At 41.0% G+C, this 118,540-nt stretch overlaps 2 protein-coding genes and 1 pseudogene across 3 annotated transcripts; 1 reads left to right on the top strand and 2 right to left on the bottom strand.

The window, feature by feature from the left end:
* Positions 1-18,820: 18,820 nt before the first annotated feature.
* CD96 (CD96 molecule) lies at positions 18,821-107,455 on the bottom strand. Of its 2 annotated transcripts, XM_061134277.1 has the most exons (14): positions 107,281-107,455; positions 105,161-105,514; positions 93,303-93,427; positions 82,193-82,400; positions 78,554-78,609; positions 66,826-66,916; positions 64,685-64,873; positions 56,778-56,870; positions 36,182-36,259; positions 34,814-34,885; positions 25,567-25,629; positions 24,733-24,822; positions 21,118-21,241; positions 18,822-19,205 (listed from the first exon to the last, which is right to left on the bottom strand). In XM_061134277.1, exons 1-14 carry the CDS (start codon positions 107,339-107,341, stop codon positions 19,097-19,099), a joined length of 1,713 nt encoding a protein of 570 aa, XP_060990260.1. In that variant the 5' UTR covers positions 107,342-107,455; the 3' UTR covers positions 18,822-19,096. The 2 variants fall into 2 exon arrangements, with proteins under 2 accessions (XP_060990261.1, XP_060990260.1); XM_061134278.1 differs by lacking the exon at positions 36,182-36,259 and having other exon boundaries at positions 18,821-19,205.
* LOC133050146 (cytosolic 5'-nucleotidase 3A-like) lies at positions 26,101-34,803 on the bottom strand (annotated as a pseudogene).
* ZBED2 (zinc finger BED-type containing 2) lies at positions 71,597-72,908 on the top strand. The gene has a single exon (XM_061134280.1). It carries the CDS (start codon positions 71,611-71,613, stop codon positions 72,262-72,264), a length of 654 nt encoding a protein of 217 aa, XP_060990263.1. The 5' UTR covers positions 71,597-71,610; the 3' UTR covers positions 72,265-72,908.
* Positions 107,456-118,540: the final 11,085 nt, after the last annotated feature.

Here is a 118,540-nt window from a genome sequence, read left to right as displayed (position 1 = left end):
CCCAGTGACTCCGGAGGGCTTACGGGAAAAGGAAACACAACTTCTGCCAAAAGCAGACAGAAGGCTCCAGGTCAGCTGACACTTAATCACCGAATGGCCCCACCTCCTCATCTCCAAGGTAACTACACGGCAGCGAAGCGACCGATTTTCGGTACGCTTAACCTTGCTGCATAGCGCCCCCTTTTGACGTTTTATTAAACTTCCTCTTCTAGCCTATTACTGACATTCGTTTAAACCTGCGTTTCAGCCTTTTGAGCTGTGCAAAAATACCAAAAGTTGTGTTTGTTTCCTGAAGGAGTGAGTGACAAGAGAAAGTGAAAGTCGCTCAGACGTGTCCGACTCTTTGCTACCCCGTGGACTACACAGCCCATGGAATTCCCCAGGCCTGAAGTCTGGAGTGGGCAGCCTTTCCCTTCTCCAGGGGATCTTCCCAACCCAGGGGTCGAACCCAGGTGTCCTGCATTGCAGGCGGATTCTTTACCAGCTGAGCCCCAAGGAAGACTTGGTTATTAAAAAGAAAGCCTACACTATTTATCATTCAGCCTCTGATCCTTAGAGAGCACTTCAGTGTAAGTGCTGTACATGTTGGGAATGACTGTCTCCTAGGAGTTCTAGTCAGTGAAATGCCCCCTCACCCCACCCATATTCTTGAAGGAATATCCCAAGATTTACTTTTGAAATGTCACCTTTTCTGGGCTTCCTTAAATGTACAATTAAAAAAAAACTCAAACATAAAACTTCATGTTTGAAAGCTGCCCAAAGAAAACAAGCAGTGTTCTTTCAGCGTTACCTGGAATGCTAATTTCGATGACTTTCCCCCCTTATTTTTCAGCTGTTAATGGAAGGAAGGAGCAGAATAAGAACACATTAAACCTTAAACTGAGAGAGATCACTGTGAGAGAACAAGAGAAGTGGAACCACTTCAGTATGAGACGTTTTGCACCTCTGGCAGTTTTCGGTCAAAGCTACTTAGACTGTGTAAGAAAACATTCAAAAGAAGATAACATGCCCTCCATATGTTCTTGAGTCAGTCCTGGAAGAAATTTTGCAGCTGAAGACACAGCCTCTAGTACAATACTTGGCATGTAGCAGGTGTTCTATAAACATTTGTTAGAAGGAAGGAATGCTCAGTAAACATGCCCTGCTGGGTTCCAGGTCGTAATTTAGAGCAGTGCTTTTCAACCTTTAATGTGCAAATCAGCCATATTCCGATTGAGTTGGTTTGAGACAGGCCTGAGATTCTTCATTTCTAACCAGATTTGAGCTGCTTCTGCTGCTACTAGTTCAGACCATGCTTTGAGTAACAGGGCGTTAGGAAATAAGCTCATTTGCTAGGTGGGAATATGCACTGCATTTTCACTTTCTTTTCTGAGGCTTTATAACATTTTTATATCACTTTTATAATGAAAAAATAAACTTGCATTAAAAATCCCAGCTAAGAATTTCTAACTATTAGAGAATTAAAAAAAAAAAGAGAGAATTTCTAAGTATTAGAGAATAATTTTTCTGTCATACTGTCTTGGAGACCAAATTATGAGTGGGATTTTTATACTCTGCCACATTAGCTTTGGAAAAACTAATTTTAAAATATAGATTAATACCTAGAATATGAATAGTTAATATTTTGTTACATACTGTATTATGAAAAAAAATCAAGCAGAGAGGAGACTAAATTAATAGGAGGATTGAATTTTAAAGCAAGTCCATTTTAATTGACAGTTAGAACCAAGGGAGTGTTGATCCTGTGCAAATCGTTTTGACAGGTGCTAGGAATGCAGGAAAAGTTAAAAGTTGGCATATGATGAACATCAGATAATATATAATCCAGGAGAAAAGAAGTCAAATATGTGAATTTCAAAATGTAATGTGAGGCTGAATGAAGGGTAGTAATAATAGAGGTGCATGCGGAGGACAATAAAGAGATATACATTTTGATGGGGGAAGGGCCAAGAGATGCATTAAAGAGGAGGTGGCATTTCAAGCCAGGTCCAGAATTCCGAGAAGAGTTTCTGCAAGTGGAAAGTGGGTAGAGGGCACGGGTGCATGAAACGGATTGTATAGCTGAGAAAACATAAGCAAAGCTATGACAATGAATGGGCGATGTGAGAAACAGAAAACACGTGAGGGATACATGGGAAGTAGAACTCATTTCCTCTCACTGGACCATCACAAGGGCTCAGTGAGTTAAATGCTCTTCCTAGCCCCATTTGACAAAGGACACTGACGCTTAGAGGCTATATAACTCTGCCCTAGAGCTCATAGCTAGTGGCAGAACTGTGACCCCAGTCTGCTGATCATTGTGCCAATGGCTTCTCATTATATGTTACCTATTATTATTGCAAATCTAGCAAAGGATGTTTAAGACCATGGTACGTTAAAGAGTTCGGACTTCCTTTTTTACAGATAAAAGGGGCCATTGCAAGTTTTTGAGAAGGGGAGAAAAATGATCCATACTGTATATAGAAGATAATGCCAGTATAATGAAGAATTGTTAGAGAAATACAATCATTTGGGTAAGTTTTTGAAATCAGTTATTTACACAAGAAAAAAGTGAGAAAGCATGCCAAAAACTCTGGCACACAGAGGCTTAATCTACAGCCTTTGAAACTATGGTGCTTGCTTCCTGGTTCTCACTTCTTATCTCCAAGGACCTACAACTCAAGGGCCACAGTAGACAGCCTGACTTCCTCTGGGATTATTTTCATCACTTGAAATTCTCATCAAAATGTTCATCAATTAATCCAACCTGTTTCTGCAAATACATCTACAACTTTTATTTTCTTTTCTGGAATTGTTTTTCTCCATTGCTTGATTAAGGACCCTAGCGAATTCCTGAAGAGGTGACTGCAGGCTTTCTCCTGTCTTGGAGGCTACATTATGTTTTAGAAATGTTAAAGACGGTTCATTTTCTTTGGAATCATTTCAAAGGTGAACACTGATGGTTCCAGAGCAAGCAGCTTGTCATTTGGATATTCTGGTTGGCAGGGCAAGATGGCCTGGGTTTTGCTTGGCTGAAAGCACCCTAAGAGCTTCAGAGGAAACACATCAACTTAATGATGCTGAGGCTGGGGCTGTCTCCGGCCCCCACATCCCAGACCCTGTGCTACCTTCTCTCCCAGGCTTCGTGCTTAATGGGAAAGGAGCAGGTCGAAGAGCCTTACAACCAGGCATGTGACCGTTCCAGGGGCATGGTCTGGAGGTGGGAGTTTGTATGATGCATTGAGTTCCACAGTGATGCCTCACTCGTGGCTTTTTTTCCTGGCTGGAGGATGTGGTGAGGGTGAGGAACGGAAATGATGAGCCAGATAAATGAAAGATGAAAGGGGGTGTAAGCCTGCGTTCCTCTGTGCCTCATATCAGCAGTTTATCTCTAGTCATTCTCAGCCTCATTTCCCCAATACAGGCTCCCAAAACAATGTGATAAGGATCAGAATAGAATGAAGAAATGTCCCCATACGGGCAGTGCTGGGGACGCGATGACGGCAGCGACAGTTCCCTTCAGGAGCAGTGACATCAGGGGAGCACCCGGGACACTCGGGAGCCTCCGTGGAAGGAGACGTCACCCAGCACACCGCCTTTGAGCATGTATGATGCACCCCGGAAATCCCTGACGTGAGGGCTGAGTCGGGAGCTGGGCGTCAGTCATTGTACTGATTCGGGCTAGAGCCAGAGACCTCGTGGCTGTGACCCAGACCCTGATCATACCCAGGTGAGTGTCTTAAGAGCCTGAGCAAGGAGCAGCAGCGGCTTAAACAGGAATTGTCCACATGTGGCTCCACCTTGCGCCGACCTGCTATCTGCGGTCAACAGCCAGGATTCTGTAACCAGAGTGAGTGCATGCAGCCGTACCAGCCCTGAGATTTTCCCTCCAGATGTGGAGGCTCTCTGTCCTTTTTTGTTTTTAAAGATAATGTTACTTATTTATTCATCTAGGCTGTGCCGAGCCGTTGCTGCCGCGTGAGCTTTCTCGGGGTCTCCGGTTGTGGGGCGGGAGGGTGGCTCTCCAGCGCAGCGCGTGGGCTCCTCGTTGCCCTGGCCGCTCTCGTCGCGGGGCCCAGGCTCTAGGACGCGTGGGCTCCGCAGGTGCGGCACACAGCGTGCGTTTAGCTGCTTCGTGACGTGCGATCTTCCAGGATCAGGGTTCGAACCCGCGTCTCCTGAGTTGGCTGGCAGATTCTTTACCACTATGCCACCAGGGAAGCCTGCATCTCTGCTTTTTTTATTTTTTAAACATCAAGTGTTTCTGGTATATTTAAAGGTTTCCTTTAACAACACATGTTTGCTATAATACTTTGAGAGAAGCTAAATAACAAATGATGATTGTTAAATTAGTTTAATGTCCGTTTATTCCTTCTAGCACTCCACATTCCTGCGGCCTCTTCCATTCTCCCTTCCCACCCAACCCTTTCACTTAAAAAAAAAAAAAAAAAAAGGTAACCGAGGGAAGCTCCACATCTTTATTTTTCCAGTTAGTTAGCTTGTTTTCGTTTAGCCAAGTCAACGCTCTTTTCCTAGCTAGTTATCTATGAAGTGCCTGATTTAATATGTTATGGAGCCACCTTCTGGTCGCAAAGGCACACTTCAAGCGCGCAGAAAGTCCCCTAAAAAAAGTCCCCACATCACCAGCACCGACAGAACAGCTAGGAACTTACGTAAATACAGACTCCTGGTTCACACTCCAGCCCTGCTGAATCAGATCCCCTGGGGGTGGCATCTTTTTTTCTGTCTTAAAAAAAAGCTCCCCGGGGGATTTTTATGTCTTACATGCTTTAGATCAACACTTAGGCATATCAATCAATTTCTTAAAAAAAAAAATTTAGGATAGGTGGAATGGCAGTTCTTACCCATGTTGTGTATAAGTTTAAGCAATTAGAGAAAAACATTTCAGTTTAACAGGCAGGAAAACCAACATCTATCTCTACTTACCCCACCCCAAGGGTCTTGGAATTATGCAAGTGACATCAGTTGTTAGAATGTGTGTGTACGCTGGTATGTATGTTCATCATCACCTGACCTTCCATCACAATTGGTATGACCTCTGTACATTTGTTATTCATTTAGCAAATAATGACTTGATTCCACATTTCGATTTGCTGACATTTTTGGAAATACCACATTGCCATATCACCTGAGTGGTAAACAGCATGTTAATTGACAGCAGATATTATCTTTCCCTCCCAACTTTATTATTAAGATTACAGGTTTACAAAAACAACTTCAACCAACACCAATAATCCATTTTAAAAAACAAAGTAAATAAAATAATGAATCGTTGGTATTTTCCCCTTATCCACTGTCTCAATGTTAGGTTAGAGTCAAAACTCTTAGTATGTTTATTGGCTTTTTGAAGATTTGGTTTCAGAGAATTCTGATCTGCAGAAACCTCTGCAGCTAATCTCCCACCTCAGCCATGTCTTGACTCACCCTTCCTAAACCGTGCCCACAGCTTCTGCTTCCTTTTAGTAGCAAAAGTAGAGAAAGTAAAATTTACCTAGCACGTTTTTCTGTTTCGTGTGTGTGTGCTAAGTCGCTTCAGTCAGGTCTGACTCTTTGTGACCCTTGGATTATAGCCCACCAGGCTCCTCTGTCCATGGGATTCTCCAGGCAAGAATACTGGAGTGGGTTGCCGTGCCCTCCTCCAGGGCATCTTCCCAACCCCGGGATTGAATCCAAGGTTCTCACGTCTCCAGCATTGGCAGGGGGTTATTTAACACTAGCTAGCACCACCTGGGAAGTCGCTTTCTGTTTCAGCCAAGTAAGAATGTTCTAGAACTCATTAGGGCATAATAACGAAGTAGGGAGGAAATGAGTCCCTAACACTGGAAGCATCCAAGCCAAGTTTGTTAACAATAAGACAGGAAGGTGGTGAAAGCTTCGATGGAAGATTGAAGTACGTGAGCCTTATGCTCCTTCCAACCATATTCTGTTTTTTTCCTTCTCTGAATATAAAGCTGTATTTTTACACACTGAAGCCACTCATTCCGCCCCTCTTTATTACATTGTTTTTTTTTTTTTTTTACTCAAATCTTTGACTCCTTTTGTTGGACCTGAGACTACTGGAAAATCTTTTCTAGAAATATGAAACCAATGTTCTAAAATCATGCTGTTACCAGCATAAACTTGAGTTGTGATTTGGGGAATGGTTTTATAATAAAGCCTTTATATTGGTTATATACTCTAGCCTCTGCTCAAGGCCAAAACTCAAAATTTTCTCTACTCCCTCCCCATATTCAGCACCCAGGATGAAATGCTCTGACCTCAGGAAGCCAGTCAGAGAAAACACTCAGTGAAGTTCTCAGCATGGGGAGTATGCATGGCCAGGATGCGAGTCATCTCTGGTGTTTTCAGCACATCCACGCTGGTAGGACTGGTGTGTGTGTGGTCCGAGGGCAGAACTCCTCAACTCTCCCACCTGAGGTGCCCTAACCCTAGAGAAGGGTATATTCATACTGCCGGAGCCCCTAAAGCAATCATTCATCCTGGCATTTCTTTCAACTTGAATGTTTTCTTCCCTTATAAATTCATTCAAATTTTGCATATATGAACAGCTAAAACAACTCAATAACAACAACAACAGCCCAAAAACTCAATGAAAAAAGAAGGGCAGAAGATTCAGTAGACATTTGTCCAAGGAAGACAGACAGATGGCCAATAAACACATGAAAAGATGCTCAGCATTGCTAATTACTAGGGAAATGCAAAATAAAACCACAACGAGGGACCACCACACACTGCTCAGAATGGCCGTCATTAAAAAATCTACAAATAACAAACACTGGAGAGGATGTGGAGGATAGGGAGCCCCCCCACACTGTCAGTGGGAGTGTACATTTGTGGAGCCGCCATGGAAAACAGCATGGGGACGCCTCAGAAAACTGAAATGGAGCTGCCGTAAGATCCAGCAATCCCATTCCCGGGCATTTCAAAGAAAGCCATAATGTGAAGGTAAACATGCTTCCTGGTGTTCACTGCTGCACACTTTTCAATAACCAAGACATGAAGCAACCTAAATGTCACTAACAGATGAACAGATAAATAAGATATGGTGCATGTGTATATATATGTATATGTACACAATGGAGTATTACTCAGCTGTATAAAGGAATGAAATAATGCCATTTTCAGCAGCATGAATGGACCTAGAGATTATCATACCAAGTAAGTCAGAAAGACAAATGCCACATGCTATCACTTATATGTGGAATCTAAAATATGAAACATATGAACTCATTTATAAGACAGAAACAGACTCACAGAGATAAAGAACAGACTTTTAGTTGCCAAGGGGAAGGGGGGTGGTGGAGGGATGCATTGGGAGTTTAGGATTAGCGGATGTAAACTATTACAGATAGAACGGATGAACAACAAGGTCCCATTGTATAGCACAGGGAAATATATTCAATATCTTGTAACAAACCATAATGGAAAAGAATACGAAAAAGAATATATATATATACACATAACTGAATAACTTTGTTATATACCCAAAACTAAGACAACATTGTAAACCAACTATATTTGAATAAAAAACAAATTTTGTTGTTTATCTATTACAGTTGAATAAAACTGATGATCTAGTTTCTCCGGTAACTTTGAATCCCTCCGGCACACATCCATATCAATGGGCATTCATGACCCCTAACATGAGAGTCTCAGGTCTAAGGGAAAGGCATCGAGAATCTTATTAGACAAAGCAAAGATTCTTGGTTCACTCATACTCTGATCCAGTTCAGCAAGGTAGACGACTGTGCGTGGATTTTCAGACAAAACTGGAAATAGTATCCATCTGCCCAAACCTTGGGCAACATGGAGCAACAGCAAGTTGAGAATCAGTGACATAGGCCGAATTTCTCTGGCCATTAGAAACAGGACTATGTCCTTAAAGTAAGAGAGGACCAAAAATTCATACCTAAGACTTAACTCTTTGCTCTTTATCAGGAAAAAGCTTCACTCGCAGAATTCCCATGACTATTCTTTGACCTGCTGAGACCTGTTCAGACCATGGATCCTCACCTGGCTAACTGGTGCTTTATTATTTTTATTTTCTTCTTCTTCTTCCAGTTTTACTGAGATATAATTAACAAATAATATTGTGTAAGTTTAAGATGTACAGTGGAGAAGGAAATGGCAATCCATTCCAGTATCCTTGCCTGGAAAATCTCATGGACAGAGGAGCCTGGTGGGCTGCAGTCCATGGGGTCGCAAAGAGTCGGGCACAACTGAGTGACTAACACTAACTAAGATGTCCAGACTTGATACATATGTATGTTGGAAAATGTTCACTACAATAAGGTTAGTTAATAGATCCCTTGCCTCACGTAATTACTTTTTGTTGTTGTTGTTGTGGTGAGAAAATTTAACATCAGTTCTTTTAGCAACTTTCAAACATGAAATTGCTATATAGTACTACATAAACTGGACTTCCCAGGCAGCGCTAGTGATAAAGAATCCTCCTGCCAATGCAGGAGGTGTAAGACATGAGGGTTCAGTCTTTGGGTTGGGAAGATCCCCTGGAGGAGGGCATGGCAACCCACTCTAGTATCCTTGCCTGGGGAACCCTATGGACAGAGGAGCGTGGGGGGCTATGGTCCATGGGGTCCCAGAGTCGGATGCGGCTGACATGACCTAGCGTGCACTGCATAGACACCCTGCTGTCCTTTAGATTCTCAAGAACCTACACCTCTTGTAACTGGAAGCTTGTGCCCTTTGACAAACGTCTCCTCATCCACGCCCCTCCGCTCCCCCTGTATACTTATTTTAGTTTTTACTGGTTCCCTCGATCTGGCTTTTTCTCTGCACCTGTGGATAATCTGACTGATTACACCAAAGAGAAACTTTAAAACTGGCCCAGAAACCTGTTTACTCTAAAGCATCAGCAAACTACCCTGACTGAGGCTCTGGTTTCCTCTAACATGACTGGCCTTCCACAATGAGAACGTTTTGAAGAGCGTATTTTTCAAGTGGATGGTGTGAGACGTGGAGTGAAAAAGCCCCACCATCGCGGCCCACCAGACCGAGTCTGCCCCTTGTTCAGCTTAGTTCTCTGCTCGGCTGACGTTTTTCTCCCCCTCGTCACTCGGGTGCCTCCTCCTGTCCCTGCCCCAGGCCGCCTGTAACTGAGCGTCACCCGCCCCAGGCCGCGCCCTCGCTCGGGCCGAGCTGCGCCGAGTAACCTCGCGCCCGAGGACGGTGCGTCCCACGGAGCTCACCCTGCGTTTCCGAAGCTGCGAGTTCCGAGTGAACCCGCCCCAAAGCAGCACCACAGACCAGAAGGTTTGGTCTCGGCGACACAGAGTATCTTTAAAGTATTTACTGACTAAACACACAGTGGCCCCGCCGCTTACTGCAGACGTGGAGACGTCAGTGAGGGTCCCCAGGAGCGCGGGGGGAAGGGGCTTCTGCGGGGCGCCCGCGGCAGGAAGGCTGCGCGCAGCCTGCGTGCGGCGTCTGGCCACGGGGCCGCCTTGACTGGGAGCCGTTTCCGCGATTTCTGCCGAGGCCTCCACAGGAAACACGGCCCAAGGGTTTGAGTAGGAACCAGAGCTTCTCTCTTTGGTTGAATTCTTCAGGGTGAATTTGGGAGGGACAGCTTAGTCTCCTTTGATATAAAGTGGTTTAGTGGTGAGAGGAAAAGCTTGCCCCGGAGTTCTAGGGAAATCAAAGAATTCTATTCATTTCCTTAAGAAAGAAAAATTGACTGAAGTTTTGGTGGGTCCCAGCCAGTACCTAAGGCAGAGTAAGCAAGCCCAGAAATGCAACAAAAACTCTGAATTTGCAGGATGAACCCTCATTGATATTTGCCTGAGCTTTAAGATTAAGTAACACCAGGACTAGAGAAGGAAAACTCCCTCCAATAAACAGATCTTTGCATCTCGCTGTACTGTCTAAGGACTGCCATGTTTGAAAAAATAGGCTGGTTTTGAGTCAAATTAAGCATTGTTTATGTGCGCTAAGTCACTTCAGTCGTGTCTGAATATTTATTAGGGTCTTACTTAGGCACTTTTTTCTTAAAACTTTATATTTGGAAGTATATTCAAACTTCAAAAATGTTTGCAAAAATAAAAAGAGTAAAAAAAAAAAAAAAAAAAAGTCCCCACATATCCCCTTTACCTAGATTCATCTGTTGTTAACATTTTTATCATCTGCTTTTCTCTCTCTCTGCAGGTATATGTACATATGCATGCATGTATCCATGGATACATGCATACATAGGCACGTACCCACTTGGGAGAAAGTTATGTATACATTATGGCAGTTTACCCTAAATACGTCAGTGTGTATTTCCTGTGAATAGGAATAGTCTCTTACATAACCAGAGTTATTGATACTTTTATCTAGTCTTCTGCCCATATTCCAATTTTGTCAGCTGACCTGGCAAATGTCAGCTCTGATTTGCCAGATTTCCTTTGTAGCTTTAACCCCTCCAGAAAGGGATCCAGGCTAGAGTTGTGTGTGCATGCTCAGTCGCTCAGGCGTGTCCAACTCTGTGCGACCCTATGCACTGTAGCCCACCAGGCTCCTCTGTCCACGGGGTTCTCCAGGCAAGAATACTGGAGCGGGTTTCCATTCCCTTCTCCAGGGGGTCTTTATCCTCCGTCTCTGTCTCTCTTGTTTCCTGCATTGGCAGGCGGGTTCTTTACCACTAGCGCCACCTGGCGGCAATGAATTGCCATGTCTTTTAACCTTTATTCTGGGATTTTTTTTTTTTTTTCAGTTTTCTTTTTTTTTTTTTTCATTTATTTTTATTAGTTGGAGGCTAATTACTTCACAACTTTGCAGTGGGTTTTGTCATACATTGACATGAATCAGCCATGGAATTACATGTATTCCCCATCCAGTGGCGCAATCGGTTAGCGCGCGGTACTCATATTCTGGGATATTTTTAAAGCCCCTTTTTTGGCCTTCAGACAGTTCTCATTTTGTGTCTCTCTGATGTTGCTTTGTGACTGGATTCAGCTTACTCATTCTCTGCCTTAATGCTGCAAAGGGAATAGTGTGTCCCCCTCAGGGTATGAAATCTGAAGGAGCAGATGTCCATCTGTCCCTCACTGAAGTTAACTTTGATCACTGGTCAAATTGTTTAATTTCTCCACTACATAATTACTGTTTCTTTTTCCTCTCTTGTAACTAATAAGCATACTTCAGGGAGAGCATTTTTTGAGACCATGCAAATACCTTGATTGTCACGAAAATTTCCTCCTTATTTAGTATTTGTCAGTGAATCTAGCCTGATTTGATCTTTGCTATAATGATTACAAAGTAATGACTTTCCAACTCCAACACTTCTGCATCTACCAATCAGTTTCTCAGCATCCTACTGTAGGCAAAAGCTCTCTCTTTCCCCTTCCTCTCTGCCTCCCTTCCTCCTGTCTCTCCAGATCTCTCTTCCTATATATCTGTGGTAAGGATTTATGAATTCTTACCTTTTTCAGTGGCTTCTAATTCATTAGTATACTTAATTATATTGGCATTCAAATTGTCCTAGATTGAACAAGTAGGAGACTTCAAGCTGACTCCCGCATCCTTCTAATATACCCCCCGACATTTTTTTGGAATGTGTTATTTTCTGACATAAGACATTCCAATGATACATTACATCTATTTTGCCCTTAAGCAAACATTTCTCTGAAAGTTCTGATTCCTTTCAGCATGAAATTATAGTGAACAAGATCTGAGTGTCAGATGTGCTACTAGAATACCTTTGCTTCTTGGTTCATTCAGAAGACAAATGTGGGAAAGACAGGCGTGCATAGCTACTTACAACACATGCACAATCAAAATTACCACCACCAACAGGGCCAGATGGATATCATAATATTAATATACAAATTGTATGTATACATATTTATATAGACACATTCCCCCCTTATTTTTCCTTCTTTCTTACACAAAGGTAGCATATTATGTACTCTTTGCTTTTTCCCTTAATGATGTCTCCTGGAAATCACTTCCTATTAGTCAACAGAGATTTTCTTCCTTGATTTTACAGCTGTACAGTTTCCATTTTTTTGTATTTACTATCGTTTATCCTATCAATCTCCTGTTTGGACATTTAGATAGTTTTTTAGTACTTGGCAATGACAAATAATGCTGCCAAGAATAATCTTGTGTATGTATAGTTTGATATTGATGGAAGCTGAGCTTCAGGACAAATTCTTAAAGAGAAACTGCTAAGTCTAAGATAAATTAATATGTAGTTTGGTTTGATATTGTCAGTTCCTCTCCACAGTGGTTGTTCCATTTTGCATTCACTTCAGCAACACAGGAGAGTGTCTGCTTCCCCACTGCCTTGACAACAGAGTGTGTTGTCAAACTTCTCAAATTCTTGACGTGAATGGGAAGAAATAACATCTCAATGAAGTTTTAATTTGCATCTTTTAATATGAATGGATTTGAAATTTTTTTCAAGTGTTCAAGTGTTATTTTCATATCTTTTTTTGTGAATCATTGGTGTCATATGTTTGACCCATTTTTTTTCAGCTTTTCAGAATTTTTCAGCTTTATTATCCTCAATATTTGTAAGTTCTTTATCATTTTGCAAATTCTTTATCATTCTTTATTTGTGATATATGTTGTGGATATTTTCACCCAGTATATCATTTGCCTTTTCACGCCCCTTTATTCTCTGCAAATCATTTTTCTTTAAGCAGTCAAATTTATCCATTTTCCTCTCATTGCATCTGGAAATATATATATATATTCATACACAAACATAGTTACAGTAGTATATATATAACAGTGACATAGGACATGTGTATATGTATATATACTATAATATATGTATATATATTTTAACTATATAGTAATATATACTATTACTATATATATTAGTATATATACTATAGTATATGTGTGTATATATTTAACTGTATAATAATATATACTTATACTGTTACTGTATTATTACTATATTTAACTTATAGTAACATTATACATTATACAATACATTGTACATTATAACAATAGTCTATACATGTATTACATAAATATAGCTATATATAAATGGTGAGATATAGATATGCACAGATACATTATGTATATATGGAGTTAGGAAAATATCTCATTTTCTCAAGAGTTTTTATTAGAAATAGTTGTTGAATTTTGCCACAGACTTTTAAAGTGTCTGTGGAAGTTAATCCTACATCTTTCCTCCTCCTAAGCCTTATTTATATGGTAAATTAGGAGATTTTCTATCAGTGAGCCCTCCTTGCATTCCTGGTATAATCCTTAGGTAAGGTTTCAAGTCCCATCACTATGTCTCAGATGTCAAGGTCTCTACTGAAGTGCCTTTGCTCTGTCAACACTCTCCTCTCTGAAGCCTTTAAAAAATACTTTTCATACTCTGTCCCTGAAATAATACCCTCTTCTTTATTCTTTTCTCTTCTTTGTATATACTTTTATTTTCAGATGTATCACACTATACTGTATTTATTTCTTTAGAATCTGTTTCTCCCACTAAACTCTACACTCACTGAACCACTGGAGTGGTTCCTAAGGAATTTTTTATATCACTTACTTGAGTGTGAAATCTCCAGACCCTAAACTGGCCATCCACAGGGTTACTCAGGCGTGGTGCTTGTCACACGTTTCCATTAACTGGCCACAGAAATAGTGTCCTGTTTATAGTTAAGTGACGTTCAGATCTGTTAGGCATCAGAGTATGTCCTTTTGGATCAGTACAACAGCTTTATGTATAAGAAAAACCCAAGTCAACCCAATGACTTATAAGAGTGGAATTATGCTGATCCCAAACTAGTGGTACAAAAATGGTTCTACCATAGATAAAACCCTCAAATTCTCATTTCTCTTCCCATTCAGTCTTTATTCTCTTCCCATTTCTCTTACCATTCATATATTTATGTCTTCAAGAGAGAAAGTACAGAACAGAGAAATTAACTTCTTTTTAATAGATTTTATTTTTTAGAGAACTTTTAAGTTCATAGCAAAATTTGAGTGAAAAATACAGACTCCTCATCTTACCTCTGCCCCTCCCTATCACAGTCTTCCCCTCTTATCAACATCCTACATCAGCAGTATATTTGTTACAATCAGTGAACCTATACAGACATATAATTATAACCCTAAGTCCAAACTTTACACTAAGTTTCACCCTTGATGTTGTACCTGCCATGGGTTTTGACCAATGTATTACAACAAGAATCCACTGCTACGGTTTCATATAGTTTCACATGCCTAAGAGATGTTAACTCTTTACACGGTTCACGGTCCACCATCAAATTTCCTTTCACAACTCATGTGACTGTTGTTCCATCCACTTCACTCTGCCTTCCCAGTGCCTCTGAGTATTTTCTGGTGATAGGTGAATGGCTTTAACGCCACGATCAGCTTCGTCTGGGGGTATGACTTTTTTGGATGGTAAATGGGAGTCGTCCGACAGAACTCTGGGCAGACACATTCCGGGTATTTACCAAGGGTAGCTAGAGGAGGCCTGATCTGTATTCTCTTCTCTATGTGGTCACCTTGGGTTTGTTACTCTTCCCCTTTATTTCCCTCAGTGCTGCTCCTTATAATCACAATCCCACAGAGCCTTTGGGCTAACATGAGGGATCTGAGTGAGCAAACCAACAGTCGCTCAGTTGTGTCTGACTCTTTGCAGCCCCATGGACTGCAGCATGCCAGGCTCCCATGGGGTCACAAGGAGTCAGACACGACTGAGCGATGGAACCACAATAACTTTGGTTACGTTCTTTGTCAGTTTGCTCATTCAGGTTCAGTTCAGTTCAGTTGCTCAGTCGTATCCAACTCTTTGCGATCCCATGAATCGCAGCATGCCAGGCCTCCCTGCTCATTCAGGTTAGGAGAGTATAAAGATGCTGGTTGAGGAGAAAAACTTAGATTATATTGTTCTCATTCCTTTGTTAATTTGCACCCGGCCGATGCCTAGACCCATCAGAGAAGCACTGGGCCGTGTTTAAGGGTAATTTCAAAAGTGTTCCCCGGTCCTGACCTAAAGTCATGTCCTTTTGCTGTCTAGTTGCATCTTCCTGGCTTCCTGGCATTCAGCCTTGTTAGCAATCAGAGAATCCAGAAAAAAAAGTTGAGAAATAAAGTGTTCTGTTCCCATCATTTTACCATGTGGTTTTGGCTGGACCCTCAGCTCATTTCTGCCAGTTAATGTCTTTTCCTCCCATCGTGGTAACTTCTGCTCACTGTTTCAGATGTCTCTGCCGGACACTCACGCTTCAGCTGGTGGACACAGCCGTGGTTGCTGCCATCAAAAACTCAGGCTATGTCTGTCGACTCTCAGAGAACAAAGTTTCTGTGTCTCTGCAGATTCAAGCTTCAAATTCAAGCCCAAATCATCCTCCTAAATCAGAGTGCCGAGAGGGCTGCCTTCAAGAACCTCTCTCCCTGCTCACAGCCTCTGAAACAAGGTCTTTTCCATGATCTCCAGCCTTGGTTAGTTTCTTTAAACTTCTTTCCAGCTTCTGATCTTGATTACTTTCTTTTCTCTTTTCACTTCCCATCTAAGTACTAACCAGGCCCGACCCTGCTTAGCTTCCGAGATCAGGCAAGATCGGGCGTGTTCAGGGTGGTATGGCCGTAGACCTCTTTTCATTTCCTACTCATTTCTTTTTCTTTTTTTTTTGCACACTTTCCTGGCCATCTTACCCCAGGGGCCAATTATTTCTGCTTTCTTTTTTTTCTGTCAACAATGTTCAGAATATACTACCTGGGCATTAGAAAAAAAACATCAATATTTACTTAAGTGCATGGAAAATAGTTCTTGTCTATAGTAAAAGGAGATACCAAAGAAATTAAATATCATGATATAATGGAGACTGATCACATTCTGGACTGGAATTCAGAGAGCTGGCTCATCATTTTGGCTTTATCACTTTTAATTATGTGACCTTGGGAAGTCGATTTCACATACTCCGTAACTCTTTATAGTATGACCTCTAATGCCCAAAATGATCATATATTTTATGATTTTAAAAATCTACACTGCAAAGTTAACTTGGTCAAGCCAACCATATGTTCATTAGCTAAAACAAAGCTTATGCTGAATCAAGGAAAATGATTACTTTGATTGAATTAAGTTTGACTTTATCTCTCACTCCAGCACCTGAGTAAGACCTAAAACATGCCTCAGTTCAGTTCAGTCGCTCAGTCGTGTCCATCTCTTTGCGACCCCAAGAATCACAGCATACCAGGGCTCCCTGTCCATCACCAACTCCCAGAGTCTACCCAAACCCATGTCCATTGAGTAGGTGATGCCATTCAGCCATCTCATCCTCTGTCATCCCCTTCTCCTCCTGCCCCCAATCCTTCCAAGCATTCTGGACTTATGTGTATAGATTAACTTTTGCTATAATAATGATGTGTAACCATCACACTCTTTAATAATGCACATTTGAGTTAGGTTGGAGATTGGTTGATCTCAACTGGGCCTGATTTGAGTGTTTCTGCTCTAATCTGTGAATCTGTTATCTTATTGGAGCTAACAGGCTACCCTGAAAATCTTTTTATGATTATGGCAGAGAACAAGAGAGTGAGTCCAGCCACACAAGCACCTTTCAAGTCTTGGGTTAGTCAGGTCCGTGATATTCCATTGTCCAACAAGTCATATGGCCAAGCCCAAGGTCAAGATGTGCTCATGATGCAGGTGAGTAAAGAAATGAATATTTCTGAACAACAACGTTATCTAACACACCATGCTTTGGAAATGAGTAATTAAAAGGCTTATGTATGGCTTCTTCTTAGTGAAAATTAAGTCAATAATAAAGGCATTCAGAAATCTTAGGGATTAGGGTGCAAAGTTGCTACTTCTCCAGTGAGACAGAACTAAACCCACTTGTAGAGAGAGGAGTTGCTGGTTTGAGACAGGCTCTCTGAACTTAAAACTTTAAGGTGCAGGTGAAAGTGTCCTTTTAGTCAAGTGAGGGAGGTCAAGATCGTAACACTGCCTGAAAAACATCGCGAGTCCTTCTGTTTTGCAGAAAAATTCCTCTAAATCACAGAATGAGTATCCCTCCATGAATAAGCAACTGTTCACTCTATTCAAGCTGGAGATGAATTTACAAATGTTGACTAGAACTTATTTATAATAAAACCAGAAGAGAATATTTCAAAGAGGTGGCTAAGACAGAAACAGCATAAGACACTTGTTATATGATAGACTGAAAACCGCGTGACTTACATTGTACTGTACAACTGTCTATCCCTTTTCCAAAACGATCTAAACATCCTCCAACTCTGCCACTTTTTAACCCCAATATTTCTACTGCTTGTATTCATGTCTCCTAATTGAATAGTAAAAATAAAACCATAATGACTTTTACTCAAATCACCGGTGATTAAGTTGTATTAAAAATAACTACTCATGAAGCAATAGTCACGTATGTATGTATGAAGTTAGTCTTCTTTCTTGAGACCTAATGAGAAATTGAGGGTAATTAAGGCAGGCAAACATTAGTTTATTTCTCCATTTACTGGACTGTATTAGTTATCTATTATTCTGTGATACATTATGTTGTTGTTTAGTTAACAAGTTGTATCTGACTCTTTTGCAACCCCATAGACTGTAGCCCGCTAGGCTACTCTGTCCATGGGATTTCCCAGGCAAGAATACTGGAGTGAGTTGCCATTTTCTCCTCCAGGGGATCTTCCCAACCTAGAGATTGAAACTGGGTCTCCTGCTCGGCAGGCAGATTCTTTACCACTGAGCTACCTGGGAACCCAAACTTATTAAACAATACGTATTTATTATCTCACAGTGTCTGCAGGTCAGAAATTCAGATGAGGTTTAATTGGGTAGCTCTGACTCTCATGAAGTCGCTGCCAAAACATCAAGTGAGGTTGCAGTTACCTAAAGACTTGAGTGGGGGCTGGAGGATGGGCTTAACGACCTCGCTCAACCAAGTCTGGCTGCCTGCTACTTGCTGCAGGAGGTCTGCGTTCCTTGACAGGTGGACCTCTTGGTAGGGCTGCTTGAGTGTCCTCAGGGCATGGCAACTGGCTTCTTCCAGAGCAGGTGATCAAGGAGAGATCAAGGCAGAAGCTACAAAGTAGTTTATGACCTAAGCTCAGAAGGCATACTCTGGTCATTTCTGCAGTTATCTTCTTGGTTATAGCAGGCCTGCGACTGGTACTCACTCACAAGATAGTGCAAGTCTATGACTCTGAGTGTGAATAGCTCCTTAAATTTTATACCCTGACTGTTTTAGCTGCCAGATATCTGGTTGTTGGCTTGTTATCCCTATGCTCTTTCCTCATCCTAGAGGCAGGAGCCTGGGCTGAGCATGATGGGAGGAAGAGTGAAGGAAGATTGGAACTGGGGTGCTTATGCAAGGTATTCGGTTTTCCTTCAGTGAAAATAAACAACTGGATTTTAGTACAAAGACTAACTGTACTTTCCCATTATATGGAACTCTCATTGAGACTTTCACATTTTCATCTTATAATTTTCCCGGGGAATGCAATATACCCCAGGCGCTCTGTTGTGTCTGACTCTTTGTGACCCCATGTGACCTGCCAGGCTCCTCTGTGCATTATCTGGATTTTCCAGGCAAGAATACTGGAGTTGGTTACCATTGTCTTCTCCAGGGTACTTCCTGACCCAAGGACTGAACCCACGTCTCCTGTGTATCCTGCATTGGCAGGCGGATTCTTTATCTCTGAGTCACCTGGGAAGCCCTCCCTCAGAGATGAACATAATTTTGGCTAATAGTGTAGAATGTTGGCATCTGCCCCAAAGAGCAGATCTGGTATGGACATAAGTTTAAAACCCTTGTCATCACCTCAGGGAATTAAAAGTGAAAAATAAAACACTGCAAGCTTTTTTTTTTTTTTTTTTAATGCAGCAGCCTACTTTGCACTTCTTACACAGGCAAGAAAATCCTTGTAGACTGCACTGGGTGAACACTTCACATCGCCTGTCAGTCTTGTTTAAATTTCCGGCATATGCAGATAAAAGAGGGTGAGCTTTGGGGAAAACAGGTCATACACTTCTGATAACCATTTCAGCTGCAGAAGAGGCTTGGCTAGAGGGCGATTATATTAACAAAGCACGACATCTACTTTTTCGACAGGATTCTAGCAGAATTTTGTTGTGCGTCAAAGCCTCAGAGGACTAGAGTGTCTCCAGTTCATGACAAGGCACATCACTTCCAATGGACTCCTGAATGCAAGTGTACTTGATGGGCGGTGGAGGCGGCTTGAAAGGCGGAGGTCTTTCCATGCTAGGGACAAAACATTGCTCATTCAAGGCTGAGAATGTCAGGGGTGATGCATGTATGCATGATATATTTTTAGAAGCAAAAAGAGAAAGTGAAAGAGGCATGCTTTCCTGGATCTCTCAGTTTTTTTTCCTGGCATAACCTGCTTGCTAGTCCTGTTAGTATCATTAATTAATATTTTTGTGATATTTTATAATTTGTAAACCATTTTTATCATAGAGTTATATAATCTGCATTTAGGAATTGAATATTATTGCCACCATTCCACGGATAAAACTGAGGCTTAGAGGTTTTAAGCAACTTGTTTAAGAGGAGCAGACCAGCAAGTCAAGCCTGTTAAACAGAACTTGCACTCTCCATGGCAACTGCCTCCTAGTAGGGGAAGTGTTTCTCTCATGTGGGTTAATGCATTCCTCCAGAGAAAAAAATTTCAAATTCTGGGACCAAAGATGGCAGTTTTTCTGAGTCCCTTTGCTAACCTGACCCCAGGCCTCACCACACACTCATTGTTCGTGAACCGGGGGAAGGCTGGGGTGGGAAGTGAACTCGCCTGAGTCCCTGAGTTGATGGATGGCACCTGCATCCTTTCTGTTTGTATCAGTGAGCACCCTTAGAGTCATCTCTGTGTAAAGAAAGTACTGGTCTGTGTTTGCACAATTGATCTCTTTGTCTGAAGTGCATAAGTGTAAGGTGAGTGTGGGATTTAGCTGAACAAATGCTCCAGCTCTCCTTATCAGGAAATAGAGGCACATCTGTGGGCAGACTCAAAAACCTCTACCCCTTGTCTATCAACCCACAGTACCTTAATTTCTCCTTAGGGGGAGAGAGAAGGAGAGATACTGAGAAAACGGAGGGGGATTGTCTTCCATCTTATATAACACAGACATTTGAATATAGAACAAAAAGAAATCAATTCAGATTTTCAGATTCCCGTTTTCTCATTTTAATATAAAAATCCCTAACACCTATTGCCTGGTTTTCTGGTGCTTTAGTGGTGACAATATATATCAAAAGGTGGATAGCATTCTAAGAAGTTTGCAATTCTGTTTTTTCTGGGGAATTAGGAATTTCTTAAGGTCACATGGTGGCCAAAGTATAGTACGTGAACAAAAGTCCAGAGTTTCTGACTCATGGTTTGGTGTTTTTTCACCACGAAACATCCCCTGCACGTGGCTATAGAGTCTTCAAGGATACAGTGAGCAGAAGGCAGGCCACACAGTCAATATCATCTGAGACAGCTGAAGTAAGTTATGTGGAGGATCAATTCTGTGTGTTCTGAAGATCTCCTCTAAGCATGGCCTGAACCAGACCGACCCAAAAGAGCCAAGTCAGAAAAGTGAGGTTTAACCTCCCACGCCATTTCAGACTTCTCAGTGGAGGGAGACGATTCCTGCAAACTATTTCAATAAGATAAAAAGGAGGTAACCCACTGCTCTCTTTTCCCCTTGGGGAGAAAGGATAAGGGCAGTAAAAGCCCATTTTGCTGAAAAGCAGCTGGAAATTTCTTAAAATTACCTTTCTTACTCAATTTCACACTTGAGTATCTAGGCCCACCTGGGCCCAGGCAGTTCAGAGATGCATGAAAATGAAAAGAATAATGAAGATTAAAAAGAAAGATCAGTTTCGGTTTTGAGGTGATGTGAGCCCCCATTCTCATTTCACGCCTGCTGACTTGTTCCATCCAGTGAGTGCTCCATCCTGAACAGGTAGAGGGGCACCGCGTCAGAAGTTGTGCATCTCATTCCAACTGTGTGGTACTGGGGAGCTGGGCAGCCTCTCTGAGCTTCTCCAAGCCCTATTTCCTCAGTTACATAGGAGAGAAACACTACTATCTAGGAATGATATTTAAAGTGTTGAGTGAATATTTTCTGCTGGAAAAAGTAACTGCTCCTGCATGTCTCAGGACTGTACTCACATTTCTTTTTGGTACTGACACCACTTTCTCACTCCAAGACCGAACAACATGAGACAGGGGGATAGCAAAGCTGCCACAATCACCGGCCAGGACATTCCATCTTTGGGCTTACTGATCACAATACCTGAAAAGGGCATAATGACAGATGAACTTTAACACCAAAGTTTGGCACCTGGGAAGCAGGATGAATTGAATTAGTTTGCTTACCTGCAACATGCATTTCCAAGAACCAGGGGGTGTTCATTGATCACAATCACGCTTGGATCATTTCTATGACTTGTTCTCATATCGTTTTTGCATTTATACAATTGCATTTCTTTTTCACATGAATGCCTTTCATGTTACAAAGTTCCAGACCTAATCTTTTCTTTTCTTTCACTTTCTCAAGGCCCTGGACAATTCCTGGCACAGGGTGGCCAATGAAATGCGATTTATAAGAGGAGAGGAGTTTGGGGGAGAGTGGACACCTGTGTATGTATGGCTGAACCCCTTTGCAGTCCACCTGAAACTATCACATTGTTAATTGGCTATACTCTGATATAAAATAAAAAATTAAAAAAAGAATGAACACATAAAACTGATAATCTGTAAATTTGTTTTCCAAATTCACTCCAGTAAAGTAAAAGTTTTATGTGTGAAATACTGGTCTATCTCTAAATTCTTATTCTTTAAGGAGTCATTAAAATGCTTTGTGAAATATTAGCATGTTAGGAGGAGGAAGAAAAAGTAAAAGGCATTATAACATTCTAAAGGTCTGAAAGTACAAAGCTGAGAAGGCCAGAGGCAATATAAATACAATTTTCTGGACTGTTTTACTTTTTCTGTAACATGAAGGAAAAATTAAGTAAACGAACTCTGTTAGGAAATCATATTGTCTGGTTCTGCCTGGCAGAGAATAAAAGGGAATGTTTATAATTGTATAGTTACTTAATTTTTTCATTTTAAAAAGTGTTTAATGCTCATGTTAAAAATTCAAACAGTACAGAAATATAATCTACAATAAAAGGGAAATATCCTTATTTCTTCAGATGCCAGCTACCCACACTAGAGGTTATAACTTTTAATAGCCAATTACATTAACTATTTAATAGTTAATTCCCATCAGAAATTTTTAATGCAAATATAAGCAAATATAGGTACCATGAATATATATCCCTTCATATTACAAATGGGGGCATGCTGCACATACTGTTCTGTTCTTGGCTTTCTCTTAAAAAAATTCTTGGAATATTTTTCACAGAAGTGCATAGAAGTTTACCTCATTTGATTAAATGACTGGATGGTTCCCCAATATATGGATCTACTGTAGTTTATTTAATTGGCCTTAATGTTGGATGTTTTTCTGGAACTCTCTTGCTTTTTCGATGATCCAGCAGATGTTGGCAATTTCATCTCTGGTTCCTCTGCCTTTTCTAAAACCACCTTGAACATCTGGAAGTTCACGGTTCACATATTACTGAAGCCTGGCTTGGAGAATTTTGAGCATTACTTTACTAGCGTGTGAGATGAGTGCAATATGTGCTGGGAGGGATTGGGGGTAGGGGGAGAAGGGGACGACAGAGGATGAGATGATGGATGGCATCACCGACTCGATGGACATGAGTTTGAGTAAACTCTGGGAGTTGGTGATGGACAGGGAGGCCTGGCGTGCTGAGGTTCACGGGGTCGCAAAGAGTCAGATACGACTGAGCGACTGAACTGAACTGAATGTTGGATGGTTAAATTGCTTCCAGGCTTTTCTTATTTCTAATAACACTACAGTGAAATTCCTTACACATTATAGATAGATCTTTACCTCTTCAGATTACAGAAATCATTTGGGCAAAAGTGCATTTTTCTTTCTTATTATTAATAAAAGAGTATTTTCATTATTTTAACTAGATTATAAACCATGTGTAGACTTTTTAAATTTATTTGATTGCTTCAGGCTTATTACAGTGCTTTTCATTAAGTGAAGTCTCAAAAAAATAAAACACAAACAAGCCAAAAAATCTAGATTTAAAATATTTGTTACCAAATCTTTTTTATATTTTACATAGTTTGGACGGTAGCCATGTGATTCTGTCATAACACTGATCATCGGTGCTGAAGATGTTTCCTCTCACAACACACACCCAGGGATGGGAGGTCTTCCTGGTGCTCGGGTCACCTCAGTTTTGTCAGGCCGATGCTGACGGTGCCCCGGAAGCTCGCACAGCCCTACACTAAGTAACCCTGTGGCTCACTGATGGACAGCGGCCAGAGTTCACAGTAGTTCAAAGTACTAGAGCATCATGATCACAAAAGAAACAATTACCCAGGAAACCAATTTAGGACTACACACAGTTCTGTCTCAGTGAAGTCAAGACTTACTCTACACTGGCAACATGGTGGACTGTAACATTTTACCTCCAAAGTTTTTGAGAAATGAAAGAACAACAGGTTTTAGATAGATCTTCTATCAATGCTTACTAATTTTATCCCAACCAAATATAGAAAATGAGGCCATTGGCTTCAGCAATGTCCTGGTGGGAAAGTAGAGCTCCAATCTTCCCAAATTCCTCAAGTATGTAGTTCTTTTCCTTTTTAAGCAGTTTTGTTTGTTTATTTCGGCTGCGCTGGGTCTTTGTTGCTGCCCGGCTTTTTCTCCCGTCGCCAGGAGCGCGGGCTCCTCCCCGCCGCGGTGGGCAGGCTGCTCGCCGCAGTGGCTTCTCCAGCGCAGACTGGGCCTGCAGGCTGGGCTACCTGCAGCGCGTGGGCGATTCCACCACGGGAGTCAGCAGCTGCGACTCCCCAGCTCCGGAGCACAGGCTGAAATAACTGTGGCTCACGGCCGTGCTGCCCTGTGGCATGTGGGATATTGGACTAGGAACGGAACCTGTGTCTCCTGCATAGGCAGGCGGCTTCTTGACCACTGAGGCACCAGGGGAGTCCCGGGCAGTCCTTTACGGCACCCACGGCTGCAGACGTCGGTAGGTGCCAGTCTGCAGCTCCATGGGCGCACTGCGTGCAGGGTGGATGACGCACCAGTGACTGAGGGCTAGATGAGCTTCAGTATGGAATAAACTGAAGCCCCAGGTCGAGTTCACCAGTTAAGTGAGTACCTTCTGAAGTTAAAGAGTTGATTATGCCTTGAATTTACAGTCAAGATCTGCATTGGGAGGGTCCTAACTTTATTGAAAACCTTGACCTCTTATGATAAAAACAAGGATTATATTTAGCATTGACAAACTTTTATTAGTTGAGTTATAGGAATACTCTTTGTTCCAACCATTAGACTATATTTTCATAAAGTTGAAATATTTCTCAGTACTTTTCACCTGGCTAATTCTTACTCATTCCAGATTTTATTTTAAATGTATCCCAGAGAATCCTTTCTAGTTCCCCAATTACAAAATGATCTTTCTGTTAGACTCTGACAACATCTTGCACTATATCATAGGATTTGTCACAAATAAATTTAACTGCATAATTATTTATTTACTATGTATCATCTATAATAGATTATACTCCTCAGGAAGCCAGTGTTTTTAATACTCAACAGCTGTCACAGTGCCTGACAAATGATAGGCATACAATAAATATTTGTAGAGCAAATAAAACATAAAATTAAAAGAAAAAAGGTAAATGACTCACCAGTGATATGAATGTGATTATTTTTAGTAGATACATTGGCAGTTGTGGGAACTTCTGAAGATGCTCTGGTTGTGCTGGTAAAGATGTCACCTAGGGATACAGAGGGAATATCTGAACTAATCCTAAGGGCCATTTCCATCTGGCCAAGAGGTGTAAAATGATGATTGGACTTCACTTGCTATTAGAAAGAACTCATCTGAATGGCTCAAATGCTCCTAAAATACTAATATTATATGCAGAGTTTATTAAGGACCAATTTATGCAAGATTAGTATCCTAGGATCTAATAGTTACCAAAGGAGTGAAGCTTCCTATGGATTTAAAGAAAAAAAGAGAAACATACAGTACATACAGTAAAATAATATCTGCTAAAGAATCTCCAGGAGAAAATGATTATGGGAAAGGGTCTGAGGCTGGGGTCACGGAGAGAAGTTTATCTCTAGTGTCCCAGGTTATTAGAGGTCTCCCCATTCTAATGTGTTTGATAAGGTTATTAAAAATTCCTGTGCAACATTTGAGTAGACAAATCCATGTTGATAAATCATTCCATTTTACAATGGAAAATTAAAGCTTAAAATACATTTTAATAGATTTATTTGGCCCCAAAATGCATCTTGAAATAAAATAGAGGCAAATCTATGACTTGGTCTCTAACTTTTTTCAGTGCCTGAGAAGAATTTTGCCTTCATTCATTGTCATTTTCATTCTCACTGTCATTTCCATCAAGATGCACTTTTAAAACCTGAGATTGGCTTTGTATCAGTTCTTTTCCACCTCTTCCCAAATAAAGCAGACCAATACCTTCCCTGACCCTAAGTCTCCCCTAAGTGCTCACCAGGAAGTGCTGAACCTGCATCTGGGGAGGGTGAACTGTTTGTTTCGCTGGGCATCCATGGAGCTGTCAAAGGAAGAAGATATTGGAAAATTTATTGTCTCTTCTTGCCCTTCAATTGAGTCTAATTATTACGAAAAAAGGGATATTAATGAACATTTCAAGTAATATCATCAAAGTACTCTGCAGCACACCTCAGAATGTCCCAAAATAAAGTGAGAGCTGAAGATGTGTCTAACAGGGAAGGTTTTGCTCTTTGTTTTTAAATCGGAATATAGTTGCTCTACAATGTTGTATTATTGTATTTTCTGCTGTACGGCGAAGTGAATCAGCGATATGTGCACATGTATTTCCTCCTTCTTGGTCCTCCCTTCCACTCCACTCCTCATCCCAGCTGTCTCGGTCACCACAAGTGCCAAGCTGACCTCTCGGCTCGGCATAGCAGGTTCCCACTAGCTGTCTGTTTTACACATAGCAGTGAACATTCGCTAATCTCATCTCCCAATTCACCCCACCCCCCACCCCCATGTCCGCACATCCATTCCCTATGTCTGCGTGTCTATTCCTGCCTTGCAAACAGGCTCATCTGTACCACAGGGAAGTGCTATGATTAGAGCCAGTTAAAGCAGGAAAAAGGGAAGGAAAACGCCAGGAGCAGTTTCTTCAGCCACAGAAAGTGTGGTGTGACTGTGGGGCATGTCTGCCCCACAGATAAGCTAAAAGAATGGGAGAGAAGGAAAGCCTAGGTGTGCTATGGGGGCCTCAGTCAAGAGAAGATGCCAACAGGACTTTGAAGACCTTGGTGGAACTTGCGAGAGTGAACAAAGTAATTTGTGCTTGTGGGTAAGATGGCATTCTGGTTTGAAAACTGAACCATGTCTACAGTGAATTATCAGACCCCTGTGGTTACAGGCCTTGCTAGCTGCTGGGTGAATCCTTTTGATCCACTCAGAGACAAACCTACCCCTTTAAGTGGATGGTAGCAATTCCAGAAGCACATATGGCTTCTGAAACAGACCTATCAATTCTTTCTGTTTAGTTTTCCATCTTTGGCAGAAGAGTTCCACTTCTTGGCAGTCTCTCCATGTCTGTATTTGATAACATGCCTATAATGTAAAGTAAAATAGCTACAGTAGTATATGGTTATAATCAGTAAAAAGACATTTTACTTGTTTATTTAAAACATTGGCATATGTGATTCTCTCAGTTGAATGCTTTCTTACATGTCAAGACCCAAACAAGTAGACAAAGCCAAAACAAAATAAAACAAGCATTGAAAGTCGCCCTGGCCTGACCCTTCCTTAATTTCTCTCTAGTTGCCAATGGCAGCTGCAGGTGCAGACAAAGGCGTGTTACCCGGCCTTTCAGTAGAGCGGGAAGTCAGGGCTTTCTGGGGATTGCTCCCAGGACAGCGTCACAGCTACTCCACTTGGGATTTCCCCCAAGGTTCGGCTGGTTTTGAATATAGCTATTTTGAGTTTGTTTAGGTCAAGGAGATGCTCTTGTCTCCAATATAGTTCTGTGACCCTGTGCATGTGATCTTGACGACTTTTTGTTCTAGACAAGATGCTAAGATCTATAGATGACAACAGACTGGAAGTACCCAGAGTTTATTGACAATAGCAAAAACCAACTAAAAAGAAACTGGAACCAAGCCTGGGCTTAGGTAAAATTATGAAGAAGGCAGTTTGTTCTGAATAACCTTAGAGTTTTTTTTTTTGTTGTTATTGTTGTTCAATATGGTATCTCCTTTACTTCCTACTTTTAGGGCTTGATGCCTCTATTTCTTCCTTTCTTTAACTTTTTGCTGCATGGTATGTGGGATCCTAGCTCCCCAGTAAGGGAATGAACCCACGCCCCTGCGTTGGAAGTGCAGAGTCTTCACCACTGGACCACCAAGGAAGTCCCAATGCTTTTCTCTTCGAAATCTGCTATCAAGAAAAGATGTGATAAATTCAATTATGATAAGATACAAATGGTTTAACAAGTTCTATAAAGTTGAGAGAAATGGGTATTTAAGAGAAGATTTTCTATTTTTTGTTTATTATCAGTAAGTCAATATAGAATGCTTGTAATGATCGGTGACATGTGGACAACAATAGTTTTTTTCATTAAATACAGAGTGCCCATCCTTTCTGGTCAATATCGATTTTCTCCAAACAAAAGAACCAAGCCTAATACAATTTCAGGAGATGTTAATATCATCAGCATGATACATCCAACTTGCAAAAATGGCAATATTTAAAATGATGTAAATTATTTGACCATTTTGGCCTTCTGAAAACTTTGCAAGTGTAAAAAGATCTCAAAAAATGTGCAATAAAATTGAACTACAGGATGTTTAAGTGGGAAGGGGCATGGGCAAACCTATGGCTGATTCATGTTGATGTTTCGTAGAAACGAATGTAACACTGCAAAGCAATTATCTTTCAATTAAAAATAATAAATAAAAAATTGAACTATAAAAAATCCACTTTGGAAAACCAGGGAGTTATTTTTCTGATTTTTGTCTTTGAGATTTTTCAAAATCTGTTAAAAAAAAGTGGAAACTATTGAAAGAGGTGAAGAAAAGGAGTTTCCAGTTGATAGATTCAACATGTCTGAAAATACTGAAGCAATGTAAAGGGAAGACTTCAGGAGCAAGAATATATCATAGTTGAGTCTCTGAGCAAGATGAAGAGATAGCAGATCGTGTATCAGCTGCTTCCACAGGAGAGAGGTCTTCCTGCAGAATGCCTGTTTACAGAATCTTCAGTAAGACAGAGCTGGCCATCTCCAGTGGTTTATCTTTCACTAAAGAATAGTTTCTCTAAAAGGTCAACTAGCCCATCATTTAGATATCCAATTTTTAGGATGTGTTCAACACTGGCTACTCCTCCTGCCATTCTTAAGTCTCCTCGGGTGTCTCTCAGCAGAGTTAAACTACTGTTGTTTTCTAACTGATTGAAATATTCTGTGTTCTCAAGGTATCATCTTGTTTGGTAAATATAAGTTAATTCTCTTTTAAGTCCTTTGGGAACATTTTCATCTAAATCTAAGAATGAACGCTACTTTGACATTTAGATGATAAACATGAGCTTGATGGATAACATCCTCTAGTACATCACCATTATCAACCAAAAATATGAACATAGGGATACTGTGTGGTTAGAGTTTCTCAAATAAATTTTTATATCCTTCCTTTAGCATAGCATCAATTTCTTCCACAATTCTTTTAAATTTAGCTTTTGATAAAATAAACATTATTTGACAAGACTATGTGACTTAGCATACCATTCTACCATAAAAGGGTACTTTTCTTCTATAGTAAGAACAAGATCAACTTTGATAGTACTGTCTTTTTCCTTGAGCTGCAATAACATTTTCTGACACCCATCTGTAACCAGCTTACAGTTCTCAATAATATTATGACCTGTGAGGCACCTCTCCCTTTGAAGGAAGATCTATTTAGTGTCATATCAAAGCCCAGGATTATCTGCTTTGGCAGATCCTCTTTTGACAACATCACAGATAATTTCTGTTACTCTTTTAGGATTCTTGAGGCAACGTGAACTTCTCTAAAATTCTGGCATAATTTTTACATGTACAGACTTTCTATTGGGTAACCAATCTTCCTTAAGACATCCTGAGTTCTGTCCTTACTTTTGTCCTTAGAGCAAAAACATAGGGTGGCAAGCAATAGCCACAGATGCAAGGCTATGACACAGAGACCTCATTGATCTTGGTCTTCTGCCCTATCTTTTTCTTCAAGGTACTGGGTCAGCATCACCCCTTCCATCAGATGCAACTGGCACCAGCTACTTACTGTCTACTCTTGCCATGATCACTTAATCTATAAATGAGACCCTTATGCTCTTCCTGACCACAAAACAAAGATGATACTCACAAGCTTTGCAAGTGTGGGGCTTGTGTACTAACAGTGTAGAAATCCATGGACTCCCCCTGGTATTTTAACGAAGGAGAGAATTTTAAATCAGAGGAATAAATCTATAATTTGAGGCTGACCTAATGAGGAATTGGGTGACAGAACGGGAGCAGAACAGTGTTTTCCAGAAGAGAAAAATGGAAAGAGATGTGACCTGAGACATGTAAGATTTTAGAATTTGAGGGTAAGAATGAGCTTATTACTCAAGGTGAGTTTATCACTCAAAGAGTCAGCATCCTGACCAATAGGAACAGAGCGGCTGAAGAGATCCTGGGGCAGCCTGTGATAGGGCCCACCATTGCTGTAGGTCCTGGCATTGCTGGGTCCTTCCATTGATCCTCAGCTCCTTAGTTCCAGCTTTTCATCACCCTCTGCCTATGAAAAGTAGAGGGGTTCTCATGAAATTAATACCAGGAGTCTGAGGAGAAGTAGCCAGGACCAGGGGCAGGATAAGCAGTACACTGGTAAGAGTTAAGAAGAGCTATGGCTGATTCACGCTGATGCTTGGCAGAACTAACACAATTCTTTAAAACAATTATCTTTCAATTTACAAATAAATTTAAAATAAAAAAGAATTAAGAAGAGTATGTAAAATTTGAAGAATAAGGGATGCAAGGTCAAAGAACAGAATGAAGACCTCATGTGAGATCAGTAAGAGGTATCCTGAGGCTTGTGTGTGTGTGTGTGTGTGTGTGTGTGTGTGTGTGTGCATGCATGCATAGATAAACTTGATGATTTTGGTAATGAGTAAATTGGAGGGTTCAGGGACCCATGGAGACTCATATCATTTTTCTGCTTGTCTGAGACAGACTGACTGATTTCAGTGTGGCTTCAGGCTCTACTGGACCAGATAGATGACTGGAAAACCCAGGGGGGGAAAAAAAAAGTAATTAAGCTTCAATTTTCTGCTCCATGGCCTGGTCACCTGAGTGTCAGGATGAAAATGTGTCCCAGGACGTCATTAAAGTCATACACTTTGGGTATTTAGAAGGTCGGTTTTGGTATCCCCATTTCATAGATGGTTACACTAAAATATGCATTCCTCTTCTAGACTGCAGGAACTGGGATTAAGATTCTAATATTCTTGAATTCCAGTCTAGACCTCTTCAAGTTAATAAATAACAAAATAACAACAAAATAATATATTAAAACATATATGTATGAGTTTAGTGTAAATGCAATGTGCTCAGAATCTTCTGGTGACATTTGATATATATGAACTATACAAAGTGTATGCATAAGCAAATATCTCCTAGAATGTGTTCACAAAGAGCAAGGGCCCTAGAAACACTGCTAGTGGGTTTATTTCACTAGAAATTGATCCATTATCATTCTTTTTCTGCCTCTGAACATTTCATAAATCTATTGAAATAAACATATTGAAAGAAAAAATTCCCATTACCAATGCCTGCCACGAATCTTGCCAAATGCATCATCTAATATTGGATGTCATATTACAGTCCAATCCAACGAGTAGAAACATGTTTCAAAAACAGTTTGGGAGTGAGCAATCAACATTAACTTGTTGGATCTTAATGTGTTTTTGTGAATGATTATAAATAAAGCAACTCACTGCAGGGAATTTTTTCTCTAAGCTTATAGATGAAAAATGGCAACCGGTTAACAAGATCTTCTCGCATAAATAAGAAGGGGGTTTTCATTGCCAGGAAAAAATTGTTTGCTGAGTTTTAGAGCCCCTTCCTAGATTTCACAATTTCTAAGGCTATTTTTATGGTAAGAATGATAAAGAGATGTCTGAGGATAAACAAAGTTTTCAAGTGGGGAAGGACAGAAACTGTGATGGATTACAATAGTTTATTTCATTATGAAATCTATTAAAAAGAACAAAAATATTCCTGTGTAAATTAGGGAGCACTTTCAAGTAAGACCCTTTCACTTTTCTAGTTTCTGGGGCAAAAATACCTTGGGTGGTCTCTATACTTTATACTGTTGTGATGCACTGGATGAAAAGGATTTTAGTATGGGCACAGATGCTACTTGTAATAATTTAAATAAAGCAAGTAAGTGAAAAGTTCAAAACCTTCGTTCAAGCAGATCATTTCTTCTCACTGTAGTACATACTGGCTATTGTTTTGTTTGGCCTCATAATATTCAAATTATCTCATCCTATTCCACATTCTCTTATTATTGAACATATTTTTCCTTAATAATTCCCCAACTCATACAAAGATTTTGGAATTATATAAATAACATTATAAATGTTTACTCCCTCTTCTGCCCTTTGTATGTCCATTCAAAAGCAAACATTGTCTGAATATTGTCTACATATTTTAAATTTTTATCGAATATTAAATCTAAGCCATATAGTATTTGGTTATATTAATGCTTGTTTTAATCCTAAATAGTATCACACTAAATGAAGTAAGCCAGACAGAGAAAGACAAACATCATATTATATTCCTTATATGTGGGATTAAAAGAAGGATACAAATGAACTTATTTACAAAACAGACTCATAGACATAGAAATTTACGGTTACCAAAGGGGAGGGGAGGGGAGGGATAAATTAAGAGTCTGGGATTAAAATACACACTATTATATATAAAACAGATAGTCAGCAGAGAACCTACTGCATAGCAGAGGGAACTACACTCAATGTTTTGTAATAACCTGTAATGGGAGAGAATGTAAAAAAGAATGTATATTAACGTAAATGTTTAACTGAATTGCTTTGCTGTACGCCTGAGGCTAACACGACGTTGTGAATCAACTATATTTCAACACAAATTGAAAAGAATTCTTTAAACTTAAAAAATAATTTTACTTGAAATTATCATTCCATATATTGCCACTTGGCATTTACTTTTTTGATCCAACATAGTGCTGTTAGAATTCATTCATGTTGCGATATGTGACTGACATTCACTCATTTTTCATCGTTCCATAGTATTTTATGATTATATTACAACTTATTTATCTACACTCCTAACGATGACCATTTAGGTTATTTACAGTTGTTGTTGTTGTTGTTATAAGTAGTGTTCCCCTTCCCAGTATTGGTATATAAACCCCCTGGACACATGAAATAATTAATTTTTGGGGGTGTTTATATAGAAGTGGGCTTCCCTGTGGCTCAGACGGTTAAGAATCTTTCTGCAGGGCAGCAGATGTGGGTTCGATCCCTAGGTCAGGAAGATTCCCTGGAGAAGGGAATGGCTACCCACTCTAGTATTCTTGCCTGGAGAATCCATGGACATAGGAGCCTGGTGGGCTATGGTACATGGGCTTGAAACATGACTGAGTGACTAATACTTGAAGCAGAAGTGTTGGATTGTCTGGTATAAAGCTCTTTAGCTATAAAATATAATGCCTAAGTGGTGGAAAGAGATGGTACCAATTAATACTCTCACCAGCAACATGTAACAAATTGTATTGATCTGCATCCTTATAGAACTCTCTGCAATTTCAGACTTGTTCATTTTTGCAAATTGTTGTGTATAAAATAACTTTCTGACTTTAGTCTTCACTGGCATGTCCTGGTCATTAGAGAGGCTTAGCATCTCCAAGTGTTTTCTGGCTACTTGGATGTTGTCTTCTGTGATGCGCCTATTTGCTCATTTCCTACTGCTTTTTGTCTTTTAAAAAACCTGTTTGCAGACATTCTTTATATATTCTCGATTTAAAGTTTTGACCCTTTGTCAACTATATATTCTTGATCCTTTTTCAAACATGTGGCAAATATCTTCTCCCAGATTATGGCTTGCCTTTTTTAAAACTTTAAGGAGTCACAATAAAAGAATTTTCTTAATTTAATTTTTCAGTCATTTTCACGTCTCCTCTTTCCTCTGCCCTTCCCTACCCCAAAGCCAGGAAGGAATTCACCCTGATTTATTACATGTTTTAATATTCAGCTTTTTGACATAAATATTTTAAACTATATGGGGTTTATTTTTGTGTAATATACATGGTGGGGGTGTATTTTAACGCGGTTTTCTTATTAAGAAAACCAGCGTTCCTGGGTCCACTTGCTGAAGGGCGTCTCCACAGTTCTCTGGATGCCACCTGTGACAGACACCACGGTCATGCTGCGTGGTGATCTCTTTGTGTGGTCTCTCTTCTCTCCTCTGGGTGGGCGCTCTCTTCCTTTTCATTTTTGTATTTTTTTGTGTTTGGGTACTACATTCACAGGTGTCTGTTATATTATCAACATATTTGTTGAGAGATATATATTACATTAAATTACAGAGGGTCATGCCTAGACTCATGATGAAAGTATCCTGAACTAAAGATCATGGTTAACCTAAACTTGTGAACCTGAGCTCCATCGAGCTCAAGCTCAGTCACTCAATTCTGTCCGATGCATTGTGATCCCACGGACCTGCCAGGCTCCTCCGTCGATTGAATTTTCCAGGCGAGAAGACTGGAGTGGGTTGCCATTTCCTACTCCAGGGGATCTTCCCAACACAGGGATTGAACCTATGTCTCTTTCATCTCCTGTATCAGCAGGCAGATTCTTTACCACTGAGCCACCTGGGAAGCCTGAAGTCCATAAAAAAGATAAATAAATAATGCTCAAGGTTCCTTTTCCCTTTTTGATTTATTTCCTAAGGACAAGTTCCCATCAGTGAGATGACTGAGTCAGTGGGTGTAAAAGATGCTTAGAGGTTTTCAGTGGACAATTTAAATGCTTTTTAAAAGGCCCATGCACATTTACTCCATGGCAAAGGGCCCAGGAGTTAAATTCAGAGTCCTGAACCCGTGGTACCCAGGGGCTTCACTTCTCTTTGCTTCAGCCACATCCTTTGCCACTTAGGACCACACCCATCTTTGTCTTGACCACTAACAGGCAGTGTATTTCCTTCTTAGACCCTGTCGATACCTGCTAAAGCAGCGTCAGCGACCCTGCGGTTACGTGGTCACACAGCAGGTAACAAACTATTTCTGTGCCTCGCTTGAGCTTCTTCCTTTTTTAGTGATGCGCACATTCTAGCTGGTTCCCTCCCCCCAGGCCTGCTTCACCTCCACTTTACTCAGGTGTCACGTTCCTCAGGAAGGCCTTCCAAGACCACCCTCTTTAGAAGGGCACTGTCCCTCAGTCCTGGTTCTCACCGTCTCCCTCCTCTGCCTTGCGTTCTCCATGTCACTTCTCATTATTCGTCTGTCTCTCATCTACCAGACTGTGGGACTTAGATCCGTTTTGTTTACAGGTATCCCCAGCAGCCACAACAATGCTTTAAACATGGTTGATGCCTTGTCAATATTTGTTAATACAATCATAAACAAAGCTCACAGTAGTTGTTCAGTATATGTGTTGGATAAATGAGTGAGGCCCGGCGGACTCCAGGGGACTCATATTTCACTTACAGAGTTTGGCGTCTTTCCCACTGGAGGTCCAGGAGTAGTTGAAGCCTCGGGTAGGCACAGGGGAATTACTGGCTGAAAGACAAAAATTTCAGAATTCTATTTTCTGATAAAGTTGTAATTTAATTTTATTTTGATGTGCTGAATTTTTAGTCTGTATGACTTTGGGGAAATCTGAAATTGAAAATATGCTTCCCGACACAGAGAACACTGGCTGGCTCGAGTTAAGCTAAAGTCTGTGGTTTATGTTTAAAGCCAACTCGCCATGGTTTTCTTTTATTTCTCTTCTTGTCACCAACTCAGAGCACTGGGAGTACTCTTAAGATTACTTTAATATTACTTGAAAAATCCCATGACACATGACAGGTACAATAGAATAACAAGTCACCAATCCATATATTTGAGTGGCCATATTTTCAGTCCACATATTGAAAGTGAAAGAGGAGAGTGAAAAAGTTGGTTTAAAGCTTAACATTCAGAAAACTAAGATCATGGCATCTGGTCCCATCACTTCATGGGAAATAGATGGGGAGACAGTGAAAACAGTGTCAGACTTTATTTTTTTGGGCTCCAAAATCACCTGCAGATGGTGACTGCAGCCATGAAATTAAAAGACGCTTACTCCTTGGAAGGAAAGTTATGACCAACCTAGATAGCATATTAAAAAGCAGAGACATTATTTTGCCAACAAAGGTCCGTCTGGTCAAGGCTATGGTTTTTCCAGTGGTCGTGTATGGATGTGAGAGTTGAGTGTGGACTGTGAAGAAAGCTGAGCGCCGAAGCATTGATGCTTTTGAACTGTGGTGTTGGAGAAGACTCTTGAGAGTCCCTTGGGCTGCAAGGAGATCCAACCAGTCCATCCTAAAGGAGATCAGTCCTGGGTGTTCGTTGGAAGGACTGATGCTGAAGCTGAAACTCCAATACTTTGGCCACCTCATGGGAAAAGTTGACTCGTTGGAAAAGACCCTGATCCTGGGAGGGATTGGGGGCAGGAGGAGAAGGGGACGACAGAGGATGAGATGGCTGAATGGCATCACCGACTCGATGGGCATGAGTTTGAGTAAACTCCGGGAGTTGGTGATGGACAGGGAGGCCTGGCGTGCTGTGATTCATGGGGTCGCAAAGAGTCAGACATGACTGAGCGACTGAACTGAACTGAACTGAACTGAATCCATATTTTTAAGATTATAGTAGTTGTCATATCAATATATAGTCACTGGATTACAATTTGCCACAGAGTAACTCAAAACCAAAATATTAACATCAAATGAAAAATATAGCTTTTCCCCAAACTTCAATATTGTTATAGCTGCAATAAAACTTGTGGTTGTATTGTCACTTTGGAGTCACATGAGGAGGCTTGCTACTCACTTTGAGCACTTGGAGGGGTGACGTTTGAAGTTGATGTGCTCACATCTACAATGGCTGTTGACGATGGGGTTCGATAACCTATTTTGAAAACAAAATTTCCAAACTGTCATAGGAATTTACCTTCATATGTTTAAATGCGCCACTATATTAACAAAGGCGGCATGTAGAACATGGAGTATTGGATTTGGAAAGAATCTTAGTGCATACATAGTCTGATGGCTTCAGTTTATAAGTTATAAAACAGACTTCAAAAGTTCTATGCTTGTGGTTGCACACCCAATGCTAAATATTATTTATTTTATATTAACCCAGTCTCCTAAGTACAACTGTATTACATTCACACTTTCAAAATATATTATTTTAGTGTCTACTATGTGCAAGAGGAGTCAACATGCAGTTTGAACAATGAAGACAAGATCTTCACCGTCATGGAACTTATCTTGTAGTGAATTTTCACAATTATATATAATATTTTCACATATGAAATATAGTTTCACATTTACTTCAATTCTTAGCTTTCTAAATCATCTTCATCTTCATAAGCCATAATTTCCCATTCTCCTCCTTCCTCCCTTCCCCCCAAAATGAAACACTAATTCATATTCAGTTGAAAATATCTCTAGAGATAAAGCAAGGAAGATTGAAATACAAAAATACTCAACTACAGCCACTGAAACACGTTATGCCTCTTGGGAAGACAAATGTTTAATAGATTTTATTTCTATGTATTTCTCCTTTGCTCCAAAACATGTTCATGGTGGCTTACATAAATAGGCAAATACAAGGAGATAAAAGAAGTGGATAGAAAGGGAAAATAAGGGTAGGAAAAAATGAAGTTAGATAAAGAATGTTCAGTGTTGTTAAAACCTAGCTGGGGATATTACATAATGTATTTCTCGATGTAATATTCTCTTAGTAGCTATGGACTGCACATTTGGTCAGAATGTTCTAGTAACAATGTTAAGAAATAAAGAGCATTTGTTACACCACTGATGAACATTATAAGATAAAAACAGTCAATTTTTAAGAAAAATACCGCTATTCATTTTATTGTGATTAGAAAGAGTTTTCTCCCCAGGTTCTATAAAAAGTGTACTGTAAAATGTGCACAATATTCTCAACAATATCTTTACAGCATGGCAGCCAATATATTCCTTCACCCTCAAGCCTTAATTAGTAGTGAACAGTCTGGCAACTTCCCAGGTATTTCAGTTGCTGGAAAGGGCATGCCTTAAACAGAAAACAAGGGTAATTGAATCTCTGAAAGAAGTATATGTAAGATAAGTAAATAAATTGGCATCATGGCTCATGCGTGTGTGTGAAGTCACTTCAGTCGTGTCTGACTCTATGCACCCGTGGACTGTAGCCCTCCAGGCTCCTCCTTCTGTGGGATTCTCCAAGTGAGAACACTGGCGTGGGTTGCCATGCCCGTCTCCAGGGGATCTTCCTGACCCAGGAATTGAACCCGTGTCTCCTCTGTCTCCTACATTGGCAGGTGATTTCTTTACCATTAGCACCAGTTGTAGGTCACATAAGAGATGATCAACAAGCATCATTTTTCAACGCAGCCTACCAGAACACCAAAGACATACTATACCCCAGGTCCATGAATCAGGCAGACATGTTAGATGCTGCTTCAGATGACGCTGTTTCAGGAAAAAATGTGCATCCAGCATCAGGATGGGCAGAAAAAGTCTTTTAAAGACAGGACACACACAATTTATTCAACAAATACTTAGCGAGTTCCCACTGTATATTAGCACTGAGGATAAAGTGCAGAAAAGGAGAGTTTTTGCCCCTGCCCTTATGGAGTACATAATTTAGTGAGAGTAAAGGTCGCTGTGGCAGATTACTGGTTGATCACCAAAGCCAGTCCTCTTCTTTCTGGCACAGAGAAACTGCACCTCCCAGCCTCCTGTGCAGGTAGGTGTGGGGGCCACACGCCAAGTCCCAGGCAGTGGACTGTGAGTAGGAGTGATGGCTGCTGCTTCAAGGGTTGTCGTATAAAAACATCCCACACACGATCCTCCATGATCTTTCCTCATGTACTATCCAGATATTACGATGCAGAGTGATTTGGAAGTCAGCATTATATGTGAAAGAGCTGGAAGCCTCGGTTGTCAAATAACTATGGAGCAGAGCACTCAGCTACTAGCTTGGCCTTATATTGACTCTGTTAGGATAAATAAATTTATATCAAGTATAAATGAAAAAAAATGAAGTTTTGGACTTTGTTGTTATTGCAGGTTGTTTCCTTTCCCTCCTAAAGAGTGAAAACAGAACTGCAGTATAAGATGGTAGGTACTATGGCAGAGAAAATACACGGAGCTGTGAGATTCCAGAGGAGGAACTCGTAACCAAGGCATGGAAGCTCAGGGAAGGTTTTCTGGAGGAAGTGACAACAACTAGGCTTGAAGAATGACAAGAATTAGCAAGACACATCAGAGAAAGAAAGCAATCAAGAAGCAGAATGTTCCAAGCAGTGTGGACAGAAAATGGGGGAGAGAACTGAAGTCTGGTCAGAATGTTGAAGGCACTCTGTGAGAAGTAAAGAGATGAGGATGAAATAAGAAGAAGTTACATCCTTAAAATTCCACAGAGGAATACTATCCAGCTGGTCCTTACAAGATGCTATGGCCCAGGGTAAGTGACAGGTGGCCTGGACTATAGGTTGAAGGCTGTAGGGAAGAAAAGAAGTGGGAAGGTTTCAAGTGTGGGCCCGACAGGGCTTGGTACATAGCTGAATGTAGGAAATAAAGAAAAGAGAGAAGTCAGAATAACTCCCAGTTTTCCAGTTTGGGCAGCTGTTTGGATCAAGATGTCGTTATCTGAGAAACAGAAAAAATATCCTTGGAAGGCCCAGAGGTACAAAAATGAAATAAATTTTGGACAGATTGATTTTGATTGCATACAAGATATCAACTTCCAGCAGAGGGCTGCTCATGTGAGTCTGAATCGTAGGAGTGAAATTAGGTTGCAAATGAATATTTGTGAGACATCAGTGTGTAGACAGTAACTGGAGTAACTGAGAGCTCCAAGGAGGATGGGTCCTGGGAGAAGACAGTGTCTAGGATGGAATGATGAAGAAAACTTTCATGTAACATACTGGCAGGAGAAAAGGAGATTGAGAAGGGGGAGCCAGGAAGGCAGCAAGAAAGCCAGGGGCTATGTTATTAGAGAAGCCAAGGGTGACGGAGGGTTTCCAGAAGCAGGGCCAGTCAGCCCAGCGCAGCAAATATTCGTGAGGGAAGACTGTGCCAGATGTGGGGTCAGTGCAGTCAAATGCTGTCAAGAAAGCCGATTTCCATCTGGCTCTTAACTGCTGGGAAGCCATTGCATTAGACACATCATACTGCATCCAGAGTCTACAAGACAGTTTTGCAAATCACTTGGAGATCTGCAAAAGTAGCGTAGCTTAGCTATTAAAAGCATCAATTCCAGAACCAGATACCATGAACTGAATTAGATGTGTGATCTTGGTAGAATCTATTGACCTCTCTTTCTTTCTCAAATTCCTCACGTGTAAAATAACAGTACTTTTCTACAGGGTGAGTGTATAAAGTGCTTAGAAGTGTGCCTGGCATGAGGAAAGGGCTAAGAAGCAATCTTAGAAGTTAAACCACAGCTCACCTGCAGTTCAGCTCAGGTGTCGGACACACACAGCATATCCTAACAATGGGTGACTTGGATCTCCTGAGGAGTTCTGCCGTTGCCCCACTTCCCCAGTCCTTCTAGAGGGGGCTGATGTGAGGTAACCGATCCTTCCTTCCCTAGGCTGGCCCAAGTCGAGAACTACATTCCAAAGGGCTGTACCTGCCGGGGATGAAGAGGCGGCAGCGCGCTGGGCACCAGTTCTCTGACGGCGTGGTCCTCTCTACGGGCGCATCAGCGGCAACTCCGCTTTCACCGCACCGAGCCCCTCGCGGTTCAGACCCGCGCGGCCCCTGTCACTTCCGCCTCACTGCCTTCCACCGCTCACCGGGTGACAGGACAGAAACACACCAGAGACTGCTTACGGGATGCGGGAGGTGTCTGCAGAGTAAGCTCAGATTGTCTCCAACTGAGTGTTGGGACCACATTCCTGGGCACATAGGGAGCTGCGCCCTGGCATTCACCCACTGGCGCATCCTGCCGAGGGTGCTGGGAGGTCGGCCACGCTTCACTCCCCCTGGACCTTCTGCTGGCTGCGCTCCGCCGCGCCCTCTAGTGGACGTCTGAGGAAGTCTCTGCATGAAGAGCAGCTCTGCGTTTCCTCCACAGCTTGTTCTGTCGCCTGAGTCGTGTGAGAATCTGTAACCTCATGGATGGCAGCACGCGAGGCCTCCCTGTCCATCACCGACCCCCAGAGCTTACTCAAACTCATGTCCATCGACTCGGTGACGCCATCCAACCATCTCATCCTCTGTCCTCCCCTTCTCCTCCCGCCTTCAATTTTTCCCAGCATCAGGGTCTTTTCAAATAAGTCAGTTCTTTGCATCAGGTGGCCAAAGTATTAGAATTTCAGCTTCAGCATCAGTCCGTCCAATGAACAGTGAGGGTTGATTTCCTTTAGGACTGACTGCTTGGATCTCCTTGCAGTCCATGGGACTCTCAAGAGTTTCTCCAACAACACAGTTCAAAAGCATCAATTCCTCAGCACTCAGCTTTCTTTATGGTCCAAGTCTCATATTCATACATGACTACCGTAAAACCGTACCAGTGACTATGCAGAACTTTGCTGGCAAAGTGATGTCTCTATTTTTCAGTATGCTGTTTAGGTTTGTCACAGCTTTTCTTCCAAGGAGCAAGCGTCTTTTAATTTCATGGCTCCACAACTGGTTCCTTATAATTTTATGAACCTATGGATCAAAGAGTGAACTTGCATTTCTCTCTCATCAAGATGGCTTTATCTTTGTCCCTCTTTGCAGTAATTTCTTCAGTTATCTACTTTTTAAAATTGTGTGTGATTATGTGTTTTCACTGGTGGCTCAGTGGTAAAGAATCTGCCTGCCAATGCAGGAGACCAGGTTTAGGGAAGAGCCACTAGAGAAGGAAATGACAGCCCACTCCAGTATTCTTGCCTGGAAAATCCCGTGGGCAGAGGAGCCTGGCACGCTACAGTCCACAGGGTCACAAAGAGTCAGATGCAACTTAGCAGCAGACTTTTTTTTCTCATAACCGTACAAGACAAGGTAAAAAATACAGATAAGTAAATAACTAGCTATAAGTAATCATTGGATACTGTGGGGTTCTGAAAGATATGATGTGCTTCTGCTCCTAATTACTATAGGAAGAAAAGGTGAAAGAGGAAATGGGGAGGGGAAAGGAAAAACAAGAAAGACTATCCATGTTTTAGACTATTCTCAGAAGGATAAGAAAAGAATGATCCCTTTACTCTGGGACTCTGTTCCTTGTATGGGAGAACGCATGGCTTTCATTGTCAGTCAGTAGTCTCATATCTCCCCTCCCATGGACCAGCATCTTTTATCATTCATTTATTCACTCTTCCTCCCTCCTTCATTCTCTCCCTCTCATTCTGAGAGCTGACCTTCACAGTATTCACCAGGTGACTTAGTAAGTGAAGGCAGAAAGAAATGGCTTTAACATTGGTGATATGATCATAACAGTGGTAATGACGATGAATAAAAGGAACGAGGAAGCAATAATCAGAGAACTTGGTATTTTTTTTGTGAGAGTTTCCCTTGTGGTTTGGCTGGTAAAGAATCCACCTGCAATGTGGGAGACCTGGGTTTGATCTCTGGGTTGGGAGGATCCCCTGGAGAAGGGAAAGGCTACCCACTCCAGTACTCTGGCCTGGAGAATTCCATGGACTGCATAGTCCATGGGGTTGCAAAGAGTCCGACACGACTGAGCGACTGTCACTTCTTTTTCACCACCATCATCAAGAAATCTCAGGCTAATAAGCAACTGCCAGCCTTCTCTGAATATACTTCTTACTTACAATGAACAGACATTTTCTGATTGCCCACACTGGGTGCTGGCACCGATTGGTAACATATGATTTAATTCTGGCAGGATTCACTGGAATTGTGATGAAGTATGATAACTGGGAATTTCATTTGTATTAAAACGACTGATTAAATGTTCTTTCCTGGAGGTCAAAAAATAATGTGACATAAATCCTTGCTTACTGCAGATTTACTGCAGGGGAAGGGTTCACTCGACTCCATCTAACAAGTGCCGTTCGTGGACCACTGCAGAGAGGATCACTGCCGAGGCTCGCATGCTGCCCTGATCCTCGCTTCCCCGTGTCTCTTGCCTGGTTTAGAGAACAGCTCTATGCGTCCTCTCACGAGCAGGCCTGTGGAGTTTGTTGAGGGCTGAATACATGCCAATAAGCTTCTGGGAAGAAAAGGATCAATGGCACCTATCACTTTCTTGAAGGGGCCCAAGATCATTTCAGTCTTACTCGTCTCCAGCTGAATTTGTTCTGCTCTTGGCCTAAGGGTCTGCATCAAATTGCACAGGTTATGGAAAGAGTGACCCCTTTACTCTGGGACTTTGTCTATCCTGCAGAAGTCAGAGCTGAAGCCATCCAGAGATGGCTTCACACAACTTGCCCAAGGTTCAGGCCCCTGGGCGTCACATGACCCAACTGCAGCAATCAGCATTGGTGTGCCTTTCTCTTCCCTGTCCACCTTCATTCATTCACCCAGAATTTGGGAGCCTCTGTCTTCCAAGCATTTTGCCCAGCACTGGGGACACAGTGATCAGTTTCTCTGGAGTCTGGCTTTACAGAGGGTACGGCTCTTAACCTGAGACTCACATTAATCGATCCGCACATGAGCGCACCGGCGGAGGGAAGGCCTGGTCAGAGGCTCAGGAAGGCGGCCTGAGGAACGGAGCGAGGACGCCGGGGAAGGGCTGTGGGAGCTCCCGGGCCCAGGACACAGCGAGTGCGGCGGCCCGGCGGGGCCTCACACGCAGGGGTTTAGCGGCAGCCGCGGGCGGTGCGCGTCCACGCCGGGGCTGGGCCTCTGCAAGCCTGATCCGTGTGTGGGGCGGAGCTGAGTGTCGCCAGCGGCGCACTCACGGCCTCCGCGTCAGGACAGCGATCAAACTGCAGCGCGCGGTGGTGGCCAGCATTGCTTGTTTCTCGTAGTTTTATTTTACTTGTGTTTCTGAAAGCAATCGCTTCCTAGGGCCTGACCTGGAGATTCCGTAACTTTAAGGGGACGTGTGTATCCGACAATCTCTTGACATCAAGTATAGCATTTTAAAAGACTTGTCCTCATACTCCTTTCAGTCAAGTCTTTATAAAAGATTCGCATTATATAGTTTGGCGTGTGAATAAGTCATCCTTGCTTTTTGTCTTGTTTCAAGGTTATGTTTGCATTCACAACATGGCAAATCCTCTTCAGCATTCAATAGTTGGCCTTACATTATGACATACTTTGTAGGCAAGTAATAACAGCAATTATTACCCCATGATAGACAGTTATTTGCTTTGTTTAGATAGCTAGATATTGTTTGCTGGTTGTTTATTTCTTCTTCAGTTTGAATATTTACTGTAATTTAACCTTGTACATGTCCAGAGATACATAACCATGATCCTTGGTTTCTAGGAAAGAAGAAGGGGTTTAGAAGAAAGCATCGCTTTATAGAAAATGTCTTGCTATATTAATTCATAAACTGCCATGAGGTTAGATGAGATTTGAAACTTTTTGAAGCCCATTCCTATTAAAACTTAAAATGTTTTTTCACTGAGGTTAAAAATCATCCTTTCTGTTATCACTAGAAATTCAATTAAGTCAGAAGTCAGCTCTAGTCAGTTCTGAGTTGAATGGAGGAGACAGAACATCTTCTGTAAGAGCCAATTTGGTTGGCTCTTTGTGACATTAGAAAGCGAAACCCAGCCGCTTAACCTGGACTCTAGCCATCTTCCCAGTGACCATCCCTCTCACTGCCAGAGAAGGAAAGGAAGGGAAATGCTAGAGGCCCAATGGTGAATTAATTTTGGAAAAGTCTGAAATATTTTCCAAACAATTTAATTATTTAACATGGATGACTATTTGCCATATAAAAGACAGGTGAGCAGTTGTGATGTGAGGCAAGTGGAGGATAATGGATAAAATGGCAATGATCACAACAAAAAGGAATATTGATTTGGTCAATGCTTTCTTCTTCAAGGAATTAAAAAATACAAGTAAAGGTGTTGATTTATTTCAAGATTAATTTTGCTTAATTCACTTTGCAGTGAATATGGGAGCACAAATATCCCTTAAAGGTGGCTTATTTCATTTCCTCTCTGTATATACTAAAAAGAGAGATTCCTGGATCAAACAGCAGTTCTACTTTAAAATTTCTGAGGAACTTCAGAAACCATTTTCCATGTTTTTTATACTCTTTTCAGTTAAAGTCTGTGTCTCATACCACTCCCATTAACAGTGTACAGGGTTTCCTTTTCTCTATATCCTTGCCAACACAAAGGTGCCTTTAATTGTTTGGATAACAGGTAAGAGGTGATATTTCATTGTGGTTTTGATTTTAATTTCTCTAATGATTAGCAATGCTGAGCAGCTTTTCATATACCTCTTGGCCATTTGTATATCTCCTTTAGGAAAATGTCCATTCAGGTCTTTTGTTTATTTTTTACTAGCTTGTTTCTTGTTTTGCTATTGAATGGAAGAAGTTCCTAATATATTTTGGATATTAACCTCTTATCAGATACATGATTCACAAATATTCCCTCCCAACCCACAGATTGCTTTTGCATGTTGTTGCTTCCTTTGCTGTGCAAAAGGTTTGTAGTTTGTTTTTTTTTCTCTACGTTTGATGTAGGACATTTGTTTATTTTTGCTTTTGTTGCCTGAACTTTTGGTGTCATATCAAAGAAGTCATAGATGAGGCCAGCTGATGTCAAGGAGCTTTTCCCCTAAGTTTTCTTCTAGGATTTTTATAGTTTCAGGTCTTATATTTACATTTTAATCTAGTTTGAGATGATTTTGGTATATGGTATAAGAATAGGGTCCAATTTAATTCTTCTGCCTGTGGATATCCAGTTTCCTAGGCACCATTTAATGATGATACTACCCTTTTGCAGTGTGTGCTCTTGGTACTTTTGTTGAAAATTAGTTTGGGTTTATTTCTAGGCTCCCTATTCTGTTCCACGGGCCTACATGTCCGTTCATGCATGCAGCATGCTGTTTTGGTTACTGCACCTTCGTAGTATGTTGAGAAACCAGGATGTGATTTCTCGATCACTCGAGAACTGTGTTCTCAGCAACGAAACTCGGCTCTGCGCTTCCAACTCTGTTCTTCTCTCAAGATTGCTCTGGCTATTTGGTGTCTTTGGTGAGTATGAATTTTAGGGTTGTTTTTTCTATTTCTGTGAAAAATACCATTGGAATTTTGATAGAGACGGAATAAATTTTTGAATCTGTATATTGCTTTGAGTGGTGTGGACAATTTAACAATATTAACTATTCCAATCCATGAACAGTAGATGTCTTTTCATGTGCTTGCATATTTCATCAGTGTTTTATAATTATCAGTGTACAAGTATTTTACTTTCTTGCTCAAACTTATTCCTAAGTATTTTACTCTATTTTGATGCTATTGTGAATAGGACTGTTTTCTTGATTTCTTTCTTTTTTTGTTGTTGTTGGTGTCGCTGAATTTCTTTTAATTTTAATGTATAACACAGAGCAGAATTTTCAAATGGAACTCTTTGTACCCCTGTTTGAGGAGAGGTCCCAAAGGCTAAGAATGATATTATATGGTAAGTCACCTCCACTTCTAAAGCAGTTCTAGACCACCTATGAAGGATTCATGAAGCTAGAGCAGAGCGGGCTCCTTCAGCTCCAGCAGGCACCTCAAGGTCATGCAAGCATGTGGAAGTGGTCCCGGGGAGCATTTCTTTGGAGAGAGTTGTCAGGGAGCTGTGAATCAAGTCCCTTTGCATGGAGGAAGGAAAGAAGAATATGCTTCCTTACCTTAGCCAAGTGAAGTGTGGGTTCAAGAGACCACTCAGAGTTCTTGACCTGTGTATGTTGGAGTGTGGGACAAGGAAGCCTGCTGCCAGGCTAAAGAGGCTGCATTGGGAGTCCTTGCTTGGGTGACGGAGCTAAATGGGCATCGAGAGGAGAGAGACAGCCATACTGGGGAAGAGGAGCACATCCCCCAGACAGAAGCTGAGGCACATGTTTCCCCAAACAAAAAGAAGTCTCACCCAAGAAAAATACTGAGAGGAGCACAAAAGTTCCCAAGTAGAAGCTAGCCAGCTGTGGGAAGGAGGGCAGGCGGTGCTGGGGGCAGTGAGCAGGAGACCGAAGGATGGGCACGGCCCGCACAAGGGGTCAGGTCCACAGGCCGGTCACGGGCCAATGAGAAAGCTGATGAGGTGCTCCCATGAAATCGAGATAGCAGTTTTTATTTTCCTCATTCTTACGGCACCTAAATTACATTACAGTAAGGCTGACAAGGAAGATCTTTCCTTATCTACCCCTCCTCATTTTTCTGCATTTCTCCAAATCTCCAAAGAGAGAGTCAAGCCAAAAAGTAAGAGTGGAGAAGAGGATGGAGCCAGAAACTTTCAACCATACCTCCTACATCTCTCCGCTCCCCACCGCACATGTAAAAGATGCAACCTGGCATTCCAGTCTCCACAGCTGAAGCAGACCCAAGCTTGGTGCAGAGCAGGGACAGAAGTTCTGAATTAACTTCTTCAAATTCTGACATTACACTGACCTGCTTTTTAAATTATGGACACAAATCTGCTCTTGTGACTGAAAGGGACCAGATAACTATTATACAAAAATCACCAAAAAAAACAAGGAAAAACATTACCTAAAATTTCTTTCAGAAGATAGGCCGAAACTCTACAGTGCTCATTCGAACAGGGAATGATAGGAAAAAAGAAAACTATTCTTTTTGCTAAGCTACTCAGTTTACCTTATTTATTCAACTAAAAACAAAGGCAAAATTTATTTGTAAGTTTAGGCTGCTACTGTCATAGTGATCTGGTTCATCAAACTCAATTGTCCATGAATTTGTCTAATTTTATGTAGAGTTAAACCTAAAAATCTAACTTATTTTCTCAAATACTAATATTTTCACCTGACCTTCTACTCTATTGACATAGCATTTATTGACATAGTTACCCAGTCTCCTTGACAAATGTGTAATTTTATATTCCGTCAGTTCACCTGCAGCATAAAAATAGAGCTTTTAAACCCACAATGGCATTAGCTGGACAATTGCACTTAAAAGAATATAGGTCAGCAAATACATCTAAACACATCTGAGTCAGCCTCAGCAACCCCTGATATCAGGATAAGGTGGATATTGAGCCTCAGGTCAACAAAAAAAGATGTGAGGTGTGAAATCTTAATTTTTACATACAACTCTTTTCCAAGGAAGGCAGATAGTTAGGTGGAATAAGTGCTCACTGAAGGACTAAAGGCAGTGTGTGTTGCTGGATTACTGATCCAGAAAAAATTTTCAAGACTCCTACGGGGGAAGATGACAGTAGGCAGGACCGAGCTCATCACACATCATGTGTGCATTCACAGACACTCAATAATCAGTAAATGAACTGAAGAATTTCCAATAGCTTTTCCCCAGAGGTAACTCACCCCAAGGGGGAAAACTGAATAAACAAATAGCCAAGGTAAATCAGTCATCAAGGAGGCTACCCTTGACTTATGTGCAACAGCTATGGAAAGAATTGAGAAATTATTTAACAAACTGTAATGTGTGTCCCAGGTGAATGGTGGTGACAAAGAGGCAACGTCCAGAATTTCCTAGAATACAATGGAGAGCATTGAAGTTTTATTTGGATTCTGTACATATCTCTGGGCAGTAAGAATTATAGTGTAATGATGTCGAGAGGAAAATGGAAAATGAATGGAGGAGGAGATTTTTCTCCAATTTATTTTCAGCTGAGGAAATGTTAGCCCCACTTCAGGAGGCTGCATTTCTCAGAAAGTGCTGGTCTAGACAAGGGAAAGATTAGTATAGGCATAGCTGTCATGTTGACCTTTTCATAGCAGCAATACCAACACCATAGTAGACGGGATTCATTCAACATCCAGGGACATTTATTGAGCACCCAACATGTACTCTCAGAGGCAGTAAGACTCAGGCTTTCAAGCTAACTGTCTAGGTTCCATCTTGGCTGTTTCACTTTCTGCACAATTTTGGGTAAGTTAATTAACCTCTTTGTGCCTTGGTATCGCCATCTGTAAAATGAGGATAATGATAGTACCCATACCATTGCTAGTACCATTACCATTATAGTACCTATGCCATTGCTAGTACCTATACCACTGGAGGAGTGGGTCAGACAGTAAAGAATCCGTCTGCAATGGAGGGGACCTGGGATCGAGCCCTGGAGGAGGACATGGCGACCCACCCCAGTATCCTTGCCTGGGAAATCCCGTGGACAGTGGAGCCTGGGGGGCTACAGTTATGGCGTCACAAAAAAGTTGGACATGACTCAGCTACTAAACAACAACAACAACAAATGAAATAATACAATAACTAGTCTAGAATAGTGCCAGGCATATCAGAGGTACTCAAATATTAACAAACATTATTAAAATTATTGCTTAGCATTGCAATACAATCATAGCGGTTGGTAAAAATTTGGGGAAAATTAGTAGAAAAAAGCCTGGAAGACCCTTGTACAATAGTTTTACTAAAGTGTTTAATTTATTTTCCCACATTTAGGCAGAAAACCCTGCTGAGACAGCTGTCACACACATTACTCTCCATTTCTACATACGTCCATTCTAGTTTAGACCATTATCACTTTCAATCTACATCATTGGTCTTCTGTTTTACTTACATTTTTCATATACTCAAAAAGCCATAGTGGCTGTTTGTTGATGATCAGATCACAGCCCGGATACATATCCCATTAACCTAAGCTGCCCTGGAGGAGGAAAGTGGAAACCTACTCCAGTATTCTGGCCTGGAGAATTCCATGGATAGAGGAGGATGGTGGGCTAGATCCATGGGATCGCAAAAAAGTTGGACACGACTTAGCAACTAAACAACCTAAGTTCATTCCCACCTGGTTCCACCTCACCTGAGCAACTTGCAGCCCCCTCCCCAGCAAGAGTTGTCAGCACTCATCCTGCTTGTCTTCCCACGCCCCACATGCATTTTAGGTCTTTGCTCAAGACAGTTGTCTGAAGATCTGTCTCTCATCTTTCTTCCAAGTGTGTCTAGATTTCTTTCCAGATGCCCTGGGCAACTTTCCTGATTCTACTCTTTCTTCTCCCAGAACTCATTTCTTTTTCTTAATTTTTGGTGCCTGGATACATACGATAAAACTCTCAGACAGCAAGAGAGGTGTCCTGACCCTTGAAGCCAGGTATGTCATGGCCGCAGAAGGTGTCAGAAGTTGTTCTCACAAACAAATCACAGAGGCTTCTCACTGCCTTGCAGTGTCTCTCCGGGATCCTTCTCGCTTAACTTTAGAATCCAATATCCAGACCACAACTGATCTGATCTGCTTCCCCTGTATTTGTGTTAGGGCTGGATGGCATCACCGACTCGATGGACATGAGTTTGAGTAAACTCCGAGAGTTGGTGATGGACAGGGAGGCCAGGCGTGCTGCGATTCATGGGGTCACAAAGAGTCAGACACGATTGAGTGACTGAACTGAACTGAATCTTATCTAATTCCAGTTTGACCCCATCCATTTCTGACATGCTTTCTCATAAATCTGTAGTTTCATTGCGTCCCTGGGTGATGCTTCCCTCAGTCTGTACCCTTCATGTCTGACTCTCCACTCACCAAGGATCAGGTGTACTCACCTGCAGAGCTTGACCAATGGTTAGAAACAGACTGGATTTGATATTTCCCTCAAAACTTCTAAGAGTTAGGGTAGAAAGATCCAGACTGTAAAAATTAGCGAAATTTTTAGAGAGGGCTTAATATCAAAAATTAGTGCCATCAGATCAAGTGTTGTGCACAAACATAAAAATAGGGGGCAGAGGCAAAAGGTCTATGACCTAGTGGTCAATGAAATGGAAGGCTAAGCAAGTGGTCTGGCTAGACTGTAAGTTCTGTGGAGCTGGGGGCTGCCTGTCTCATTCATTATATCCCAGTTCAGTCCAGTTCAGTCTTTCAGTCATGTCTGACTCTTTGCGACCCCACGGACTGCAGCATGCCAGGCTTCCCTATCCATCAACAACTCTCAGAGCTTACTCAATCTCATGTCCATCAAGTTGGTGATACCTACCATCCAACGGTCTCATCCTCTGTTTGTCCCCTTCTCCTCCCACCTTCAATTTTTCCCAGCATCAGGGTCTTTTCACATGAGTCAGTTCTTTGCATCAGGTAGCCAAAGTATTGGAGTTTCAGCTTCAGCATCAGTCCTTCCAAAGAATATTCAGGACTGATTTCCTTCAGTTTGGACTGGTCATATCTCCTTGCTGTCCAAGGGACTCTCAAGAGCCTCCTCCAGCACCACAGTTCAAAAGCATCAATTCTTCGGTGCTCAGCTTTCTTTATAGTCCAACTCTCACATCCATACATGATTAATGAAAAAACCAGAGCCTTGACTAGACAGACCTTTGTTGGCAAAGTAATGCCTCTTCTTTTTAATATGTTGTTTAGGTTGGTCATACCTTTCCTTCCAAGGAGCAAGCGGCTTTTAATTTCATGGCTGCAGTCACCATCTGCAGTGATTTTGGAGCCTAAAAAAATAAAGTCTCTCACTGTTTCCACTGTTTCCTCATCTATTTGCCATGAAGTGATGGGACTGGATGCCATGATCTTAGGTTTCTGAATGCTGAGTTTTAAACCAATTTTTTCACCCTCCTCTTTTACTTTCATCAAGAGGCTATTTAGTTCTTCACTTTCTGCCATAAAGGTGGTGTCATCTGCATATCTGAGGTTATTGATATTTTTCCTGGCAATCTTGATTCCAGCTTGTGCTTCATCCAGCCTAGTGTTTCTCATGATGTTCTCTGCATATAAGTTAAATAAGCAGGGTGACAATATACAGCCTTGACGTACTCCTTTTCCTATTTGGAACCAGTCTGTTGCTCCATGTCCAGTTTTAACTGTTGCTTCCTGACCTGCATACAGATTTCTCAAGAGGCAGGTCAGGTGGTTTGGTTTTCCCATCTTTTGAAGAATTTTCCACAGTTTGTCATGATCCACACAGTCAAAGGCTTTGGCATAGTCAATAAAGCAGAAGTAGATATGTTTCTGGAACACTCTTGCTTTTTCAGTGGTCCAATAGATGTTGGCAATTTGATCTCTGGCTCCTCTGCCTTTTCTAAATCCAGCTTGAGCATCTGTATCCCAGCACCTCAAAAATTCCTGGCTCATTGTCTGCACTCAGTGTTTTCTTGTTGAGTGAAGGAAGGTCTTGGATGATTTTCAGCGTCAGGGGTGGCATTTCTGAGGTCTGCTCTCTGAGGCTATGCATGTGTGTGCTAAGTTGCTTCAGCCATGTCTGACTCTTTGTGACCCTATGGATGATAGCCCACCTGGCTCCTCTATCCATGGGATTCTCCAGGCATGAAGACTGGAGTGGGTTGCCATTTCCTCCTCCTCCTTCCTCCTTCCCAACCCAGGGATCAAAATCACATCTCTTATGTCTCCTACATTGGCAGGCAGTTTCTTTACCATTAGCAGCTCAGATGGTAAAGAATCTGCCTGCAATGTAGGAGAGCCGATTTCAGTCCCTGGGTTGGGAAGATCCCCTAAAGAAGGGAATGGCAACACACTCCAGTATTCATGTCTGGAAGACCTGGATTTACACCAGTACTGTCTCATCCTAAATTTGTCTGGGGTCTTCTATGGTTCCACACAGGCGTGTGCCTATGTTACCACTCAGCTTTTCAGCCTCTTGTCTTTTCCTAGGATAGTACTGAGAAAGCAGCTGGGACTCAGAAAACATGTTAATTCAGGTTGAATTGAGCTGGGCTTTCCTGAGTCACTCTTGCCATTTGCTATGAAGTTCCATTGTTTTCATTACTTTCTACATTTTTTTAAAGAATATAATTTCATTAGTAAGAAAAGGAATATGAATTGGATGTTTGCAGCAAGATCTGTAGCTTAATAATTATGACTGATTATATAGTTCACTAGATCTTAGAATTTGGAATGAAACCATAGCCTTTTGAAGTTGGTTTTCATGACATGTTCCATCCCGTTTCCTTTCTTAACACAAAGGTAAGCCTTACCAGCTTCTGAGGCAGCCAGTCATCATGTGATTTCATAATTACCCTCTGGATAGCCAAAATGAAATTTAGATTTTTCAGTTATAATTCAATGTTTATTCTAAGGAAGTGAATTTCATTTAGATATAAGCAGCCATGTTAAATCATGGTTTTTTTTGACATATAAAAATTGCTTATGTTTGAAAATAAATCAAACATAACCTTGTTACTCTCTTGACAGAGGTCTAGATTTTGTAAAGTGAGAAATAGCTACTCTTATTACACTTGAGCTACTTGAGTCTGGAAGTAAAACAGGGCTTCTCAGTCTCGGCACTATTGACATTTTGGACCCTATTAATTCTTTGCCCTGTGTTGTAGCATCCTTGGCCTCTACATAAGAGATGATAGGAGCACCATTTCTTCCCTCATTGTAGCAGCCAAAACTGTCCCCAGATACTGCATTTGTCCCTGGCGCAGGGCACAGAGAACAAAATCACCCTGGTGAGAACCACTGATCTGAAAGAGTCTTGAGTCCATCGTGGTGGGACCTTATTTTTAAGGAGGTTTTTTGATTTTCCAGGAATTTCCTAACTACATCACCTTAGTACAATTGTAGATGAGGTAGCACTTTTTCTGCTTTAAACAAATATGTTTCTTTGTGCTCTTTCAACTTCTCTAATACTAGAGCTATATTAGATTGTAGACTCCTTAAGGATAGCAAATGTCCTTTTCTTTTCCTTGAATTTCTTCACAGAAATAAGAATGATATTTGACCTGATGGAACAGTTTAATAGTGCATGTCAATTAACCGCATAGAAAAGTGAGCCAGAAGAAACTCACTTATGCTTTCAATTGGCAGACTGTATGTACCACGGTATACCATCAGGATTCTTTTTCTTTTGAAAAAGAGAAAAAGTCACTGTTGAATTTCTAGCTCCTAGAAGAGTATCTGGTACATAGTAAGTGCTCAATAGACATTTGGTGAATGAATTATGTCAATTCCTTTCTAAAAATGTTTCATGAGGTCCCTCCCATTTCTTAAGTATAATAACTAGAATTCTTAGATTGGTCTTAAGGCTCTCTTTATTCTGCATTTTCCAATCTTCATCCTTGCTTCTCAAGGTTGCTACACAATCCCACTCCTTTAACCAGAACTTACCTACCAGCATTTTCTCTAATCCCCATGAATATCGTCACCAGCACACAACTGCTCACTTTGTTCTTCTCGTTTGTTGTTCAGTTGCAAAGTCCTGTCTGACTCTTGGTGACCCCAGTTTTTTGCTTAAAGTATTTTCCCATGCCCTTAACTTGTCAAATAAATATAATATGTACTTAAGGTCAGCTTATTTTATCTCTCTTTGTAACATTTCCTGAATTCATGAACTCATAGACACCCTTCCATACACAAAGATAAAGGCAACCCACTCCAGTATTCTTGCCTGAAAAATTCCATGGACAGAGGGGCCTGGCTGGCTACAGTCCAAGGGGTCTCAAAGAGTTGGACAGAACTGAGTGCCCGAGCACGACAGTGAAGACACGGCCTCTCCCCAGTATTGTAATTCTATAAAACACGGCACTTTTCACCTTACTATTTGGACTTACTATTTTCATATGTGCATGTCATCTCTCTCCAAACACAAAGCAATCTTTCTGAAGGGAGAAACAAACTATCATCTTTTTTGACAGCACAGAGTCTATTACATGATATCTACATAGCGATGAAACATTATTTGTCGGGAGCCAGCGAGAGAAACCCCACCCATGACAAGGTCTGGGTTCAAGGAGCTGGCACGCAGAGGCGTCCGGACCTCTGGGACCTCTCCACACGCAAAGGCATCCTCCGGGGGTTTCTCGAGACAGCCCCCACCATCCACCCCCAGGCCTTCATCCTTTAATCTTCTGATGCTTGGCATTCTTCTATGTTTCCTAAAAACTAGTCTGACTCTTACCTAAAATCCCTTCTTGAAACCTTTGCAGGGCAGCAACACAGTCCCTAGGGGCACATGGGTCCCAATGAACAGGCCTATCTATCCCATAAGCAAAAGTAGATAGAGTCCATTAGGAGATGGAGAAGATTCCTTAGGGTGTGATCAGGAGGGAATTCATGAGACCTCTGACCCTTAGGATTACATACCAGAGCTAAGTCCCGGGGCTGAGCTTCCCAAGATAAGGTTTGTAGATGGCTTTTCACAGTTGACTAGCTGCTGCCAAAGAATTGTTTAAAAGTTATGTGTAGGTATTGACTGTTCTGGAAAGTTATTTATGATGTAACCCGTGATTATCCACCTGGTACAATCTTATCATTCCCCCCTCCTTAAACCTCTTTAAAGGATTATTGGTTTTAGGGTATATAAGCACTGATGTAAAAGAATAAAGTAGTCTTGATCCTACACTCAACCAAGACTCGACTCACTTTCTTTTCTTCCCCACGCCGCTCATCTGAAGGGAGCCCATGGACTCCGCTGGGGCTGGACCCCGGCAATTATTCTCATTTATTCTTTTTCATTCACTTATTCAACTAATATTTTTGCATGCCAATTCTGTGCTAGGCATGTGTGAGGAAGCAAAACAAATATCCCTGTCCTCATGAAGTTTTTAGATCAATTGGAAAAAGTGTGGCATCTAATGCATTGAGAACTAGATTTATATTCAGAAGACTTTGGTGTGAATGCTAACTTTGCCACTTGTTAGTCATGTGGTCACTTAAGCTCTCAGTACCTCAGTTTCCCCGTCTGGAAAATGGGAATGGGATGGGAATGCTTACTCCGTCTATCTCTCATGAATATGTGCATTGCCGTCACTTCAGTCATGTCTGACTCTTTGCGACCCCATGGACTGTAACCTGCCAGGCTCCTCTGTATATGGGATCCTCTCATTATAAAAAAGATCAAATCACATTGAATTTTAGGTGCAAACATTTTCTAAGTGATAAAATGTGTTTGCTTTACTTTGTACACAAATTCTTTGACACTCTTTCCTTCAAGAGGTGTAGCTCAATTCTCTTCCTCTTGAGTATAAGCTGGATGTAGTGACTTGCTTTTTTTTTTTTTTTTGTGACTTGCTTTTAACAGAATATAGCAATTATAATGGTGTACAATTTTGTAGACTGGGTCATAAGGAGGTGGGGGGTTTTACTTGGTGACTCTATTTCTTGAATTACTTGGTCTGGGGGATTACAGCTGCCATAGAGAGAGGCAGCCCTGTAGAGAGGTCCATGTGGTGAGTAGCTGAGACCTCCAGCCAACGTGTTCCAGTTTGGAAGCAGAGCCCTCAGGCTCAGTCAAGCCTTCAGATGATGGGAGCCCAAAAGCCTGACTCCACCCTCAGGAAAGAACCTGAGCCACACACTCAGCTAAGCTGCTCCTGTCTGTGTACCACTATGTGAGACAATATACATGTTATACCTAGTTCATTTTTGTTTGGGTAATTTGTTATACAGTGACGGATAACTAATACATAGAGTACTAGATATTTAAGGTATTACTGTTGAATATGCTGTTTGTTGAATGAAGAATATCATAATTTACTATCGTTTATTGCTGAATGACGAGTTAGAAGTGGAAGAAAAAGAAGCATATAAGAGAAAATTACAAAGTCTTAAGAACTAGGGAAAAATAGATGGATGCAAAACTTCTGTTGGGTGATTTGCAGGCATTTCTCACCCTGCCACATGCTTCATTCTCTGAGAGCCGTCAGCCTGTGACGTGACTGCAGGCTATCTGTCAAAGGCTACAGGCTAAACGAATTGTTCATTTCTAGTGACTGCTTTGTTTTACTCCATTTTCAGTTCTTGTTTTGAGCTAAAATTGATAGTTTTAATTAAAGGAGAAATAAAAAGCATACTTCTACTCTGTGTAGAACATACTTTTCTGTGCTAGAGAGTATCACCTTGGTTCTTTATTAAACATAAAGGCCACAGACATGGAAATTTATGATTTGTTTGCATCAATGCCAACTTCTGAAAGTCACTGCTATCCTTTTGCCATAGTAACACTGACCCAGCCTGAACTCCATTATTAATAATGCCATTGGAAGGCTGAATTCAAGTCCTCACCCCAGTCAACTTTGTCAAAACTAATTTGAACCAGAACAAATTTAAATTTAAAACTATCTACCTACCTATGGCCCAAAGGATCCCTATTTACAACAATTTCTCAAACACCCCACTGGGAGCACAGTTGGAGAGGAGCACTGTCAATTTATTAACTTCTTTAATAATAAATACAGAATTTAAATTTCTCATTGAATATTTATTGACCCTGGTTTTGCCAGGTCTTAAAGTGAAAGACTTTGGAAGTTGTGCTAATTCTTTTAATCCATGAAAATAGTACTTAATATACTTATTTAAAATCTCCATAGATAAGAATGGGGCATGAATCATACAAATTTTCTGAATTTTTTTTCCTTACCAATCTACTTAAAGGATTACTAGTTCATGGGAAGTAAAACAGCATGAAAACACTCTTACCTGTAGGAGATATGCTGTTGGCTGGAGAAGGTTGCGTGCCAAGGGTAGATTCTGTAGCGTTGAGTGGAGAATCTGTTGGAGGGTTCACTGAGCCTGGAAGGATGAAACAGACACTGCTAATGAACAAAATACTGTGATAGGAAGATAAAATATTAACTTAGTTCCCTCCAAACCTTCATTTATTCATCTAACAAATTATTATTGATTAAACGTCATAAAAGTCATCGTTATTGCTTGCTACGGGCAAGGCAGTGGACTAAAGTGGTGAAAGGTAAGGACACAGGACTGTCTTTAAAGAGCATACAGCCTAGCATATAGGTAGGCAGCCAGGCAGCATGCTGAGTGCTACGATAACAGAAGGGCAGGATGCCAGGAGAATGCAAGAAGGGGCACCAGCCAACACTGAGAGGTCAGGGAACCTTCCACGTTTAACCAAGACCTGGTAAAACAATTGTAGCAGCAGTGTTTTGAGGCATTTGGCAAGTAACCATACAGTTTACAAATCCATAGACCCACAAAAGTATTTTTTATCACTAAGAGTAGAAACAATGATACAGCTCTCCAAAAGGACATGACATCAGTGGGCATAAGATTGATGGTATTATTGTGCTCTTACTAAAATTTCTATTTTTTTTCATAAGATTTTTATTTGGCTACACCTTTTTTTTTTCTCTCTCTCTCTTGTGTGTGTGGGTTGGGGGGGAGTTTCAGGGATGAAAGAGAGGCTGATATATGTTGCTTCACTTATCATTATACATTCATGTCAGTTCCTTAAAGTTCATTGTTGAACTGTAAAATAATTCTACCAGCAGTTTAAAACAATTTACAAATGTCAGAAGGACCTATTGACTTTAGGAATATGTGGATTAATACAATTAATATTTAATTATTAAATATAATTATTTAATTATATTTAATTTTATTTAAATAAAGTTATTTTTATTTAAGGCTAGGGGGTTTTGTGATTGTTCTATATATAATGGCATTGATCATAGTATTACATATTTGATGATCTGAATCAATTATTTGGACATTTAATTAGAAATGATATTATTGTTTCTATACTTTAAGGAAAGAGTATATATAATTTATGTCACTTGATAGCACATATCACATTGGAAGGAATTTGTTTTTGTAATCTAAAAGCATCTGTGCTTTATTTTTATTGGTAATTTGTTATTGCTGTTGACTATAGGTTGTGCTCACAGTTGGCTGTGACTTGCTATCATAAATGACCACTTGCTATTGAGCATTCTGAGGGGTGGTTGTAGGAAGAGCATGTGGATGTGTCAGCAGAGGGACCATCCTCTTCCTCCCATGCTATCAGGAGCAAGTCTGAGCCCCTCAGTGTGACACGCAAACCTGATTCTCAGTTAATCCCACATTAAATTTCCATCTTCATTTCCTGATGTTGCCCATTATCTTTTTTTTATGTTTTTATTTTTTTTAGTGTTATTATTATTTTTTTTCCATTTATTTTTATTAGTTGGAGGCTAATTACTTTACAATATTGTAGTGGTTTTTGCCATACATTGACATGAATCAGCCATGGATTTACATGTATTTCCCATCCCAATCCCCCCTCCTACCTCCCTCTCCACCCGATCCCTTTGGGTCTGTCCATCAGCAGATGAATGGATAAGGAAGCTGTGGTATATATACACCATGGAATATTACTCAGCCATTAAAAAGAATTCATTTGAATCAGTTCTAATGAGATGGATGAAACTGGAGCCCATTATACAGAGTGAAGTAAGCCAGAAAGATAAAGACCAATACAGTATACTAACGCATATGTATGGAATTTAGAAAGATGGTAATGATAACCCTATATGCAAAACAGAAAATGAGACACAGATGTACAGAACAGACTTTTGGACTCTGTGGGAGAAGGTGAGGGTGGGATGTTTCGAGAGAACAGCATCGAAACATGTATATTATCAAGGGTGAAACAGATCACCAGCCCAGGTTGGATGCATGAGACAAGTGCTCCGGCCTGGTGCACTGGGAAGACCCATTATCTTTTGCAAGTGTTAGCCGCTCAGTCATATCTGACTCTTTGCAACTGCATGCACTGTAGCCTGGCAGGCTCCTCTGTTCATAGATTTCTCCAGGTGAGAATATTGAAGTAGGTAGTCATTTCCTTCTCCAGGGGATTTTCCCGACCCAGGGATTGAACTTGGGTCTCCTGCATTGCAGGCAAATTCTTTACTGACTGAACCACCAGGGAATCTTTATCTTTTACATCTCTTTAAAATCATACCCTCAATCCAGCTCAATTTACCAAACATAATATGTTCTCCATGACTTTTTGATCTTTGTGCTTGCTGTTTCCTAAGGCTTTCCCATTCCAAACTTTCTACTATGTACCTCTCAAACTTGAAGAATCCTAGGGTTCTTTGTGATGTGCTCATAGAACTTAATGTTTACCCTAGCAAAGGCCTCATTACTTCATTGCTATGTCTCTCAAGAGAAGTAATTGTTTTGTTTCTCACTGTATTCCTGGTTCCTGGCACATGCAAGTGGATGAATATTCCCTCTTACCCCTGAATGAAAGAAGATCAATTTTAAATATGTATCTGACTGCTGCTGTGTCATACGCCTCATTTTCCAAACTGTTGGGCTGGCCAGAAAGTTCGTTTGGGTGTTTTTGGTAACACCTTAGAGAAATAGCAACCTTAATGAGCTGGAGCACGGGTATGGAAGAATAATGCACAGGTGTTTTTGTCTGTAGATTGATGAGAATAGAGACCGGCAAATTATGGCTAAGGTGAAATCCCACTCACTGTCTATATTTGCAAATAAAGTTTTACTGAAATACAGCCGTGCCCATTTGTTTATGTGTTGTCTATGGCTGCCTTTGTACTACAATAGCAGAGCTGAATAATTGGGATAGAGACCACACGGTCCACAAAACAACATAGTTACTATCTGGCGGGTTAAAAACACAAAATGTTTGCCAACTGGAGCAAAAGCTGTTGATAGGTTATGCTCAATCCTAGATTTCCAAATTGGGAAAGAAGCATTTAATTTTTGTTTGTTGACTATTTCTATTTTAAGATATTATATTGCCAGGTTTCATCACTAAATATCTTTGTAAGCTGCAGGGTCCTTAGCTTCACAGTACATTATGATGTTATTACTGCAAGATTTGCATTTTGAGATGAGCTCTTTGCTCTATGACAAAAATGACACACAGCTTTGCTAAGGCTATCAAGAGTTTCTAGTTTCAGACTGGCCTGTGAAGTAGAAATTCTGTCCTGGTAAAAACAAAACTAAGTGGGTATAAAAAGGAGGGGCTAAAACCTAACAAAGACAATTTATTTCCCAAAATCAAATGCAGAATTTAACAGGAACATGTCAGCCAGTTTTCAGACCATTACATTTACCATAATGTTGTAAAGGGCTGGGCTGCTGAACACATCATCCATTTCTGAGTGTATCCACTCTGCACAGGCCTGGCAGGGTGCTTAGGACCACCCTTGTGGGCAGCAGTGTCCATGTGTCTGTCCCACAAGGGCAGCAGGGTCAATTCTAGAGCTTCCTCAGAGTGCGACTCAGCCATTAGCTGGTTCACTCAGGAAAGGACTGAACCTCAGGGTTTGGGGATGTCCTTGCTTCTCAAAATGTGGTCCATAGTAACTTTTAGGATCTTATTAGAAATGCAGGCCCCTCCCAACCCTTCAATTTACTGAATCAGAATCTGCTTTTTAAGAAGATCATCAGGTGATCCGTATGTATAGTAAAGTCCTTTCTTGATATTTTCAACATCCTGGGATCAGTCACAGGTATGAGGGAAACCATGAAACCAGGAGAATTTGGCTGGCATATGTCACCTTCATATTCACTAGTCCTCTCATCCTGCTCTTGAGCTATCCCTTTTGAATCTTCTTTCCATATCCTCAAACACATATGGACACTCTCTTATACACAGTGAACCACTCATCAATCCTCTTGTGTCCCAAAGTTCTGGATCTCGGCTGTTATAGTTGGAAATCAATTTAATCAACAAATCTCTGTTGAGGCTGATGATAGCCAGAATATTATCCACCCTGGGGAGGTATCTGCACTTAACTTTTGAATTGAAACAATATAAGATAGTCTCTCTACTGCCCCAAAACAAAGTAACTCCTTGCATTTGCCAAAATGTTGATTCTGCAGCACTACAATATCAGACATTCTCATAGACTAGGTTGACATGTTAGAATATTTTTAGAAAGAGTCTTCTTTTTTTTTTTTTTAAACTACTGTTGAATCATGACAATTCTTTAGGCCCTGGTACTCAAATAGCTAACCGACAAGCCACCTGCACCTTGATCCCTTCCCCTTCCTGAGTTTTCTAGAGTAAGAACTGTTGAGCAGGTGAATGTCCTGGAAGACAGCGGTAGGTGGGGAAGGAAGCACCTCAGAGGGCTGTTGCCTTTTAGCCTTCTAACATTATTACTCTTTTCTGGGAACAAAAGAGCAAAAACTCCTCCCCCTGTCTCTCTAAATCTCCTTTCTGTTCTCTAATAGTCTCAGAATTTCTCTGTTTTAGCACTGAGAGACAGCTTTATTTCCTGTGTTTTCATCTCAGTATCTGCCTACAGAAGTAGTCTGACTCTTCCACACGGCAATGACCCTTGCACAAGGCATCAGAACTTTGCTCCAGACTTTGTGAAGCATCCAGCAGAACTACTGCAGGCAGAAAGCATGTTTGCAAGTAAATGTTTAAGAACTTATAGCAAATGGAAAATATGATATTGCAATGACAGTGTTTTGTGGAGCCTCAACTGTATCTTCTAAATCATTCATGAAGACAGATGTCAGAATATGAGCAGAATACAAGCTATAATTTTGGGAAACTGAACTGTTTAAGATTTATTGTCTTTAATATTTTATTGTAAAGGGTGAAAACTCATTTGACAATTTAAAATTAACCATCCGCTTAGAGCTTAAAATTATACTAGAGCCGGGCTATCCTGTAAAATTGAAATTATGGTGTGCTTTGACTACCAGAATCAGTGTTCTTCCTTATTGCCTTACAATATTCACTATTTTCTGATATTAAAGTCAAATACAGTTCAAGAGAACGAGAAGGCAAGCTTGGAAGAAAATATTTGCAAAAGACACAACTGATAAAGTGCAATTATCAAAATATTCAAAGAAATTCTTAAATCTCAACAATAAGAAAACAGATAACCTGATTTAAAAATGGGCCAGAGATGGACATCTCACCACAGAAAATATACATTTGGCAAATAAGCATATGAAAACGTGCTCCACATCATATATCATCAGAAAATGCAAATTGAAACAACAATGAAATATTGTTACACCTGTTAGAATGACTGAAATCTAGAATACTGACAATACAAAATGCTGGCAGGGATATGGAGCAGTAGGAGCTCTCCTTCATCACTGGTTGGTGGGTTTGCAAAATGATATAGTCAGTTTCGAAGGCAATTTGCTGATTTCTTATAAATCTAAACATACTCTTAAAATACAATCTAGCAATTGTGCTCCTTGGTATTTACTCAAAGGAGTTGCAAACACATTATCCACACAAACCTGCACATGAATGTTTATTGAAGCTTTACTTTTTAAAAAATTTTATTGGAGTATAGTTGATTTATAATGTTGTGTTAGTTTCAGGTGTATAGTAAAGTGAATGGCCTATATGGGAAAATAATATAAAGGCTTTATTTTTAATTGCCCAAACTCAGAAGCAAACAAGATATTCTTCAGTAGATGAATGGATATATAAACTGTGATATACTCATCAAAAGGAATACTGTTCAGTGCTAAAAAACTATCAAGCCACAAAAAGACATGGAGGGATCCTACATGCATATTATTAAGTGAAAGAAGTCTGTATTAGGACAGTGAAGACTGAGGGCTCTATGACACTATAATGATGCGTACATCATTTGTCCAAAGCCATAGGATGCACAACACCAGGAGGAAGCCCCAGAGTAAACTAAGGCCGTGGGGCACGTGTTTTCTGTTGGTGTAGCTTCATCAGTGGTGACAAAGGCACCATTCTGGTGGGTGATGTGGATGATTAGGGAGAAGATGCACGTGTGGGGAAGGGGTATATGAGGAATCTCTGTACCTGCCTCTTAATTTTGCTGTGACATTAAAACTGCTCTAAAAAATAGTCTTTAAACAATAACAAAAAACCAAGAAACAGTCTTAACATCATAAAATATTTTTTCAAATGTGATGCTTCCCTGGTGACTCAGTGGTAAAGAATCTGCCTGCCAATGCAGAAGATGTGGGTTCAATCCCTGGATCAGGAAGATCCCATGGAGAAGGAAATGGCAACCCACTCCAGTATTCTTGCCTGGGAAATCCCATGGACTGAGGAGCCTGGTGGGTGACAGTCAATGGGGTTGCCAAGAGTCAGACACAACTGAGCGGCTGAATAAGAACAACAAAATCTGTCTATGATGACTCTGGATTCTGCCAAAGCTACTGGGAAATCTACGTGAGCACCAGTTACCTTTACCCTCTTCCAAGACTGTAGCCCTAACCTTGTACAGTGTTCTGGAAAGGAGGAGCACTTACTTCTGAGGGAATTAGGTCAAGCTGATATGGATATTTCATGACCATTCCTGAATAATTAATTCAAAGTTCACAGAATGAGGTGAATGGGCAGGGATGCAGCAGCGATGCTACTGTCCTGGTGTCTGAATGGCACCTTTTCTGCAGGGTGGGGGTGGACTTACAGAGCCACATGCCCCACCCAAGGCTCACAGGAACCAGCCACTGGCATTGGTGTCAGGGTTGGGAGGGACCCAATATGCAGACTGTAGCCTTGAAACAGAGGAAATTTCTCCCTCATAAATTATTCTGGTTTTTATAAGTTATAGATTATAATATCTCTGAAAATAGGAAGGTGGTAATTGATGTCAGTGATTCTGCAGAGTTGTAATGATGACTTGCAATATTAAGTTTTATAGGTATTACTTTGTTGTTACATAAGAATAGCTGACAGTTGTCACTTCACACCTCAGTTTTTTATGGGCAATCTGTTGTCACTATATTTGTTGAGACATTTGTTCACATCTTTTTTGTAGTAAATCTTTATTATTTGATCTGGTTCAGAGTAATGGACTCTGGTTAATCAAATGTTGTAATAAGTAGAATGATCCCACATATCAACTTTGAAGTCATAAAAATCCTCTGTGTGAGATTCTGTGCTTCAAATCTAGGTATACTAAAATTGTGATATGGTATACATGGCTTTTCCAGGCTTTCTTGGTGGCAGGGTGGTAAAGAATCTGCCTACCAATGCAGGAGACACAAGGGGCGTGGATTCGATCCCTGGGTCGGGAAGATCCTCTGGAGAAGGAAATGGCAACCTGCTCCAGTATTCTTCCCTGTAAAATTCCGTGGACAGAGGAGCCTGGTAGGCTACAGTCTATGGGGTTGCAAAGAGTTGGACACGACTAAGCAAACACACATATACAACATGGCTTAGCCATTCCTAAGTATTAGAATTAAATATGCTATATATAAATGAATGCTTTTATAGACTCAGAAGTAATTTTAGGATTTTAAGAACTCTCTTGATTATCAATATATTAGTATTAAATTTCATCATATGGTAGATTAACAAAAATGCTAGTTAATTGAGTTATTATTAATTGAATCTGAACAAAAAGTTCACTGTATTCACCAGAAATTCTTGGAAACAGGAATTAGCTACTTTTTATTTGAAGAAATTCTTTTCAGGAGACTCCCTTTAGTCAAAAAATGTTTGATATTTTGAAATTGAATAATTTTGAATAGTGTAGAGAGAGTTTTCAGAGATTAAAATATCATGGAAACAATCAGTACTCTATTTGTTTTAGTTAGAAATGTTCTGAACTTATGGCAGTCTTGGCCACCCCCTTGTTGACCTCATTAAATAGATAACTCACCCAAGGAAAATGTGATCTTTTCAGATGAGCTATTCCACACTTTGTGTCCAGGGGCTGGAGACAGAGCCATACACCAGATGGTCAGGTTGTTTGAGTGGGCTGGTTTATTATCATATACACTTGTCAAAACAGACTTCAGTTCCCAAAATCCATCTTTGTCTTTTCTTTTTTCACTAGTGGTATACATTTCTATAAGACAGATAAGAACAAGGTTCGTCACCAACATTTCCCATATGAGCCGTAAAATGATGCCAAGGCATGGCTGGAGACAGTTCAGCTTACAGTGGTGTAGTCTAAATGTGGTCAAACTGAAGCTCTGTCCATTTGTTTGGCAGGCCTGGAATTAAACTGAACTGTTTTGTTCAAGCTCCTACATGGCATTGATCCATGGTCAAGGTATGGAATATATTGGTTAAAGGTATTCCTTTATTTATAACCATGGGGCTAGTGGGTTTGGGGGCAAGTTTTCTCAGCTCATCAGCATTGCTGATAACAGCGAGATTGATGATTTGTCCCTGGCCTGAGTGAGATCCTGGGAGGTCTCTTCTGTGGAGAGTGAGTAGTAGCAAGAATACACCTAAGTGACCAGAAAAATGTAAAACACCCTCAGCTGAGACTCCATTTTGGGTCCTCCACTTTGCGGTGCTGTGAATGGGTACACGGGCTGCATGGGGGCTCAATGGTAAAGAATGTGCCGGCAGTGCAGGAGACCGGGGTTCCATCCCTGGGTTTGGAAGATCCCCTGGAGAAGGGAATGGCCCCCATTCTGGTATTCCTGCCTGGAGAATTCCACGGACAGCGGAACCTGGCCAGCGGCGGTCCATGGTGTCCCGAAGAGTCAGACATGACCAAGTGACTAACACTTTCACTTCGCTTCCAAATGTGTACATGGGATCCATACCCTTACCTTAAGGATATGGTTGCTAGATTATATCCTTTTCCCGAAATAAGCTGTTATTATTTATAACACTGTGTGTTATTTACAACACTGTCATCTGGGGTCCTGTGAGTCTTCTTTAGAAACAAAATCCTGTCTAACTGCCACTGTTGGTACCACCTCCAAATAGCATACGTGGCGGCAGGACATGAATGCAGAACTCTCTGTCCCTGTGGGTCAGAGCTTTGTTTCACAGCTTCTTGACACTGAAGGTTCTAAATGCGAATTCTAAAGTCAGCGCTTGCCAAAGTAATAACTACATGCAGTTGTGTGCTGGTCAAACTCTGGCCACAGTGCCTGGCTTCATGGATGTAAGGATAATGACCCTTCTAACATATCTATGATGAACAAGTCTATAATGACCCTTAACAGATATTTGCAGGATAGCATCCTGTCATTATTGTGGGTGAACTGTTTTTAAAGTGATCCAGTAACAAAACCAGTAATTCAACATGAGTCAAGTGGATCAATAAAATCATTCATCAACAAAGACTTAAAACTTTATCAATTAAAGATAATACAGCAAGAAATATGTGACTGCTACTGCTGAAAATATATTGAGCTTTGAGAAAAAATGACTCTGGAGAAAGGAGAAGGGCCATTGTCCCAGGCAGGAGGTGGCCCAGATTGTCCCGGCAGCGTCTGTCGTGTTTGCCATGAAAACACGGCTCTGTCCATTCTCACCCGAGCTTGCCTCCCTGTGTGTCCTGCTCCAGGAACTTTTAATCCTCCTGATGAACATGTTCCTTGTCATGGAGCCAAGTTACTTACATACACTTCCTTCAATCCTCCACCCTCACCCTACCCAGATCCTTGCAAGAAAAAATAGAAATTATTTGCTTGTTGATTTAAGGTAGTGATGCTAAGTTAATTGGAACTAAATGACATGATTAATACATGTACGTTGAATTAAACTTACTTGCTCTCATAGGAGAGATCTGCATTTACCAACAGTTAAATAATAACAGTACTGTTCATATGTGAATGGACCAAGTCAACTGTATTTCTTGTATTCTGGGAAATACCTCCCTGCTCCTTGGAGGAGCCAGATGAGGTGTCAGAAAATGGCATTTGGTAGGCAAGATGATGTTTTCTTGGAATGAGAATTGTTCTTAAATGCCAAGATCAACTTGGGCAGTGGCAACTTCTATTGTTCTTTGTTTTCTTTTTTGCCAAACCCACTTCCATTGATTGATTTCCTTACCTTCTCTTTCAGCTTGAGGGAAGCTCCTCTGTATAAACCAGGTGAGGTTTGCTGTGGGAAATACATTCCTCAGCAAGCAGGTAAAAATTCTCTGGGGTTAGAGACAGAATATGGGAAGAATTATTTGCCAGTTCAGAAGAAACTGGTGCCCCATACATCTCCACCGGGCCTCAGATGAGGCAAATTGGCACAAAATTACTTTTTCCATTTTTATTAATTTCTTTCTTTATTTTTTGGTGGAACTCCCTGGACCAGGGGTTGAATCTGCACCCCCTGCAGTGAAAGCGTAAAGTCTTAACCACTGGACCATCAGGGAAGTCCTTTCCACTTTTAACAAGGCAGTGTTCACCTTTAAGAGGCTTCTTAAAATGTGAACTACAAATAGGCCATTGCCTATAGATATGTTACAAATTAACAGCTAGAATTCAAGGTCAATTTAAGAAGAATCTAGAACTAATGTTGCTAATCTGGATTCTCAGTTCTGGAAAAGGAAGATTACATCTCTACATAGGCAAAATAAAATAGGGTAAATGGAAACTAAAGAATAGGAAGAAGTTATAACAGGCAGAGGTCAGGGAAGAATATCCTGTCAGACCAAAAGCTAAAAGAGACCCAGACTTTTGTTGTTTTTGTTCCCCCAATAATGTAAAGTACTGTTAGCAGCAACAACTACAGAAACCATTTAAGATAAACATTTCACTTTTGACTTGTAAAGAGTTTACCTAATTAACTTTTTATCATCTTAACAATCCTATAGGCTAAGTAGGACCCACTTTATTACTGCCATTTGACAGATGGGGAAGTCAGGGCACAGAATCACTGAATGGTTAAAGAGAGTGGAATGTAGTTGATGGTAAAACTGGAGGTGTTACCTTAATCTCAGTAAAACATATTTCCTGGTAAAACACCTTGCATTAAAGTAAGAAGCAAGTAGAAGAGCAGGTAGCTTATGTTACAAAACCAGGGAGCTTAGCAGTAGGGTTAGTGTATTATTTTTTTTTCCTCCCAACACTGTGTTTGTGTCTGTGAGATGGTAGTTTCTTCAAGAGCCTGGTGAAAATATGCAGTAAGGTATTATCTGATCTTCATTATTTCATCTGAGACACTAGAAAATTATAATCCTTTTTATAGTTTTGTTTTCTAGTCAAGAGGTATGTGTATTTTACATGTGGCCAGCCCTAAGTTTTTAATTCTCAGATATTTCTCACAACTGATGAATATGCTAGTTAATTAGTAAAGAACTGTTACCTATATGTAATGCTTGGTGTGCTAATTCCCCTGCAGACTAGTTATGCCTGAAGAGTCTGATTTTGAGCAGAGCTGAGAAACCAAATCTAAGAATAATACTAAGTCCCATCTTTCTGGTGAGATCCCACCAAGGCACAGATGAACATCCCTCAGAACATCACTGTAAAACCCCCAAGGAAATACTGAGACTTTCAGAGGAGGTTATTTGTTGTACCCAAAATGGTAGATAGCAAACGCTGAAGCCCCAGATTTCTCATTAAGAACTCATTCAGTTCTTAATGGGGATGCAGGCACATGACAGGAATGCAGATCCATGAAATTCTGTCTCTTTCTGTCTTAAAAGCAAAAGCAGGTCTGCTGAAATATATTCTTATTAAGTAAAGGAAAGAGATTTCTGTTTATTTAATCCAACAAAATGCCAAGACTGATTTTATCTAGGTGATTTGTGTAGGATCTATAGTGAAAAAAAAAAGTTTAAAAAATGTGTAAAGCTTTGTATTAATGTCAATACCTTTAGCCCCTCTCATGATTCATTTTCTCTATGCTCATCTAATCTACCAAAAGATGACGATATGGTAATATCAGGAATGAGTAGGAGTTCCATTATTTTATAAAGGCAACTGGCTCACTGAAGAAATCTCTTGTTAACTCAATAAAAATATTAAGATTTAACACCTGTAAATTTTCTAAATTCAGATTTCATGGAATGATTCCGGTTTCAAATATTCTATACTATCTCCAGACAGTGTTCTAAGATTTTGTTTAGGAATATGGTTCTTGTCCTGAAACTCCTCTGGTCTCTAAAATTGAAAAATTTCAGGCTAAACTAGTTCACACTGAAGTCAAAAACATGTTATGAAATGTCAAGCATATGTGATTTTGCTGAGCAAGCCAAGTTGTATTTCTTTGTTAACTTTCAAAGGATTAAGAAGAAAAACATGTCAGATTTGAAAAAAAAAAAAATGAAATAATGTGAAAAAGAGTTTATGTGCACATGCATACAAACACATGCACACAAACACACACACACCTTTCTCTGCTGAGGAGTCAAAATCGTTCACTCCCTCAGTGTGAGTCTCTTTATGAAGTATTCACGAAACAAGCAAATTATTGGTTTCTCTAGCACATTATTCTAAGTACATATGGTATAAGTGAGTAATACCACAAAGAATTCTGTAGAAAGCGCCAAAAAGCATTTGGGGAGTTCTGTGGGAGTACAGAGAAGGATGAAATCTGGGAACAACTTGGCACATTTATTTTGTGGACAGGGAAGAGTCAGGCCTGGAACCTACAGGTGGAAAGTAGTGGGAAATTCACAAAAGATGGTTGATGAATTGGTTCATGGACTTGGGTGTGAGCTGGGGATGTTGGAAGCAGAGGTTGGAGCAAGATGAGATTGATGAGTCAGGAAAAATGAATCCAAATCTGGCTGTAACACTGATCATTCCCTTGTTTCCACAGATGAAATACTGAAATGGTGACCATTTGTAAAGGATCCCATATTCAGTTTAGTTAAGTTTGGACAGGACCTTTTCCAAAGGATTTTCCACAGAATCAGTTTGAAAATATTTAGCTTATTAGTCTGGAAAGAAAAATCCTTAAAAAAAAAGTTCCCCTATTTGTTTACCAACTCTTCATTTCTATTTGGAGTCTCTCTAGGCCCCACACATTTACTTTTCACTTGAAATTTAACTTTTAGTCTCTTCATGTTTTCTACTCTACCATTTCTGTATTTTCTTCCTGTAACTCAAGATTTCCCTCCCATGGATATCTGTAAAATGGGCTTGTCTCCTCTTAGTAGTTTTTCCTTCTAAAATCTATCTATCTGTAAATTTATATTTTTTGCTTAAGTTGTGATTATCCCTTTATTTCACTTCAACTGAAAGTAGAAACCAACAGATTTCAGCTTTTCCAATTCTAGTTACATAATATAATAGAAATCAACCCCAAATTTGCTATATTTCTCTAAATTGCAGGAGAAGGGTCCTTTTATTTAATCTTCCCTTTCTGCAAGTTCTCTGACTTTTCTACTGACTTTATTTATAATACCAATAGTTTCCAACCAACAATGGAGACTTCACGGCCTGACAACTGGACAAAATATTTGAAACCACAGGTATCCTCAAGGCATGTGGTTTCTTTGCCCATGTTTCACCCTCTTCCATCTTAAGTCTTCTTTGCTTGAGAGGCCAGATGATCTAGTCTTCTGGAAACAACTAAGACTTGTAGGTGCTTGATTTATTGTTTTACTTCACAACATTTGCCAGGGACAACTTTTTTTGGTGGTGGAAGGAGGAGGAGAAAAGGCCTGCATTTATTGCAGAAAAACCCTACAGGTAGGGTCACACCCATGTAGAAACAAGGCTTCCCTGGAAGTGGGAGGGAACAGGAAGTGGAGGTGCCCTCCTCCCCGCGGCAGCAGGCAGCTAACAACCTTCCCATGGGGTAGGAGCACTCCCTGCATCGGAGCCGTCAGAGCCCAGTCCCAAGCCTCGCTTGCCGGTAAGTACCCGCTTGGGGCTGGGTGGTGCTTCTGAATTGCTCAGGGTGGCAAAGCTTGATGGATAAGGTTCTCAATCATTTAAACAATGATCAGGTCAGACAGACAGGTCAGGCTCTTTTTAAAATGTACCATAACTTTCCATGTGTTAATTTATGCTTAAAATGGGGTCCCTACACCAGACATCTGGAGGAAGTTGCCATCAGCAAGATCTCATCCACTGTTGGCTTTGCAGGTGATGGTGCCGAGGAAGGTGGAGCGTGGTGAGCTGCTTGCTGAGGTCACCCCGCCACAACCAGGCTGTGGAGATGCGCTCCCCAGCCCTGTCCTCCAGGTATTCCAGCTCCTCCTGCTGAAAACAGCTGAGCCTGCTGTTCGGAGTTCTCAGAATCCCAGCCCCCGAGGAACTGACTTTACACTGGGAACTGCATTTCCCAGACCCTGGCAGGCTTTGTAGCTTCTGGACTTGCTTCTGCATCTGCTCAGAGGGACGGCGAGTCTCTCCTAGTTAGCATCAGCCTCTGTCCGCTTCTACCCACGCTGAGGGAGACCCCGTGAGGCCCTCGCCCTGGCCTCCTGGACAGCCTGAACCCTGGGGCTGCTCCTCCCGCCTCCGAAGTGCATCCGACAGGTCTCCGGGCGGACCGCAGCAGTGGGAGCAGCCAGGAGGAGTCAAGAGAACGCCCGAACTTCTGTGTTCGAAAGCGCCTGTGCTGCGGGTTGAGGGGCCGAACACTGAGCTCCCCAGGAGCCTTGCAATAATAATCGCTCCACCGAGCTGCCCGCCCCCTGGCCCGGCCCAGGAGGGATCAGCAGGCATCCGGGTCATGAGCGGAGGCGCAGGAGAGCCTCCAAGGCCACTGTGCTTGGCTCTGACTCACCCTGACTCCAGTGGAGCAGAAAGGAGGGAAGTCACACCACCGGGCGTGGCCGCCTGTGGCCGCTTCTGCAAACCCCGAGAGTCACCCAGGCCCTTCCCGAGCGCAGTTCAGCTCTAGAGACTTCTGGCTCAAGGAACGCTGTAGAGAGGGGACAGGATGAGGCGGGAAGAGGAGGACGAGGACGGAAACAGGGTGAAGGCCAAAGGGCACTTGGCGGAGAAGGAGGAGGCGGGGATCAGCGAGACGGGAGGGCCGGCCGGCCCCCTCGCCAGTGCCACGCCCGGCCCGCCGCCCCCCCACAAGGGCACTCGGTTTTCCGAGGCCTGGGAGTACTTCCACCTGGCCCCTGCCCGCGCCGGGCACCACCCCAACCAGTATGCCACCTGCCGCCTGTGTGGCAGGCAGGTGAGCCGGGGCCCGGGGGTTAACGTGGGCACCACGGCCCTCTGGAAGCATCTGAAGAGCATGCACAAGGACGAGCTGGAGAAGAGTGGCCACGGCCAGGCTGGGCAGCGTCCGGACCCCCGGGCTCCGGGGCCGCAGCTCCCCACGGGTATTGAGGGCGACTGGGCCCGGCTCCTGGAGCAGGTGGGGGCCCTGGCCTTGTGGGCCAGCCAGAGGGAAAAGGAGCTTCTGAGGAGGGAGCGCGCGGTGGAATGGCGGGAGCGCGCGGTGGAGAGGCGGGAGCGCGCCCTGGAGGAGGTGGAACGGGCCATCCTGGAGATGAGGCGGAAGGTGCGGGCCGAGAAGGAGGCCTGCCAGAGGGAGAAAGACCAGGCCGGGGCCGCTCACCCCTTCCATTTTGTTTAAACGGGGCTTGGGGGAAGTTTATTCTGAAAACACTGACTTTAGACCCACAGCAAAAATGTCCTTTTAGTTCCTGCTTAAATATACCGCAAAGTAGCTTGGTAGGATTTTAAGAGAAAGAATAGTATGGGTTAATCTTAGCAGGTCTGAATTGGCCAAATGCTTATCTAAGGTTCCTTAGAATAGCACTCACCAAAACTTTAAACTGTATTAACCATGGGTCTGTGAGTTATTTGGGGGCAGAATGCACCAGCCTGTCAGCCTCAGTGAGTGAAAATAATGGAATTTATGCCTAGTACTTGGTTTTGGTGGAGCTGAAGGTTTTGATGGTTGAGACTGGATGGGTGGCTGGAATATGCCTATGTGGCCAACTCATTCTGGAGACCCCATGATGAGCAGAGCTCAAGTTTCCTGGGACAGAAGTGTTTGCACACATTCTGGTGTTGATTAAAGAACTGGATGTAAAGCTGGTTCTGTGGGACCCAGCAGTGGAAGAAAAAAGAAACATGGGCCTGAGATCTCCAGACTCTTTCAATGTGTCTCTTTCTCCCATTATTGCAGTCTTATATTAAAGCTGTTTTATCAGAATAATCCATCTTAATCCTGTAAGTCTTTCCAGAAATCTAACAGATAAGTAATTAATGGATAATTAGCACCGAGAATTAAAGAATTTCCAACTCACTTGAATTAAACATTAAGAATAGAGCATATAAAAATTTGTTCATAAATATTTTAAAAACATAATTCGATTTCATATTAAGCTTTGTTGAAGGAGGAATTTGTGAGGAGGAGGTGAAAGAAACTCAGAAAGAAAAAGAAAAAGGTGGAGAGATGGGCTATATAAGGAGAAAGAAAGAAGAGAGGCAGAAAACTGAAAAAGGGACAGAGAAGTAATGTGAAGATGAGAAAGACAGCTCCCCAGAGAAATTTCACCATGGAAAGGTAAGAGACCTTGACTGTCTGGGAGAATGAAGGACAGAGAACATTTTCTTCACTTCTGAGGTCAGTTTTAATGAGTAAAGTTGCTTTTGTTTTGTATCCACAGACCACACAGACCACTCATTCATTTAAGCAGTAGGTTTCAGATTATATTATACACTTCGGATTATTGGCATTACAGCTACATGCCAGTGCTTTGTTCTCCAATTTTTAAAAAGCTGTTCATCTTTAAGTATTCAGAGCTGCTTTGAAAAAAAGGAATCCAGCAGTCCATAAGGAAAAGGTAAATTCCCTGGGCTGCTGAGAACATGTTTAAAATGTTAACACGGGATTTGAATAAGATCAAACTGGAAGCCACTCTGGCCTTTGTGCTGGAGCTGACTTATTTTGGATGACTCCTATTAAACTTTGTTATTTGCATTTAAAACTGAGTTGGGAGTGGGAAGGAGGGTATGGTGAGAGATGCAGAAGGCAAGTGGAGACTACGCCAGTGTCTCATCTTGCAGAGAGCGCGAGTGCTTTCAGTCACTCATCTCCCTAAGCAGACAGGATGTTGGTGTAATAGTGGCATCTTGCCTCATTCGGTCCTCACCTCTGTGGCTCCTTTCTCCTGCTTGTTCTTAGACTTGTCAGCGGCTAACAGCCATATCTGTCTTCCTTGTGAGCTGTTTGTGGAAAAGACACAAGTCCAAACACCAGACTTGTGAAAAACCCACACTGCATTATAGTCTTGTAATTCCCTCTTTTTCTAGAAATGTGCCTCATATTAAAGCTTTCACTTCCCTTGTGTTTTCCCCCCAAAAAGTGTGTTGCCCCTTTGAGGATCCTCTCCACCTGTGGTAAAAGCCCAGGGCTCACTGCTGCAAATGATGGTGGCAGCTCTGCTGGTCATCACCTGGCTGGAGATATGGACTCAGGAGCCTTATAATGCCACAAAGATGCTAGGAGGAAAAAAGAGGCTGCAATATCTAAAACACACATACATGAGGAATGGAGTTTAAGAAGGTAAAAAAATCCACAGAAACTCAAATTTTATAAAACCAAAATTAAATTAACATGAACAGTCAAATTCTGTAAATAGCTAATGGAGCTCTCCTGCTAAACTCCGATGTTTGGTTTTAAGATTACAGTGTCTTTTTTCCATGAGTCTTATTATTTTAACCTCTCTTTCCTTTTTAGGCATTTTAATCCCATTTGCTTTTGCTTCCTGTTTCATGTGAAGTAGTTTTTGTTTGTTTTCTAGTTTTTTCCCTAAATTTTATAAAACATAATAGAGAATGAGAAGGAGAGGACCCCATGGAGATGATCAAGTAAAAGCACAGGCAGAAAAAAGAGACCCATGTGGAAAGAGACATCGTGGAAAGACTGCCCTATTGAGTAAACTAGAGTTTTCCTGTATCTCTCCTGTATCTTCTTTTGCTGCATTATCAGAGTGGATATAGAGGGCTGTGAGCTGTGTTGACAGGCTCTTTGGCCCAGTATCTTTTGCTCCAGAGCAAAGCTCTGCTTACATGTGTGGGGGTGGGTGGGGGAAGGTGTTGAAGTTTAGGCTAAAGACTCTCTTTCCATGGAGCTGTGGCGGCAAGGCTGTGTGCAGTGTTGGGGACCCTGGCGAAGCTGAGCCCTTGGAAACACGACATCCATAGGCGATGTGACAATCTCACTGTCACTCTCTAGCATGTCTCAGCCTGAAAGGCTTCAGTGTTAGACTAATCAGGGGGCTTTTCTCTTCTACAGGAAAACTAAATTAACCATACACTTTGTAACTTTAACTGGTGACACTGGAAGACACAGTTCAAACCCCTGTTGCTCTAACACAGGGCTGCTGGTGTCGTGAATGTGTAGTACTTAGTAAGGCATTCCATAGGTGCATGATAATCTCTAAGAGATGAAGGAATGGGGATAGAAATTACCATTGCTGAGCGCTTGTGGTTGCCAGATGGCAGATACTTTGCATGTGGTTCTCTCATTTGGTCATCAGGTCACCATTGTCAGGTTGGGATCATTGTCCCTGTTCACTGATGAGGAGCCTCAGAATCTGAGGTCTAAGGCCTGGAATTAATACTGATGAAGGAGAATTGAGACCAAGATCTATCAAATTCCACAACCTATATTCTGCCATTTCATTATTCCCCACTGTCTCTGAGAATCAGTCACACAGTAGATTTATGAATATACATGCAGAGGAAAGAATAAGTGAAAGAGAGTGAGTACATGATAAATAGTGGCAGGGAAAACAGACATTTCTGAGACACTGACTCTGTGCTATTTACTCGTTACTGTGGATAAATCTAATGTACCTAAGAACCCAGCATAATATTTATTATGATCCTGGCTTTAGAAATGAGTTAGTTGAGACACATAGAGCTTAACTACTTGATGAGGCTATCTTGCTGGTAAGTGGTCGAATCAGGATTTGACCTCATTTCTATTGGCCCCTGAAGCATGATCTCCTTGCTATGTGGTCCTGCCTGGGTATGGACATGCTAAATTCTCATCCTAGTTCTGCCTTTTGTTAGTGGCTTAGCCAGTGGTTTAGACTCTTCAGGTCCCAGTTTCTTGTCTGTGATTTGACAGATCTCTACCTATTTCAGAGGCTTACTGGGAGTATCACGTGGTAAAAGTATGTGAAAGGACTTTGAAGAGTTAATATGCTATTTAAAATACAATGGAGATTATAAGAATATCAGAGTGAGAAATTACTAATGTTTGGCAAAGTCTTAAAAGATCCATAGACAAGCTGTGTCCTGCAGCTGATTATGTGGAGTTGTGAGAGATTATTCACTAATTCCCCAGGAAGGAACATTCTCTGGTTTTTCTAGTTAGTACCCAGAGAACTATGGGTACAGAAGAGAAAATCTGATGACACATAAGACAAAGTCCTTTTCTTAAAAACTGAAATTCTTGGATCCAATCTTGTGATTGGAAAGTTGGGAAAGTTGGTGTAGGAAATGAATTAGAACAATACATGGACTGAGTCCACATTACCTGTAAACATTGGCTCAAGAAACTACAGAAAAATCCTCATAAGAAACAAAAACACCTACAAAACATTATATCATGAGATTGTGTCTTTTATTTAAACTACTGAAATGAAGTACTTGAAAATTAATTGTGGCAGAACCAAAAAAATGGAAACCTTTTCTATGCACTCAGGATTACAATAACAATCTAAGAGATCCATCCATAAAATCAACAAAAGGTATAAAGGCTTGGATAATACACTCATCTAAAATCATACCACAGAGCCTGAGTTATGATTTGTATGCAATGTCAAATTACATGATTGATATTAGTGAAAATATGACAAGATATCATAAGTTATTTAATGTTCTTGGGGCTAGAAGAAACCAGGAGTATAATTTTCTCTAATCCCATTTAATAGGACATGTTTGAAAATTAATGGTTTTGAAAAGTTCGAATGAAGTCATAATGTCACAAGACAGTTGAGTAACAAAACATAATAGTCAATGAAAATGCTTACTAAGCACTTTATATCAAACAATGAACTAAGAACTTTCCACACATTATTTTGTTCAATTCTTAAAAACAACATGCTGTTAAGACACTTCAGTCGTGTCCAACTCATTGTGACCCTATGGACTGTAGCCCGCCAGGTTCTTCTGTTCGTGGGATTCTCCAGGCAAGAATGCTGAAGTGGGTTGCCATTCCCTTCTTCAGGGGACCTTCCTGACCCAGGGATCAAACCCACGTCTCCCGCATCTCCTGCATTAACACTCAGGTTCTTCACCACTAATGCCACCTGGGAAGCCATCTTAAAAACAACAACAATATGCACAAACTCTCCTCATCCCCTTCATATAGACGGGAAACCTGACTACAAAGATGTAATAATTAATTAGCACAAGGTCACAGCCAACAGGAGGAAGAGCTGAGAAGTGAGACCAGATCCCAGGCTGGGAACTGCTACAAGAAATTAAAGTCAGATTCCAATTTCCTTTTCCTCCTGCCCTTCCTATATTGCCTAAGAAACAGCCAGAATTCTGAAAAAGTTCAGATGGGCACATTTCCTCTTGTCACTTAAAAATAAAAACACTGGGAAAGCTGGTATAGGAAATGAATTAGAACAAATTAAATGTCAGCTGAGCAAAACCTCATTCTCACACCAGCATTCACACTGCTTTCCACCCTACTGTTCCTTCACTATCTACTTCAGTTTTTAGTCAACAGAAATTTAAACAACTGATACAATTTTTCCAGGAAATTTAAGGACTAAGGATCACAAGATCATACGTTCTGACAGCCCGAAGGCAGACAATAAGGATTCCCTTTTGGTTTCTAGAATCAACTTCAGTTCAGTTCAGTTTAGTCACTCAGTCATGTCCGACTCTTTGCGACCCCATGAACCGCAGCACGCCAGGCCTCCCTGTCCATTACCAACTCCTGGAGTTTACCCAGACTCATGTCCATTGAGTCAGTGATGCCATCCACCTATCCCATCCTCTGTCGTCCCCTTCTCCTCCTGCCCTCAATCTTTCCCAGCATCAGGGTCTTTTCAAATGAGTCAGTTCTTCACATCAGGTGGCCAAAGTATTACAGTTTCAGCTTCAGTATCAGTCCTTCCAATGAATATTCAGGACTGATTCCCTTTAGGATGGACTGGTTGGATCTCCTTGCAGCCAAGGGACTCTCATGAGTCTTCTCCAACTCCACAGTTCAAAAGCATCAATTCTTCAGTGTTCAGCTTTCTTTATAGTTCAACTCTCACATCCATACATGACCACTGGAAAAACCATAGCCTTGACTACACGGACCTTTGTTTGCAAAGTAATGTCTCTGCCTTTTAACATGCTATCTAGCTTGATCATAACTTTCCTTCCAAGGAGTAAACATCTTTAATTTCATTGCTGCAATCACCATCTGCAGTGATTTTGGAGCCCAGAAAAATAAAGCCTGTCACTGTTTCCACTGTTTCCCCATTTATTTGCCATGAAGGGATGGGACCAGATGCCATGATCTTAATTTTCTGAATGTTGAGTTTTAAGCCAACTTTTTCACTCTCCTTTCACTTTCATCAAGAGGCTCTTTAGTTCTTCTTCACTTTCTGCCATAAGGGTGGTGTCATCTGCATATCTGAGGTTATTGATATTTCTCCTGGCAATCTTGATTCCAGCTTGTGCTTCTTCCAGTCCAACATTTCTCATGATGTACTCTGCATATAAGTTAAATAAGCAGGGCGACAATATACAGCCTTGACGAATCAACTTACCTTTATTCCTATCAGAAATTAATTGGATTAAGGTCCTTTGAGAAAATATTCTGAGCAATGAGGCAAATGAACACACCTTGACATATTATATGGTCAATTTTCAAAGGCTTTAATGTGACTCACCTCTCCAATGACATCCATGGAATTATTTTCCACAATAATGGGGATTTCCGGCTTAGCTTAAAGACAAATAAAACAGTTAGTGGTCCTGAATGATACCCTGCCTGGTCACTAGTGTGTGTGTGTGTGTGTGTGTGTGTGTGTGTGCGCGTGCACATGTGTGCACACGTGTGAAAAATTCATAACTCATCAGATATTTATTAAACTCCCACTGTGTTCCAGCAGTATATTAGATGTCAAGGAAACAAAGGTGGACACATCATATTCATCATCCTTGAGAAATTTACATTTACATGGAAAATACACGTGCAAAAACTAGAAATTAGAATTGATATAAGAACTGTTATTAGGGACACGTAGGATTTGAAGGAAGCTTTTAGGAGAAGCTTTCTAAGCCAACCTTGGGGAATAAGAGGAGGCTTTTGGAAATGGGGACAACTGATGCTTCAAAGATGATTACGGGTGAGTCAGGTGAAAAGGGCCTTCCCAGGTGGCTTAGTGGTTAAAGAATCCGCCTGCCGATGCAGGAGATGAGGGTTTGATCCCTGAGTCAGGAAGACTTCCTGGAGAAGGAAATGGCAATGCACTCCAGTATTCTTGCCTGGGAAATCCCACGGACAGAGGAACCTGGTGGGCTACAGCCCATGGGGTTGCAAAACGGTTGGGCATAACTTAGCAACTAAACAGCAACAGGAGGAGCAGGTGAAAGTAGCAATGTGAGGGAGGGGAGGGGGCAGGCAGTGGGCAGAGAAGAGAGGAACAGTCTCTGTGCCCACAGGTCTAGAAATAAAGCATAAGTTAAGGCCCCTGAAGGGAGCTGGAAAAACACCTGGTTCTTATTTAGTTGCTTGGCATCAGAAGAGATCACAGAATCATTTCAGTGATTTTGTTGTCCTGCTAAACTGTAAGTTCTTAAAGCCAGAATGCTCTATTCATCTCTCCATCTCTAGCATTGATAGTGCCCAGCATAAAATAGACATTGAGAACATCATGCTGAACTGAAGTAGCCTCAAGCTAAGTTGAGTATAACAGACAAAGCCCTCTATGAACCAGGGGATAAAATATTAAGGCCCTTGTCACAGGTACCATCAGTGTCTGCTGCATCCACTTAGCCTCAGCTGCATCCATGCAGCCTCTTGCTGGGCACACCTGACTCTCTCCTGAAGATTTACTGAGGTTATGGACACACACTCAGTCCACAAACAGGGCAGACTGGAAGTCCCAGAGGGTTAATGGTGGTAACAGGTGGATAATGCCCCAGCTTCCTCGCCTTTGTCACGGGTAACTCTGATGCGTGTTCTTCCACGATTTCCCCGTGGGAGTGAGCTCTAAGCCCACATCGCTAACTGGCTTGATCATGTACATTTTATTATCTTCCTTCTCTTCCTTGACATATTTTTCCCACTCCTATATTTCCTAGGATTATCTCTCAAGTAAATGAATGCAAATTCTTGTCTCAGAGTTTTCTTTCAGGAGAACCCAAACCAAGACACAATAGTAACGGGAGGGGGCCTTTTTCTGACCTCTTATTAGCAACAAATGCTGGTAGAATGAAGGGCCTGAAAGCAGGAACAAGTATACCAAAAGTTGCAGGGGTGATAGATAGAGACAGATTATTTGGGGGGAATCAAGACTGTGGGAGAACAAGCTTGTGATGGCAGGGGACTCCCCATAAGGAAAGTCAAGTCATAGGAGACTAGTGCGGGGGATCCAGGAAGTGGCAGGGGGAAGCTTCCGGTTTATGGTCTGGTAGAGGACAAAGGTGTTCAGGAAGAAGAAATAAACTGGATGAAGGGCATGTAGAATGGCTCAGTGACACATATGAGTATTTATTTCAAGGTTTTCATGTTTTTAGTTTTGGCTCATTCTATTTGAGGAATCACCTGGGGATGCAGAGTGGGTCCTGAATAAGATACGCAGTATAAGTCTGTGGCAGGATCACTATGATATACACTCAGGTGACACCCCAAATAGATTAAAGATTGGATAAGACTGTCCAAATACAATCTGGCCCATTTGCTAAAGGAGAAAATCAGAAAGCAGAAAGTCTAGTTATTTGAACAAATAGGCAGTGTCTTGTATTTTTAAGCATCCACTGAAAGGAGTTCAAAGAAGAAGCAAACAAAAATATAGAGGCAGAGAGATGTAGCGGGGCATGAGGATGAGATGGAAAAGAGTGGAAAGCACTCTAGACCAAGATGAAGATACTTTAATGCAGCGAAGAGATACGGGACATGGTTTAAATGTTGACAAGGCAATTAGATCGAGTTGTGGTACAAAAACCCTAGGTCAAATGGGACACAGTTTGCCTAACACAGAATTATTTCTTTTCACATCCTGGATGACTGCCTCCATCAATTTGCCAATAGGGAGGCCAGACTATCTAGGCCCCATAAGGAACCTGATCACGGGGGCAATTGATTCTTCCCTAACCCATCCCAGAGAAGAGACAGAGAAAGATGGGCAGAAGGAAGGAGCGAGGGAAGGAAGGCAAGAGAGAGTCAAAGAAAGACATACAGGAGGCGCTATCAGCAAGAGACTTCAAACTAAATACATTCTGGCTGCAGCTATTTCCTTATTTATGAACTAAAGGGTTGCAATTCCTTTAAAATACTGGATTGTGTGATTGCTAGTAATAATTCAATAAGATTCTAGATAAAAACAAAAATTTTTCACTTATCCTATCATTCAGTTAACTGAGAAAAAAATCTACCAGTCCATGCTCTTTTTTTTTGTTTTTTTTTTTTTCCAGTCCATGCTCTTAGGTTTTGTGAATTATTTTCTCTTTTACCTCATTTTCAAAAACAATGAATTGCTCATCTACATCACTGCTTTCCTCTTGGCCTTCATTTAAAAATGATGTTTTAATAAAAATTAAATTCAAAAAATAAAAATAACAGAAAAATGATGTTTTGAAAAACACAGTTCTTGGTCACAAAAGTGAAAAATATCTAAAGCCAACAAGTTTCTATTCATTAATATTTCCTTGCCTCACTGAACAAAACAGAATTTTCCCATTTCCCTTAAATTTGCAACCTGCAGAGCCTCTGCAGTCTGACAGAGGCCACAGTGGGTATCTCAGCTAAGCCCCACTCTCCTGCAAATGCAGGGTCAGAGGGCCGGCCCTGCAGGTCTTCTGCTGGAGGAGCTGGGCAGCCTCTCACCCCAGCGGGCCTTGGCGGGGGCAAGGGGGCTCCTGCAGGGTTTCTCTGGAGCTGTCTATCATCTCCCTTTCCTCACACTGGCCTAATTCCACCTTGCTCCAGCAAGCAACTAATACACCAGACAACTAAGCAATTAGATTTTGGCAGTTATAATGAAAGAGACCTCCAGCATTCTCAGGAGATGTTAAAACCATAAAGGGGTGGTCATATGGAAAACCATATAGTAATGCACATAAGGTAGTGGTTAGTGGTCACCAGGAAACTGGTGACCTACGGCTGCTGAATCATCATTCTTTAGCTTCCTTCCCTCATCCCCACCCGCAACATGGATGACAAGTGTCAAGACAACCCGAACTCCAGCATAGCGGCCCTTGAGTGGCGGCTCTCTAGCTAACAGAGTGTTTCATCTTTGGTGGGGGAAGAATCTGGAGACTGCAACAGGAGCAAGGCAGGGACTCCAGAGAACAGAAACTCTTACCAAAAACCTTGACGGTGGTGGAGCTCCTCAAGACTCTGCCAGACCTGACCACAATGCGGCAAGAGAACTTCCGGCCATCATCGTGGATTTGGACTGGAGAGAGGTAGAGCCTGTAGTCTGCACCTATCCGGACTCTGTCTTTAAATAACGTGGAGTTGCTGATGGGGTGACCTCGAGCGGTAAGTGTTTCCTGAGTTCCATTATCCTCCTGATGAGACAAAATGGTTACCAGCTTTGAGCGCTCAGTCATGCCAGCTCTGGACTAGGCATTCCACATGCAGCAATCCATCTGTATCTTGTGACAGGGGAGATGATGAACGAAGAATGGAAATTAAGAGATACTGAGTGTGTCACTAGAGAAAGTATCATCACACTCAACTTTCAATTTAAAACATACTGTCATTTTCTCCTAACACGCATAGAAATTTCTGCTCTTCTGATTAAAACTTCTCCTTCATCACCTTCCATGAGCTGCATATTGACAGTGGGATTTGGGGGAGGGTACAGCCCTGGGAATTAATGTCAGGACATAATTCTCATTTCAAGTTCTGAAATATAACACTAGGATATGTTCAGGGGGCTGTATCAGTTTTACTCATTAATTTTCACTGAACTGGGTGATTACAATCATCCTTTCTTCCCAGCATTCCTTTAGGAAAGCTCTCATTTTAGCTCCACTTGGAATGAGGACCAGGATGAGGTAAAGAGAGACTCCTAAAATGCAAAGGTTAAGGAGGCAGTCACTCTCAGGGTCTTGTAAGTGCAGGAAGGGCCCTGAGAGTGGGTGCCTCCTTAAATACTGAGCCCTTTGGCATCTTCTTACCTCGGCCTAGCTGTGTCTGTGTCTGTGACCTTCAAAGAGGACACGCAAAGAGTAGGCCCTGAATGCTAATCTGAATTTAGAGATCAGCGTTTCACTGGAGGACTTGGGTCCATGTCCTCTTTAGGTCTGTGAGAAATGCTCCCGTCGTTCTTGCCTTGTCCTGAGTTTCATGGACAAGGTGTTGCAGCGTTGGTCACTGTCAGTACACGTGCTGGCTAAGGGTCTAGTGAGGAGGGGACTTGAGGGGCACAGATGGAGAGGAAGCTTATGACCGTATATTTATACTCCTTTCTAACTCGGCATTTTCAGCTGAGTGCTTGGAACACATTCTAGTGCACAGCTTCTTCTCTGGAGATTCTAGTGCAGTTGTTTTGGGATAAGCCTCACCCCAGGGCACTTTTTAAAAAAGGTCCTCGGAAAAGCCACTGAGAACCACTGGTCCAATGCCAAACAGTAGATGAATCATTATTTGTACGGGCTGGGGGAAAATGGAAGGAACTGAAAAGGAGAAGGCTGAACTGGGATGCATTAGATGGGAAAGAAGTCACGAAACAATGAAAACAAAGTTCTGTGGCTTGGAATCTCTAGTTCAAAAAATTAGATTCTGCATAGAAGAAAGGAAGCTAGGTGAGGGAGAGAATTCAAGTATGAGCTGGGAGCAGAACAGGAAGTGTAAACAGGAAGACAGACTTCTTTCATGGTTTATATAGGCATTTCCAGAATACACTTAGGAGAAACTCTTAGAGAAGACACCATTTTTATTGGTAACAGCTTTACCAGCAAATAGACAGATACTGCTGCCTACAGAGAATCACAGACTTACTCCTGAAGCAAAGTACATGCCCACATAAAGATGGACCTAATACTCGGGGTTGCTGTATTCCTAACAAGAAAGAGTACAGAAAATTAAAGGGAGACAGGGACCTCGGATTATGTTCTGGAGAAGGGGTCCCAAAAGGGGCCCTAAGTATTGGGTGGCGACAGCAGAAGAGACAGGAAGGCATTTCACTCAGCCTCTGTGATCTGGAGGCCAGCACGTAAACCCCCGATACATGACCGTTCATGCTGTGAACTCTCAAAGACGGGAACATGTGTCTGCATGTCTAACCATGTAAATCAGTCCACGTGTCTGGTGCACACTGTCACGTGCATGCGTCCCCTACAGGGGGCTGCGCTTTGGTGCACTTACTTCGTGTAACTTACTAATGAAGACCTGATGGAACTGGAGGCCCAGAGAGAGAACAAAGAGAGGCCAGAGGAAGAAGGAGGAACCGAAGAACCAGAGAGATTCATGATGTGGGACTCAGCAAGGGGACGTTCTTTATTTGAGGCGGCACTGTTAGCTTTTGAGGCACAGGACCCAAATGTAGAACAGTACACAAAGGCTGCAGCAGTCAGTTAGAATGCAATCCAGGGCTAGCATGTCATCTATGATCAGGAAAAAAAGAGCTGCTACCCAGACGTCACTGGGTCATTTTTTTAAATAAGAGGGTAGACAGAATTGAATCCAGCCAAGAATGAGAACCTGTGCCATCACCAGGCGTGAGTGACGCTGCAGCTCTCTCTCCATCTCCTGTTGCTGACAGTCCTTCAGGTCTATCATCTCCCACCTCCACTCCCCTCTCCAGCAGTAACTCTTCTTGCCTGCTCACTCGATGCCAGCCTCTGTGTGCCAGCTGTTGGACGGTACTAGTGTGCTTTTCAAGGCACTGCACTCTAAGACTGAAAATGCTTGTTTTAATGTATTTGTCTGCAAAGTTATTATAACCCTATTACAGTACGGTACTGCATAGCTGATTGTGTTAGTGGGGTACCTAGGTTAACTTTGTTGGACTCACAAATTGGACTCATGAACATGCTCTCAGAATGGAACTCATTCATATGTAGGGAACTTACTATAATTAAGGAAGCAGGCTCACCCTGCAGGTGCTTCCGCACAAGCTATGTTTCACTGTTCTTGTTTTATGCAAGGGACTGTTTCTGTGAGAATCCAGAAGTTCGAAATGCTTCATCTTTTAGTATATACCTTGCCATTTGGAATGTTTCCATCTGTCACTTTGTTGTGGGAAGATAGGCAGTCAGAGGCTGAGGTTGGAGACTGGCAAGAATATGGCTTTTTCCTTATTGTGTATCTGGGAGTGACTGGCCAGAGTAGTTTAACTGATAGAGAAAAGATATTTTTTAAAGAAATCATGCTTAGGTTTTTTTTACTTGTTTTCTGGGAGTTCAACCGTCGTAGAGGAGGGATTTGTCCCTTCATTGGGAAAGATGGATTTGGTTGCAAAGTGTCCCTGTAACCTATAACATCGGGAGATCCTGAGAGATTGTAGAGGCTGCAGATATAAAGGGGATGGGGCAGGAACCCGCATGTGAGCGCCCGCTTTCACGGAGCGAATGGGAAGAGGGTGACAAAACGCAGGCAAACAATGAAATGTCTAGTGCCGGGAGAGGGAGAGACGATAGTATTATTATGCTAGGACCATAACTAAGTTTTTACATTATTAGTCATAGCTTACGTTTATTTAACACCTACTTTTAGGTGCTTTGCCAAGTTCTGCCAAGTCTTAGTTGATCCTTAAAACAATCTGGAATAAACCAAGGTTAGGTAACTTGCTCAAAGGTCATAGAGAGAAGGTACTTAGGTCACAGCACCAAGAAAGGGACAAATAAGTCTCTGAGACATTATATCTTAATAAAACCAAACCATCACAAAACAAATAAAAAAATTTTGTGGATTATCTAGAATGAAAAATTTCATGGTAGATTCATGTCAATATATAGCAAAACCAATACAATATTGTAAAGAAAATAAATAAATAAAGCTGGAAAAAAAAAAAAAAAAAAACTCCAGGAAGCCAGAAGTTTTTATATAAACAGGAGATCTTGGAGGTGTGGACAGTTTGCTGATTGAAAGGAGCCTTTTATGATACATTGACCTACCTTTAGCTATTTCAAAGATGATGCTGTGAAAGTGCTGCACTCAATATGCCAGCAAATTTGGAAAACTCAGCAGTGGCCACAGGACAGGAAAAGGTCAGTTTTCATTCCAATCCCAAAGAAAGGCAATGCCAAAGAATGTTCAAACTACTGCACAATTGCACTTATCTCACACGCTAGCAAAGTAATGCCCAAAATTCTCCAAGCCAGGCTTCAACAGTACATGAACTGTGAACTTCCAGATGTTCAAGCTGGATTTAGAAAAGGCAGAGGAACCAGAGATCAAATTGCCAACATCCGCTGGATCGTCAAAAAAGCAAGAATTCCAGAGAAACACCAATTTCTGCTTTACTGACTATGCCAAAGCCTTTGTGTGGATCACAATAAACTGTGGAAAATTCTGAAAGAGATGGGAATACCAGACCACTTGACCTGCCTCCTGAGAAACCTGTATGCAGGTCAGGAAGCAATAGTTAGAACTGGACATGGAACAACAGACTGGTTCCAAATCAGGAAAGGGGTACTTCAAGGCTGTATATTGTCCCCCTGCTTATTTAACTTATATGCAGAGTACATCATGAGAAACACTGGGCTGGAGGAACCACAAGCTGGAATCAAGATTGCCGAGAAATATCAATAACCTTAGATATGCAGATGCCACCACCTTTATGGCAGAAAGTAAAGAACTAAAGAGCCTCTTGATGAAAGGGAAAGAGAAGAGTGAAAAACTCAACATTCAGAAACCTAAGATCATGGCATCTGGTCCCATCACTTCATGGCAAATAAATGGGGAAACAATGGAAACAGTGACAGACTTTATTTTGGGGGGCTCCAAAATCACTGCAGATGGTGACTGCAGCCATGAAATTAAAAGAGACTTGCTCCTTGGAAGAAAAGCTATGACCAACCTAGACAGCATACATTACTTTGCCAACAAAGGTCCATCTAGTCAAAGCTGTGGTTTTTCTCGTAGTCATGTATGGATGTGAGAGTTGGACTATAAAGAGAGCTGAGCACTGAAGAATTGATGCTTTTGAACTGTGATATTGGAGAAGACTCTTAAGAGTCCCTTGGACAGCAAAGAGATCCAACCAGTTCATCCTAAAGGAAATAAGTCCTGAATATTCATTGGAAGGACTGATGTTGAAGCTGAAACTCCAATACTTTGGCCACCTGATGCAAAGAACTGACTCATTTGAAAAGACCCTGATGCTGGGAGGGATTGGGGGCAGGAGGAGAAGGGGACGACAGAAGATGAGATGGTTGGATGGCATCACCAACTCGATGAACATGAGTTTGAGTAAGCTCCAGAAGTTGGTGATGGACAGGGAAGCCTAGTGTGCTGCAGTTCATGGGGTCACAAAGAGTCGGACACAAAACTGAACTGAACTGACCTAACTTTGGTGACAGACGTCACAGAATACACCTCAACTCTCACCTGATAAGAATGATTCTAGGGCATTTGTTCTGCAAGAAAGACTGGTAGGGGATCTTGCACAGAATCTGTGTTCTTGGCTGTTTTTCTTTTCTTCTTTTCATAATTTTTAAAATACTACTGTGTGTGAGTGCTCAGTCACGTCTGCCTTTTTGCGACCCCATGGTCTATAGCCCACCAGGCTCCTCTGTCCATGTGATTTTCCAGGCAAGAATACTGGAATGGGTTGCCATTTTCTCCTCTAGGGGACCTTCCTGATCCAGGGTTCAAACTCCTGTCTCCTTCATTGGCAGGTGGATTCTTTACCACTGAGTCACCTGAGAATCCCTAAAATATTAATAAATATTTCTAAAACTTCATGAAATGTACAACTTGCTGGACCCTTACAATCGAATGAGGAATGTAGATGGAATTAGCTAGTGTGTAGAATACACCTACATGAGTCCTAACACTCAGCAAATGTTGAGTTAATACTAAATCACTGTCTTACAACCTGAACTGGATCAGCTTGCTGTGAATTCATGAGTATTTACTCTTTGCATGGTTAAATTATAGAATTATGGAGAGTATTAAAATGAACTCTTTGAAAATTACTTTTTAATATGTATTGAGCATAGGTATTGTATTAAGTTAATCACCACCTCACAACACCACCATGGGGCTGGTACTACAATTATATAATTATAATAAAATTATAATTATATTATATAATTATATTTTTTTGTGGATGACAGAACTAAAATCAGGCTGGGCAACACATCCAAGGCTGTATAGAATTCTGAGACAAAAAGAAAAATGTGTGTCCTTATACACACTTAGCAAAATATCCTCCCATATTTTGACATAGTTAACAGTGGAAAAAGTTAATAAAAACTCTACAGTTTAACATTTTGAAAAATGACTTCATAAAGTCAGGCATTGTTCAATCTTTTCTCCTGTCCTTGTCAACCTTCATGCCTGTGGCCCTAGGCAGTCACCATGCCACAAAGATCCAGGAACCACAGGCTGATTGTGAAAATCCTGTTCCTTGAAGAGCATAGCAGGGTCTCATAACAAACAGAAGACACCGTGCCTTTATTTAAAAATTTGGCATTTTGTTTATCGTGGGTTTTCTGTAAATTTTGATACTTGAAGGTATCATGATTGCTGATTTCTTGGGAACTTCCTTAAATTTTGCAGCCAAGGTGAAGGCCCTACTCACTTCACCCTAATCCCAGCTCCTAGGTCACAACTGCTAGTAAATGCAGGGCCAGGACTTGAAAACAACAGTCTCCCTCTAAAAGCCACGCTTTGCTTCATACAGCCTCAAAAAAGCAGTAGAACAGCCAGTCCTTGACATTTCTGCTGAGAGTCTGTTGAGGAGAAGAACAAATTCACAAGAAAAACAAACAGAAAATCAGGACCCATAGAAGGAAAATAAATGCATAAGTAAATAATAAACAGGAGTTGGAGAAAATAATTAGCATGATGAGGGCTGGGGGAGTCATATTGAATCATGGAAAACTCCTGCATTCTCTTAATGACCTGATAAATCCTAAGATAATCTGCAGAAGGGTTCCTGTTTTGGAACTGGAATCAGAATTTTCAGTGCAGAAAAGAGACCATGGTGCTACTTGATTTAGTGAGGCCACCTCGTCTCTGGGCTGCCCCGAGCCCCATGTCAGCACAGGCAGTGGTTGCTACAGCACAAGGCAGGTGCCCAGGGTATAGAGCCCATTCAATAAATTCTGTTAACTGCATCGACTGATACTTCTTTATCTCCTAACTGCTTCTTGTCTTCACTTTGCTCTATTTATTCCCCATCCAGTCAGTGCTATCAGAGCAGACTGCTTGCAAAGCTCCCCATGTCCATTTTATAGAAATCCACAACAATATTTTTTCCAATCAACACAATTGGTTGTCAACATTTTGTAGGTTGGCTAACACTTCATTTTTGATTATGGTGAAGATAGGGTCAGCTGCCATCAGATAGAAGGTGACAGCTTTCTTTTCTGAATAGCTAGGCTCCCCACAGGCTTGGAAAAACCAATATTGTTTACTGTGTGTGCATGCTTTCGCTTCAGTCACTTCCAACTCTTGTACCTCATGGACTGTAGCCCGCCAGGCTCCTTTGTCCAAGGGATTCTCCAGGCAAGAATACTGAAGGTTGCCATGACCTCCTCCAGGGGATCTTCCTGACCCAGGGATGGAACCCACACCTCTTACGTTTCCTGCATTGGCAGGCGGGTTCTTCACTACAGTGCCACCTGGAAGCCCATTTTGATTTTCATTTACATGTAAAATATTACAAATAGTAAAGACGAGAGTACAGAAAAGATACATTTATAGAGAAAAGTTTAAAGAAACAGGCATCTAGATTCTAGTTGTATGCCTTTATCATTAGTATTGAACTGTGTGATGTGTTTCTCACTTTCTTTTCCTGATTTTAAAGAGAAAAGTCATGGGTTTCTCTTTATCCACCATGTTTGGGAACAACCACCCCTCAACACCTCTCCCACCCTGACAAAGGGGCTGCTTCCACCGTGTGCTCACAGGTCCCAGGGTCTTGGTGAAATGCATGTCTGCTGTGCGTTGGCTTTAATTATCCAGCTCAAAAATAACCTAAGAGGTTTTTCCAGGTCCATTTAGTCAGAATCAAACTATTTTCCCTCCATGTTGCTGTTTTACATTTTTATTAAAGTTGTATTTCATGGTCGGAAACATGTCCAATACAGGTTTCTATCCCTGTAGGACCTAGCGCTTAAAACAGATTCACATATGTTTGTTAGACTGAACTGAAATTTATACTGTGGGAAATCAGGACGATAGCTTGGAATGAACACAGAACATTAGAGTGAATTGAGAAGCTCCCAGAATAACCCTGCAGAATTTCCCTGATGACTGCAGGCTCATGCCCCAGGACATAAACTGGGAAGAATATCATTTATCCTTTACAAAGTGCATTCCATCTAAATAAACACATTCGATGACTTTTTCATCATCACATCATGCACACCGACCCTCAGCTGACATCCTCTGTGCTTACTTAGTTACCTCTTGTGTTATAGAAATGTTAGATACACAGTTTGCACCAGATGCCTTTCTACTTCAGTGTAGTTGTGATCCTGGAATGTAAAATTCCAGAGTGCAATGGATCTGCTCCATGGACACATTTTAACACAGTCTCAGCATGGGATCAGGGATACACAGTCAATAATATTTTTATGATAATTGAAAATCCCAATAATTACCTTTCCCGTGAGGGTCATTAACTGAATTAGATTTTAGAAAATTTCACATACAGAACGTGGCTTTTGTTTTCCAGTGACCTAGATTAAGCTAATTTTAGTTTGTCAAATTGTTTCCAGGGTTTAACGCAGCTCATGAAGTGGGGAACATTCTGCAGCTCCCCAGAGTTACTGAGTTCGATATACCGATACACGGGGTTTTCTACCCTCCTGAGCTCATCTTCATCATCTCTTTGTAACCTTTTCTAAAAGTCACATTATATCATATCTGTAAGAACAATTGGTTATCATTATGATTATTACTGCTGGCTTAACAAGGGACTAAAGTACTAAAATATGGATTGAGGGGATATTTATATCCTCTGCAGACTTATAACAGTCATGACATAAAGACAGAAAGAGCTGTAGTTTATTCCTTAATAATGGGAGATTAGATGATTTCATCACAGACTTGCTGAATCCCGCAGCGCTGGCAGGGTGGAGGAGGGAGGTAAATCAAAGGAGCAAAAAGATTTCAACATTTAAAAGGGGAATGCACAGTTGGAATTTAATCAGCATATTGGCCAATACAATGTTCCCTTTGAAAGGAAGTTTCTTTCAAAAAGATTCCTCAAGTTGTCTCAATTATGATGCATTCTTTAAAGAGAGAGCAGGGCCTGAGGTTTCAGTAGAACTTTATGACTCACTCTCTCACTGTGACCTTAGATGCAATCTCTCCACCCCTTATTTATCTCAAATGTCTTGGCAGGATTCAAAGATAATGTTTACAGAGCCTTCTTAGTTTCTCTGAGGACAACTGTTAGAGGACGTCTTATCTGTTATCCAGGCACTGATACTTAATGAGCGTCTCATTAACTAAGCGCACAGCCAGCATGAGGTTTAGTGATCACCCATTTACTAGGAAGCCAACAAATAGGACTATGAAGGCAGAGGACAAAGAGAAATGAAGCAAATCCATTCAGTTATTTATTAGCTGTTTACTGAGTGCCTATGTCAAGGCAATATACTAGATCCAGGGATTTTTAAAATGAGTGATGCAGCTTTTTGCCCTGGAGAAGTTCAGCGTCACAGAAAAGATACAAGCTGACTGAAAACTTTAACAGTTTCTTGGAAAAACAGATTAGACTCTCTTCAGATAAGACAAGGATACTACAGATCAACTTTATAGCCTGCAAAAATCTCTAAGTAAAGCTTTATTAAATCTTAGTCTTTTTGATGACTAGTAAATATTACTACCCCTATTGATAGTGAATTAGTGATAATTAGGGTGGAGAATTTTTGTCCATTGGTGGAAATATTAACAATGTAAGCTAGGTATAGATACTGTATTTCCATTACAGTAATGTTTAGTGCAGCAGGATTGTGTCTTCTTGAGAAGCTCTCTATTCTTAATTTTTTTTTCTAAGAACCACCTTGTATCACATTAGCTAAGAAAAACTGACTTTTATTGATGATGGGCATAATGTCAGGCAGGAAGTCTTACATTTTAGCAACCAAACCATAAAAAGGGGGAGCATACATTTTTCGACATGATAAACAGACACTGTAGCTTTTAGAACAATTTGAGAAAGGCATTTTATAATGTCTTTTGATCATACTAACTATCCAAAAAAATATCTAGACAATAAAAAATTGTTAGTAGGTTGTATTTTAAAGTTTCCTTGAAAGTCTGTTATTTTGGATTCGGCACATCCTCAGAGAAATCTTTTTACATGAAGGGTCAGTTTTGAAGACAGTCCACAAAAATCTACTAACTTGTAACATAAATGATCAAGCATGCAAGTACAGTATTTTGCAGCTGGTATCAGCTGCTATACTCATGGACATCTATTAGTTATGTAAGAATTTTTAAATCTTGTGTTTTCATTTTGATGAAGACCTGAAAAATTAATATAGTCATATTCTGGATCATCTAAATAACCCCACCCATTTCATGATCCTCAAAATTGTGTTTATGGTAATCTTTATAATTGTGTAAGGCTTGTGTTATCAACTGATTTAACAGTAGTAGTAGAAGTCCACTCTATATATTGGTTAATAGCTGGATGCCATTTGGTTGACTTGCCTTGGAAAATTTCCCATAAAAATCCATATTTCTGTTTTGTTTTATTCTTGTAAGTCAGAAAACATAGCTACCATGGGCCTGTCATTACCTGTGGTGGTGATGGAGCTGGGCAGTGGCTGTTTCGTACAGACATACTGCTTCTCTCATGGACATTTTCTATTTGTATCTGATATGCGTTAAGAGTTTGTGTTTCCCAGTCCAAGCAGTGTTGTGTATTTCCCAGGATGTGGTAGTAGGGTTCTGGGAAAAAAGGGAGTCTACGCCCCTGCACGTGTTGTGCGTCAGCAAATAAGTGTGAGCAGGGCTTCTGCTGGGTGTGGCTCCTCTCCAGGGCGCCATCACACTTTCTTCTCTCTGTTGTCATTGTTGAGTATACAGCTTGAAATATAAATTAACCTTTAGGAACTACTTTCTAAGTCCCTGCATTCAAAGACCTGGGGGCTTGCTGAGTTGGAAGGAATCCTAGTGTCCTCCCTTCCCTCCTCCAGACATTAACTCAACCTTCAGATAAGGCTTGTCTCTTATCCAGGGTGCTTCCTTCCCTATTATTCCTTGTTATTCATCTTCACTTCATTAATATTTAAAGATCATGGCCATTATTCACTGAAAAGGGCAACACTTACCACCAGCCATGCAAAGGTGAGCGCAGATGAAATTTCTAAGGAGGTGTTTTGAAAGCATGGTATTTCCAGAGTTCTGTTTATCTCTATTTCTATTGTATGGTTGCTTCTCCATTCTTCTTGTGCAACTGTAACAAAACATAAGGAGGGAAAGACATGGATCTATGATTGGTCTGTAAAGTATTTTTAATCCAAGAAATGAGAACAGTTTTAGTATAGAGATTCAACTGTCTTCAGGATACACCTATGAAGAGGGCCCCACCACCTACAGTCCTCGTTGTATAAATGGCTTACCAGGGTCACTGAAAAACTACAGGGAAACTCCCCTAACAGAATCCAGCTCACAGTTCAGTACATTCTTCTGCTTTAACCTCAAGTTGGTGCGTTAGTCTTTAGATCATATTTCCTGGGTCAGGCAGAATATAAAACATTATAATCTGGCCTCAGTTGTCTTTTAAAATTTTTAATAGACAATTTTTTTAGAGAAGTTTTAGGTGCATAGCAAAATTGAGTGGGAGGTACAGAGTTTGCATATGCACCCTGCCCTCATGCATGCACAATCTCCCCCGTTGTTAACGTCCCTAACCACAGTGATGCCTTCATTACAATCAATGAAACAACATCAAACACATTGTCACCCAAAGTCCATGTTTTATTTACATAAGGCTCACTTTTGTTGTTGTACATTCCATGCATCTTGACCAAAGTCTGATATATATCCACTCTTGTAATATCATATAGAATAGTTTCACTGACCTAAAAATCCTTTCTGCTCTGCCTTCCCATCCCTTCCTTTCACCAAACCTCTGACATATGCTGATCTTTTCACTGCTTTTATACCTGATTGTCTTTTTAGGGCTTACAGATATTTCTCCAAAGAAGAAATCACACAGAAAAACACATCAGGAAACTCCAAGGAAGCATGTTTAATGAATTATTTTAATTTTAAAAGTGATATGAGATAAATAATTTTATAGTCTCTCTTTTGGGGAAAGTTATATACACACACATATATATATACATTTGTGAGTAAACTGTAATATCAAAAAATAATTTATAAATGACAATTCTATCATCTTAATATCCTGAAAATCTTATTCTTTTTTCCTATATCTATGCAAATCTTGTTTGTATGCATGTATTTTTTTTCATACTTTGCAATTTTATTTACCAGCATATGTTACCTATAGCTTTACTTTAAAAGGTTTTGCATGATTCTTAAGCTACCTGTGGTTGATATTTCTATTACATCACATAAATACATCATAATTTGTTTAGCAATTTTCAAGTATTGAATCATATGCTTTTTCAGTTTTTAACTTATTTAAACTATTACAATCTTTATAGCAAGGTTCATCCTTAAACTAATAGCTTTCTTCTGACCATTTAGCTACTTAAGGTACATTCCCAGAAGTATAATTAATAGGTCATGAGGTATGAACATTCTCCTTATTATCAACAGCTCATTTTTTAAAAAACATGGGAATATTTCAAATGTTGTATTTTGCCTTTAAAGCTTTGCTGCATTTCAAGCTCTTGTCAATATCAGTTGTCCTCTTGAATGATAACTCTCTCCTCCTGCTTTCTTAATTGAAGCCAGGCCTTCCCATTAGGGCCCATCTTCCCTGCATCATTCTCAGATAGTGGTTGTTTATTTCTTACATCCTTATTCCCTCAAGATCAGGAGGACTGGATCAGGGCCTTCTTTGCTGCTTCCATATATTACTCCAACCTCAGAATTTAAAAACCAGAACAAAATAACAATAACAAAAATTCCTGTCTTTTATGGTTAAAAGCATTTCCTATAAAAGCACTCCCAAATGGAGTTACATGCATATCACCACCAAATTTTTTCACCATATTTGCATACCACCATTAATACTATTTAGTTTTATTTTTGAGATTATAATTGTTCTACTTACATCACTTTATTTTAAACAGAGACTGACCAAGGCACATATTTGTATAGTTTATGAAATCTACTTGATATGTGAATTCTATTTTAATGTGCATTACCCAAACACATAAGTAGTAAATTTTTGTAAAGTTAGTCCAGATTCTGAGAAGTTGGCAATACAAGTGGCATAACTCTAATATCCCTGAGATTCCTAATAAAAACAGACTAACTAGAGTAGTAAAACTATAGGCAATATCTATGGGAACACTAAATAACAATATAACATCATTAATAGTTGGGGACAAATCAACAAACCACTATGGTGTAAGCAATTGTGCAAAAAGAAACAGGAAAATCCGTGGCCCTTAGAACTAAGAACTTACCCCTCCTACCTTCCAAAAAAAGTCAACAGACAATCACTGGAAAGAAAAGCCGACTAATCTGAGAATAGCAGCAGAAATAGAGAAAGAAGTTTGTAGGCAGCAAATTACCAGAGCCTTCAAGGGAAAAATGAAAAGGCTTGTCAGTGCTAGAGCAGAGGGGACTTTTCAGAGAAATCCCACTCTGAGATGAAACCCCTGGGAGTAGAATCCAAATTACACCAGACAGGCCCAACAGGAGAAAGCAAACAGGCAATTTAGATAAAAGTGAGGGATAGGAAGAAAGGAAGTGCGTCTTACAAAGTACAATGGCATATAACTTATTTTGAAAATAATAGAAGACAGAGCTCTAGAGACACTGAAGACTCTAGAAAAGATAGACTGGTGTACTCTTCCATGATAAAAGTCAAAATCTATTTAACAAACATATTTAGAGCAATAGAAAAAAAGTGGGTTGGAATCACATATAAAGATACCATAAGAAAAAAAGAGAATAGAGAGCAAAGTAACATTCCTACAATAATAACAGCATATTAGAAAGATATGACTTCAAAATAAATAAAAACTATAGCCCAATTATTCAAAATGAGCTAAAAGAAATAAAGAAAATTATATAAGCTGTGATAAATTTTAGAAAGACTGATAAATGAGTCATTTGGAGAGAAGAAATTCTATAGAAAAGTGAGAAAATTCAGGAAAGTGTTGGAAATAATATGGTTTTAAAATCATTTCAGAAATTAAGAGCAAACTAGCAAAAAAACCAAGAATGTATTAATACAAAAGTTTAAAGATAGAATGAGGGAAATTTTTAAGTGAAATGTTAATAAATAATGTTATAAGCAAAAAGAGGTAAAAGAGATTCAAAGAAAGAGATGGGCAAGAAGATGGAGAATATGTTTAATAAAAGATACTCAAGGAAATAAGCAATAGAAAAACACTGGAAATTATAATTCTAGTACAATTTCTTAAAATAAAATGACTAGAAAATATATATTAAAAAATTATACTGCAAAAGTAGGAAAATACTCTCAGAATGAATATTAAGCATATTTTAATAAAAATGTTAAACAAAATCAGTTCCAGGGAAAGAAAATCAAATTGTTACTAATTTTTGGACAGCAATTCTTTATGCCAGAAAATAATATAGTAATATTTAATGGGCTTCCCTGGTGGCTCAGATGGTAAAGAATCTCCCTGCAATGCTGGAGACCCAGGTTTAATCCCTGGGTCAGGAAGACCCCCTGGAGAAGGGAAGGGCAACCCACTCCAGTGTTCTTGCCTGGAGAAGTCAACGGACAGAGGGGCCTGGCGGGCTACAGTCCATGGGCTTGCAAAGAGTTGGACATGACTAAGCAACAATAACACACAACAGATTTAATATACTCAAGGGAAAAATATATGAGTTGAGGATATTATATTCAATCTTTAACATGAAGATTATGAAAATAAAACTTATTAAAATTCACGCAGGAGCTCAGGGAATATTGCCCCATGAACATTTCCTGAATATTCTCCAACAGAACATACTTCAAACTGAAGAAGTGAAGTGAAGTGAAGTGGCTCAGTTGTGTCCGACTCTTTGCGACCCCGTGGACTGTATCCTACCAGGCTCCTCCATCCGTGGGATTCTCCAGGCAAGAGTACTGGAGTGGGTTGCCATTTCCTTCTCCACAGGATCTTCCCCACCCAGGGATCAAACCCAGGTCTCCCACATTGCAGGCAGAAGCTTTACCCTCTGAGCCACCAAGGAAGCCGGTTCAAACTGAAGAGACATTTACATAAAGGCTGAGGGTAAGTGTTTAGTATGTATTTACCTTTAGCACTAAGAATAAATAATTGTTATAAGTGAGTAGTAATGAATATATATTTTTAAATGAAGATACAATATAAGTATCAAAAACAGGGTTGGGTGGGTATTGAGGGACTCCTTGTTTCGGAAGCATGAAGAGATCAGTGAAAAAAGATACATATAAAACTGAGCAAGTGTGTTAAAAATCACCATTTTCAGGGCCTTCCCTGGAAATTGACCAAAGACAAACATTTAATTAAGAAACAATTCTTCTTGACAAGCCACCAGAGCTTCAGTAAAAACAGTAGGAGTCTTCAGCCTGCTTGCTTTGGGATCCTTCCATCACCTTTCTCAACTAGGTCGGAGACAAAGGTCATTTCACCATCTTAGAGCTGGCTACAAAATCCAGCAGCTTTACTTCCAAAAGGGACAGACTTAAGTTAGGTGTGAGCATGAAAATCCTTCACTTTGTCAGCTAGCAGGGATAAACTTGGTAGGAAACAGAAAAAAACTGAGGCTTGGTCAGCCTGGGTGTGCAGTCCCAGTGGGGTGAGCAGCAGACCAGACAGTGAACAGAGATTCTAGAAATCAGAGAGTCTTAAAAGAGCTGACATAAATTCTTTACACATCCCAGGCTGACTGGGAAAAATATACATGAGTAAGGGGATCTGAGAGAGCTCAGTGAAAAGTGAAAGTCAAGGGAGGTATTACTGTCCCAACTTTTAATGCAGTCTCTAACTCCCTCCCATACAGACGTCCATGTGTAGAGGGTGGAAGCCTATTCAGCTTGAGGTATTTGAGCACGATTTTTGCCAAATTCATTTGTGGACCAACAAAGGGAATTTGACAGTGTACGGGCAATTCCTTGGAAGCAAAACTAAAGACATAAGAATTATAGTAAAAAGCTAAGCAGAGGTATCAATGGCTATACGCTGCAAAAGAGAGAGATTTTGCAATTTAAATATGAGTAAGTTATTGAAAATTTTAAAAACCCACAGACTGTAGAGTTGTCACGTTACATTTCTTTTTTTACTGTTTAGCTTTCAATGACAACAAAATGATGATGTATGAAGGAAACAAGAAAGGTGACCCATATTCAAGAAAAAAGTGGTTCATTGAAATTCACTTTGAGTAGACCCTACATTAGATTTAACAGACTTCAAGGCAGCTCTTAAAAGTATGTTCAAAGGATTAAAGCAAAATATGGTGACAATGATTCAATACATAGGGAATTTTAGTGAAGATAAAAAGAAACAGATGATTATTCTAGAGTTAAAAGTCAATAATAAAAGTTTAAAAATTCACTGGAGATTCTCAACAACCAATTTGAGATGGCAGAAGAAAAAAAAATCAGCATACCTAAATAATGATTAATATAAATTACCTAATCTGAAGAGCAGAGAGAAAGAAGATTGAAGGAAAACAAAGAGTTTCAGAACCATATAGGACAATATCAAATGTTCTAACATATATGTAATTAGAGTCATAGAGGGAGAGATGAAACAGAGGAGGACAGAACAAATATTTGAAGAAACAAAAGCCAAAACTTTATATTTGATTTTTAAAAAATTTCTCCAAATTAATCTACACATTCAAGAACTTTAAAACCTAAGTAACATAAATATAACCAAATACCCACCTAAGCATATCATAATCAAACTGCCAAAAGCCAAAACAAAGAGAAAATTATGAAAGCAATCAGTAAGGAAAAAAATCTCAAACTTATCACATGCAGGGACCAATAACAGAATCACTGGCTCATGTCTCACTGGAAACAATGAAGATTAGAGACATGTTCAAAATACTGAAAGAAAAAGCAGTCCACTAAAAATTTTACCCTCCTTGAAACTAACGTTCAAAAATAAAAAATGAGAAAAAAAGACAAAACAATTCATGGCAAGTAGATTTTTCTTATATGAAATTCTAAACTATGTCCTTCAGGCTGAAAGGAAATGATACCAAATAGTAACTTCTCTCCATGGGATGAAATGAAGAGCATATAAAATGGTAAATATATGGGTCAATATAAGGTTTTATATATATTTTCTTTTTCTTCTCAGCTTTTTTTAAGAACATGAAATTCTTTGAATCCTTAACTATAACACTGCTCTGCTGGGTCTATTATATGCGATCATTCATGTGTCTGCTTCGTGTCTGCTTTTTCTCCTTTTTCCACAACTTACTCCAGCACATCCCTTCCTTTTGGTATTATTGTCATTAACAACACAATATGTCTTCTTTATATATGTAATACATATAACAACCTGCATACATAGAAAAACAGGAACATTGGAGTTAACAATAAGGATATTAAAATAACTTTTTACCATATTCAAGAATAGAGAAAAAGATGAAGGGAATAGATGAAAAGATGAACAAGTTCATCAAAGAATTAAAACTCTATCAAAAACAATAACTTTAAAATATAATATCAGAAATTAAGAATGAATTTGATGAGATCGAAAAATTGCTGTGTATCAAGAAAAACACTTTGTTAATTGGAAAACAGGTCAATAGAGAATTTCCAAACTGAACCACAGAGAGGAAAAAAAGTAGGAAATACAAAAAAATTACTAGAAATAATAAAAATATATTTTGATATAATATATAGCACTAGAAACCTAACATTAGTTTAAATACTAATTTTAAAACATGGAAGTGTCAGAAATAAAGAGTGAATTTCTGTATAATCTAGGAATGGGGAAATTTTTTCTTAAGTATGACTCAAATTTAGAAAAAAGTTTTTTTCTAATTAAGAAAAAAATTAAGAAACCATTAAGAAAAAAATGACAGATTTTATTTAAAAAAGTAAGAATTATGCTGCATTGGAAACAATACTATAAGAAAGTATGGATAGATGAAAAACTGAGAAAATATTTGCAGTTTATATCACAAAGAGTTAATAGATTTTATATATAGGATATTTTCAGCCTAATAAAAATAACTATAATGAATTAAAACTCACTAATATGCTTAAGTTCATATAGATTCTTGATACTGAACACAAATACTTATTTGTCACCTAAGAAAGCTAGTGAACAAACTCATTTTTAAAACTGGTAAGTGAAGGGAAAGAATCAAGTGTCTATTCTGGTTGTTTTTTTTTTTAAACAAATTGTATATCTAGTAAACAATTGGTTCATGAGAGGAAGTTCCTCTTTATAAGAACATTTCAGCTGATAAATGAAGGAAAGAAAGATTAGAACATCACTATTTGGCAGCCAATAATGAATGAATGGATCTAAGGCAATACCCATCAATGGCTGTTAACATCACAAAACCAGACATTATGTAGTGATGATGTAACTACACAACATCATCTACGAAATATTCTTAACAGAAGATAAAAATAAATGTGATCAAATATGTATACCTAACTAAAAGGTGAAAGAAGAACATGGAGATGCCATGAGATATAAAAGCAAAATCCAGGCTGTGGGTAATTATACAAGATAAATATGCTCAACAGGTGCATTGGCAAAGAAAAATAAGAAATGTCCGACAGCCTTCAGATTAAAAGAAAATAGACTGGTCAGAGGCAGGGGGTGGGAGGCGGGCAAAATGAATGAGGATGATAAAAAGGTATAAAGTTCCAGTTATAAGATAGATAAACTCTGCAGATGTTATGTAGAGCACAGTGATTAAAGTGAAAAACACTACACTTCATGTTTAAAAGTTGCTAAAGGAAGCACATCTTAAAGGTCCATCATAAAAAAACTGTAACTGTGTGAGGTGATGGGTATTAACTGCTTACTGTGATGATTGCTTCACACACACACAAACACAAGATCATCATGTTGTATACCTAAAGTGAACACGACGTTACATGTCAGCTATATCTCAATGAAACTGGGGTAAAAAGATTGAAGAACAAATTATGCCTTTAGGCAGGGTAACAGCATGCAGTTAGACCAAGATTTTCAAGATTATATTATCAGGATTATTCCTTTCTGTTACCAGCACCACCCCTCTGTTATTACAGTCTACACTACTTTATTCCTACACCTCCTCCTCCTTCTACTACCCTTCCTCCTTCCTCTCCTGCTAATGCTTCTAAAAACATGAACACCCCTCCCCACAATTAAAGCCACATTGTATGTTATATAGCCAGTTCTAAGAACGACATATTTTAAACGCATTAAAGTCTTAATAGTCTGAAGCACTGTGTGATCCAGTAGCATCAAATGAAGGGAACCTGGATTACAATCACCCAAGGCTTGACTCAAAGAATTGTGTTTCTTGGAATAAATCAAAAAGGAAACTCTGTCATACCAGAATGAAAAAAGAAGCAAATGCCAAACAGTGTGTAACATTTCTGCCCTTGTCCACAGCCTCGGAGCACTGGTCCATACAAACAAACAAGGCGCAGTTAGAAGAGTCCCTTCTCAGCTTTTCGCTCAAAGCATTTTCCCTCAAAGGCTCCAGGGCGGGCGGGCAGGCTTTAGACACATTGTTTTGTGAACAGACCCCGCAAACAGCAGAGAGGAAACAGAAAGAGGTCGCCACCACCTCTGGTCCCTCCGCATTTTCACATTTAGATTCGTACTCGCCACTTCAGCTGGTATTTGTTCACCTACTGCACATACTCGCACTTGTGTGCTTTGCCGACCCAACCAGCCTGTTGAAGATCTCCCAGGGATGTGAGAGGAAGTGGTCCAAGTGAGGAGAAGTGAGCGAAGATCAAAAGAATTAAAGGGAAAAAGATATCATTGGGGGAATTTGACAGGGCTTTTGAGTAACAACTCAAGAGGCCCCATCTAAGTATCTGCCCCTTGGGTTTATACCAGGCTCGCATCTTTGATCAGGTGGCACTAGTGGTAAAAAGCCTCCTCGCCAACGCAGGAGATGTAAGAGACAGCTGATTCAATCCCTGGGTTGGGGAGATCCCCTGGAGGAGGCAATGGCAACCCACTCTAGTATTTTTGCCTGGGAAATCCCATGGACAGAGGAGCCTGGTGGGCTACAGTCAATGGAGTTGAAAAGAGTCAGACACAATGGAGGGACTGAGCACACACATCTTTGATCACTGCATGCTGAGTTTTTTCCCTTTCTCTCTTTTCTTCTTTTCTATTTTGCTCCCTTTATACCCAAATGCACAGCACCAGAACATTTCTTTAACACTAATGCCATTTTTCTCCCCTCTGGTCCAGCTGATGAACAGCAAAGTTATAACCAGACGACTGGGAACTGACAAGCACAAAGCATGTACAGATGACTTCTGTCTCCCCAGTGATTTGCTGTTTTTAGCAGCTAGAAGCCTGGCCCTTTAAGAAATACATTTTCCCTCAAAGGCAACACCACTCTCCTTTCTGAATGATACAGTATCTCCTTTCCATTGGCTGTCTTCATGTCGAGCCATTCCCACCTCCTATTTCCTATCCATGTTGTCCATTCTCCATGGAATAAACGTTAGGTTCGCAGATCTGTAGCAGCATAGTTTACAGTTTTAAGAAGATAGAAAATCTTTGTCTAAAGTGAAGTTCAACATGTACTTGTGCTAAAGTGTGGCAAATGTCTGTTGGGCTCCTTATTAAAGAAAAGAAAGAAAGAAAGTGAAGTCGTTCGGTCCTGTCCGACTCTTTCCAACCCCATGGACTGTAGCCTACCAGGCTCCTCCGTCCATGGAATTTTCCAGGCAAGAGTACTGGAGTGGGTTGCCATTTCCTTCTCCAGGGGATCTTCCCAACCCAGGGATTGAACCTGGGTCTCCTGCACTGCAGGCAGATTCTTTACCATCTGAGCCACCCATATTAGGCAAATGCAAAAAGAGAGGGGGGTGGACTCATTTTTTAATAAGACCTGAGAAATAGCATTCACTCATTATGATTGTATTTACTATTCATAATGAAAACTACCACTTTCCAAACTCTTGCTCTTTGGCAGGAACTATGCTAAGTGCCTTACAGTGATTACCTCACCTAATCATCAAAATCATGGTACCTATGAAGGAGGTCCTATAATTATCTGTATTTGCTACATTAGGAAACAGAGACTTAGGGACTTAGAATAAGATGGTAAAGATGAAATATGTAATGGATGACAGAGCCCACATTCCAATGCAGGCTACCTGACTCCAAAATATATATTATGCAGGTAAACTCTATACAGGTCTCGTTTCTCTTCATTCTACCTTACCACCCCAATCCATCCCCAAATGAAGCATTTTTCCTGGAAATCAGCAATGGGAACTGGGGCACTATAAAGGCAGAGGTAGAGGAGGTTCTGCTCTGTAGCTGGGCTGCCAACACCATGGTCTTATCTCTTGATGAGAAGTGGAGAGGAGATAATAAATCCATGTGTGGTGTTCGTCCTGGGCAGCTCCTTGCCTTCTTTAAGCATGGCCTTTGTGAGTTAGTTTTTGTTGTGTTTTTTCCTTAAACCACCAGGTCACTTTGCCCCTAAGTTAAAATCATTCCATTTCGTGTGCATTTTCCATTTGTTGACTTTCAGTTTCATTTTTTCCACTAGTATAGAGATCATTTACTTTGAAGTGAAGTGAAGTGAAGTCACCCAGTCGTGTCCAACTCTTTGTGACCCCATGGACTGTAGCCTAACAGGATCCTCCGTCCATGGGATTTTCCAGGTAAGAATATTGGAGTGGGTTGCCATTTCCTTCTGCAGGGAGTATAGAGATCATTTACTTTAGGACCAACTAATTTAGGGTAGCCATTATTATCATCATTTTCCAGACGGGCTCAGAGAAGGTACATGCCAATCCCCAGGTGAAATTCAGTTCCAGCCAGAAAGGAATTAGAACTTCAACCTAGGAGTCCTGCCTCCAAAGGTGGCCCTATAAAGCAAGCATGAGTGAATGCTACACATTCAGCAGCCTCCTTGGTACTTTCCCCTGCCTTATATGAAATATATCCAAAGCCACTTTGATAAATTCCCCCCCCCCCCCCCCAAATCTGCTCTGATTCCTTAGTCTCCCACCTCAGGGAATGGCACCACCGTTCAGGAGTACTTGCCAGACACACGCACGTTTTCTCTCTCCTTCATTCACACTGCCGTTGTCCTAGATCCATTCTGTTCCCAAGTCCTACCTGTTTAATGCCCAAGGCATCAAATCTGTCATCTTCTTTCTATATCTCCCCAAACAACCACTCTGTCTCTTCTGCGTTACTGGGGTTGTCCCCTAAGTTCTCTCCACCTTTTCTTCTCATCCCCTCTCACTTCATTCTCATACTGGTGCTGCTGAAGCCAACACCATCTTTTCGTAACAAATTCAATCAGGCTATAATGTCATGCCATCCTTGGGATGAAAATACTTTGTGTCTTACCAAGGCACTTGGACAAATATCAAAGCCTTGAACATGGTTGACGAGGTTCAGTATGATCTGGTCCTTACTGTATCTCCCACTTCATCCCTTAAACCTGCACCGCAGTCCCACTGGCATTTCCCCATGTCCTCAAATACTGCACAGCCCTTCACAACAGCAGTTTCCTGTCTCTGGATCCATCATAAATCTCCCACCGCCCAAATAGTGTTAATATCTACGCAGTCTTCAGACCTCGGCTCAGGTGCCACTTTCTCAGAGTCCATTTCCCTGGCTTCTATCATGTATTCTCACAAAACCACTGCAGCCTTTATCACTTATCACTGCTTCGATTTAACACTAATTCATGGCATTATTTGATCAATTTCTGTCTTCATTTCCAGGAAATACCTCTTTCCACTCAACCTTCCTGTACTTAGCACTGTGCCTGGCACACGGCTGGCTCAGAATACATACTTGCTGAAAGCTGAATGCCTTCAATACATGCTTCCTTCCCACTCGCAGTCATAGTTACTCACCATTTGCCTGGATCTTCAGGCTGTAGACTTTTGTCCGGATGCCCTCTGGGTACAGAGTGAAGCTACACTCATACTTCCCGGTCATCGAGGAGGAGACGTTCCTTAAGTACAGAGTCCACGCAAACACATTCCCGGGCGCCTCTCTGAAAGCCACCAGTGACCGACAGGGGCCCTGGCTGGCACAGTAGAAGCCATGCTCAGGATGATAAACAGCAAGCAGGTCCCCCTTGTCAGTGACCTTGGACCACTGCATCTGCACCAAGAAGCCTTTCTTCTGCGCTTGGCAGGTCAGGTTGACATCAGAGCCAGGTAGAGCGTAAATGTGTTCTTCTGCGCTGAAGGTTTCCACTACTCCTGAAAAGGAAGGTGTGACCATCAGTCTGCGTGATTCCCAGAGAGGGATTCCTTGGTGAAAGACCTTGGTTACTCTGGGGAACTGAGGGAGCAGCTGGGACTTTCTTCCCTGGCTGCCTTAGCATTTGGAGGGAACTTGCACCCACTAGTAAATTTATTATGACAGCTATTCCTACAATGAATATAATTGGCTTTTTTGTTTATGAGTTAACAGCACATAACACATAATAACACCAAGTATTATTTTCTGAAGCTGAAAAGTAACCAATGAGAATATAACAGTTTAAAAAAATACACGTTTACAGGTGGCTTTGACATATAGGTTATCTTGTTTAATCCTCCACACACATCAAAGCGTAATGCTGTTAACACTAGTCATCAAAGGGGAAACCAAGGCACAGAGAGATTACGTGGTTTGCTTAAAGCCATCCTTCAGTGAGAGAAGATGAATTCAGTTGTCCAGAGTCTGTGCTCTCTCTATAACCTTCAGGACCTCCAAACCGCCTTCCAAATTGGTTGAGAAGAGTAAGGAATTTGACATTCAAGATAAGAGAGTCAAAAGGGCCATCCTTTCCCTATAGTTAGGATTCCTGAGGTAAAAAGGGGAAAGAGTGGCAGAGGTTTCCACTAAGAATAAACCATTGAGCACCATCGTCTATAATCAACACTGAGACACTGCACTTGAGAGAAGATTCCCTCTCATCAGTTCTTTGACCAAACGGCACAGGACTCTTCAGACGTGTTAAGCCTTGGACATGCCATCCATAGTGTAGGTCTCAGCTTTAGAATTAACATGGAATACTGTTTCAGGAATGATATATTATTGTGACAAGTACCACTGAAGCTCACAAAGGAAAAAGATAAAAACATGACAAGCAACTGAGAAAAAAACAGGCTCTCAAAGGGACTTGACAAAGGGGAATTACTGTACTTTTATGGATGCAGAAGTTTGGGTAGGCAGAGTTAGTGCAGCTTAATGTAGCTGCCTGGGAGCTCAGCCTTGCCTGATAATACACCTCTTATCCTGTCTAAAGCATTATATTCCAATGTCTCCTTTGATTTAGAAATCCTCTTTAAAATCTTCGTAGCTATATCTGAAAAGCACAGTTAATTCTTAAGACACTCAGGCTCACGGTAATACCCTCATGCTATGGAATGCAGAATGAATCTTCCTTCTTGCTGTTTTCAATAGGCCCTTTAGGCACTGGTCCCCACTGTCACAAAGAGTCTGCTTTGTCTTCCAGGTCCACACCTATACATGCCTCATTAAAATTCAGCATATGTTCAACTCCCAAAGATCTGAGTATTTGGAGGAGAAATGCTTGTTAAATCCAAAAGAGAAATTATTTGAGAGAGAGAAAAAGTTGAGCAAGGAGCTCTGAGCCTTGATGGCTTTATGAATCTTTTTTTTTTTTTTTAGTGTTGCAGAGTTGTTCTGACAACCATTTGGAGAGCATTTCATTTTCAAGAAGCATAGTTTTTCAGTTACTCCAGAGACCCTCTTGGAAGGAAATGGGTGTAAATGTCTCAGAGCAGTGGCACAAACCACCCATTCCTTTCTTGTTTTTAGTGCTCATTTACAATCATTTCTAGATCCTTGCATCTCGCTGAGAGCTGCCACTTAAATACATAACTGAAAACTTTAGTGACAATCTGCCTTTGGTGATCAATTCCAGCAGTAGTCACAAGACATTTTCAATGAACAGAGGCCCCGTTCCCTCCCTGAAGCAGCCAGTGTGACAAGAAGGGACAACCCGAAGCCTTACCCCTGACCAGGTGCATCTGGATGATGGAATAGACAGCACAGTATGTCCATTTTTTCCCCATTGTCTCCTGAAGGCCTCACACCAGCATTTTCATAATGATCACAGAAGTCAACAGATGCCTTTAACTAAGAAAACTCCAGCCTCCCTCTTCGTGCTGAAAAACCCCACACCCACCACACGCCTGTGTCTGTTTATCACTTGGCAAGACCCCAGGAAATGAAACGTCGACAGGAAAGTAATGTGGTTCAGAGCTAAGTATAACCTTCAACAGAACAATGTTGAAATTGTTCTCTGCAGTCTTCTGCATCACCTTCGTTAAAAGCATTTCCAGGATCCAAAGATTCTCCCCTTCAGGATCTGTGTCAGTCAAACTGCTTCTAAAATCCAAACAAAGGAAATCACGCAGCGCAGTTCATAATGTGCCTTTCAGACACTTCTTTGCAAGAGCACAAAGTCATTTAACAAATGTGAGCTCACCATCTTTCATAATAGTCTTTCTGTTCAATTTTAAAATATGTTTTCTTTCCAGAATTACTCCAGGGTGAAAGGACAAAGAATTAACACATTTAATTTTAATAAAATCTGAAAAGTAACAGAGGTCAGCTCTTGCTAGGAAATGGGATTTTAACATCTCCTTTCTTTCAGGGAAACCCACATTCCCTGAAGATGTAGAAGTGAAGGCTCCTTTTCCAGTCCATCCAGGATAGGCTGGTGGTCAGGGAGGAAAGTCTCCCACCGTGAGGGCAGGAGGTCTGCTTTGATGATGACAGAAAAGCATGTCTGTGCTTCAGCAAGCACCATACAGAAACAGAGAAAGCAATCAGAATCCAAAGGCCGAGTATCTCCCACCTCAGCTGGTTCCCAGGCCTGTTCACATCCACCCACTAACTTCCATTTACAGAGGACGGAGACTGATCTCAGGGAAGCGGCTCCCTGGTAAAGATGTCCGGTTATTCACAGAAGGACAGGATGACTGTTCCCTGCCAGATACAACTGTACTGGGTTTCTAGTTTGGGGTAAAATATGGATGTCTTTACCTCCCAACATCAAGAAATGTTAGGCTGGAACTACAGAATAAGTTTAATGAACCTAGAATAAAAATAAATATATACCATCTTATGAACAATTGGTGAAATAATCTGTGACCTTAATCTGGTTACTGAAATAGAGGAAACACCCAGCAAGCCTAAAGACAAATGAGGAGGCTGAGTTGTGTTCCTAAGACGGTTTCTCTTTTGAGGTCAGGCAGAGATAATTTTGACCAGGTTGTCATCAAGTATCACGTTATTATGCATGGACTGATCTGTCCCACACAAGGATTTAGGGGGTATGGATGATGCTAAGACATAAAGCATCACTCCTGCCATTCAGGAGATTTTAGAATTACCTGGGAGAAGAGAATTTCACATGATGAAATAGGGCTACTGTCTTCCTGGATGTCTAGGCTACCCTCTACAGCACCACTACAAACATTTGCTATGACAGCTGTCATACTTGCTCGTTACTACTCAGCTAATGATGTTTCCCGAAGAGGCCAGACAGTAGAGTTACTGACCTCCTGGTCCAGGACTCCCCGACTTTTATTCTTACTGCCCACTCCCAACTCCTCAGAAAGTCTCAGGTCCCTGGAGATGTTGGGTCAGGTGGGGCTGACAGGTATTTTCAGGGAGGGATAGGGAGTTCAAAGTCTTTGAATGAAAGGCAGGAAGAAATATCACTGATCTTGGTGCCTTCATCTCCGCCCCCTTTCTCCTAGAAATTCCAGTAACTCACAGTGATGGAGTATAGTAGCAAAAACAGGCCGGAAGATACAGCACGAAGACCCTGACCCGTAGGTTAGTGTCCCTATTAAACTGAGACTCATTACAAGCCTGGGCAGGGATTTCAGCTACCTACTCTACTTTTCATATTAAGAAAAATCTACCTAACTGGATGCCAATAAGAATCTAAATTTATTGAATTATCTAAGAAAAATATCCTCCTCTTAAAGTTTCTAGAGGTCTCCCATCTCTTGTAAAGTGAAGCAACTCTTCAAAAAAAAAAAAAAAAACTCCCTGAGATTCAGGAAAAGGGGAATTCTCACTTATTTTTCAGACCTCCAGACTCACTTTTAAATGGAATCTTTGCCTCTCGTGGGGGCTGGGATGCCCGGGGTGCCCATGTAGTGGCTGCTGGCAAAGCTCCCTCCTGGGTGTTGTTTTATACTTCTGCAGCCCAGAGTCAACAGGTTGGACAGGTTTTCCTTTGAGACTCAGCCAGGCTCTAAGAGAATAAAAATTCGGGGTGCCCACAGAACGTTAACTGTGCATGCCTGGCATCCTGCCCTGCCAGCCCCGCGCCGGCCCCTCCACGGCTGTTTGCATGCAGCAGGTGGCAGCAGCGCCCTGCAGACCAGCACTGCTGGCTGGCGAAGGGAATTGCCCCCACCCTGCCTTTCAATCCCAGGAATAGTTTCTAAAGGCCCTTTCAGCATAAGGATAGGCATTCTCTTCACTTAAAAATAACTCTTCTGTGAAGTCATGTCAATCTCTTCTATTATGGTCCCTGCTCACAAACCCCCACTGCACGGCGTTTCTTCTGCCTTAGATTTGGGTCTGCTGCATATACAGAGAAAACAGAAGCAGCCAGTTTTACACACAAAAAGGAAATCTTGAACTTCTTGAACTTCAGAGGCAAATTCAATTATTGACAGACAGAAGTGGGGGCATGCATTATTTCTGCTAGAGGCAAGCCATAATTGTGTGTTTTGGACAAACTTTTTAAATGCTCCATTGAAACACTAACCCTCAACGAGATAAGGACATTTTCAAAAATAGGAAGCTGAGCAAAAGGTAATCTTACTCTTGTGGTTTTCACTGAGGTTAACTCAAAATATGACTGATTAGTCTTAGGTTTCATCCTTTAACTACTTACATAAAAAAAAGCAGGAATGTGGAGTGTTCTACTGTTGTACATGTTTCTCTACCAAAATGCTTAGAAAGCATTCTAGTTAATGCTTCAGTTCATTAAAAAAAAACAAAACAAAACAAAAAAAAAACACATATTTAGTGCCAACTCTTAAGGGATTACTGAAGAGTCATAGTTCTAGGTGATTTTAAAATACAGATGATAAAACACAGCCCATGTCCTTAAGAAAAAGAATCATTTTGCTGGGGAGAAAACTCCCGCATGCACCAAAGAAGTCAACTAACATAAACCACAGAAGGGAATGAGTGGGTGGCACAGGTCTTCAGGAAAGGGGGCGATCTCTTAGAGATCAGTGGGCTAGGAACATGTCAAGTGTGAATCTTAACCTGGCTTTATATTGTAGAAGTGAATCTGGAGGAAACCGTGAGGTAAGCCATTCCAGAGAGAGAAAACAGGAAAAGCCAACACTTGGAAGTATTGAATTTCAAGGTCAATTTAGTGAGTTAGCTGTTATCATGAAGCAAAGGTTTTCTTGGGAGTGTTGAGGCAAAGTCATGCTAGGATGAGTTTAAGTTCTGGAGAGCTTTGAATTCTAGGTTATAGATTTTTTTCTTCATGTCAGAGAGAGCTACTGGATTTTCAACAAAATAGTATTGTACTTAAAAGTAACATTTTAGTAGGATAAATTAGGTGAATTAGTAGGTAGACATGTGTAGACTGAAAAAAAGAAGGGAAAAAAGAGGCAGGAGATTTCTTAGGAATTTTGCACTTCCTTAGGCACCTGAGGATGAGCGCTTTCCTCGCAGTACAGTGTGATGGGGGCGTGGGCATTACAAAGAAAGAGGAGGTAAGGCTTGGTATCCAACTGCACATGGAATCAAATCTCCTCTGAATTTTCAGGCACCCGGATACAAGGAAAGAAAAACCACCTACAGTTGGATTCCTGCTGGAAGAATGGGTCCTACTCCCTTGCCCTCCCCAGGAGTAATCATCAAGGGATCACTGGGCTTCCAACTGGAAGTGAACCAATTAGGTACAGGCAGTGGCCCTGCCTCCAGGAGGGTGAAGGTCCTTCTTTTGGTTTTCACTCAAATTTTTTGAATCTTGAGAATTATCATCTAATAGCAGAGAAAGAATTTCATGAGACTTTTCACACAACGATCTCTTTCATCACCATCATTTCCATCAGTCCATCTGTTGAGGACTGGTTTTAATGTAATCCATTTTTCTAATGACAACTGCTCGTTACAAGAAAACACTTTAAAAGGATAAAAATAAATAAATAAAAATCAGTTGGCATTCTAAGCACCCAAAGACAACTGAAGTGCTTATATTTTGTCTTATATTGTTCTAGACATTCACATAAATGTGTATATATGGAGAAAATGGATGCTCTCTATGCACTTTATCACATGTACTCTAACCTGTGCTTTTTTGGCATCATACTATATTGCAGACATATATATATATATATATATATATATATATATATATATATATATATGTTACACAACAAAAATAAACTTATTCCTTTTAAAATAATTTCATAATATATTATTCTACAGAAGTCCAGAAAACTGTTTTTAAGTAAATTTTAAAACATTTTTCATTTTGAGAAACAGAATTACAAAATTCAGTTGAATAATTATAGTAAGTAATCTTTGGATATTTCTTTTTAGTGGCAAGTTGAAATAAAGAGAGGGAGAGAGAAAGAGAGAGAGAGAGAGAGAGAGAGAGAGAGAGATGGTTCCTGATTTTTCTAAAGCCCTGGGAAGCTAATGATTCAATAACTCAATAATTTCGACTTTTGCAGAAATACACTTGAAAAACCATTAACATTTCTAGGGTTAAGTTGGCATAAACAGAATTAGAAGAAATATTTTAAATTCTACATTCTGTCTGGTTTCAAAGCAATGAAATTTATTTCAAATGTCTCTTCACATTCAATGGAGAAATTTAAAAACACCTTGAAAAATTGAGACGTGTTCAATTGATCTTAGAGTTTAAAAAATAAAAGCATGGAACAAAGTCACACAACCTGATCATCTTGTTCTTCAGGCTCTCAGTCACGTCCGACTCTGCAACCCCGTGGACCGCAGCACACTAGGCTTCCCCGTCCTTCACCATCTCTTGGAGCTTGCTCAAACTCAGGTCCGTTGAGTTGGTGATACCATCCGACCATCTCATCTTCTGTCCTCCCCTTCTCCTCTTGCCTTCAGTCTTTCCAGCATCAGGGTCTTTTTCAATGACTCAGCTCTTGTAGACTGCTACAAACATACTCTTAGCCACATTACCTTTTTACAAACTACAGATTCACATAGAGATACTGTGCTACTACACTCTGTGAAAACAACAGGCTAGGGAAAGTCGGCCAAGCACTGGATCTGACCTTTGTCAGTAATTCCCCTTTTCTTTTTCCCAATAATTTGCTTTAAATGAAGCTCTAAGTTTGAGACTAAGTGAGAAAGGTAAAGAGATAAAAAGAGACCATATCAGTTTTTCTTTTTTCTTCTTTCTTCCTTCCTTCTCTCTTTCATGTAGTGAACCTAATGCAATGTTAATTAAATAATGCTATCAGGAAATACGAGATGTGATTAATAGATTTCTAGGGTAACTGAGAGCTAAACCAATTTTTTTTTTTTTCCTGGAGGAGGAAGGATTGTAAGGAGGAGAGGAAATGGTCAGAGAGAAAGTCCTCATTGCTGAACATCTTTTTAAAAGGTATTGCTTCTCATTCTGGATCAATAAAAACCTTGTAATGAACATTATTTCATTTTATTTGGTGACTCAGGTTCTTACAAAGACCAGGGATATTGTTCTAAACCTCAGGCCTCAGAGTGGAACTAAAGAACATAGAGGATAGTTGTGAATAAAAACATACTCTCCACTTACGGAATAGTATAACTTTTCAAACATTTGTCTTTTGTGGAAGGGTCAAAAACAGAGGCATAAATGTGTTTGCACACAAAACGTGAATATTTTCTGCCAAGATCTAAAGAATGTTGGAGCTAGAAGCAATTGTATGATTATCTACTATAGACAGAACACTTCATCTTACAGATAAAAAAATTGAGGCACAAAAGATAAAATTGTCTTGCACAAGGTCAAAGATTTTTTTATAAAGAATTCTATACTACTTGCTATACTGAGTTGCTTCAGTTGTGTCTGATTCTTTGAGACCCCATGGACTGTAGCCCGCCAGCCTCCTCTGTCCATGGGATTCTCCAGGCAAGAATACTGGAATGGGTTGGCATTTCCTCCTCCAGGAGCTCTTCCCAACCCCGGGGTCACTGCATCTCCTGCATCTCCTGCATCTCCTAGGTCTGGTGCATTGGCAGGCAGGTTCTTTACCGTTAGTGCCCCCTGGGTCTTATCTCAACACTATTAAAAAATCCAGTTTTATGCTCTCAACAGTTGAAAACAACCATTCTTCAAGTTAATATGAAAATTGCCTTCAATATCTTGACAATGAAGCAACAATCTAGAAAACATAAGTTTTTAAAAAAATTCCTATGGCATTTTCCCAAAGAATAGCAAGGATAGATAAGAAAGCCTTCCTCGGTGACAAATGCAAAGAAATAGAGGAAAACAACAGAATGGGAAAGACTAGAGATCTCTTCAAGAAAATTCGAGATACCAAGGGAACATTTCATGCAAAGATGGGCTCGATAAAGGACAGAAATGGTATGGACCTAACAGAAGCAGAAGATATTAAGAAGATGTAGCAAGAATACACAGAAGAACTGTACAAAAGAGATCTTCATGACCCAGATAATCATGATGGTGTGATCACTCACCTAGAGCCAGACATCCTGGAATGTGAAGTCAAGTGGGCCTTAGGAAGCATCACTATGAACAAATTTAGTGGAGGTGATGGAATTCCAGTTGAGCTATTTCAAATCCTGAAAGATGATGCTGTGAAAGTGCTGCACTCAATGTGCCAACAAACTTGGAAAACTCAGCAGTGGCCAAGGACTGGAAAAGGTCAGTTCCCATTCCAATCCCAAAGAAAGGCAATGCCAAAGAATATTCAAACTACTGCACAATTGCACTCATCTCACATGCTAGTAAAGTAATGCTCAAAATTCTCCAAGCCAGGCTTCAGCAATACATGAAACGTGAGCTTCCAGATGTTCAAGCTGGTTTTAGGAAAGGCAGAGGAACCAGAGATCAAATTGCCAGAATCCACTGGATCATTGAAAAAGCAAGAGAGTTCCAGAAAAACATCCATTTCTGCTTTATTGACTATGCCAAAGCCTTTGACTGTGTGGATCACAACAAACTGTGGAACATTCTGAAAGAGATGGGAATACCAGACCACCTGACCTGCCTCTTGAGAAACCAATATGCAGGTCAGGAAGCACCAGTTAGAACTGGACATGGAACAACAGACTGGTTCCAAATAGGAAGAGGAGTACGTCAAGGCTGTATATTGTCACCCTGCTTATTTAACTTATATGCAGAGTACATCAAGAGAAACACTGGGCTGGAAGAAGCACAAGCTGGAATCAAGATTGCCGGGAGAAATATCAGTAGCCTCAGATATACAGATGACACCACCCTTATGGCAGAAAGTGAAGAAGAACTAAAGAGCCTCTTGATGAAAGTGAAAGAGGAAAGTGAAAAAGTTGGCTTAAAGCTCAACGTTCAGAAAACTAAGATCATGGCATCTGGTCCCAACACTTCATGGCAAAGAGATGGGGAAACAGCGGAAACAGTGTCAGACTTTAATTTTTTGGCTCCAAAATCACTACAGATGGTGATTGCAGCCATGAAATTAAAAGACGCTTACTCCTTGGAAGGAAAGTTATGACCAACCTAGACAGCGTATTAAAAAGCAGAGACATTACTTTGCCAACAAATGTCCATGTAGTCAAGGCTATGGTTTTTCCAGTAGTCATGTATGGATGTGAGAGTTGGACTATAAAGAAAGTTGAGCGCCGAAAAATTGATGCTTTTGAACTGTGGTGTTGGAGAAGACTCTTGAGAGTCCCTTGGACTGCAAGGAGATCCAACCAGTCCTTCCTGAAGGAGATCAGTCCTGGGTGTTCATTGGAAGGACTGATGTTGAAGCTGAAACTCCAATACTTTGGCCACCTCATGTGAAGAGTTGACTCATTGGAAAAGACCCTGATGCTGGGAGGGATTGGGGGCAGGAGGAGAAGGGGACGACAGAGGATGAGATGGCTGGATGGCATCACCAACTCGATGGACATGGGTTTGGCTAAACTCTGGGAGTTGGTGATGGACAGGGAGACCTGGTGTGCTGCGGTTCATGGGGTCGCAAAGAGTCAGACACAACTGAGCAACTGAACTGAACTGAACTGAACTGATGACATTTTTCTCTATTAACCTGCACCTGTATGTTACAGTGGAAACAGCAGTGAGTGATTTATATGTATATATTTGTATATGTACATGTATATTCATATAGTCATACTCAGTATATGTAAACACATACATGTATACTTGTTGAAAAGTTTCTGTTTGTGCATTTGCTTGCTTGCTTTTCAAGTTAGTTTCCTGGAGGAATTCTGACTATTTCTTTGGGTGAAACCAGGCATGCTATATTTTAATGAAAGTTATTGAATTAACCTTACCCTGGTGTTTATAATTCAGCATCAGTTTTATCCTATTTTCACTGTTCTTTAGTCATGTATCTTTTTTCCATCTGGTTTTGCTCAAAGAAGGCATCATAGGTCTCTTGTTTACAACTCTGAGCAATTCTTTTTCTCTTTTCAGTCTCCTGTTTATCCCCAGTGCCCACAATTAGAGCTGAGTGGGGAACCCAGCACCTGCCTGGGAAGGTATATCTCTGGGAGCGTGAGATGCTGGTGTAAACAAAACCACAAAGAAAACGCTGTGTGTGGAGGGTCCTCTGAAGCAAGCTGAAAATCCTCAAGGCTTTTTCTTCCCCCTAAAACAAAATCAGGTTTTGTCACTTTTGAGAATGTTAGAAAAGCTTCTTTCCCCCTAAAAGAGAATCATGGGTCATTTCTTCTGAGAAAGGTAGAGTCTACTTGGAATTAGAAGTTATTTGTATCAATTTCACACTCTAAGCACAGTTATAGAACCAAGAAACCTCAGAAGAATCAGCTCCTTTATTTTAAAAATGAGGACTCTGGTGTCCAGGGAAGAGAAGTGATGAACCTGAAGTCACAAGAGTTATTTATACCGTAAATATTGAACTCAAGAGTTTGGCGTTACCTTGGGCTACTTTATTTTCTCCACAGAAGGAAGGATGAATCATATCACAGATGTTGCTATGTACGAGGCCATGAGTGAAGGACAACAGAAGCAGGCTGAAATGTGGGTGCTGGGATGTCAACCAAACTCAGTCCCCAGGAAAGCAATTCATCCCCTGCCATATCAGCCTCACAGCACACATATCGCACATGTGTGCCTTTGTGACAGAAAACTGCTCAGAGACCTCGAGAGATACTTGAGAGAGATGCAGACCGCACCTGTCAGCTCTGTGAGTGTCCGAGGTCCTTCCCGCATACACCCTAGGTCAGACACAGCCTGGAGAGGAGCCAGCAGCTCAGCGAGGGTCCCCACTCCCTCTCCTGCCCACTCTTTCCTTCCTGTCCCTCAGGCTCTCCGTGTTCACTGAGCCCCGGGTGTTTGCATCTGCCGTTTTCTCTGCTTTGAACACCCTTCCACAAGATCCTCATGTGGCTGGATTTAGGGGGCCGCCCTTTCCCTGGAGGCCCTTCCTCACCTTTGTGACTCAGCCCCCCACCTCTTCCCACCGTGGGTCTCGGCCACTCTGAGAGCCGTATTTCCTCCGTCACGCTCATCGCTGGAAGTTAAGTTTCTGACTTTCCTATTGGTGTAACACACTGCAGTACTAATGCAGAGTATGCGTGAGCTCTGTGAGTCCCCCAAGTACGGGGCTCTGCCTTGTCAAGCAGCCCTTCTCTCCACCTGTGACCTCCAGATCTTGTGGAGGCAATCGGCAGCCACCGCCTGCAGCCTGAAGGCACCCTTCCCCAGCTGCCCTGAACACCTCTTCCCTTCTGACGTGGGCATCTCTGGCGAAGAGACACAGGGTCTCGTCCCCTCTGACACGTGCACAATGTTGAAAGTAACGGAGTTAGCGCCCCACGGCAGGGGGCGGGGGGACACGGCGGGGGAACAGGAGCTGCTGCAGAAATGCCTCCTCTTCTGACGCTCATGTGGGTGATTCTCACGCGAGAATGTTCTGCCCGGCTCTTCACAAGGCACCGAGAGAGACAGACATTTGTCCACCACGTCGGTGTTTAATCACACGCCCGTGAACCGCCTTTTCCTTCTTCTTCACAATACTCTTTTCAGTCCCCAGTTCCTGTTCCAGAGAGTATCATCCTCAGGTTGTGCTTTTGGAGACCAAGTCTGTCTCCCGGCTCCCTGCTGTTTCTCCAGCCCCCATGGAAACTATGTGAATGCTTGTAGGGAGGTGAAATTCTCTCGACTAAGAAACACCATTTCCCACCAGTGAGGACAGTATCGCATATTCATCTCACCATGTGTACAAAACTGAAATAAGCCAGTAAAGTTGTCCTAAACTAAGATGTAGCCTTCACTCTGATGAGCATCTCACCAAGTATGGGGCTCCCGCTCCGTCCGGCGTGAGGGGTGACCTACAGAACAAAGATACAGAACCCCTTCTCTTCCCTCATGTGCCTTCAGCATCACCAAGGAGAGCGGTGACTGCTGTGAGGACCCCCGCCAGACCTACCACCAGGTATGACCTTTAAGTTCCCCATGAAGTCCATTAGACTAGGGAAATTAGCAGTCCATAAAACAGCTGACTGTATACCTTGATGAAGTGAATATAAATTTAAAAACATTTCATGGCTGACTTGCCAAATGCTCAGATCAACTATAGAAAACCCATAAATCCTTGTCACACGCGTCGTGGAACTCAACAGCAGCACATAGGATTAAAATAAGGGTCAGGAACTCACCCCTCCTCTGACAAAAGCCTTTCTCCATTTCCTTGCTGTTCAGCCACCAAGTCACGTCCGACGCCTCGCAGCCCCACGGACTGCAGCGCACCAGGCTCCCTGTCCCTCACCATCTCACCGAAGCTCGGCCAAGGCCATGTCCATAGTTCCTCCGACAGTCAGCGTTAAATGGTGTACTGTTGTAACTATGAGGAGATCAATGTGGTGAAATCTGGGTCTCTTACATATAGGCACGTGATATTTCAGAAACATCAGGAAAGCTGTAATGTGACTTTTGCTGTCACTGGTGGCTTAGCAATTCACTGAAGCAATAGCTCCCTGGGAAGTGCACCACCCCGGAGCTGATCAGCCAACCTTTTCCCAGCAGAAAACAGAAGTGATAACTGAGAGGAGTCTAACCTAGA

This window comes from Dama dama, chromosome 31 (assembly GCF_033118175.1).
Source record: "Dama dama isolate Ldn47 chromosome 31, ASM3311817v1, whole genome shotgun sequence".
Classification (NCBI taxonomy): Eukaryota; Metazoa; Chordata; class Mammalia; order Artiodactyla; family Cervidae; genus Dama; species Dama dama.
The sequence above is the reverse complement of the archived record's forward strand: the minus strand, read 5'-3'. Positions and strand labels throughout refer to the sequence as shown.

Bases quoted from the DNA above. Each gene is read 5' to 3' on its own strand.
- ZBED2 (XM_061134280.1), top strand. From the start codon at position 71,611: ATGAGGCGGGAAGAGGAGGACGAGGACGGAAACAGGGTGAAGGCCAAA.
- CD96 (XM_061134277.1), bottom strand. From the start codon at position 107,341: ATGGGGAAAAAATGGACATACTGTGCTGTCTATTCCATCATCCAGATG. The intron at 93,428-105,160 runs GTGAGTAACTAT...GTTTTGTTACAG, and splicing joins CCTGAAGATCCAGGCAAATG to TTGCACAAGAAGAATGGAGA. The intron at 25,630-34,813 runs GTAAGTGAAATA...TTCCTTTGACAG, and splicing joins TGGGAAAGACGCCAAACTCT to CTCCATGGATGCCCAGCGAA.